The sequence below is a fragment of the Sorex fumeus genome, unplaced genomic scaffold (assembly GCF_029834395.1).
Source record: "Sorex fumeus unplaced genomic scaffold, SorFum_2.1 ptg000058l, whole genome shotgun sequence".
NCBI lineage: Eukaryota > Metazoa > Chordata > Mammalia > Eulipotyphla > Soricidae > Sorex > Sorex fumeus.
The window spans coordinates 11,368,559-11,512,737 of NW_026606115.1; the positions used below are offsets into that span (position 1 = coordinate 11,368,559).

The 144,179-nt window shown below is 39.6% G+C and overlaps 1 protein-coding gene and 2 non-coding genes across 3 annotated transcripts; all 3 read left to right on the forward strand.

Moving 5' to 3' along the window:
- Positions 1-20,583: 20,583 nt before the first annotated feature.
- Positions 20,584-111,052, forward strand: LHFPL1 (LHFPL tetraspan subfamily member 1). The gene is made up of 4 exons (XM_056125828.1): positions 20,584-20,715; positions 29,001-29,396; positions 45,598-45,696; positions 110,871-111,052. The coding sequence occupies exons 2-4, from the start codon at positions 29,015-29,017 to the stop codon at positions 111,050-111,052; spliced, it is 663 nt and encodes a 220-aa protein (XP_055981803.1). The 5' UTR covers positions 20,584-20,715; positions 29,001-29,014.
- Positions 111,053-114,488: 3,436 nt separating this feature from the next.
- On the forward strand, positions 114,489-114,613 carry LOC130034313 (small nucleolar RNA SNORA27). The gene has a single exon (XR_008794085.1). It is a non-coding gene; the product is annotated as a small nucleolar RNA SNORA27 (small nucleolar RNA).
- A 16,361-nt stretch (positions 114,614-130,974) lies between these two features.
- TRNAN-GUU (transfer RNA asparagine (anticodon GUU)) lies at positions 130,975-131,048 on the forward strand. The gene has a single exon. It is a non-coding gene; the product is annotated as a tRNA-Asn (tRNA).
- The last annotated feature ends 13,131 nt before the right edge of the window (positions 131,049-144,179 follow it).

The window sequence follows — 144,179 nt, forward strand, 5'->3', positions numbered from 1 at the left end:
TCTCTTTCCTTTTGGGCATTATGGTTTACACAGGTACTGGAGTATAGGTAAAGGTAAAGGCCCTCCCGTTGATCGTCGATTTGCTCGAGTGGGCCCAGTAACGTCTCCATTGGAGACTTTGTTGTTACTGTGTCTGGCATATCGAATACTCTCGGTAGCTTGCCGGGCTCTCCGAGATGGGTGGAGGAATCGAACTCGGGTCGGCCATGTTGGCTGCGTGCAAGGCAGACGCCCTACCCGCTGTGCTATTGCTCATGCATATTCCCTGAAATAAATATATTTGTTTCTATTTTGTTTTTCACTTTCAAAACGCTTGTTTACACAGGTACTGGAGTATAGGTACTGAAAGGTTATCTTGTTTGACACTTTATTTACTTTCAGTACTCAGTTCTTCTCCAGAGTGATAATTTCCAACTATCACTGTCATAGTGGTCCCTTCTATATCCTAACAGTCTTCAACCCCCACCACTCCAACTTGTGGCAAGCTTCCGATGGTGGGCCAAACCTTTGCTTCTACTGTCCTTAGGTATTAGTCTCATACTATGTTCTTCACTGTTAGATTCTTAGCTAGAGTAGCTAGCCTTGTTGCCAAGACCTATATGAGTGTTCTTTAATGCAGGTAGGGCTCACAGAGCATATTTGATAGGAAGATCCAAGAGAAATTTTGGAACTGAGATATTATTAACAAGGGTTACTTTGAAAGCAGGACATTATTTTAATTCAGAGGATCTGACTTTCAGATAAATTGATTACAGATATAGCAAAAATCTTTTTTATACTTTCCCCTTTCTGGTATCATAGAAAAGACTTCAGAGAACTTTTCCCACCTTGACTATAGCCAGCTCTGGTTCTTAAAGTCACAGAAATATCTTGCAGAACGTGAGATGAGGGAGGTTTAGAGTTCTTTAAAATTTGTTAGCTAACAATGCCCTACAAATTATAACTATAAAATAATGAAGAAATAAAGGAGCTTTTTCCAAATAGAGAAGAATAGTTTACCCCAACCAGATTTTTGTATATTTTGAAAACAGTTATTACAAATGAAGAGAAGGGAAAAATGAGCATAGAATCTTAATAAGAGAATGAATGGCAATGTAGTAACAGAAACACCCTCTGATATTGGACAATCATAAAAGATTAAAAAGGAAGAAATAAAAGGACAAAAGTGCTTCCTGCTTAGCTGCTGCAACCCTGAACATCTGTCATTCTTTTTTTTACATCTGTCATTCTTGATACCTCTCTTTGTCTTACCCTTCCATATTAAAAAAGTTATCCAAAAGTCCTGTTTTGTTCAATACTCTTGTTTTCCTGACAAAGGTGGTACATTGATTATAATTTGTAGAGAAGGGGTTTGTTGGTGTTACCTGGGTAAGTTTAGTAGCTATGAATGTTTTTTTTTTTTGCTCAGAAGTGACTCCCTGATGGTGTTCAGAGGACTATAACTGGTGCTGAGGATTTAAATCCCAGTGAGCTATATGCAAGCTAAGCACCTTATCTGCTATACTATCTCTCTAGTGCTTATGCATATAAATTTAATTGTAATAAAAGGCCCTCCCGTTGTTCATCAATTTGCTCGAGCGGGCCCAGTAATGTCTCCATTGGAGACTTTGTTGTTACTGTGTCTGGCATATTGAATACTCTTGGTAGCTTGCCGGGCTCTCCGAGAGGGGCGGAGGAATCGAACTCGGGTCGGCCATGTTGGCTGCGTGCAAGGCAGACGCCCTACCCGCTGTGCTATTGCTCCAATTGTAATAAAGTGTTTTATATATTAAAAAGAGGCATTCATAACAAATTTCACAAATTTTCTTTTATTGAATGATTTTTTTATAATTCAATTTACCATTTTGTTTTAACAATCAATATAATTAATTCATGTTGTGTCTGCCAAGGGGGCAGCTTGAGGGTGGGTGGGAAACTTGGGATGATAGTGGAGGAAGGTCACACTTGTTCTGGGATTGGTGTTAGAACATCGAATGGCTGACACAACTGTATTATGAATAACTTTGTAAACCATGGTGTTTAAGTAAAGTTAGATAAAAAGAACAACAAAAAATTATTGTTAAATAATTGAATTGTCACCAGGACAAAAAAGACTTAAAATATAGAAAGTATGGTACTGCGGCTGAAGGTGTAAAATATTTAAAAAGCATGACTCCCACATGTGAGGTGAGTCTCTGCACTTGGTATCTGGCACTGAAAAAAAAGAAAGATTAAAAAATATTATGGCAGATTCTCCATCATAAACACAAAACAAAAATAGTAAAATTTAAATAAAATATGAAGGAATGATGAGAATGATCAGAGAAAGCCCTCTACATAGAAAAAGCAGATAGAAACAATGGTGGGGGGGATGAAAATCAACCGAAAACAAAATAGAGAATGGAAGTAAGTCACATAAATCCATAGTTACCTTAAATCCTAAATGTGAATCATCTGAATACACCAATAAAAAAACCAACTTGGTTGGATAAATTGAAAAAAAAAACAGAAGATCTCTCTGTAGTATATGTGCAAGAGTTTCACATTTGATATAAAGACAAACATATGTTCAGAGTAAAATTCTAGAGATTATTATAAGCTAATGCTGAAGATAAAAGTACAAGAATTCCTGTTTTCACACCTGATAAGAGACACTGTCAAGTGAAATATGTAATTAGAAACAAAGATGAAATTCCAATATGACCAAGGGGTCAATAACATTAAATTATGTTGTGTCTGCTGAGGAGGCAGGTTTGAGGGTGTGTGGGAAACTGAGGACAAAGAAGATATAATGGACACTAAATATAACACACACAAAACAAGGGCACTTAAACATACAAAACCATTAGCAGAACTTAAAAGTCACATAGAAAGAAACAGGTAATTTTTATTTATTTATTTATTTATTTTTTATTTTTAGTGAAACACCATGAGGTACAGTTGTAGATTTACAATTTTTTGTGCTTGGGTTTCGATTATACAATGATCAAATACCCATTCCTCCACCAGTGCCCATTTTCCACCACCATGGATAATATCCCTCCTACCCCCATCCCTCCTATCTCACCCTGCCTCTGTGGCAGGGCAATCCCTTGTGTTCTCTCTCTCCTTTTGAGTGTTGTGGTCTGCAAAAGAGGCTTTGAGTGGCAAACATGTTCAGTCCATAGTCTACTTTCAACATGCATCTCCCCTCCTGGGAGAATCCTCCAAACACCCTTTATTTGGTGCTCCCTTCTCTATCTGAGCTGCCCTTTCCCCTAGAATGCCTGGCTGGCCTCTAAGCTATGGAGTAATCCTCCTGGTGTTGATCTCAGCTATTCGAAACAGGTAATTTTTATAGGATTACAAAACACACTATTTACAATAATGAGCACATAATTTACACAAACATGAATACAAAAACAGAAAGGCTGGACCAATTGGCAATCCTGCCAGCAGTGATTGAATTCTCTATACATCCATGCCATCACTGGCTGTTCTTTATGTGCCAGACCCTGTGATGCGAGATGACATCTTACTTTTGTTTGATTTGCATCTCACTGATCATTAGTGATGTGAACACTTTTTCATGTGCCTTTTGTCCTTTTGTATTTCTTCTTTGAGGAATGTTCTGGTCATCTTTTCTTCCCACTTTTTTGATAGGGTTGCATACTTTTTTCTTGTATCGTTCTACCAGTGCGTTACATACCTTGGATATTAACCTCTTATCAGACATGGAGAGTATCATGCTGAGTGAAATCAGTCAGAGAGAAAGTGATAGACATAGAATGATTGTACTCATTTGTGGCATATACAGAAAACACAATATGTGAATAATACCCAAAGACAGCATAAACAAGGGCCAGGAGGACTGGTCCATGGTAGGAAGCACGCCAACAAGGGAGAGAGGAGTTGCAGTTAAGACAGAGAAGGGACCACTCTAACAATGATAGAAATGATCACTCTAGACACAAACTGAGAGCTGAACAGAGGTAAAATGATATAAATGATACTCTTTCAGTAACTGTATTGCAAACCATAGTGTCTAAAAGCAAAATGAGAGGGGGGAAGACAAGAAAAGTGTTTGCCATAGAGGCAGGCTATTGAGGTGGGATGGGGGGAGGGAAACGGGGGACATTGGTGGTGGGAAATATGCGCTGGTGAAGAGATGGGTGTTGGAACATTGCATGACTGAGACTTGATCATAAGCAGCTTTGTAACTGTTTATCTCATGGTGATTCAATAAAAATGGAAATGCTGATATTAAATAAAATAATTTGTTAGATTGACTTAATAGACATATATATATACAGATGTTTAATCTAAATGAATGAAACATTCTTCTGAATCACACAGGGGCACATCAATCAAATTTTCATAAATGTGTGAAAATTAAAATTATATCAAGCACATTTTCCACAACAGTGTTATAAAATTGGAATTTAATAAACAAAAAAATAGTGAAAATCTCAAACATGAGACAAAACAATATGCTTCTAAATAACTCTTTGGCCAGTGAATAAATAAAGCTAAATGGAAAAATAACAAAAAAAGGGTGAGATTGCAGAATAAATAAATGAGATGCGGCAAAAGTATTAAGAGGGAAGATAACAGCAATATGAGATAAAATCAATACAAAGGAATTCTTAAGCAAAAATTTGACCTTATATCTGAAGGAACTGTACAAGGAGAAATGACCAAAAGTCAATAACAGAAGGAAGGAAATAGTAAAAATTAGAGCAGAAATAAGTGAACTAGAAACCAAAAGATGACTTAAAAAATCAATAAACCCCCCCCCCAAAATCAATAAAACCAAGATCTATTCTTTGAAAGGAACAATAAAATTAAAAAACACCAGATTGGCTCACTAAATCAAAACATAAATTTTGATTAAAAAAGTCAAAAGTGAAAGAGGCAAAGTTAATGGTGATGTTGTAGAGAAACAAAATATCCTGAGATTACTATCAACATCTATTTATGTGCAAATAAATTGGATAACCTAGAAGAACTGGACATATTTCAGAATCATGCAACTTCCAAGACTGAGTCAGAAAGAAATATAAATTGCAAACAGACCAAAGTACAAAATAAAAACAATAATCAAATAATTTTACTAAGAATTAACACTTAGGAACAGATGGCATTACCAGTGAATTTCATGAAATTTTCAAAGAACTAACACACATCCTAAAAAATCCTTTCAAAAATTGTAAAGGGAAGCACACTCCTAAACATATCCTAGGAGACTAATTTTAACCCGCATCTCCTGCAAAAATAAAAAGTATAGCGCAAAACCAAAGAACTACAGCAATATTTTTGATAGTATAGATACAAGAACATCTTGGCAAACCAAATTCAACAATCCATCAAGATAATTATTCATCCCATAAAGTAGGATTCATCCCTAGGATGCAAAGCTGGTTCAGTGTACACAAACCAATTAGTGCAACACAAAACATCAATACAAACTGATAAAAACATATTATCCTTTCAAAAGATGCAGAAAAAAAGCATTTGGAAAAAGTCAACAAAACATTTGACAAGAGTCAACAAAAAATTGACAAGACTCAACAAAATGCTCAACAACCTGGGGTTAGAAGGAGCATACCTCATCACAGTAAATACAATATATGATAAACCCACAATTATCATACTCGATGGTGAAAAACTCAAAGTTTTCCCTCAGATTTGGAACAAGACAAGAACATTCATTCTCCCCATTATTTTAACATAGGTTTGAAAGTATTAGCAGGGTAATTAAACAGGGAATATAAATAAAAGGAACCCAAGTTGAAAGAGCAATACTTTTTTTTGCTGTTTGTGGATGACATGATAACATACATAGAATCTAAAGACTCCACTGAAAATTACTAGAAATAATTATTTCAGAAAATTGAGGTTATACAAAATTAGTGTGCAAAAATCTTTTGCATTTCTGTATTTAAATATTGATTTGGAGAAATAGTTTCAATTAAAGTTGCTTCAAAAATCAACTTTAAATTACCTTGTAGTTTAATAAAATAAAGAGGATGAAAGATTTACATTGGAAAATATAAGACATTGCTAAAAGAAGTAGAAGAGGTGAAGAAATGTATAAGCATGGATTGAAAGATAAGATTTACTAAAATGACTATCTAAAGAAATATACAGATTCAAGCAATCTCTATCAGAACCCCAATGACATTTTTCAACTACAAAAATGAGACTAGATTAGTAACATCAAACTCCAGGATAAATAGAACAATTAGTTCTAAAATGTATAAGGATCCACAAATACCTTTAATAGCCAAAGTAACTCGGAGTAAAAATAAGAAAATTGGAAGCATCATACTCCGTGATTTCAAAGTGTACTATCACTGTATCACTGTCATCCTGTTGTTCATCAATTGCCTCGAGCAGGCCCCAGTAACATCTCCTTCATCCTAGCCCTGAGATTTTAAAAAGTGCCACATATGAGGCTCTTTCAGGGTCAGGAGAATGAGACCTACATTGTTACTGGTTTTTGGCATATTGAATACACCACGGGGAGTTTGCCAGACTCTGCCATGTGGGCAGGATACTTTTGGTAGTCTGTCAGGTTCTCCAGATTTAAAACTAGATAATAAGATGTTGTGTAGCCATGAATGCGGCCGCGCGCTTCCCAGAGCAGGGTTTTATAGTCTCCAGGTGTTGGCCATTGATGGGAATACACAGCGCCGGGGGCAGTTGGTGAGTGTAACGCCTACATACTGGAAGATGGGGAATTTGGGTGGAGGATGCCCCAGTCCCAATCCGAGCAGGCTTGGAGATCTACGCCCCGGTTCCCGCACACCTGGGTTCCTCCGCCGGTTCCTTCATATGTGAGGCTCGTCAGAATGTGTGGAGAGTGGTTTTAAGCATAGCTGTGGCTAGAACCAGAGGTCTTCAGCTGCTGGGGCTCTGCTCGGATTGGGGAGGGAAGCTCAACCCACTCTTCTCCAAGGGGCCCCGGTGAAGACAGCCAGGCGCGGAGGCAGGAGACTGAGCTGTTCTCTTCTGGGAGCAGGGTTTTATAATCTTTGGGTGTTAGCCATTGATGGGATTACACGGCACCGGGGGCAGTTGGTGGATGTAACGCCTACATACTGGAAGATGGGGGATCTGAGTGGAGGAGGCCCCAGTCCCAATCTGAGCAGGCTTGGAGTAGAACTGGCTGTGGCTGGAACCAGAGGTCTTCAGCTGCCGGGGCTCTGCTCGGCGTGGGGAGGGAAACTCAACCCAGTCTCCTCCAAGGGGCCCTGGTGAGGACAGCCAGGCATGGAGGCAGGAGTGTACTATAAACCAGAATAATTAAAACAATATGAGAGTGGAACAAAACCTGAACAGAGATTAATCGAACAGAAGAGACATCCCAGAAATAAGCCCCCAAATATGGATATATATATTTATATATTGTATAGAAAAATAGCTAAGTCTATGAACTAGAGAGGTGCTGGTAAAATTGGAATGAAAACTATGAAAAATGAAACTACATTAGTAATATCAAACTCCATGATAGAATGAGCTCAAAATAGGTAATAGCATAAAAAATAGACTGAAACCATAAAACACACAGAAGAAAATATAGGTGCTACACTTCAAAATCTCAACATCAGAAGTGTGTTTGGAGAATCAACTCCATTGGCTAGGGAAACAAAATAAACAAATTGGCCTACATGACCTTAAATATCTTCTCAGAAAACCCAGACACAGAAACAAAGAATAACTACCACAAAATGAGAAAACGTCTTAGCAATCGAGAGAAGGTATTTGCATGTCTAACAGGAGAGTATTTCCAAAATAATATATATCTAAACTATATATATTATTTATAGTAGTACTCCATTAACAACTTTATAGTAGTTAACTAATCTATATTAAAGCCTTGGGATAAAATGGATGAAACTTGAGATGACTATGCTAAGTGAAATAATTAATGAAGTGAAAGACAATCATAGGTTTGGTTTCTCTCACATGTGAACTAGGAATAACTGAAGCAAATTAACTGGCAAAACTACCAAAACTAATTCCTAGATTTGGTGACCTGGTGAAAAGCTATGGTAACTAACACAATGGAAGAGGGATATGAGTAATGGAGTAAGAGGAGTTTTGGGTAGTGGAATGGCCTGGGACTTTGGTAGCAGATGCAATGAACCATATACACATATAAAAGACCTCAGAAAAGTTATAAAAGTTACAAAAGCATAAAGCCTAAAATTTACTAATTTTAGGTCAATAAAATGAGACAAAATATGAATCCCTATGTTATTACAATTTTAAGTGTTCTATCCATTATACTTTATATTTGTTTGAAATCACTAGTGTGCTTAATGTGGGGTCTCTTAGGTACTGCCACATTGGCTAATTCTAGGGAGGGTAACTTAATTAACTGACCTAGATGCAAACAAGAAATTTCTGTCTCCCTAAATTGTCATATAAAGTTAATCTTTAAAAGGTCTTGAACCAAACACACAGAGGCCAAGGAAACTTGTTCACAAGAGCCTTAGCCCCTTTTATCACTGTCCCTCATGCTCACTATTATCTTAGCACATTAACACTGATTTTATCCCAATAAATGTTTTTGAGATATAATTCACACAGCATTCAGTTAAGCTATTTACAATAGCTTTCAGTATAACCACAATGTTGGACATCCATTTTTCAATTTTAGAATATTTTCATTGTTCCTGACAAACATACTAAGCATCCCATTTTGCCTCACTCCCAGGTCCTGGATAACACAGATCTACCTACCACCTATATAAAATTATCTATTATCTATTATATAAATGAAATTATATGTTACTTAATGTAATATTTTGAATTATAATGATGTTACCTCCTGATAAGCCAATTTTAAGAAGAAAATATCCTATGTGGGAAATCTTCTTAATATGCATACCCTACAGAAAAATAGAAACTTGCCTCACCCATCTCCAGTGTGTTCAAAACACATGTATTAGGCTTCAAACACAAAGTCTGTTTTTGATAGTGTTGAATCACTTATAAAAGTTATTAAATATCCCACTGCAAGTGAAAAATTCATGACCAAACTTTTAAAATATCTGTTCTAATTTGGGAGTTTATACGCAGGAGTAGAATTTATGAATCACAAGTTAACTCGATGTTCATTTTTTCTAGTCCTCCCTCCCTGTCTTCATTGTTGTTTTTATTGTCATGAACGCTGTTTGTACACACACCTGGATGTGTTGATCACATATTTTTAGCTGTAGTGCTTTCCAGGGGTTGCTTATTAGCTTTTGGTACTCAGACATCCAGCCAAGTGCTCACTGAGGTTTGTGCATCCATACTTGTACATGTACTCATAGTGAGTCACACATTCTTAGTGGAGGCATACCAGTTATGGCTGTTGTGCTCATTTATGATTGCTGTGATGCACGCACATGTGTTCTCAGAAGTAGCACTTCTTGAACATGGCATTCAAACATCATTATTTTAGTTGTGATAGTCATGGGAATCACACCTCCATCTGTTGTGCCCACATACCTTGTTCTGTTGTGGCTGGAAATTGTTTGTGATACCAGGAACCAAAGAATTGCCAGGATCACACAACGGAGTTCCCAGGATCATACTTAATGCATGTGAAATACTGAAGATTTAAACTTTGATCAAATCTTGCAAAGAAAGTGCTATAGACTCCTGAACTAGTACTCAAGCTCCACTATGTACAATTTTTAAAGGAGCTGTTAATCTGTTTCCCATAGAATATGCATGACTTTGCATTCATATCAGGAACAGATAATGGTTCCTAATGTTGCAGTTCTCAACAATTAATATTTATTATTATTATTATATATTATTATAGCACAACTTACCATTTAAATGGGTCTAAAATGGGTCTAATATTGTGGTTTTAATATTAATTTCCCTCATAAGTAATGATGCTCAATATCTTTTCATGACAACTTACACATATTCTTTGAATATGTATCTACTCATGTTCTTTACCCACTTTATAAAAAATTTAATTGAGGTAATTGGTTTGCATAACTGTATGTCTTAGGAATACAGGTTTAAAACTCCTTAATTGTTTTTTACCACACTATGCTACAACTGAAGTACAAATATCCCTTTACCATAGTCTATTAGATTTACAACACTATTTCAACCAGCCCCTTCCAATCCCCACTTTGGTTATACAATCAGAATATAAATGTTTTCATTTGACTTGCTTATTTTTTGTGAAGTAAAACAGATTTTATTTGGAGGTTTTGAGGTGTGGAGGAGAAGATTTTGGGCGGGAGAAGAGAGAGAGAGAGTAACGTGCTCAAAAGATAACTTGGGCTTCTCCAAGGGTAGAGAGAGCCCCTACACACACCCCAGAATTAGACATGAAAGCATGAAAATACACATCTCAAGAGGGGAGATGCGGACAACACATGTGCTTGGCAATGTGGGCACAAGCAGCACATGGGTTTGGGCAGCACATGCCTGCCTTGATTTGCCTATTTTTAAAAAAATATTTTTTCTTTTTCTTTTTTTTCCCCATTACCAATGGTCACAGTTTCCCTTCTGCCCCCAACACCCACCATCCCACCCCTGCATGTCACTATGTCAGGCACTTCCACTCCCCTCCCCCTCTCTCTCTCCCTCCCTCCTTTCCTGCCTTTCCTTTTGGGCCTTATGGTTGATTTGCCTATTTTGAATTCTTATTTTATAATTTTTTGCTGTTGAGTTGTAATCTTCAATCTGGGTATTATATTCATCAGATAAATGGTTTACAAATATTTTCTCCCATTCTGTTGGGTGTACTTTCACTCTCTTCATAATAACCTTTGATGTATATAATTTTAAAAGTTTTATTAAGTTAAACATCTGTTTTTTAATTTCATTACATGTGCTTTTTGTGCCATGTCTAAAACTCATTGCCTATATTTAAATTCATGAAGATTTACATCGAGAAATTCTATGAACTTTTCAGTTTTAACTCTTATATTTAGTTTTTATGGTTTTTCCTCTTTGAGGGGCAATTGGGCCAATACAATTGTTCTCAGGGTTTATTCCAGGTTGTGTGCTTAGAGGTTACCTCTGTGTTGGTCCGGGGAGCATATGCAGTACCAAATATTTAACTGGGGTTCGTTGGCTAGTTGTATTTTAGCTAGCACCTTACCCCCTATACTATCTCTCTGGTCCCAGTTCTCACAATTATTAGCTTTTGATCAACTTTGGCTGCATATTTATATATGGCATGAAGAAAATTTTGATTTTAGTTTTATTTATGGGTATGGTTCGGCCCAAACATGTGGAGAGAGGCCATGATTACGGCAACGGTTGAGTTCTGGAGGTTTTTGGCTGCAAGGGCTGGGTCTCTTGGGGAGGAGATGGCTCTCACCCAGCTCACTCTGTGGCACCCTGAGTGAGACAGCCTGGTGCCGGGTTATGCAGCATGGTTATGGTGGGCATCATGTTATGCTCCCTTCTGGGAGAGAAGGATATGCAACTATCCAGTCTTTCTTTATTTGCTTTAAGTTATGTACACGCTTTGAATATTTTTGTGCTTTGAGGTATCCATTTTCTGTTTCCTCTGTGTGGAAATTCCTCTCCTTGACTCTTAGCATGTGTGGTGTCTCCTGGTATTTTAGGTTTTATGACCAATATCTTCTCAGAGTCTCTCTCAAATAACCTATCTAACCTAAAGTATATAGGGTTCCCAGCCCAGAGCCTTATATTATAGCCACATTTTATTTTTGTTTTAAAATTTATGATCTAATGTTATCCATAGTTCATGTGTTTCTTTAGGTTCTCTTCTCCACTAGAATGTGAGCTCTTTAATAGCAGGACCTTATTTGTCTATTCTGTAACTGTACCACTAGACAGATAAGACATATTTGTAAAATGAATCTAGTGGTACCATCAATAGTGGTAATACAATGTCCTGCAAATAATTGTGTAACCTAATAAGCTATCCTTAAAGTTATGTTTTTATTTATTTATTTGTTATTTTGGTCACACCTGGTGGTGCTCAGGCCTTAGTCCTGGCTCTGCAATCAGGGTTCACTCCTGATGGGGATTGAGGAACCATATGGGGTGCTGGGGCTCGAACCTAAATTGGCTGCATGCAAAGCCCTACCCCCTGCCACTCTCTCAAGGATTTATAAAGATTTTTAAAAACTTTTTCATTGGGCAAGAAGATTAAATTCTGGGAAGGGTAAAAGTAATTTTTCTAGGGCAACTAGAATGTCTTTGTGTTGTGATACCTGATATCCCTAGTTTTAATTTAGTTTGTGATGTCCCACAAGAGTAAAGGACGACAAGTAAAGAGTAAAGGTCTACACAGGAGAGTGCTGTAAGAAAAATTCATTGTGTTTGAATCTACTTTCAAGCTCTCAGTCAGGCTTCAAAATTCTCTAAATTAAAAGAACTAAGTGGTATCAGAGTTGGCACTTTGCCAAGTAAAGCAAGCCTCAGCTACAGAATGGCCCTTTAAAACTCATTAAAAGTGAAAGAGACTTGTTTAACAAGCTGGAAATACAATTGCATTTCTGATGGAGCTGGATTTCTCACAGCCTATACTTGGTTAACCTTAGACAATGACTGGTTGGCTGATAAAGCTCTTAATGCTGAAGGACTTTTAACTTCTATGCCCCACTACCCCAAATGTCCTCATATCCTTCCTGGGCAGTTCTTCATGACCTAACTTTTGTTCCTGGGAGGCTGTGGTGCATGCAAAATAAGAAAGTAATAAAAAAAACTTAGAACTTAGTATCCTTCGTATCTCTTTGTATCTTTACTCATCCTTTTAAAGTGTATGCTTATTAGGGTTGTTCCTGTTTTTAGGTATAACATACTTTTTTGTTTTAGGGCAACATCCCACAGTGCTTAGGGCTTACTCCTGGCTCTGTGTCAAGGATTACTTGTGACAGGACTCAGGGATCACTGCCAGGAATTGAACACAGCAGCACAAATACAAGGCAAGCATCCTATCTGCTTCACTATTGCTCCAGCCTTTAGTTATTTGATCTGACAAACACATTGATCATGATATTATTTTTAGGCCAATATATCTGTTTAGCAACTACTAGAGTATTCAAGAGTTGCTTCTAATATGATAGGTAAGTTGAAATAAAATATTCACTGCTCTTCACTGCCCCTCACCAAGGAACAGGAAAGGTGTGTGGAGAGATCATATGTCTGTTTGCTTTTATTTCTTTCTTAGTGCACCAAGTTTTACAAAGCAAACATCTACTTATGTCATATCTCTTTTTTCCCTGATACTTCATTTGTTTTTTCCCTCTGTTCCATCCAGCCTGTCTTTTGTTTCCAAATCTTTTTCTGAATCCATCACTTAGTAGACACAAGAGTTTGGTTTTCGGGAAATTGTTTAACTTTTCTAAGTTTGTTTCCTCTCTTAAAATGTGGGTGATTGATACTTTATTAAATTATTTTGAGGATTAACTTTACAAATCAAATTTAAGGGAAATTTTCACATTGAAGTATAGATCCTGTTTGCAAACTTTGTTTTATATTCACGTTCCCAATTCCTAGCAAATATTCATGATGACAACCTTTTGTGCAAGTCCTCTAGGTAGAAAACATTTCAGGTTCACAGATGTGCCTATGATGCTCATAGAAAGCAAAATTATGTTTCAGGAAGACAAGAACAAGTTCCTTTGAGTTCCTTGAACATCCTCAGCATTTCCTCTCGGAATTCTTCATCAGAGAGATCGCATTTGTGAGTAATCCCTGTTGAGGATTCGGGACTCTTTTCTTCGTCCTCTCCTCATAGTGGAGATTTGCGCTATTTCCTCATGCTGTTGTGGTTGTATAAAGGTAAAACCTTCAAGCTCACTAGCACTGTCCCCTCTTATTGTGGGAAAGGATTCTAAGTAGCATCAGTCGATGGTGGTCACCCTTCTCCCCATTTATAATATGTCCTTCCTCTCAGACATTATTCTGCGGCTTATGATAGGCATTTAGTGAAGCATTGGAGGAGGTGCTCTTTTATATTGGGCTTGTACAGCTTCTTGAGTACACCAGTCTTTTGTTAGAATTGGAGTAGGTTGGTAGGTAATTGTCGTATTGTGTTTAAGGCGGCCAGGACTTTTTCCACAGAATTAGGTAATGAAGGTTAGCATGTGAGTTGAGAGTGCTGGGAGTGGAAAATATAACTGCTGCTGGGCACACAAGACGCCACGTCCACTTTTGAGAAGGCCACGCCCCCTACGGTGGAGGCTACACCCCCAACCGGTCCATTTGCTAGTCCACAGACCTCTTGAAGGGTGCAGGTCTGGGTGGAGAGGGGGCATGAAGAAGCAGGCACAGACCTGTTGAGAGGGGAGGCGTCTAGTTCAGAAGTAAGTACTTTGGTGGTGGGTGCAGTTTGTTGGAATGATGTACTCTTAAGACCATCATTAGCAGTATTGTAAGTCAAAGTACTTCAAAAATAATTTTGAAAAACTTGTTGCACTCTGTTATTTGCAAATTATTATTTTAAAAATTAATAGAACATTACCCACATCAAGTAACAAAGTAGGAGACTAACACCCAAGAATGGCCGAGATTAGCACCAGGAATTTTACTCCATGGCTTGGAGACCAACCACACATGCTAGGGGAAAAGGGAGCTCAGATAAAGAGGGGAACACCAAATAAAGGTGTTGGGAGAATCCTCCCAGGATGGGAGAAGCATGCTGAAAGTAGACTATAGACTAAACATGATTGCCACTCAATGTTTCTTTTGCAAATCACAGCGCCCAGGGGGAGAGAGAGAACAGAGGGGAATGCCCTGCCACAGCAGGGATCGCTAAGAAAAAGATGGCTGGAGGAATCTGTTAAGATGGGAGATGTGTGCAGATAGTAGATAAAGGACCAAACATGATAACTTCTCAGTGTCTGTATTGCAAATCCTAATGCCAAAAAGTTGTATGGGGAATCATATCTGCCAGTCATGTCACGCAGGGGGAGGGTAGGAAAGGGGGCGGGTATAACGGGGATTTTGGTGGTGGGGAATGTGCACTGGTGGAGGGAGGGATGTGTGTTTTATCATTGTGTGATTGTAGCCTAAACATGAAAACTTGTAACTATTTCATGGTGATTCAATAAAATTTAAAAAAAAAAGAAAAAAAAAGTGAGGTTTCTAAATTGACAAGGTTCATGACTTGACTCAGGAAACAGCCAGAATAATAAGGGTTCTTTCTTGGTGGGGGCAGGGATGTGGAAGTGGGGGTGGTGTTGGAATGCTGTTTGCTTCTCTTGTTTCATAGAAACTTATATAACCCAGTAACATTTTCCCCTGGGAAATGGATTGGGGTGGCTTAGAAAATCAGTTACAGTACTAGTGGCTTATTCCAGCATATGGTTTGACTAAATAAGAAGACAGGTGTGTTAGTCATAGTAAAAATTTAAAAGGCATTGATAGCTTTGTGGTAAGAGGTGGTAGAAATACTGTTGGGAGACATGGGAAACTGTTCTTTCAACTCTCTGTACTATCACTGAAGATACAGTTATAAGAATATCATTCTATCCAAACTTTACTGGGGCATAAAGAATTGGTTTTCATTTCCTAGGAAAATAGATGTAGTAAATAGTTTGGCACCAACTTCATTGTATGTAGGTGCCAAAAGACAATTTAAGTTTGGGGGCTAAAGAGAAAGTACAGTGGGGTAGGGTACTTGCCTTGCACTGGCTAACTCAGATGTGGTTCTTGGCACCACATATGGTCCTCTGAGTCTCTCCAGGAGTGATCCTTGAAAGTAGAGTCAGGAGTAAGCCCTGAGTATAGCTGGGTGTGACTCCAAAACAGAACAGAACAAAACAAAGCAAAACAAAAAGTTTAATTGTAGATTCTTCAAGGGTCTTCTGAATATATCATCATATTATCTGAAAATAATGATTATTTGACTTTACAAATTTGGATCCCTTTGATTTTTTTCTTCTCCTATTACTGTTACTATGATTTTTAATACCATATTGAATAAAAGTGGAGAAAGTGAACATATTTACTTTGATCTCAAGAGGAAATGTTTTCAGCTTTTCACCAATGAGAATGTTACTGGCTGTGGGTTTGTTATACATGGACATTATTATTTTGTTGAGGGTTTTTATTATGAATGAAAGTTGGATCTTGTTTTTTGCAAGCTTTCTCTGCATTGATTGTTACAATCATATGATCTTTATCTTTTCCTTTATGAATACCCATAGAATGCTACTTTACACTTAAAACAATAAAATTGTGCTAGTTGAGATAAAATGGATAGACCTTGACATGACTATATTATGCAGAAAAAGTGAAAGAAAATTATCAATAATTTCTTTCATAGGTACAATCACTTGATCACTTGATCACTTGATCCCCCGTTATTCATCGATTTACTCGAGCGGGTGCCAGTAACATCTCCATTCATCCCTGTGGCGTGCTAGCGTAGCCCAATGGCATCTGTTCGTTCTAGGAACATGCAGAGCCTCAAACCGATCATTCAGGGTCTTGACAAAGAAGTCTGACTATCTTGTAGGTGGGCGTCCACGCGATCTTTTGATGTCCTGTGGAATCCAGTCAGTAATGGCTCTAGTCCAGCGGTTGTCTGTAAACCTCATTACGTGTCCAGCCCATCTGATTTTTGATGCCTTTGCAAATGAGACAGCGTCCCTAATTCTTGAGCGTTGACGGAGATCAGAACTCCAGATTCTATCTCTCATTTGAGTGAATCATGATATTCCAAGCATAGCTCTTTGGATTCCTCTTTGAGGGAGCCAAATAGCATTCTCATCCTGTTTTCTTAGGGCCCAGGTCTCTGAGGCATATGTTAATGCAGGAAGAACAGTGGAATCGAAGAGATGTGCTCATAGCTGGAGGTTTTTTGTCCTCTTAGTTATTTCTTCAACGCTCTTGAAGGCATTCCAAGCCGCTCTCTTCCTCCTGCGCAACTCAGGTGCCAGGTCATTCATCATGTTGATTTCTCGACCTAGGTATATATAACTGTTGCATTCGGAGATGGTGGTTCCGTTGAGAGCAAATGGAGCGTCAGGAACGAGGCTGTTTCTCATAAACATTGTTTTCATAAGATTCAGCTGTAGTCTGACCTTTCCGCACTCACGGTCGAAGTCAGTCAGCATTTGTGCCGCTTGGCTGATGTTTGGTGTTATTAGAACGATGTCATCAGCAAAGTGGAGGTGGTGTAGTTGCCGACCATCTATCTTCACTCCCATTCTTTCCCATTCCAGTCATCGCATGATGTTCTCGAGGGTGGCACTGAAGAGTTTTGGTGAAATGGTATCACCCTGCTGAACCCCTCCCTTGACATGGATGATTACTTCTTTGTAGAATGAATGGTGAGATCCTGGTAGTGAATCCGTAATAGAGCTCACGAAGGATCCTGATGTATTGAGTTTGTACGCCCTGATTGGCTAGGGCTTCTATGACCGCTTCCATCTCAACAGAATCAAAGGCCTTCTTTAAATCAATGAACGTTAGACAGAGCGGCATCTTGAACTCCCGAGAAACCTCAATGAGCTTAGTAATAGTGTGGATATGGTCGATGGTACTGAATCCTTTTCGGAATCCGGCTTGTTCACATGGTTGTCCTTCATCTAGTGTTCTGCTAATCCTATTCAGGATGACTCGAGTGAACAGTTTGTAGATGACAGAAAATAGGCAGATTGAGAGATAGTTGCCAATGTCGTGGATGTTTTCCTTCTTTATAGTAGTACAGTCCTGCTGGTTTTTTTTATTGAGATGGAACCTTGCATTCAGACAGGTAGCGTGTGAAGAGCCGAGCCAGTGTATTGATGAGTTCTGATGGTAAGTTCTTCAGGTGTTCAGGTCTGATCTTGTCTGGGCCGGGTGCTCTTTGTTTCTTTACTGATGAGATGGCATGTTGGATTTCGGAAGGGAGAACATTGGGAACGACATATCCATAATGCAGAATGTGGTATGTGGGCAAGTGGACGTGGCTATTAAAGAGATCTAAGTAGAAGTCATGAATAATCTTTTCCATTGCCCTTCTGGAAGATGTGATAGATCCATCAGGATGTCAGAGGGCAGTCATCTTGATCTTGTAGTTGGCGAAGGACAGGCGGGCATTACAAATGCTTTTCCTGGCTTCTGCCGCATCTACCAGCACCGCTGCTCTCCTGTCTTTGAGGTCATCCTTGATGGCTTCTCTGCATTGTTTGCCAGCTCGGATGTTCGCTTGCGGTTGCCTGAGGCATGTGCCAAGCCACGTTGGCAAATAAGTTTAAGAGTGTTCGAAGAAAGGCGGTTTTTTGTGGTTATCTTTCTCTTGGCATTCCTCGCACAATCATGGAGGTGCTGAATCATTCGATCGTATTCCTCATCAATGTTGTCAATGACGGCATCTTCCCATGTTACCGCAACAGAGCCAAAGAGCTCCCAGTTGGTGGTCGTTCTGGGAGTTCTCTTCTTAAACTTTGCATTCTTTTCTCCTCTTTCTGTGAGGTAGAATTTTGCACAAAGGAGACGGTGGTCTGATCCTGTTTGGAATTTTGGGACAACAGCAACATCGGTTAGGCAAAACTGCCAATTGAATATGATGTCGTCTATTTCATTGTGGAACCGTTCACTGGGAGACTCCCATGTCCAATGTTTAGATTCAGCCTTTTGGAACTGTGAGTTACCATGGAAGGTCTTGATTGACATGATGAACTCAGACAGTCTGTCACCCTGTTCGTTCCATTCTAGGCCATGGGTCCCGATGTGGAGTTCATCGGCTGATCTTCTTGGTCCTATCTTGGCATTAAAATCACCCACAATGATCTTGTAGAAGGTGTGATCTTCTTTATAGAACTTCTCCAGCTCCATGTAGAACTTCTCAATTTCTCTTTCACCATAATTGGATGTTGGTGCACAGACAACAAAGATAGAAACTGCCGGCAGTGAGCCACATCTATTCAAGTGTAACCTGTACAATACAAGTAGCTAAATCAAACTGACAAAAATCAGAAAAAATAATTTCTAGAATTGCAAAAACTATTGTGGTTACCTAAGGAAAAGGGGTAAAGGTTAAGTTTAATATGTAGAGGACGTCTTTTTGATGGCTGATATAGTGAATCTTATACAGATAGGGAGCTATAAAACTTGAAATTCTACAGTGTGGATAACTACTGATAAAATAATTTTAAAAAGTCAATGTGTATTTCACATTGTTATCATGTTCTGTTTATTTTCTTTATTTGTGGAGTTGAAGTCACATTAGTTGGTGCATGGGGTTTGCTCCAAGTGTTTGGGGAAACATGGGATGACAGAGATTGAATTGTAGTTGATTGTGTGCAAAGCAAGTATATTAACCCCTGTACTATATCTCTCGTGTTCAACATTTGTCTTCATAAGCCTATATCTAAAGCATTGATAATTTTGTTCGATTCCCCAATTTTTCCCAGACAAATTTTTATTAGGGGAGTGACCCTTGTGAAAAATTGGAAAAGAGGGCTAGGTGCTGAGCATAAGACAGAAGGAGTACAGAAAGTCAAAAATGATTCTCCTAAGGGAATATGGTCAGAGCTGCTTTAAGCTCTCACCTGTAAGATTCTAAAGCATCTGTTCAATATTGCAACTCCATTGTCCTTTTCCAGAAGATGCTGTACTCACCTTCAGAAACTGTTTAAGGTCTACTAAGTCTGTACATGCCAAATTGGAATTTGGTGAGGTACAGGGCACTATGGGTGGCAATATTTTGGGAGAGATCGATTGCACATGTCCTAAAATGGAGCAGTTGCTTGTTAATCCTCAAGGCCTAAGATGGCAGAGCTGTGACTTATGCTAACTCAGAAATGTCTTTGACTGTGAATCAGTGATCCATAGAGGGACACACACCAAGAGATAATTAAATATATCTTTTGAGAATATATAGTAGAATTCAGACACTCCACCAAAGTTTCATTTATCCCTCCCAGCAAAACTGCATTAATAAGCTATTATTGCAGATGGATATGTGATTACTCAGTGTTTTGGGGCAAAATAATAATGCCTAAAAATGCTGATGGAAAGTCACAAGAGAGACTAATGCATGAATGTGTGACAAAAGAAACTGATTAACACTGAGGGAAATGAAGACCAAATCAGAGGTGACATAGGACAGTGGTTGAGGGCAAGTGCATTTGGTAGTGGTGGAGTGCAACAACTTTGTATATCAAAAACATAAACTTTGACACTATTGTAATCATATTAACTATAAGATAAAATAAAGATATATAAAGCATTATTTAGCCTTTTAGTGTGATTTTAGGTTTGTAGCCATAGATTGTTTTGTGGGAGCACTATTCCCATCAAACAGCTGATATGCTTTGGGGAAAGATATTCTGCCTTACTCTGCTTAAATGTTACAAAACATTTACAGCCACATAAGTCAATTAGCATATACGATGTCTTTAGCTCGTTACAGAAGAGATTGAGAGAATCTCTATTCCTCAACAGGCTTTAAGTTAGCAGTAGTTCAACTGTGGCAGATCATTTATATGTATGCTCATACATACACATACACTCACACATAATCACAGCCCGCTGGCTTGGCAGCTGTGAGACTGGAGGAGGGGTACTTTGTGCCTGCTAAGCTACTTCAAATGCTTGAATGTTTGAGGTAGGATCTGAAGCTTCCAGCATGTTTGGAGTTAACTCCTATTAGGTTGGACTCCACCCCTTTATCCCAAAGGTAAAGCAAGGGTTTCAGGCATCACTGCAAAGAGCAGCTGGGATTCCCATCCCCTTCTGACAAGCTGTGAGGAGAAATTGGTTCTCAGATCTGAATCTCAAGAGAGGGAACAAGTCAATCAGCCTTGTGTTCAGAAGGTAAATTTGCAACTTGGGTCAAATGCAATTGAAACAGCTGGATAAGACTGCTTTGTTTTCCCCTTGGTCAGTCCCCCTTCTCCCTTTCCTTTTTCAGGTTTCCTGTCTTTTCATCTCACAATTAATAGAAGTTGTTTTCTTTCCAAATGCAGCCTGGTGAATTTTTACATCTGAATAATTTGTTGTAGGCATAAAGAATAAAAAGAATCAAGGTTGGATTACTAATTCATATTAACATGGTTTGAGTATTGAAGGGTTAAATTTGAGTTAAATTCTAGTTCTTCAAGAGAGCTGGTAACCTGAAGAGAGGATTTACAGATATCTTGAATGCAGGGAGGAATTTTGTTTTTGACCTCTCTGAAAGTGGACCTGAGTTGCTGATATGCTGTGTTGATTTTTTAGACTTGCCTAAATTGTAGTTATGGGACTGAAATGGTGTGATGGATTAAATCAAAACACATAAGTGAAAGTCAGTCAGACTTGAAACAAAAGTTCACCTTCACTCAGTGACTATTTATGAATTCCTACTATGTGCTAAACATGATGATTTCCAGAGGAACCTGAAACATTTCAACTATAAATTCATTCTTGAGAAATAACAGAGTTCAACTTTGTGGTGGAAAATTGAAAGTAGAAAGAAGCCTAGGGGTGAAGAGAAATTAAGTGATCAAGTGATCAGTGATAGGAGGATTGTTCTGCTTCTTAGGTGATTTCAACTTTTCCTTTATGAGAAAATAGAACTGACACCTCTCTTAATGTATTCCACATACTTCTATTTCACTTGAACTCTATGTTTTGTAGTCTCCCTGTTATAAATAAAAGTGAAAAACAGAGCTTTTGGAAGATCCTCTATAATTCATATATTGAAGAGAGGAAATCGGAGGATTGTATTTCAGATTTGATTACCTTATCTGAGCTCCTTTCTAGTAAAACAGTTCTTCTCATTCATTAGTTCTCATCAGAAACAACTGGGAATTTTTGCTGCTGCTGCTGCTGCTGCTGCTGCAGTTTTCATTGCTGTTTTTGAACCGCAAAAACACTGTTCAGGGGACCAGGGTAAACTCACTTTCTTGGTCTGATTATGCAGGCCTAAAATTCATAGGCTGAGCAATCCTAAACTGTAGGCCTTGTGGTTCTGGAAGCCACCGGGGCTATACTGAAATTGCTCAAGGAGCAATATAGGCAAGTGATTGAACTCAGGAAATTCTGCATGCAATACATTGACTCCAGCCCTTTGAGGTATGTCCCAACACTGAAGATTTTTAAGATAAAGATTCCTGTAAATTCCAATTCAGAGAATCTTGGAAGGTATTTCCTCTTCTGCAATTTGAATAGGTATTAAAGGTGATTCTGATTCAGGGAGATAAGACATTCAATTTAGGAGGATTCTTTTTTTTAGGTAAAGTTCTTCTGCAGGTTTGTTTTTATTCAGACACAATAAAAACTTTAAATGCAATGAGGTCTCTTTGGGCATACTGCATTACGTTCAGCAAAATTGGGTTATGAAGGAATGAAGTGTGAGTATGTAGGGGGGGAGAGACAGGGGGTAGGCAACTATTCTTCAACCAATATCTTACAGAGTTACATAAAATTCAGACCAGTAGAAAAAGAATGGGAACTGTGGTAAAGTAAAAGTAAAGGCCCTCCCGTTGATCGTCGATTTGCTCGAGCGGGCCCAGTAACGTCTCCATTGGAGACTTTGTTGTTACTGTGTCTGGCATATCGAATACTCTCGGTAGCTTGCCGGGCTCTCCGAGAGGGGCGGAGGAATCGAACTCGGGTCGGCCATGTTGGCCGCTTGTAAGGCAAACGCCCTACCCGCTGTGCTATCGCTCCAGCCCGGGAACTGTGGTACTATATCTCTATTTATACTGAACATAGAGAATGTCTATAAAGCACATACAACCAAGATTACATTTTGATTTTTCTAACAATCCATGAAGCAGAAAAGGTATTACTATTTCCATTTATAGAGGACTCTTAATATGCCAGGCTGCCTTCCAGTTCTCTGAGGTAGTTAAGAGAACATTCAGTCCACTTTCTTCTTACAGTGGCCAAATTTACAGATGTGGTCATTTATAGTGATATTTTATTTACAGCCATGGTAAAAGAATTGTTGGACATTAATAGCAGGGCTGGGACTAAGAATCTAAGGTTGAAGGTTGATTTACCAATTAGTCTATTATTAGAAGGGTTTAGCATCATTTTCCTAGGTAGGTTCTTAGAAATAAGTTCTCACATATAGATAATATTAGATATGACTTCAAGCCAAGAAATTCATCACTAGACATGGTGGGATTGGTCTAACAAGACTGAGAACTGGGGTGATAGTTACTAGAAGGTTTCTACAGTTTTCTACAATTTCTACTATTTTCTACCATTACTAGAAGGTTTCTACAGTTTCCACTACAGTTTTCCATGTAAAGACAGTTGTGGAGCTCTGTGAGAAGGATTTTTATTAGGGGATGGGTAAGCTCACGTGAAATTTAGGAAACTTATTCCTCTTCCTACATTTCAACTTCCAACTATAGTAAAATAGAATTTTCTAAGACCTGTTGTAGAGCACTCTTTTGAAGCTTTTTGTGTATACATACTTGCTACTCTACTCCCTTATTCAGAATGTATCTTCTATCTTGGGCTGGAGCGATAGCACAGCGGGTAGGGCATTTGCCTTGCATGCAGCCAACATGGCCGACCCGAGTTTTATTCCTCCGCCCCTCTTGGAGAGCCCTGCAAGCTACTGAGAGTATCTCACCCACACGGCAAAGCCTAGCAAGTTACCTGTGACGTATTCGATATGCCAAACACAGTAACAAGTCTCACAATGTTTCTGGGCCCGCTCGAGCAAATAGATGAACAACAGGAGGACAGTGACAGTGACAGTGATCTTCTATCTTGTTAATGGCGCAGTTGGTCCTCTTTCTACTTACTCTTAGCCTTCCTGATTTTTATTATTTTTTGTAAGTATCTCCAATTTAGAATGAATGGACGTGACGAAGTAAATGAAAATGAAACCAACAAAGCTAGATTTGCTATTCTTTCTACCCCAGATTAAAAGGGGAGAACAATAAGACTTAAAAAGCACAAAGCCTGAAAATTATAAAAACAGGACTAAAGTCAAATGAGATCTTTTAAAACAGAAAGTAAAATTGTAGTTGCCAGGGTTTGGCGGAGAGGAAATGTAAAAATGTTTCACAATGGGTATAAAGTTTCAGTTATGATAGATAACTAAATTTAAAAGACATGGTGTATAACTTTGTGTCTGCAGAGAAAAACAGTAGTATGCACTTTATTTACAATTTTACTACACATTATATTATATTAGTAGCATAGATATCATGTTAAGTGTTCTTAAAACACACATACAAGAAAAATACAAGGAATTTGGAAGATTATGAATATGTTTAGTGTCATTACACATGTAGCTATATGTCAAAATTCATCATGGTGCATACATTAAATGCTTTTAATATTTCTGATATCAATTTTTCTTTCAGAAATGATTTAAAAAGTAAGTCTCTGCTACTATCACAGTTTCTAGAATTTATAAGCCCTTTCCTACCTTCCTAGTAGAGAAATATTGCTACTTTGCTGGTTGATATGATGTGGAAATACTGTGCTCCTAAAATATATAAACATTTTCATGCTTATAAGCCAATGTTGCACCAGTAAGAGAAAATTTAGAATAAAGTACGTAAAGAGAAAAAAAGTAATTTTTTGTTTTTGGGCCATACTCTGCGGTGCTAGGGATTTATACCAGGCTTTACACTCTGGGATAAATCCTGCTTAGGCTTGGGGGGCCATATATGGTGCCAAAATCAAACACTGGGCCAGCAACTATGCAAGGTAAACACCCTACCTGCTGTATTATAACTCTAGTCAAATGAAGTTATTTTTAAGCCACTATTGCACAGATGGGAATTATAGCTCCTGAAATACTTACATTGGGAGATGATTTCAGGTACAGGAGATCCAGAACAACTCCCACTGTACAGATATACAGTGAAAGGGAAATTGTTTAGGCACTCCAGGGACAAAAAGTGAAGAGAAAAGTGTTAGGGAAGTAGGAATACATTGATTTGTATGCTGCATCTGAAGCAGAAAAATCTAGAATGATCAGACTGTTCTTATTTTTGATACAAGGAGTCATAATTGGCAAACATATCAAAGGAAAAATACTATTCACATTCAGTAGAAATATTTATCTGTGTATTTTATCATCTCATAAGAAAGTTCATTGAGTATGATGCATTTGTAATAGGTAGGCAATGCACACTGTCTCGGAATATGAAGAGAAAGGCAGTTCATGTACTTTTGCCAACAACTTTGCCCACAAAGTTGTTCTGTATAGATAACTATGAAACCAGCAGTTTTTCAGCCATATTTTCTCCAGAAGTTGAAAGTCTGAACTCTGGTTTTGGACTATTTCATTTTCTGGTCATTAACTTGCTGGCTGCTTTTCCCAGACCTGTTATCCCTTAGTAATATAATAGTTTCTTTAACTGAAAAATTACATGACAAATTCAAAAGGGTAAAAAAACAGTTTAAGTGTTTTTCTGTGCTGACAAGAGAATAGTTGAGATAGAGGAAGGATTTGGTTTGTTTTCCTATAGAAAGAAAAATATTAGAAATATTTCATTTCTGACACTAAGTACCTTCCAATGTGTATATGCACATATGAGTAAAAAGAACAGAACAAGTAATAAAACATTTAATAACGGTACGCCACAGAAAGGTAGAGTGCCCTTTTGAGGGAGAAAAGTTAAAACAAAGATAAAATACTAGCAATGTGAGTCTATAAAGGGCTTTCATCTGAAGGACAGTGGATAAGATGTTCTCTGCCTCCTTTGAGGACTGATCAAAGGAATTCGTCTTAAGTTCTTCAAGTAAAGGTTAAAATGAGATAAACCAAATGATTTATTGACAATGAGAGATGTTAAACTATTGGCAAAAATTGTAGTGTTTTATTTCTAGAGTTCTTTAAAAGGAGTATATATAATCATTTGGCATGCACAACTTATGTGGCTTCCTGCCTCAAATAAGTTGAAGTGATCTCTATTGATTGATACTCTTTTATGTTAATAACAGTATGTCTAAAAACTAATGAACATTTAGCTAATCTCATGGAATTAATGAACATTACTCTTTAGTAAAGACAGTAAAACTCACATCTCATGCATACACCCTGGTTATTACTTTTTCGCACATTTCTACATATCACACTACCACTCTTATAAAGTCTCAGACAAGCAACTCATTTGAAAGAAAGAGAAACAAGAGATTATGGCCTGTGTAAAATGTGAAGAGAGAGGATCAAAATCAGTATTCTCACAAGTATTTCTGCATATTGACCGCAAAATGCCACTAAAATGAAATTTTGAGACAGATTTTGGTAGAATTGTTATTATTATTATGATTATTATTATTATTTTATGGGTTTTGGAATTGAGCTTAGGACCTCAGGTATGCAAGGTAAGTGCTATCCACTGAGCTGCATCCCTAGCCAATACTATATTTGTACAATTTATATACTTATACAATATATAATTTATATATATGGTAATAAAATATATCTATACAATTTAGTACTAAATAATAGATATTTTTAAAAGCAGCCTCAATTGTCATTGATGTTGATAACTTTATAAACCTCTCCCCTTTTTTCTAATATAATCTTAGTAAAACTGATAGTTCATGTTCTGCTCTAAATTATTTGCCTTTTTAAATATTGTCATAGTAGGCTTTCACTCTTAAGATGATGACTTACTTGGGAATACATATGGGGCTCTGATGATGATTGGTGAACCTGAAACTACTAAAGCTCTTGCTCCATTATTTCATGCTCATTTTAGAAAAAATTACCTTCCTCATGCTGTCTTATTTTCCTTCTAGTTTTTCCTTCATCCTTAAACACATTCTGAAACCCAGATGGAAACATAGAGTCTTATAATAATAATAATACTTACTGGACTTATGAGAGAATGGGGGAAGGTTTCAGGAGAAGGAAAAGTGGGAAATGATGATTCTGCCACTGCAAGTTGCACAACCTTGGCAGGTCAATTAGCTATCTGATTTTCAATTTGAAAATGTATAAATTGGTGATAACATAATTCTTACCAACCCAAGAACACAGTTTGGAAAGAGCATATGAAGCAATGGATTGGGAGGAGATTGTGATGATAAGTCAGAAACTCTTTATAGCTTGTTTCCTTCCATCCTCTGGTGTTGACTTCTTCATCAGGAAGTAAGTTCACAGCAGAAGAATTCTTGCACTTTTCATAATCATGCAAACCCTAATGTAAGAAACAGAAACATTACCTCATCGTGGCCCCAAATACCTGCTTTCTAACAGCAATTACTCAAAACCAGTTTCACTTCTACTCTCGTTGGCTTTCATTCCCTTCTCGCATCTTTCTCTCATTTTCCCTCACTCAGGCACAAAGCCTCATTCCCAGGGGCCCAGTTCAGGGCACTTTCTTCCCAAGCTCTTGCATTCCAAAGTAAGCACCTGCAATTTATGATCTCTGCTCTCTTCCTGTATGAAGCACAGAGCACACAATACATAAGTATCAAGAGGGGAATTGTGGTGGAGTGAAAAAAAGAGTATTATACTAAGAGTCAAATAACAAGACTCTGGTCTGGCCAGTGTAGCTTACTAGATCTTTACCTTCGGGGAAATAACTTCCTCCCAATATTCCCATATGTAAAGTGATGGTGAGTTGAGGGTGACGTTAGTACAGAAAAGCAGTGGTATAAGGATCTACAGATCGCATTTCTGATTCCGATGTTGCTGCTTGCTAACACTATGATTTGGAGGAAATTATTTTCCTCATTTACTAGGCCATAATCCCTCATATGTAAAACAAGAAGTTTGAATTAGGTGATTCATTACAGTCTCTGCCAACCAAGAAGTGGTATGATTACATGAAATGTGTTTCATTAAACAAACTTGAATTAGAGTGCCAACTCTGTGCCAGGCATTATCTGATGATGGTTGTAAAAGGGAATATGGCCCCTTAGATCCTGAGTATGATTGTTGCTTACTCTTAGCAAGTTACAAATTATCAGTATGGCAGCAATGATTAGCCTTGCCTTGCCTTTTTTTTACCACACCCCTCCTTTCTTCTGCCACCTGTAACTTTGAGCAATGGTTATGAATCATGAAGAAGTTTGTGAAATGTACTCCACCATCTGCATCCTGGAGATATTCGCAGTGCTGTCATCAACTGCTGTGTGTCCTCTGGCAGCCCTAATCGAAAAACAGGTCAGAAAGCAGTGAGCAGATTAATGCGGTTGAGAGGAAAGTGGTTGACTTTTGATGGAAGAATCTGTGATTTGTGAGTAGAAATGAGGAGACTAGATCTGAAAAGACTCTCAGAATCTTGAATCTGAGATTATTTGTTCTAAATGCAGCTTGAAAGGGCCTTAGGGATATATGTTCCTTATACTAGAAAGGATACCCGAATCATTTGAGAGATATGAGTATCTCCCTTGACCAGATTTAGTGAAGCATGAGGTAGTTTATGTAGCAGTAAGTCTAGAGTTAGACAACTTTTAATAGATCAAAAAGTTCACCCCATTTTGATTTTGGCTAAGTGACTGAACAGTGTTGACTCAATTATAGACAAGAAGTAGGAGACTAGGCACACCTTAGTTTATTCTACTTATTTCAATCTGGCTGACACTTCCTAGTGAAAAGTCTACATTAACTCCTTTTCAGACATTCTACCTAGGTTAAATGGCCACACCCTAAAACTCCATGATTAGTTCTCTTTCCCTCTTTTCTCTTGTAGTAAGGGTGGACCTTATTGTTTGTTATCTTACTTCCTGAGCTCTCTGAGGACAACTTTTGAAATAGAACTCCCTTTTAGAACTTTACTCCACTTATGACATTCTACTGGAATCCCAGGAAGTCTTGATATCATCCAGACTTCCTTCAATCCACTTGTTTCATTCTCAAAGTTAAGAGTTGAAAGAAGTCTAATAAGGTTGTATTTGAGTTTACAGAGTAGTCATTGATTCAGTTCTATGTTTATTTTACTGCAGTCGACATACCATATAATTCTGAATCAGGAGAAAAGAAGGCAAGATAGGTAGAGTGTCGTAAAGGCAGAATCTCATAAGGACCCAGACAGTCCTGGAGAAAATAATCTTATCCAGAAACAGAGGAAAGTGGCACATAAAGAGTCTCATGATTAGTTAGTCAGGTGAAAATTATACCAATGGAGCCTATATATAGCTTTATGCATTTGGTTCTGTGACTCAACTCATCTCCATCCCTGCAGAGAAACCTGGGACCATGAGGAGCAGCCTGACACTTGTGGGAACCCTCTGGGCCTTCCTGTCTCTTGTTACTGCTGTGGCCAGTTCTACCAGTTACTTCCTCCCTTACTGGCTCTTTGGATCCCAGATGGGGAAGCCCGTGTCATTCAGCACATTCCGGAGGTGCAACTACCCTGTGCGGGGAGAGGGGCACAATCTGATCATGGTGGAAGAGTGTGGGCGTTATGCCAGCTTCAATGCCATTCCAAGCCTAGCCTGGCAGATGTGCACAGTGGTGACAGGTGTTGGCTGTGCTCTGCTACTCCTGGTGGCACTGGCTGCTGTCCTTGGCTGCTGCATGGAAGAGCTCATCTCCAGAATGATGGGACGTTGCATGGGAGCAGCGCAGTTTGTGGGAGGTAAGACTGTTGTTGGGATTGGGGAGGGTGGTAAGCTTTATGATGGGTGTCAGAATATTTTACCTAATAGGAATATCTACTCAGCCTCTCTCTCTGTCCAGCTCTAATGCCATAAGACATTTCATCTTATATTTCTTCATTAGGACAGTTCACTAGGACACTGCAAAGTGCAATCTACACTGAGTTTATTCACTGACAAGTTGACTAGTAGACAGAGTTGATAACTATTTTGTTTACCCTCCACTTGCTTACCTTATTTCATCCACAGGTGGATTGAGAAGAATAAAAATATTATCTATATCTACTATCCAGGAGTAACAACATTTGTCCTAGTATTACTGGTCCAAAAGAAAATTGAGTTCTATGAGCCCTAATTTATAGCAATAATTAAAAAACCCAGTAATCTAATAAACATATACACATTATTAATTACTAGGGTTTAAAATGTGCAACCCTCACCAAAGAAACACAACACTAATAGTGAAATCCTTCAACACTCAAAAGGAGAGAGGGAATAAAAGGGAATGCCCTGCCACAGAGGCACGGTGGGATGGGGGGATGGGTGTGGGAGGGATACTGGGATCCGTGGTGGTGGAAACTGGGCACTGGTGGAGGGATGGGTACTTGATCATTGTATAATTGAAACCCAAGCACAAAAATTTGTAAATCTACAACTGTATACCTCATGGTGTCTCACTAATAAAAATTAAAAAAAAAACACACTAATAGTGAAATCCGAAGTACCACACAAACTCTAGGTTATTGCACACTTGACTATACCTAAAGCTCTCTTTCTCAGATAGCCAATAATAGTTCATCCAGGTTTCATATGCCTTGACCTACTCCTAATTATCTTATCTCATTTAGGATCCAGGCCTGGAATATGTGTGTATGGGCTAAAAAGGAGCAAATTATAATAGTGACATACTTCAGGAAGATAATGGGAACAGTTTAATTTGAGTTATATAAGAAACAGTTTAGATGGGCAAGCATGGGTGCAGATATTTAAGCTACCTTTTATTGTATGTATGAGGCACTGGGAAAAAGTGCTAGTAGAATCTACTAACAAAGTTTGTCTTTATTGTCATGGAGTTTTATAATCAATATTCGATTCTTTATCATTATCATCTCCATTAACAGTACAGTGTGGGTGACTGCAGACAGAAAACTTGGATCCTACTTCTGACTTTTTCACTAAGTTGCCCATTAACTTTGGGCAGATAACAACAACTTTTCCTGTAATCGCTTCTCTTCTTGAATTTGTATTCAAGGAAAGATACACCAGATTCCAATTACCTTTTTTTCTCTCTCCAGTTACAGCATTCAGCAGTACTTGGTGTGAGATGTTAGTAATGAACTATGACAATGCATCTCAAAAGGGTGTGATTTTTAACAACTCCCACCAAAGACACATTTAATAATGTCTTAAGGCATATGTTTTTGTTATTAAAACTTAAGGAGTCAGCTAGTGACATCCAGTAGGTACAGACGAGGAACACTGATAAACATTGCATGATATACAAGAATAAGATTCCCAGTACTAACACAGAAACATTGACTAGTCCAAACTGTCAATAGTGCCCAGGCCAAGAATCCCTCCCTAAGTTAAAGTATAGTGATTTCTTGGCATGCCTACTAAAGCACCAAATTTTTTGTTGCTGTGCTAAAATTATGGTGATGTTATCTGGTTTCCTCTTTTTGAACTCAATGTAAAACTTAAATTCTAAGTTAAAATTCTATTCTTTCTTATTTTAATTTTCTTGCCCTTTCTCTGTTGATAGGGTGGAGCAATAGCACAGCAGTAGGGCGTTTACCTTGCACACGGCCGGCCCAACCGGCCCAGATTTGATTCCTCCACCCCTCTTGGAAGAGCCCAGTAAGCTACCGAGAGTATCTCGCCCACACGGCAAAGCCTGGCAAGCTACCCGTGATGTATTCAATATGCCAAACACAGTAACAACAAGTCTCACAATGGAGACGTTACTGGGTCCGCTCGAGCAAATCAAAGAACAATGGGAGGACAGTGCTACAGTGTTATCTATTGATAGTTTTATAATCACATGGAAAGTTGTTTCTTCATTTCTCCCTTGAAAATCATGCCAAAAAACTAGTTAGCAAGGTCAATAACTTTAAACCTCTTTTGTAGTTTTCTGTCTGTTACAAATCAACTTTAAGCAGTCTTACTTCTCACCTGTATTCTTTAACACAATAAAGCTAGCTCAGCACTTTTATGGAACATGATTTTAGGAAGTGAAACATGGTTGGAAGGAGAAAGAGACTGTCCTTGCAATCCATATTTATTGCCCTAGGCTAGAGCTTAGTATCTGGCACACAGCAGATATTCAGTAACTGAGAAAAGAAGGAGTGCATGAATAAGGCAATGTCTACTGTAGGTTCAAAGAAGCTGGACATGTGAGAGCTGTGCTCATTTATGTTGTTTCCTTTTCCCAAACTCAGAATCAGGGTTGTAGCAGAGGGAGTTCTATTTTCTTCTGAAGAGAGACAACATGGACTATTTTACATTTCTAAAAGTTTTCTGCAGAGAATGGATAGGGAGATGCTTACTAATAGAAATCACACCAGTAACACTATAGCACTGGCCTCCCATTGTTCATCAATTTGCTCAAGCGGGCCCAGTAACATTGCCATCATGAGACTTGTTACTGTGTTTGGCATATTAAATATGTCACGCATAGCTTGCCAGGCTTTGCGGTGCGGGCGAGATACTCTCGGTAGCTTGCCAGGCTCTCCAAGAAGGGTGGAGGAATCGTGGAGGAATCAAACCCAGCTCAGCCAGGCTGGCCGTGCACAAGGCAAACACCCACTGTTGTGATATTGCTCCAGCCCAGACCAGTAGCAATAGACTATATTAAATTAGAGTCGTTGCTTTCTATTTTGCATGCAACCTGTGACTTAATTGATTTTACTACTGCTAGAAATTCAAAGGAATGTATTGAGGGTAGATTTTACCATGTGGATTGAGTGAGGAAGAACTTTGAGTGAAAAGTACCATACAGAAGAATAGACATGAGTGTCATATGTCTCTTATAAGATTCTGTTCTTCTATATTCCCCATTAAACTTTGCTCATAGGAACATAGTCACAATGTTCACACTGAGATGCTTTTTAAAGTTCAATAAGAACGTGTCAGTTGACAGTGTCATTACAAGAGTTAAAACTCAAGGCATGCTATAAGGTTTAACCCTGGGCAGAGAAATTATATTGCAAGGAATACTGCATTTTGTTTTTTCTTTATGCAATACCAAGTCTTTCGAGCTGTTTTATTTATTTATTTATTTATTTATTTATTATAAAAAATGGTGTGAACTTACAGCAATGCTTGGGTTACTCCAGGCCCTGCATTCAGGATTTTCTCCTGTGCTTGGGGGACCATATGGGATGCTGAGTATGGAATTCTGGCAAAATGTCTGTCTTACCTCTATCTCTCTCCAGCCCCTCACGCTCCTTTTACAACCTGGTGCCTGTGAAAGTCGCATCAGATACGAAGGAATGGCGAAGACTGCTTGAATACATTACATTTTCAAGGAGCCCATAATTTAGGCACATGATCATTACACAAAGCTCTCCAGTTTTCTTGGTTCTGATTTTCTAGGATAAATTTTGCCGGTGTCATGAAACTCAGCTTTAAGAGAAGTTTGAACTCCTCCATGAATGAAAGACTCCAGACAAAGAACTTTGGGGGTTAAATTTAAACTTGTTTAACCAAGGGGAATTGATTTTGTCACTCCAGCTCTGACTGCTTCTCAGCTTCTTGGCCACTAGAGCATTAACTGAAATACATCTGGGGAGGAGCCTATATATTTCAGGTCTGGTTTATCTCTTCCAGACCCCAAACCACTGAGGAGATACAATATCCATTAAGAACTACTCCCTCCCCCTGCCTGACTCTTGTTCCCCTGTTTGGCAGCTTCCCACAAAGATGAGCGGTGGGAAGTGGGAGAGACAGGAAGAAATAAAGAGCTGCTGGCCTGAGTCATACTTAGCAAGGTGACCTGATGGGGCCCTAGGGTCCCATTTACTCCACCTGCAACTGATCCATCTGGACAAGTCTAGGGTCCAGAGAGCCTTCCACTGGGATTGTCATGCCCTGCTCCATTTGGCGAAGGAAACATATGGCTAAGAGATTATTTCAACCCTGGAGATGCTGATGTTTCCAACCAGCTGGCCCCCAACCCCTGAGAACAGGGTCATTATTCACATTCCCCTGTGTATACATGTGCAAGATACTTGTAAATTATTCTCTATCTTCAGTGAGAGCTAAGCAAAGAAGAAATAGGTGAGAGGTAAATATAAGGAACATCTTGGCAAGAAAGTGCAAGATCTTGGATCAGGTTACTCGAGGAAAGCCAAGAATCTTTTTAGAGAAAAGATGTATCAGAATCACCTGGAGTGCTTAAAAATGTGGATTCTTCTACCTTCCAGCTTTCTTTCCCATCATGTTTTATAAAACAATCTGTAAAAAGCTGCCTGTTCGTTAAAAAATTCCCCAAGTGACTAATGTATATATTGTGTTTCTATCCCCTAACCCAAGTGAGATCCACCAATCTGTAAGTTTTTATTTATTTATTTATTTATTTATTTACAGGAAAGAATTCAATACAGCCATACAGGAATCCATAGTTCATACTATGTGAAGGTCTAGTGCTAACATGTCTAGTGGGATGCAAATTTACACAGGAAAGAGACATTATTGATTACCTGATTTGAGGAAAGTGTGCTCTTTTTCTAAAAATCATTTTCTTCTGTGGAAACCTTACACATTTTGGAATGTCTTCCAAAGTTTTATTAGGTTTCACTTAATTTATCCTTGCCGTGCTGAACAGGGTGATAAAAGTGACTTTTGGTTTGGAAAGTAATAGACAAAGAAACAAACTTATTAGCAGAGATTCGTGTAGCAAGCTAAAGAAACATAGAGACTGAGATCCCAGACTCTGAGTCTTAGTCCTGGAGTAGACACATTGGTTAATTAAAGTTTTAATTTTTCCCTTTAGAAAGAAAATGCTATTACAATGTTTTTAAGAATGGTTCTTCAATTACTTATGTAAGAATGATCAAGGATACTTATTAACGCAGATTCCTAAGTGGCATTCTCAGCCTACTGAATTAAAACTACTATTGTCTGGAAATCTGTATTTTACACAGCATCTTGGGCTAATTTGGTTTTGAAAATATGGCATGAAATATTTTAGATAGACTTTTACCTCTTAGGAAATAGGATATTATCAATACAGTTGAAATCTTTATATCCTAATCATATTGCCTTGTAGTCACTACAAAATTAGTGCTGTCTTGTATTTGTTATTTATCATTCCAACCACCATGATTTCAGTATGTTACACTACAATTTGAAAGCCTCCACTCAGTTCTATTTATAGTGTTGTTTCTTTCTAGAATTACCTTTCCCCACTCAATCCTTGTTTATAAATATCTATCTTCATAAGGCAGGTCAAATGCAGCTTCTGTGAATCATTTTTTCCTCTTATATACAGCATATATTTCTAGCAAAGGTGACCTATTTTTATAACATAGTATAGACTATGAGCTGAGCTGGAATGAATTGAAGAGTTGAGTGGGAGATTTACCTGGGAAGGGAAAGCTGAGCTATATCTAGAGGACAGACCTTCAAAATTTCCAAAATGTTTGAGTACAAGTTGCTACAAGAACGAATAAACTGAGCAGGTTAGCAAGTTAACCCATGCAAGGCTTCTGCTTAAGGTAGGAAATTCAAACAACTCAACATGTTATATGTTAGAGATATTTGGGGATAGAATGGAATTATAAAATAATGGCTGCTTACTCAAACTTGCATTCATGGAGGCAGGATCAAGGGTTATCAGTTACATCCAGTGAACAGATTTTACCTACCCAGAGAGAACATTAAGGTACTGGTTGAGAATATGCAGGTGGGAAAGAGTTAACTAGTTGTTGAGGAATAGTAACTCTGGTTAAAGGAGAAAGGTGAGGGCAGCTGGATGTATTTGGAAGAAGGGTGATGTTATCTGGTTCCAATTTCTATATGAGATTGTGTGCTTGGGGGGTTATACTGGCACTCAAGTTGCTATGAGGGTGGAGACTGAATAAAATGTCTGATTTCAGGCTTCTGTTTGGTCAAGGCAGTGATTCAAGATACGGTAACCATGTTTTGGAAGATTTGTTATGTTTTGGAATCGGCAGTTCTTATTAAGAGGAACAATTGTGGAAAAGAACTGCTACAGTAGAAGTAGTAGAAGGATAAAACACTCAAGTATTTTTCACTTCCTAAAGAAAGGTGAATATAAGAAAGTCTTCTACTTAGCATATAAAATTAGGACAGACTTCTACATGTTTTGATGAACAATAAAACTGGAGTTAACAAGGACACATAAAGAACAAAGAACAAGGGGTATATATAATAGTTTAGTATTCTCTGCCAATACAGTTCCTATTCTTAATATTTTAGCATTGTTTTATTAAGTGTTGGTACTTGTAGTAAATGCATTGTAAGATTTATGGTGCTTTGAAATGAATATTTCTTGGCTGCAGTTACTGAATAAAATATCTGAATTCTTGTGAGAGTTTCAAGAATCTACATTTTAATAACCATCTACTATTATAGAAGGTAGGGAGGCCTGGAACTGGCAGATGATTTCCATGTTGCTATTTGGAGCACATTTTCACTATTCCCAAGTATTGAAAATGGTTTAACACAAATATGGTTGGAGATATACTACCCCTACGACTTCATCTTTAATCCCACATTATCTTTGTTCACCTAAAATAAAATAAAATGGGATTAATTTTCAAATGTAAGTAGAACATCTTTATGAAGAATATATACATTAATTTTTTCACCTGCCTAAAAAGCAAGAAAACATATGGGGGTTGGTATGGGTTTTTAGTCAGATTGGTTAGGGCATATACACCATGACAAGCAGATACCTGACAGAAATTCCTAGTCTCTTACCTAGTGCCTCTGAAAAATTTCAAGATAGATACAAGAAGGTTTTCTTTGAAACTGAGTCTTGTTTATCTTTTGACTTTTTATTTGTTATTACAACAAAGAAGAGAGAAATAAACTTGCATAGACAATATGGGTGGAAAATGAGAAAGGATCTATTGGGATAGGCTACTTTTAAATACTTAAAATAATTGTGGAGCATTTTCCATGTGTCAGGTACTTTACGGATCCTGAAATAACTATAATATACAATAATATTATTCCATTTAAAGGTGAGGTAACTGAGGCATAAAAAAGTTATTTTCGTTAACTCTTACCTCATTGCAGGTATTTTGGCAGCAGGAATCCTATTCTCTGTCTTGTACCACATATTATAAGATTTTTGTCTTATTTGTGATTAAAACAAGGGATATTGTTTCATAGAGATATACTAAGTAACTTGCCTAAAGTTACAAAGCCTCTACGTTACAAGACTAGGATATAAATTTAGGTCTATGCTACCATAGAATTGATTCTTTTATTTTCAGTCTTATATATATGCAATTTGTATATAATGTATAAGCTTGGGCTTGAGCAATAGCACAGCGGGCAGGGCATTTGCCTTGCACACAGCCATCATGGCCGACCCGAGTTCAATTCCTCTGCCCCTCTTGGAGAGCCCGGCAAGCTACTGAGAGTATCTCGCCCGCATGGCAAAGCCTGGCAAGCTCCCCATGGTGTATTCGATATGCCAAACACAGTAACAAGAAGTCCCACAATGGAGATGTTACTGGGCCCACTCAAGAAAATCGATGAACAACAGGAGGACAGTGACAGTATAAGCTTACGGTGTTCAAAATTATGATTGAATTCAAAATAATTTTAGGTAACAGATTAATCACCTTAAAATTTTTTTGGTCACACCCAGTGATGCACAGGGGTTACTACTGGCTTTGCACTCAAGAATTACTCATGGCGTGCTCGGAGACCGTATGGGATGCTGAGAATCAAACCCAGGTTGGCAACATGCAATGCAAATGCCCTACCTGCTGTACTATTGCTTCAAAACCTCCTTACAATTTTTAATATGGGAAAACATTTAAGTCCTGTTTTCTTATCAGTTTACAAGTGCATAGTACAAAATTATTCTATTAACCATTATGTTGTGTGGGACTAATGCCTATAAAATTCAACATGCTTGCTAGAAATATTGATGTCCAACTGGTCTTTTATAGATCCCCATGTCCAGATGGTAGAGCCTCTCAAGGTTGATGATTTCTCTGGTTAGTGAAGAAAAGTCTTGCTGGTAATCGTCTGTGTGACCTTGGATACATTGCTGTTCCTATCAATATCCATATTTGTAATGGGGTGAAGTGATTAGAATAGGTAATCTATAAAGGCCTTTCCCTCTTTAAAAATGTGGTTGCTATATAAGGTATCACGTGTGATCCCATTGCTGCCCTGCTATCTTTTCAGAAGTCAACTACTTTGATTATTGTGGGTGAAACGATACTCTCTGTTAGAAAGGTAAGAGATGCATTTCTGCCAAAAGCCATTGGGTTTCGAGATTTGTTTCTGAGTCTCTGGCATCATGGCCATTAAGAAGCATGATAAGGAGCCAGAGAGGCTATTCGTGGGCGGTGACTCGGGGTCTCATTGGGACGGGGAGGAAAGGGCCAGCTCCACGCCAATCCCATGAGGCCCCACGTGTCTCGTCACTGTGGGCCCAAACCTAACTGTCCAGTGGCCTCTGGGGGATGACAACCACCGGGCCTCCAGGGGGAACAGGCCAAGGCACAACACCTATTCCCACCTGGGTTGGTCTAACACTGGTAGCCTACTGCAGAGACCGGATGCATTTCTGCCAAAAGCTGTTGGGCTTCGAGATTTGTTTCTGAGTCTCTGGGATCATGGCCGTTAAGCAGTTCAATCAGGAACCAGAGAGGCTATGCCTCCAATTATAAAGCTAGGCCGGAGGTGGTTTGTGGGTGTGTATCCCACATACCTAACTTTTGGCCGTTTACTTTCTTGGCAAAGATTGACCCAAGTTTTGGGGCCTGACCAAAGGCACAACAGCAATTTTGGGGTATCTGAAAGTCTGAAGGTGCCATAAGGCTGCTGATGTACTCGCCTCACACGTACAGATTGACCTGTTGGAGGCATCAATGCGTCTGGAGCATGCAGTAGGTTACTGTCGCCAGGCCACCCCAAGGGGGAAAGGGTGCTATCCCTCTGCCTGCTCCCCCTAGGTGGCTCGGTGGCCGCCATCTTCCAGAGGCTACTGGACAGTCAAATTTGGGCCCGCAGTGACGAGACACGCAGGGCCTCACGGGATGGGGGTGGAGCCGGCCCTTTCCTCCCCATCTCAATGAGACCCTGAGTCGCCGCCCATGAACGGCCTCTCTGGCTCCTGATCAAGCTACTTAATGGCCATGATCCCAGACACTCAGAAACAAATCTCAAAACCCTACAGCTTTTGGCAAAAATGCATCCTATCCCTGCAGTAGGTTACCGGCACTGGGCCACCCCAGGTGGGAATAGATTTTGTGCCTAGGCCTGTTCCCCCTGGCGGCCCATTGGCCTCCATCCTCCAGAGGCCCCTGGACAGTCGGATTTGGGCCCTCAGTTACTAGACACATGGGGCCTCATGGGATGGTGATGGAGCGGCCCTTTCCTCCCCATCCCAATGAGAACCCGTGTTGCCGCCCACGAACAGCCTCTCTGGCTCTTGATCAAAGTGCTTAATGGCCATAATCCCAGAGATTCAGAAACAAATCTTGAAACCCAGCGGCTTTTGGCAGAATTCTGTCCGGACCGCTCAGTAGGTTACTGTCGCTGGGCCACCCCAGGAGGGAAAGGGTGTTGTCCCTCCGCCTGCTCCCCCTTGGTGGCTCGGTGGCTGCTATCTGCCAGAGGCCATTGGACTGCCAGGTTTGGGCCTGCAGTGATGTGATGCATGGGGCCTCATGGGATGGAGGTGGAGTCGGCTCTTTCCTCCCCACCACAACAAGACCCTGAGTCGCAGCCCACAAACGGCCTCTCTGGCTCCTGATCAAGCTGCTTAATGGCCATGATCCCAGAGACTCATGAACAAATCTCGGAACCCAGCATGTTTTGGCAAGAAATCCAAACATGGCAGAGTTAATTGTTAAAATTTCGGAATTTTTAAATCGCACGGCCACTACTGCAGCCACGTGACATCATATGTTTTTCATAACCAGCAATACGAAACAAATTGTCTACTGTTGCCTTTTCAGCAGATCTGAGTGTTGGGGTAAAATCCCAAATAATAATAGTGGGTCAGGTGTCGAAATGTTGAATGTAATCAAAGTATAGTGAAAGTAATTTGGAAATAGTATGCCCTACAGATATGGGGAGGGTGTGGGATGGGGGTATACTGTGGAATTTGATGGCGGATAATAGGAACTGGTGAAAAGTGCAAGGAGTTGAAGATTATGAGGATTGTATCCTCTAATTTCAAGAAACACACTTGATCAACATTAATTCCCACTTGAGCAGAATTGTCTCAGGTTCCATGAATCTGAATGTAGAAGTTGGAAAAAGTAGCTGATATTATATAAATGAGTGTTTTCGCTTCCTTTCCATATGGGACGGCTCACTTATTATTTTTTAATTTAAAAACAATTAATGAATCACCATGAGATACAGTTACAGACTTACAAACTTTCTTGATTACGTTTCAATCATACAATGATAGAGTACCCATCCCTCCACCAGTGTCCATTATCCACCCCAATGTTTCCAGTTACCCTCCCGCCACATTCACACAACCCCCACCCCCGCCTCTGTGGCAGACACAGTCCTCAGTCCTTTTCACTCTCTCTCCTTTGGGTGTTATGGTTTGCAATGCAGGTAATAAGTGGTCATCATACTGGGTCTATAGTCTACTTTCAGAACGCACCTCCCATCCCGGGACAGCTTATTTATTTATCAACTCTTCCCAAATAGAGAATACTCCAGAAACAGGGTAAAGTTTAGGTTTCATTTCCAATTTTGTCTTTAACCCATTGTGCAAGCTGAAGGACTCACATGCACTGGCTTTTACCTCATATTATTATTTCATTTATTTGTGGTAAGAAACAGGAATGTGTTTATTCACACCATTAGCACATAATAAGTTCTAGATCCTGGAAAAGTCTTTATCATTAATTTTGTTTCCTTTGAGACTAGAAGACATGAAAGAATGATGTTTTCCCTTTTTGTTGTTGTTTCTAAACTTCTCCTCACTATAGTAGATCTGCTTTCCTATTTAAACCCTTTTCCCCACTTCTTGTATTTTTCTCTGTTCATACCAGATACTGAGAACATTTTGGTTATTATGTCTTAGACAAGTTTAGAACATACTTCAACATCTTTCAGAAAGATTCTTGTGAAGGTGAAGGTATTTGTATTATCTCCTAAGAGGTCATCTTAAATCTTCTTCAGTTAGGAAAGGGAGTTAAGTAGAGACCTCCAATCTTGGAGAGTGCCATCTTTCACTGTAGAGCTGAGGCCTAGAGTTCTGGAAACTAAAAAACATCCCATTATTTATCAATGATTATGCACTTGTCCTCTGAACATTCTAGGTTCTGTATTAGTTTTAGCAGGTATGTTTATGATCAGTGACACTACCCCAGGAATTTTGGTATAGCATGGCAGTAGAGTGATTTTATTATAACTAGTCTCTCTTGATTGGAAGTGCAGGGGATGATTTGAGTTCTCGCAATGAAAAGAGGACTTATATAGCATTAGACAGTTGAAATAGGAAGCTATTTTGAAGGACTGAACTCTCTCTAAGTTTTTAATTGGCAGTCTGGAAGTTGTTTCTCATGGCATGTCTACTTCATAACTTTATATTCTCTCCTTGTAACAGCTAGTTTTCTCAACTTACCCAGAATGTTGTCCATTCACTATTTTGGATAACATTTGTTCAGCTTAACCCAGCTGTTTTTGTATCACACTTGGCAGTGTTCAAGGGTTATTCTTGGCTATGCACTCAGGAATTACTTCTGGTGGTGCTCAGGGATGCCAGGGATCGAACCTGGGTTGGTCATGTGCAAGGCAAGTGGCCTACCCACTGTACTATCACTCTAGACACCAGACCATTATATTTATATGGCTTTCACCCAACTTCTGCTTCATATGCTCAACCTTTCTATGTTATGTGGTTAGAATTTTAAGAAATTAGACTCTGGCACAATTTATCCTTTTATGCCAAATTATGAATTTACCCATCACTGAAAGCCAAGTAATTTGGTTACTTTTGTTCTATACTGCTTTAGATCTAATACACCATGGTAAGGAACAAGGTAGGATCATAGTTTGCAAGATGTGAAAACTCAGGCAGTAAGAAATATTTGTGGATGTATATTGCCCTCTCAAGGTAGTGTAGAGAAGCAGAAGATGATTTGTATCTCTAGTGAGAAGAATAAGGCTATAATTATGTTCTAGATAGTTTTCCTGTGGTCAATAAAGAACTTAAACAAAGGGGGTTTTAAGTAAGAGATATATGAAAGACAAAGAAGACAAAGGGGAAAATATGTGTGTAAATGCATGTATATGTATTTATGTATATATAGCTGAAAAAGAAAGGAGAAATTGTGGTCATTTATATATGACAAAGAAGGGAGAAATTGTGGTGATAAATTTAGGATGCATAAAGATCCAAAAAGACTTTTGTAGCAGGGAGTGTGGACCCCTAATCAGGAGTATAAAACTAGGTAATGACCTTTAATAATGTTACAGATTCCAGACATCCACACAGCCAAATATCCAAATATAGTTGGCCCTCCACAAGCTCCATATCCATGGATTCAACCAACTAACATCTACAGTTGGCCCAATCAATCATGTTGGCCAAAGGATAATAAGAAACACATGTGTGAGCAGTCTTGTGCAGTTTCAAACCTATGCTGTATTGTTCCAGGCTTATCTATGTATTTTCTGCAGACCTCGCTCTGACAGCTGACTCCAAGTTATAAAATTCATGATCTATCTTCTGCTAGTAAGAATGTAGTTGAGTCCTAGAAAAGGTTTATGAAAGACTAGTATACTATAAATTACTACTATTTGTAAATCAGAAGAAGGCCGATAGGGATCTAATTGATGAGGCAAAACTAACTTCGAGAGTAAAGAACATTGCCACCCAATGTCTCTTCTGCTGACCACAGCACCCAAAAGGAGAGATAGAACAAAAGGGAGTGCTCTGCCACAGAGGCAGGGTGGGATGGAGGATGGGGGGGGTGGGAGGGATACTGAGATTGATGGGGGTGGAGAATGGGCACTAGTGGTGGGATGGGTTCTCGATCATTGTATAACTGAAACCCAAGTACAACAACTTGTAAGTCTACAACTGTACCACATGGTGTTTCACTAATAAAACAAAAGCAAAACAAAAAAAAAATAAAAAAAAGAAATTTAAAAAAAAGAATTTCTTTGATTAAATTTTGGACTGAAAACAAAAAGAAAAGAATGTACACTGACTTATCTTTATTCCAAGTGTTGACCTTTATGAGCTGCACCATTTGTAATATACTTCAAGTCACTTTCTATGGAAAAAAAAAGAAATCATACTGAATTGGTCGTAACACAGATATTTAAGATAAAAGGGAATTATTTTGATTTTTATTTCCCTGATAATAAGTGATGTGTTTTTTCATAAATCTTTTGGCCATCTGTAAGGGTTCTTTGAGAAATGTTCAGTTCATCTTCTCCCACCATTTTTGGTGTTTTTTTTTTGTAAAGTTTTTCCAGTCCTTTTTTTTTCTTTTTTGGGGGGGTCACACCCGGCCATGCACAGGGGTTACTCCTGGTTCATGCACTCAGGAATTACTCCTGGCGGTGCTCGGTGGACCATATGGGATGCTGGGAATATAACCCAGGTTGGCCGCGTGCAAGGCAAACACTTACCCGCTATGCTATCACTCCAGCCCCTCTACCAGTGCTTTTTATGTCTTGGATCAACACGGTAGCAGATGAATGGCGGGAAAATATTTTCTCCCAGTCTGTGGGGTGTTTTTTTAAAAATTTTGGTCATCATTTCTTTTGTGGTACAAAACTTCTTAGTTTGGTAGAGTCCCCTTTGTTTATCTTTTCTTTCATTTGGTTGGCCAGTGATATTGAATCATTGAAGATTTAATGTAATGAAGTGTTATATATTTGTTTCACTTAGTAAACTCTATAGATTCGGGTCTGATGAAGATTTCTTTAATCCATTTTGATTTGACTTTGGTGCTTGGTGTTAGAAAGAGTTCTGATTTAATTTTTTGCATATATATAACTGGCCAGTTTTCTCAAAAACGATTTGTTGGAGATGATTTCTCTACTTCACTTCATATTTTTTCATTCCGTTATTGAAGGATAACTTTCCATTATACCTGGGATATGTTCCTGGATCCTCAATTCTCTTCTATTAGTCTTAGAGTCTACCACATGAAATATCATTTTACACCTGTATGAAACTGATAAAAAAAGCAAAAAAAAAGTCAATGCTGGTATAGATGTAAGGAAAAAGGACCTCATTCACTGTTGGTGGAAATGTCAGTCCACTTTATTAAAAGGAAAATTTAATTTTTATTTTATATATATTATATATATATATACTTTACCAGGGTTTTAGCTTTGTTTTTTTAATATTTATTTTTAAATTGAATCACAGTGAGATACACAGTTGCAAAGTTGTTCATGACTAGGTTTCAGTCATATAATATTCCAACAACTGTCTCTTCACCATTGTACATTTCCCATCATCAATGTGGCCAGTTTCCCTCCCACACTCCCTCCCTCTATGGCAGACACTTCTCTCTCTTTCTCTCTCTCTCTCTCTCACTGTTTCCTTTTAGGCATTATAGTTTACAATATAGATACCAAAAAACATTCCAACTTTTCTGTAAAATAATGCAGATACTTTTTAAAAGAAATTGGGCTTTCATGTGACCCAGAAATCCATTTCTTGGCATCCATCCTAAGGGCCCAAAAATTCCATTCAGAAAAGACATATGTGCTCCTATGTTCACTGAAGCACTATCAATTATAGACAAAATATGTAAACAACCCAAATGACCAGAAATATATGAATGGCTAAAGAAACTATGGCACATGTCTCCAGCCAGACTGACCATTTAAATACTCTGGATTTTCTGGAGTACACAGCTGCATTTGAGGCCAGGATATATCTTCTTACTCTACAACACTGATATCCCGATATTAGCATACTAATGCCAGGATGTAGTGTAGAAACCAACTAATTTCAACTAACAAAAAATTTAACACAGAAGGCTTAACATGCAACAGCAGCTTAGTAAACCTCCAGACAAGGACTTAATGCCTGTATGGTGAGATACAATTTTCACAAATACAATTTTCACAAATTTTCTTCTATAGAAATATTGTTTGATCATTCTGTTAGCCATTTAGTGGTAATAAACAAACTCCTAGGGTAGTAGGCTTGAGGTGTGATTGGGAAAATGGACACAATGATGGAGGGAAGGTGGCAATGGTGGTGGGATTGGTGTTGGAAATGTTGAATGCCTGTAACAAATCTTCATGATCACCTTGTAAAGTACAGTGTTTAAATAAAGTGGGTGAAAAAAACTATGATACAGGGGCTGGGGTGATAATACAGTGGGAGGGCATTTGCTTTGCATCCAGCCAAAATGAGTTCTATTCCCAGCATCCCTTATGATTCTTCAAGCACCACCAGGAATTATTTCTGAATGCAGAGCCAGGAATAACCCTGAGCATTATGGGGTGTAGCCCAATAAAACAAAAAAAAATTCTAGTACATATATACAATGGTATTGTACGATATTAAGAAAAGAAGAAATCATGCAATATACTGCTGTGTGGATGGATTTGGAGAGTACTGCACTGAAGTTAGTCAGAAGGAGAGTGACTGGCACAAAATGATCTTTCTAATATGTGCGATATAAATAAATACAGTAGGGAAATAATAATGCACAAAGACAACATTAATTGACAACCAATCTTCAGTAGGAAGGTAATCACTGGAAGGCAGATGGTGTGGAATATTAGGGCACTGGTGTAATGAAGTAGACACTATGGTAGAGGGTGCTGCACTCAAATGTTTTATAAATGAATCCCTACCAATAAAACTTTATAAACCACAATGCCTAAAATAAAATTTTAGAAAGGTGGGAGGTATTAAAATCTGAGAGGTTTAGGTAGGATTTGAGCTGAGTTAATCCAGAATAACAGAAGAACTATTATATATTTTTCGACATACATGTATGTTTTTCTTTGTAGGGTTGCTGATAAGCTCAGGCTGTGCATTATACCCTTTAGGATGGAATAGCCCGGAGATAATGCAAACATGTGGAAATGTCTCCAATCAATTTCGGTTAGGTAAGGTGTCCTGAGAAGGATAATAGTCAAGATTCATTGAAAATCTCATTTACAATTTGATTTATTTATTTCAGGGTTGGGTGTCTGATTGATAGTGGTTTTTGTCTGAGTGTTTTTTCACTATTTTAGTTTGTGAGTGGCAGTGGTTTGGCCAAACTCATGTGTCCTTCCTTAGTAACTCATAAAGGGCTCACCATAAATTCTACTGCTTTAACTATGTCTCTACACAACATTTATGTACTTATAACCAGAATCCCACAGTTTGGGAGATCTAAAGAAGGATTTCAAATACTCAAAGATTAATCCTCTGTCATTCTTTGGATAAATGTTAATTCCTAGAAGTGTTTTCTTTTAGGACTGTTTTCCAAATATAAATAAACAGTATTACTTACTACTCTTTTCTGATGATTTACCAAGAGCCAATTTTGTTTACATGAAACATGAAGAACTTCAGTTAAATAACGAGAATTGCTCTGAGAGTGTTAAGTGGCAAAAGCTGTTAAATATTAGAATTGATAACTGAAGTAGTCCTACATTATTCTTTGATTTCCGATTATTACTGAGAATGGTATAAATTAAGTCTTGTGAGTTGAAGATAGATTAGACTCAAATTGGAAGATTAAAATATTTTCTCAATCTCTTGTAATGAAAGAACATAGAGGGGACATGTTTAAATTTCCAGCAGTCCAGAGGGGAAGAATAGTAGTCAACACATTCTGTCTTTGAACTATGCTATAAACTATTGCAATCAAATCAATTCAGTATTAGGATACAAAATAGATGTGTACACCAGTGAAATAGAATTGAGAGACCAAGATATATACATATATATTTATATATATGTATATCAAAAATGCACACACAATTAATTGATAACAAGTAAGTAGGGACATAAAATGTAGGAAAGAAGGCCTTTTCAGGAAAATATATTAGGTAAACCAATTAGACACATGTAAAAAGGAATGTAGTTGAACCACTATTTACATTGTGAACAAAAGTTCACTCAAACTAGATTAAGTTTAGACACAAATCCATAAAATGCACTGTCACTGTCACTGTTACTGTCCTCCGGTTGTTCATCGATTTGCTCGAGTGGGCCCAGTAACATTGTGAGACTTGTTACTGTGTTTGGAACATTGAATACATCATGGGTAGCTTGCCAGACTTTGCCGTATGGGCGAGATACTCTCGGTAGCTTGCTGGGCTCTCTGAAAGGGGCAGAGGAATCGAACTTGGGTCAGCCGGGTTGGTCACATGCAAGGCAAACGCCCTACCCACTGTGCTATTGTTTCACAGATCCATAAAGTACCTTTTAGAAGAAAATAGAAGCAAATACTCCATGATATTAGCTTCAGAGGTGACTTCAGCGATTCAACTATGTTGATAAGGGGACAGGAAGAAAAATTAAACAAATGGAATTACATTAAATTAAAAAGCTTCCATGCTATGAAAGAAGCTTTCACTAAAAAGAAAACTGAGCCTACTATGTGAGGAAAAGCATTTGCATACAATACATTTGACAAAGGGCTAGTATCCAATTACCATACTTTGCTAGATAATTGATGCAGATTTTATGCTAAACATTTTTTGCAAAAGTAGGAATTTGAAAAGGAATTATGCAAAGCTTTGAAAAATAGTGGGAATATTATGAAACAACAAAACAATAAAACAAAAACAAGAAGAAAGGGTGTTACTATTATGCAGGGAATTATGGCATAGAAAGTTTTTTTCAAAATTTAACAAGATAACAAACAACTACATCAAAAAATGTGGAGAAGAGCTGAACAGACTCTTCTCCAAAGAAGATATTATGCAAATTTCAATAGATTCATAAAAAATGCTTAAGTCACTTCTTATAGGAGAAATACAAATTAGAACAACAATGGGATGTAACCTCACATCAGTGAGTATGGTCTACTCTAAAAGGTCATAAAAAGCAAATACTGACTGATATATGCTGACTGATATGGGGGAAAAAAGGACCTTCATCACTGTTGGTGGAACAGTAAATTGATTTAGCCAAGTATGAAAAACAACATGAATTAGAAAAAAAAACAACACAGAACTGCCATGTGATCCAGAAATCTCACCCTTAGGTTTATATTACAAGAACACAAAACACTAATTCAAAAATATGTACACATGTCGGTGCGCATATGCTGCCTGAGCCCAAGTGTGTTTATGCCCACGTGGCTGAGCACATGTGGTGCCCGAGCACATGTGTCGCCCGCATCTGCCCTCTTGAGATGTATACTTTCATGCTTTCATGTCTAACTTTACTCTCTCTTGAGTATGTTACTCTCTCTCTCTCTCCCCCCCCTCCACAACTAAAAATTCTCCAAATAAAATCTATTTGTTTCAAAAACAAATATGTACACATGTCTATGATCATTGCAGTGTTACCAAGATTGGGAACAACCCATATGTCCAGCAAATAAGTTATGATATACAAATGACCAATATTTGGTAACGGTATGATTGACATAGAATCAAGACCAATTTTTTTTAGAAATACAGGATTTTGTCTAATATAAAAAGAAGTTGTTGTGGCATATATACAGAACAGGATATATACTCAAATATAAGAAAAGGTGAAATTTTCCCCTTTTCTGCAACATGGACAAAATAGGCAGATATGCTAAATGAAATAAATCAGAAATAGTTAAAGACATACTGGATGCTCTCACTCATATGTGGCAAATAAATTTATAAAGTAAGGGAGTAAATATACAATATACAATGAAAATTAGCTCCTAATCTTTGTGAACAGAACCAAGGTTACCAAAGAGGGGAATGAAGGGAAGTTGACACTGTTGGTGGGATTGGTGCTGCAATATTGTATTTATAAAATTCAAGTATGAATAATTTTGTAAATCATGGTGCTTTTATAAAAATCAATTTAAAAACAATGAAAAATCATAATTAAATACTAAATATATATTTGTATATAAATCCCAAGCTACCATAATAAAGGAATTTAAGAGGTTACATCCTTAAATTTTCTTGAGTATTTTAGGAGAGGATTTTGGAATAATTGACCTTATCCACAGCGTGTTCTCCAACAGTTGTTTATTTCTATTTGTTACCTTAGATTTTGTTTTGAGCCAACCTATTTTTGGAGGAAGTAGTTGTTCATTATATAAGATAATCATGGTGTAAATCATGGTGCTTTTATAAAAATCAATTTAAAAACAATGAAAAATCATAATTAAATACTAAATATATATATATTTATATATAAATTCCAAGCTTATCCCAAGATAGCATGAGGAGAAAAGTGATATGTTATTTTGTAGATGGATTTGTGTGTGTGTGTGTGTGTCTCCTAAACATTGCTTAGGAGGTGTGGGGCCCTTAATTGTGATTCTCGTTTTTGAGTTTTTTTTTTTTTTGGCTGCCACACCTGGTAGTTCTTAAGACATACTGCTCGATACGTGCTCAGGAATCGCTCCTTACAGGGCTTGGGGAGCATATTGAGTGTCAGGTCTGGCCACATGCCAGGCAAGCTCTCTACTTTTTCTACTTCTCTATGGTCCTGCCCTGTGATTCTTGGCCAACCAAGAGTATATATCCCAAGGATGTAGTGCAACTTGGCCCTTAGGTATTGGACATTATTTGAGCCACACAAACCACACAACACACCTTGGGATTCCTCCAGGGCTGTAGCAACAACATGGCTCAGGGACCAGGTTGGGGTTGAAGTTCAGGATGTGGTGTTTGACCTGAGGGTGTCCTTATGCAAGGTATGCATGTTAACAGCTGTGTATAATCTTTGCAACGCTTCACAATCCTCCTGCCAGCTATTGATTAATTAATCTGCCCCTTCTCTTCCCTCTGTTGATGCTGTGAGGACCAGGGAGGGATCACACACTTGGTTGTAGTAATCACACATTTAGTTGTGGTGTTTCCTGGGGGGCTTCTCAGGTTATAGTGCTTACACACTTACACAGGGAGCTCCCTTAGTTGTGGTGATTGAACATGTCCTTGTTAGGGATCACACTCTACATCTGTGGTGCTTGTTCACATTCTGGTTGTAATGCTTAATGGAAGTTGCTGCAATGTCCCCAAATGATTTTATTAGGTTGAAAAAAATTTCCTTTGTATCTATTCCTAGCGTGTTAAGTGTATTCACTATGAAAAAGCAATACATCTTGTCAAATGTTTTCTCTTCATTTACCAAGATGATCATATGTATTAACTGATTCTTTTTTATATCTTAAAACAACTTTGTATTTCTATGATAAATCATAATTCATTATGGTGTATCTTATAAGTTGACATATATGGTTTGATAGTATTTTGTTAATACATAGTTTTTATTGAATCACTGTGAGATATGCAGTTACAAAGCTGTACATGGTTGGATTTCAGTCATACAATTTTCCAACACCTATCCTTCCACTAGTGTGCATTTTCCACCGCCAATATCCCCAATTCCCCCAACCCCCATGCCAGCCTGCCTCGATGGCAGGCACTTTTCCTCTCCTTTTCCTCCTCCTCCTCTTCCTCCTCCTCCTCCTCCCCCTCCTCTTCCTCCTTCTCTCTCTCTCTCCCTTTTGGGGCAACGTGGTTTTCAATACAGGTACTGAAAGGTTATCATGTTTGCCTATTTTCAGCATACAGTTCTTATCCAGAGTGATCATTTCCAACTATCACTGTCATAGTGGTCCCTTCTCTCTCCCAGTCACTTTCTCCCACGGCACTTGAAGCAGGCTTCCAATTGCACCTGCATTCATCAGGGATAGTGGTATGTATGTTTCCTCATAATACATTTGTTGGATTTCGATACTAGGGTAATGTTGGTCTCATAGAATGAGTGGCTCTGATTTAACTTTTATTGAAGTTCTATAACAGAGTAGAAAATTGAGGTGTAATTTGTACAAACATATTGGGCATTTTTTGCAATTCTGTGTGTGATTGCCCAAAGTTGATGGTATTTAATTTTATTTGGTACAGAATCATTATTTTTGTCTTTATTCTTACACGCAATTAAAAATCTATCATATTACTATTGCCTTCTCCAACTTTATTTATCTTCCTTTCCTGAAGTCTATTTCTGCTCAAGTACTTGTGTTTTCCTCTCCCCAGTACTCTGAATACTACTGTTCTGTGAATCCTTAGGGATTAAAGGATCATTGGATCCTTCTGATTCAAGCCCTTTCACTTTGTTAACACCCCTTTGTATTTTTTCCAATGTCCTAAGGGTCTCAATTTCTCTAAGATTTATATTTTATAAAATAACCCCCAATTAAACATTTTTATTCTTTTTTCTTTTATTTTTGTTATATTTATTTATTGAATCACTGTGGGAAAAGTTACAAAGCTTTCAAGTTTAAGTTTTGGTCATACAATGATCAAACAACTTTTCCTTCACCAGTACTTATTTTTCACCACCAAGAACCCAAATATACCCCCCTCCTATCCCTCCCAATGCCTGTGAGGCAGATGATTTATACTTAACTCTCTACTTTGATTACAGTCATTATTTCAACAAAAGATACACCATTATTGTTTAGAATTTCCCCCAAACAAACAGAGCTGCTGAAAAGGCATTGTGAAATAATTTGTTTTCTATAGCTGGGTATGAGAACCATATGAGCTATTGCAGCCATGCGATTTTTTTTTGCTCATGTTTTTTTTTAATTAATTTATTTATTTATTGAATCACCGTGGGAAAGGTTACAAAGCTTTCAGGTTTAGGTCTCAGTCATGCGAATATCAAACACATTTCCCTTTACCAAAACTTATTTTTTACCATGAAGAACCCCAATAAAAACCCACCCCCCACCCCTCCCAGTCCCTGTGGGGCAGATGAATTGTAGTTAACACTCTATCTGCTTTGATTAGATTCATTGTTTCAATAAAAGATTCACCACTATTATTTAGAGTTTACCCCGCCCCCCAAATCAGACATGCTGAAAAAGCATTGTGAAGTGATTTGCTTTCTACAGCTGGGTTCAAGAATTATATGTTGGTTTTGGATTTCTGCTATTTTACTTATTGACCCTGGAAGTATTTCTACTGAAAGTCAGATAGTTAAGAAATTGGTTTCTGTGCTCTGGAGTCATGGCCGTGCTGGAGAGCCATTAGTGGGGGGCAACTGGTGACCTTGGTAGGACGTGAAGGACGGACCGGAACGCCCCCCTTCCCATGAGGTTTTAGTCGCCCCCACTGCCCCCGCTCATACCTGCTGTCCACAAGGCTCCCATGCAGCCGCCATCCTTCTTTCCAGAGAAGAGAGGGCGAATGGGGCAACACCCTTTCCCCTCCGGACAGACCTGATGGCCTGGATTAACGCATAGTCCGTTCACTTTTCTGCTCCAAGCTGTCGGGTTCTGCATTAAGCCCTTGTGCTTCTGGGGCCGTGGCCGTGCTGGAGAGCCGCTCACGGGGGGCAACTGGTGACCTCGGTAGGAAGTAAAGGACGGACCGGAACGCCCCCTTTCCCATGAGGTTTTAGTCGCCCCCACTCCCCCAGCTCATACCTGCTGTCCACAAGGCTCCCATGCAGCCGCCATCCTTCTTTCCAGAGAAGAGAGGGCGAATGGGGCAACCCCCTTTCCCCTCCGGCAGACTTGATGGCCTGGATTAACGCATAGTCCTTTCACTTTTCTACTCCAAGCTGCCGGGTTCTGCATTAAGTCCTTGTGCTTCTGGGGCTGTGGCCGTGCTGGAGAGCCGCTCGTGGGGGGCAACTGGTGACCTCGGTAGGGTGTGAAGGACGGACCGGAACACCCCCCTTCCCATGAGGTTTTAGTCGCCCCCACTCCCCCGGCTCATGCCTGCTGTCCACAAGGCTCCCATGTGGCCGCCATCTTTCTTTCCAGAGGGAGGAGGGCGGAAGGGACCAACCCCCTTTCCCCTCCGGCAGACATGATGGCCTGGATTAACGCATAGTCCTTTCACTTTTCTGCTCCAAGCTGCTGGGTTCTGCATTAAGTCCTTGTGCTTCTGGGGCTGTGGTCGTGCTGGAGAGCCGCTCGTGGGGGGCAACTGGTGACCTCGGTAGGGCGTGAAGGACGGACTGGAACGTCCCCAGCCATGCGATTTTGGATTTCTGATATTTTACTGGAGGGATTTCAGACAACAGCCAGATAATTACGAGATGGTTACTGTGAATTGGGTGTTGTGGCCGTGCCAGAGAGCTGTTCATGGGGGGCAAGTCGTGACCTCGGTAGGGAGTGAAGGACGAGCCGGTACCGCCCCCCTTCCCATGAGGCTGCATTTGCGCCATCACCACTGGCTCATATCTGGCTTTCCAATAAGCTCCGAGGCTGCAGCCACCTTGCTGCTGGGGGCGGGGAGGGGAGGCGGAAGGGAGAGACACCCTTTCCCTCCCAGGGAATCATGGCGCCATAGTTTAACACATAGTCCATTCACTTTTCCACCGCAAGCTGCCAGGCTCTGGATTAAATCCTTGTGCCTCTGGAGCCATGGCCATGCTGAAGAGCCGTTCGTGGGGCCCCCAATTAAACACTTAAATATTAGAAATCTTCTGGTTAATTCTAAAGAGATATACATGTTATCCATCATACTTTTCTGATTAGTTATCGCAACACACACAACAGGAGTTGGTTACTTGGTTAAGAGTTGGTTACTTGCAAGATAGTTGTACAATAAGCAGAAGTAAGGTATGAAAAATATTAAAAAATATGTGTTGGAATGCAAACCTTGTGAATACAAATACTTGGGAATGTCAATATAGATGAACAGCCTTACTCTGCTAATTTTTAATACTCTGAAAAGTATGACAGAGACTATATAAGAACTTACTTATTACATAGGTAAACAATAGTAGAAAAACAGAAACTTTTGTTATTTTATTGTACTGAGAGACAGCAAGATACACTAAATGATCATTGACTTTGGGGTAAAAGATCTCAGCTTATACACAAAATTATTTGCATGGGATAAAGTTATATGATATTTGCATCTCAGAGTTTTTCTCTCAAATCGGAAAAAGAATACCTTTCATAGTGTTGGTTTTTCAATGAAATAAAAGAAGGTATGCTAAAGAGCATACACGGTGTTTAATTTAAAGAAGATGGTGGACTTTTCCAATAGGCATTGAAAAAAAGACCGACTTTCAAATCAATGGAATAGAATTAGAAACTCAGAGATAAACCCTTAAATATATGTGAAGCTAATTTATTATCCCCGTGCCTGGCTGTCCTCACCAGGGCCCCTTGGAGGGGGTGGGTTGAGTTTCACTCCCCTCCCCGAGCAGAGCCCCGACAGCCAAAGACCTCCAGAACCAGCCAGAGCCATGCTGAGTCCACCCTCCACACGTCCGGACAAGCCTCATGCATGAAGGAACTGGCAGAGGAACCCAGGCATGCGGGTCCTGGGGCTGAGATCTCCAAGCCTGCTTGAATTGGGGCTGAACATCCTCCACCCAGATCCCCCATCTTCCAGTAGGCAGGCGTCACACCCACCAACTGCCCCTTGAGCCAGGTAATCCCATCAACGGCCAAGACCAGAGACTATAAAACCCAGCTCCCGGAAGCACGCAGCTGCATTTGCAGCCACGCAACATCTTATTATCTCATTCTTACTTTGGACAACCTGGCCGGCTAACGGATATATCCTGCCCGCACGGTAGAGTCTGGCAAACTCCCCATGGCGTACTCAATATGCCAAATACCAGTAACAATGATGGGTCTCGTTTTCCTAACCCTGAAAGAGCATTTCTCAGGGCTAGGACAAAGGAGATGTTACTGGTGCTTGCTCGAGGCAATCAACGAACAACAGGATGATCGTAATCATGAATTTATTACAAATGTTTAAATGCATTGAGTGAGGTAAGAAGGACTTCTTCAACAAGTAGAGCTAGGAAAACTGGATCTCTGGATCACATAAAGAAATCAAGTTGCATCCTAAACTCTTGTCATACACAAAGATTATTTAAAAATGAATTAAAGATCTAGATATCATGGACTCTGATGATTCTTAGTTTTTTCCTCTTGAACTCATCCCGTAGTTCTACTGTATGCTGTTCCTTTCTTTTACAGAGTATTTTCCACCTTTTGTTTTCTAAAACCATTTTTTAAAATCTCATCTTGGTGCTCTTTGATCTTCTGCTCAGCTTCTGTTAATCTACAGTTTATATCTTCTATTGAGTGTTTAAAATGAAACTTTTTTAAAAAGAAGTTTAAACTTGTTTAAAAATTTTTAAAGAAACTAAGACAGCTAACTGAAAGGGGAAATATATTTGGATTTAACACATCAGATAAAAGTTTGATATCTAGTATATATAAAGTCACAAAGATGAAAAATAAAATTCAAAAACACTATCAAAAATGGGGTAGAGGAAATTAGCAGATACTTCTCAGAGAAATGCAGGTGGATGGCCAGTAGGCATATAAAAAGTGCTTAGCATCACCTATTATAGGAGAAAACAAGACAAGAGATACAATTGCATACCAATGAGAATGGCACAAACTGAAAATAGTAGGACAAATCTATGCTGGTTGGAATGTGATGTAAAAGGAATTCTCATCCACTGATGGTGAGAAGGTGGGAATGTTGTCTGATACAACCACTGTGGAAAACTGTATGGAGAGTTCTCAGTAAACTTGAAATTGGACTACCATATGACCCAGCAATTCTACTTTTGGGCATCTACCCCCAGGACATAAAATCACTCTCTGAAAAGGACATATGCATACTATTATTCATATTGCTACACTCAGTACAATAGTTAAAATAGGGAATCAACCTACGTGCCCAATGAAACAAATGGATTATGAAGATGTGCTAAATATACACAATGGAATACTATGAAGCATCAAAGAGTGGTAAAATCATGAAGTTTGCTGCAACGTGGTTATCACTGTAAGATATGTTAATTGAATTAAGCTAGAAGAAGAAAGACAAACACAGGATGATCTCACTTATTTGTGGTATATAGAATACTGGATGAAGAAATGTGTTATAGTAAGAAGGATTTTTCTAGATCACCTTTGATCCAGTGTTAAGAAAGGAAAACACAGAGAAGGAAATCAACATAGGGGGGATAAGAGAACAGGAAGTAATGGTTGAACTTGCATTAGGGCTTCAATTATATTGGTGATACGGGTGAGTGGCATAGCAATATATCCAAAACACATACTAGACAAAAATGAAAACATGAGATTTAAGTTGCAATCACTGAAACTTTTAACGTGCTTGTTAATGTGACAGGGGATGGGGTGTAGGTTGGGGTGTGGAAGAATTATGGGAACACTGATGGAGGGGAGCTGACACTGGTGTTAGGATTGGTGTTGAATATTATATGCATAAAGAGCAACTATCAATAACTTTGTAGAACAGTTATTTAATACAAAATGAACAAAATGAAATTGAAAAAAGTCACCTACCATGATCATCATTTTTGCTTGTAGCTTGTTCATTTCAGCATAGTTCTTTCTTTTGCACTGTTGGGTTTGCTGACTACCCATTCTATTGGTCCTTTGATCTAGTTTTTATTCTTAGAACAATGCCATGAAAGTCAATTTTGGAGGATTTATGAAGCTGGTTGGTACTGTTTGAGCCCTCTGTGGTCTTATTTTTACTTCTTGAGCTTAGTGGCCATCTACATGCCTTCTTCATCTGGTTTGCTATGCTCCTATCATGATGTGAGCAGTGTGAAGTCAGGAGGAATTATTGAGCTGTGGATTTAGCAGTCAGGCATGTTTCAGAATTTGAGGAGGTGATCCCATTGTTATGGTGGAGTTCTGGAGTGAGAGATGCTGGACCTCACCTGAAGGGAGGGGAATCTTATCACCCCAATTTTGAAAAGTCCAGGAAGTTGAAGAACAGGAGGGCAAATTTGATGAAGAAACAACATTTAGAGATCAAAGACTGGAATTTCCTAGACTAGAGGATTACATTTACTGAGATCCAAGAGATGCAAAGGGTCCCACAGAGAAAATAGATGCAATTAAGAAAACTCCAAGACACTTTGTAATCAAAATAAAAAATTTAAAAGATAGAGACAGAATAGTGAAAGCACCAAGATCTGTAAAGAAACATATATCAAAGGAGATCCCATTATATTCACAGCACATCTACCAAATAAGACTATGAACCAGAAGGGAATGGAGGAATATAGAACAAGAACTCCAAGAAATGAACACCTCATCAAGAATACTCTGTTCAGCTAAACTATGATTCAGATATGAAGGAATGAGGCAAAACTTTAGACATAGGAAACAGCTTGGTAAATTTATAAACTTGAAACCAGTTATGTAGGAAGCCTTAGAGGATATTCTTTATTTTTTTATTTTTATTTTGCATTTTTTGGTCATGCCCAGCGATGCACAGGGGTTACTCCTGGCTTTGCACTCGGGAATTACTCCTGGCAGTGTTCAGGGGACCATATGGATGCTGGGAATCAAACCTCGGTTGGCCACGTGCAGGGCAAATGCTCTACCCACTGTACTATTGCTCCAGCCCCAAAAGGAGATTCTTTAAGAGATAGGAAAAAGTTCTCAACACATGGCATTGAGTATGACACTCATTCGTGGTGCTTATGATTTCCCTCTACTATATTAAGGAAGGCATATTTACTATTAGCAGGTTAAGGGATTTTATATATTTTCAAGAATGAATTCACGTCTCATTTATATTGATTGTTTTATGTCTTCTCAGTCTTTTTAATATTCCTTTTCTTAGGGTAAAACACTTTGGATTATTATAGGCCTACTCAGATTTTCCCTTTAAATTTTCTTAATTCTCTTAACTCTTACTAAATTTAATAGTTGTAAGCTTTACCTATTACATGTCAACTCCAAACTGTATTGGAAAATAATTAAAAATAGGTTTATTAATGATAGTGAAGACAAGATTATTACCATTATGAGATCCAAGTACGAAATAAAGTTAATGCAACATATTTCACAGTTGAAAACTTACCTACATAAATGAGTATAGGCATTATATTTTATTATATTAAATGGTTTTTATAGCACCTGGCCCAGACAAGGTCAGACCCGAACATCTGAAGAATCTGCCATTGGTACTCATCAATACACTGGCTTGGCTCTTCACACACTACCTGTCTGAATGCAAGGTTCCATTCCAATGGGAAACCAGCAGGACTGTACTACTGTACAAGAAGGGAGACATCCACGACATTGGCAACTATCTCCCAATCTGCCTCTTTTCTGTCATCTACAAACTGTTCACTCGAGTTATCCTGAATAGGATCAGCAGAACACTAGATGAAGGACAACCATGCGAGCAAGCTGGGTTCCTCATAGGATTTAGCATGATCGACCATATCCACATGATAACCAAGTTCATTTAGGTCTCTCGGGAGTTCAAGATGTAACTCTGTCTAATGTTCATTGATTTAAAGAAGGCCTTTGATTCTGTTGAGATGGAAGCAGCCATCGAAGCCCTAGCCAAACAGGGCGTTCAAACTCAATACATCAGGATCCTCCGTGAGTTGTATTACGGAATCACTACCAGGATCTCACCATTCTACAAAGAGATGATCATCCATGTCAAGAGAGGGATTCAGCAGGGTGATACCATTTCACCGAAACTCTTCAGTGCCACCCTCAAGAACGTCATGCAACGACTGGAATGGGAAGGAATGGGAGTGAAGATAGATGGTCGGCAACTACACCACCTCCGCTTTGCTGATAACATCTTTCTAATAACACCAAACATTAGCCAAGCAGCACAAATGCTGGCCGATTTCGACCATCAGTGTGGAAATGTCAGGTTGCAGCTGAATCTCACGAAGACAATGTTTATGAGAAACAGTCCCATTCCTGATGTTCCGTTTGCTCTCAACGGAACGAAAATCTCCAAATGCAACATTTATGTATACCTAGGTCAAGAAATCAACATAAGGAATGACCTGGCACCTGAGTTGCGCAGGAGGAAGAGAGCGGTTTGGAACACCTTCAAAAGTGTCGAAGAAATAGCTAAGAGGATTAAGAACCTCCAGGTATGGGCACATCTCTTAGATTCCAGTGTTCTTCTTGCATTAACATACGCATCAGAGACCTGGGCCCTACGAAAACAGGGTGAAAATGCTATTCAGGTCTCCCAAAGAGGAATAGAAAGAGCTATGCTTGGAGTATCATGCTTCACTCAAGTGAGAGAAAGAATCCGGAATTCTGACCTCCATCGACTATTAAGAATCAGGGACATTGTCTTGTTTGCCAACACATCTAAAATCAGATAGGCTGGACATGTAATGTGATTTGGTGATGACCGCTGGCCTAGAGCCAATAACGACTGTATTCCATGGAATGTCAAAAGATCGCATGGCTGCCCACCTAAGAGATGGTCAGACTTCTTCGTCAAGACCCTGAACAATCGGTTTGAGGCTCTTCGTGTTTCTAGGAGCAGATGCCATTGGGCTACACTAGCATGCGAAAGGGATGCATGAAGACGTTAGTGGCACCCGCTTGAGCAAATTGATGAGTAACGTGATGTCAAGTGATATTAAATGGTTTTTACATAGATTAATATACATATAATATTCACTCATCATAAATTGACTTTTATCTATTTATTTTTATAATTGCATTAACATTCATCTAAGTTTTCTTAGACTAAGTAATATGAAATAATTTCTATTGTGTTTTCTAAGGGGGCAGGCTGGAGGACCAAGGAAACTGGGAACATTGGTGGGGGGAGTTTACCCTGATGGTGGGTTTTGTGTTAGAATATTGTATGTCTGAAACAATTGTAGTATGAATTACTTTGCATATCACAGTGTTTAAATAAACATAAAAGTCCTGGATATTAAAGATGTCCATATAAAATTGAGTAAAATACAGGCCAAACTCTCCAAGATCAAACTAAAAACTCCTTCACTGAAAAAGAAATGAGATCTAAAAAACAATGCCATGGGGCTGGAGCAATTGCACAGCAGGTAGGGCGTTTGCCTTACATGCTGCCAACCCGGGTTCGATTCCCAGCATCCCATATGATCCCCCGAGCACCACCAGGAGTAATTCCTGAGTGCATGAGCCAGAAGTAACCCCTGTGCATCAGTAGGTGTGACCCAAAAAGCAAAATAAAATAAAATAAAAATAAAATTCAAAAGATGCCTTATCAATTGGGAAAAATATTTGAATATAAAACATGTAAGTCAGCATTCAGCCGAAGAGAAGGACTACATGGAGGGCGGGATCCACAGATCCCGAAGGGAAAAAAAAAACAGGTTCCAAAAAGAGCCGAGATCATCAGGAAGTCCCAGATGGGGTAGGTACCGCATCCTGCCTCCTCCAGATGGAACCCCGGTGACCAGAAGCCTCTACAAGCACAGCTCGAGTATGCGGGAACTAGGACTTTTCCTCAAATCTGCCGGGACTACAACTCCCAGGTAACCTCAGATTCCGGAAGTCACGCCCACAGCCCGCCCCCCAGCGCCATCTTTACAGCATTCAGCCGAAGAGAAGGACTACATGGAGGGCGGGATCCACAAATCCCGAAGGAAAAAAAAAAACAGGTTCCGAAAAGAGCCGAGATCATCGGGAAGTCCGAGATGGGGTAGGTACCGCATCCCGCCTCCCCCAGATGGAACCCCGGTGACCAGAAGCCTCTACAAGCACAGCTCGAGTATGCGGGAACTAGGACTTTTCCTCAAAACCGCGCGGCCGCTTACGCCGCTGCACGACGTCTCTCTATATACAAAGTGATCCATGGGAAGTAAACCACCCAACATTTCTCTCTGAAAATCATAGTTAAGTTTGGAGCACGGCCACAGCCCCAGAAACACAAGGACTTAATGCATAACCCAGCAGCTTGGAGCAGAAAAGTGAACGGGCTATGCATTAATCCAGGCCATCAAGTCTGCTAGAGGGGAAAGGGTGTTGCCCCATTCGCCCTCTCCTCTCTGGAAAGAAAGATGGCGGCCACATGGGAGCCTTGTGGACAGCAGGCATGAGCCGGGGGAGTGGGGGCGACTAAAACCTCATGGGAAGGGGGGTGTTCCGGTCCGTCCTTCACACCCTACTGAGGTCACCAGTTGCCCCCCACTAGCGGCTCTCCAGCACGGCCACAGCCCCAGAAGCACAAGGACTTAATGCAGAACCCAGCAGCTTGGAGCAGAAAAGTGAAAGGACTATGCATTAATCCAGGCCATCATGTCTGCTGGAGGGGAAAGGGTGTTGGTCCCTTCCGCCCTCCTCCCTCTGCAAAGAAAGATGGCGGCTGCATGGGGGCCTTGTGGACAGCAGGTATGAGCCGGGGGAGTGGGGGGCGACTAAAACCTCATGGGAAGGGGGGCGTTCCAGTCCGTCCTTCACGCCCTACCGAGGCCACCAGTTGCCCCTCACTAACGGCTCTCCAGCACGGCCATGACTCCAGAGCACAGAAACCAATTTCTTAACTATCTGACTTTCAGTAGAAATACTTCCAGGGTCAATAAGTAAAATAGCAGAAATCCAAAACCAACATATAATTCTTGAACCCAGCTGTAGAAAGCAAATCACTTCACCATGCTTTTTCAGCATGTCTGATTTGGGGGGGGGGGGTAAACTCTAAATAATAGTGGTGAATCTTTTATTGAAACAATGAATCTAATCAAAGCAGATAGAGTGTTAACTACAATTCATCTGCCCCACAGGGACTGGGAGGGGTGGGGGGTGGGTTTTTATTGGGGTTCTTCATGGTAAAAAATAAGTATTGGTAAAGGGAAATGTGTTTGATATTTGTATGACTGAGACCTAAACCTGAAAGCTTTGTAACCTTTCCCACGGTGATTCAATAAATAAATAAATAAATAAATAAATAAATAAAATAAAAAAGGCCCTCCCGTTGATCATCGATTTGCTCGAGCGGGTCCAGTAACGTCTCCATTGGAGACTTTGTTGTTACTGTGTCTGGCATATCGAATACTCTCGGTAGCTTGCTGGGCTCTCCGAGAGGGGAGGAGGAATCGAACTCGGGTCGGCCATGTTGGCCGCTTGTAAGGCGAACGCCCTACCCGCTGTGCTATCGCTCCAGCTGGAGCGATAGCACAGCGGGTAGGGCATCTGCCTTGCACTCAGCCAACATGGCCGACCAGAGTTCAATTCCTCCTCCCCTCTCGGAGAGCCTGGCAAGCTACCGAGAGTATTCGATATGCCAGACACAGTAACAACAAAGTCTCCAATGGAGATGTTACTGGGCCCGCTCGAGCAAATCGACGATCAACGGGAGGGCCTTTACCTCGAGCAAATAAAATAAAATAATAAAAAAATAAAACATGTAAGTCAGATATTAGCTAGATAAGGAGCTAATATTCAAGATTTATAAAATATTATTAAATCTAAATAAACAAAATAACTCCATCAAAGAATGTGAAAAGGAAATGAACAGATACGTTTTCAAAGAAGACATAAAGATGGCAGACATGAAAATTACTTTTTCCATTAGTTATTCTCAGTGAACTGCAAATAAAGCTGACAATGAGGTATTATCTGACTCCAATGATAATGGTCTACATCAAAAATTCCAGAAAAAAATAAGCGCTATTGGAGATGGAGGTGGTGGAATATGATGAAAAGGGAACTATTATTCTTTGTTGGCAGGACCGTTGTCTGATTCATACTCTTTAGAAAATGGTTTGAATTTTGAATAGAGCACAGTGTGTAGGGCGTTTGCCTTGCACACAGCTGACCCGGGTTTGATTCCTCCACCCCTCTCAGAGAGCCCAGCAAGCTACCAAGAGTATCTCGCCTGCACGACAAAGCCTGGCAAGCTACCCGTGACATATTTGATATGCCAAATACAGTAACAACAAGCCTCAAAATTTGTTGTGAGACTTTACTGATGCCCGCTCGAGCAAATTGATGAGCAACGGGAGGACAGTGCTACAGTGCTATAGTGCTATAGTGCTATGAATAGAATTCCTATATTATCCTGTGATTTTACTGCATAGCATCTAACCCAAGAGCACCAAAACATTAATTTAAAAGGACTTGTTTACACCTATGTTCATTACAGCATTATTTGCAATAACCAAGATCTGGAACAGCTCAATTCACATACCTATGAGCAACAGGGTTAAAATATTCTTTGAAATAAGGTTTTCTTATCCCTCATATAAGTGCTAGGGAAATGGTATTGCTGGATCAAGTGACATTTCCTTTATTCTTTTAAGTTTTTTTTCTTTTTTGGCTTTAGGGCCACACCCAGTGGTGCTTACTCCTGGCTCTGCATTTAGGGATTACTCATGACAGGATCTGGGAACCATATGGGGCAATGGGGATAAAACCTGGGTCAGTTGCATGCAGAGCAAGTGCCTTAATTGTTATACTATCTCTATGGATCCCAGTTGTTACTTTTTAAAAACAGTATTTCCATAAAATCACCTGCACACTAATATTTTTGGAGTTAATTAACGCCCATATTACAAAAGCATAGTATTAACTGTCTTCAGGTGCCTATACAAAAAAAGATATTGTTGTATAATATAAACGTTCAAAGGGTATAAAGGAGAGAGAAAAGCAAATATTTCATTTATATTATAATGTAGTTTTCCACAAAAGTTTCTTACATCACTTAAAACATATGGTATGATCTCAAACCAATTGTTGAAATTTATAAAACACAAACTTACAATCTTATGCATTTTCATGGAACTTTCATACACATTATTATAAAAACACATATAACTGAACATTTCATCAAAGTGACACATTTGTCCTTCAGGTTTTGTTCCTAGAGACAGAAGTAATGTTATCCCCCCTGTATTCATTGGACCTTGTATGGAAATTGTGTCTGGGTGTTGTAATATAGCATAAAAGTATGGACACAAAGCCTCTCATCTCATTTGTCAGATATCTGTTGACAGTTCTAATAATATAGGTACTTGTAAACCACTGTTCAAGTTCTAATACAAGCACAGGGCAGGCAACATTGGTAAATCAGAAATAACAAAACCAAATTATAAAATAATAAAAACCACATCTCAGACACAGGTACAATCAATTTTTTCCATGAATAATTTGTACCTACAGTATTGGCTAATATTTCCTAATGATTCAAAATCAAAATTAAATTCAAGATCACAATTAAAAATCACATGAAACAAAGTATAGGCAAAAAGGCTGTTCTATGAGACTTATCTGTCTAACATTTTAGAATATAGTGAATTTATTTCCTTTAAGTATATGTCTATCTAATATGTTGCCCTTTCTTTTACATTACTGAAATAATAGCTTGAAGCTGATCATGAGTTTGGATAACTACGAAGATATAGTCTATATAGTGAAAAACACAAACACCAGAAACTGGTCTCTTTTAAAGCCAAGACTAAAGGTGGGGCTGTTTAACATTACTTGACACAGAATGCTCCATTGGTACCTGGTAGGCCCTAAGTGATGTAGCTAATGATAAAGGAGAGCAATATTATGTTGATTTATAGATGTCAAACATACAGAATATACAGTTTAAGCAACAATATTATGGTTGATAGGTTCTTTTAGTTCCATGTGAAAAACCTTGATTAACTCAGTTCAAATTTTTTTATGAGTACTATAATTTTGTACTTATTTCCAATCACTTAATCACTTAACTTTCCATTAGTCGTCAATTTGCTCGAGCGGGCGCCAGTAACGTCTCCATTTGTCCCTGTCGCGTGCTAGTGTAGCCCAATGGCATCTGTTCGCTCTGGGAATATGAAGAGCCTCAAACCGATCGTTCATGATCTTGACGAAGAAGTCTGACCATCTGGTAGGTGGGCAGCCATGAGGTCTTTTGACATCCCATGGAATCCAGTCAGTAACAGCTCTAGTCCTGCAGTCGTCTTTAAATCTCATTACGTGACCAGCCCATCTGATTTTTGGCACCTTGGCAAATGAGAAAGCGTCCCTGATTCTTGATCATTGACGGATGTCGGAACTCCGGATTCTTTCTCTTATTTGAGTGAAACGTGATATTCCAAGCAGAGCTCTTTCTATTCTTCTTTGGGAGACCTGAATAGCGTTCTCATCCTGTTTGCATAGGTCCCAGGTCTCTGAGGCATATGTTAATGCAGGAAGAACAGTGGAATCAAAGAGATGTGCCCGGAGCCGGAGGTTCTTCGTCCTCTTAGCTATTTCTTCGACATTCTTGAAGGCGTTCCAAGCCGCTCTCTTCCTGCGCAGCTCGGGTGCCAGGTCATTTGTCATGTTGACTTCTCGACCTAGGTACACATAGCTGTTGCATTCGGAGATGGTCGTTCCATTGAGAGTGAATGGGGCATCAGGAACGAGGCTGTTTCTCATAAACATTGTCTTCATAAGATTCAGCTGTAGTCCTACCTTTCCACACTCACGGTCAAAGTCGGCCAGCATTTGTGCCGCTTGGCTGATGTTTGGTGTTATTAAAACAATGTCATCAGCAAAGCGGAGGTGGTATAGTTGCCGACCATCTATCTTCACTCCCATTCCTTCCCATTCCAGTCGTCGCATGATGTTCTCGAGGGTGGCACTGAAGAGTTTCGGTGAAATGGTATCACTTATTTCCAATAATGAATTTATATTATGGAATATCTCTCTAAGACTCTTCTACCAATTTTCTCAAAATACAAGTTTTAGAACAGTTCTGCAGATACAATTTTAAATTTCCTTATACCAATTCCCTTACAGTAAATTTTCTTATAAGGTAATTTTAAATTTCCTTATACCAATCCAGTTTGACCACCCAGTTTCTTTTCTTAAAAGATGACCCTCAAGATTTCTACACATTCCATTGCATTTACTCTCACCTTTAACTTTTATTCCTTCCAATTCACAAGCAACCAATTTAACTTCAACAACAGAATCCCCCCTCCCACCTTTTTTCTACCCAGTGTCGGGCAGATACATTAGGAAGCACAAGAAAATAAGTCCTTCAGAGTAGGGACTGGCTATCTTTGATCTTTTGTAGGATAACACTGTTTTGTCCTTTCTGCATAGCCTCAGGTAGTTTAGGTATATTGGGTTGCTCCCATCACAGTGCTCCAATTCCTCTGTGTTTATTTGTAACTTCTTTCTTTGTGCTCTGTTGACTTGTAAATATTGTTTTTCTCTTCTCCCTAAGTCCTTTGCACAGTTTATTTAGAGCACTGTCCTTTTTGTATGGACACAAGAAGACATGCTGTTGTAATGTGACTCCAAGTGATAGTTTCCTCCTGGGCATCTGTTCCCTTACCTAAGCCTCAGCTGCCCTTACTTCCTAGTGCCCCCCAAAGCAGGGTCCCGGTGAGGGACTGGATGGAACCAGGGCAAGCGGTAAGCTATGTGCTACCCTGGCATCGAGATGGGCCTGGCCAAAACGCCATAATGCTTAACTATAAGTTAAGAGCTTGGTCATGGACAAATGCGGTCATGATCCAAAAAGTAAAAACTAGATTTGGACCCTGCTAGGGTTAGGAATGATTAATCTGGCCTGAGTGCTGTAGTCTGAGTCTCTGGCAAGATGTTCCCAGGAGAGCTGCCCTACAAGCCTCAATGTTATCTCTTATTGTGTCCATATAAAAACAACTAGTGTTGATATGTTGATAGTTATTGGACTGAGGAAAGGAGAAAAACACCTTAGGAGGTATTTTGCCCTTGGACAGTCAGGAAGGGCTTTGGAATACCTTTTAAGTGGTGTTCCCTTTGAACATGGTGGGCCCACAGGAAGGGCTTTCTTATGTTGATTTTGCTACCTGACTGGGTGCAGTGTCAGCTGAGAGTGCAGAGGAGTTGGAGAGACAAGAGAGCTGGAGAGAGGAGAGAGCAGGGCCACAAGATGGACTGCAGAGAGGCTAGCAAGGGGGACAGAGAGAGAAGAATGTAGAAGAATATAGGAGCAAGCACGTCGAGAGAGAGAGAGAGAGTCCAAGCTGTGAGATGGAGCAGGAGAGACAGAAGGAGATGGGAATAAGGAGCAGTGGAGACTAGAATGGGAGGCTCAGAGAGACTGGGCAGGAGGGTGGGGAGAATGGACTATATGGCATATGATCAGTCAACTGGCTTGGCCCTCGCTTCCTCTGCTGTCTGCCTCAGGTCCCCGGCCGCCCTGGCTGGGGAAGTGTCCCAGGCCCACCCAGAACCTGGGCGGCCAGGGGAAGAGCCGTTGGGGCCACTACCTGGCTGCCCCTCGAGAGGTTTTTTTTTTTATATAATCTTTCACTAAGATAGGTGGTTACATATTTACCTGGGAGGAGTTTTAAGTCATTCAACCTGTAATCATTGTAGCACTGTCCTCCCATTGTTCATCTATTTGCTTGAGCGGTCCCAGTAACATCTCCACTGTGAGACTTGTTACTGTGTTTGGCATATCTAATACGTCAAGGGGAGCTTGCCAGGCTTTGCCGTGCGGGGCGAGATACTCTTGGTAGCTTGCCGAGCTCTCCGAGAGGGGTGGAGGAATCAAACCCAGGTTGGCCGGGCGGGCTGTGTGCAAGGCAAACGCTCAACCGCTGTGCTATTGCTCCACCTGTAATCATTGAAAAACCTAAATTTCCAAAAGCCTTGGGAACCAAATGTTTCTAGATATCACTTCACAGTTATTGCACTTAGAATGAGCTTTAATATATCTTAATTTTCTCAAATCATTAGTATCAGTATTCATATTAGTATTAGTATCATTAGTATTTTGGGGCCAAATATTCTAATAATTTTTTGTAAAAGCAAAACAAATGTATGCATTTAGACATAGAAACCTTCAGTCCTTTCTAAAATTTTAGATAAAGTTAAAGAAGATATTTAAGATAATTAAGAAGATATTTAAGATGTCACTTTGTATAAACTCAGACATGCTTATATTTAACTCTGATGATTTTGTGTAGAAGTTAAAATGTTGCTGAGAAATTACATTTCTATTTGTAAAACAGTCCAATTTCTAACTGAAATTGATTTAGACCTGCAAGATAAAGTCCTGCAGCTAATTTTTAGATCTCTCTTATGTCACTTTCTGTTTTGAGCTCTAATTCCTAAGCTTTTTCGATAGCACAGCGGTAGGGCGTTCGCCTTACAAGCGGCCAACATGGCCGACCCGAGTTCGATTCCTCCGCCCCTCTCGGAGAGCCCGGCAAGCTACCGAGAGTATTCGATATGCCAGACACAGTAACAACAAAGTCTCCAATGGAGACGTTACTGGGCCCGCTCGAGCAAATCGACGATCAACGGGAGGGCCTTCTTTCTGAATAGTACAAATTCTAAAGCTCAAGAATTTTGAGTGTTAAGGCCTTCGACTTTTTCCAATAGGATATTAAGATTTAGATTTTCAATTTCTTTATAGGTTCAGTAGTCTAGAAAACTGTCAGCTTAATTTTGATATAAGAAGCTCACAGTAAATAAGAAATGCATCTAGACTTAAAATTGTTAGGTCACATATCATTAATCTCTAGTGATTATACAGCTTACCCCATTTGTAACCCTACTAGCCTAGGTCTGTTCCTGAGAAGTTCTACTTCTTATTTCAACCTGACTATAAAATTCGAGTGTTCAACACGCATATAAAGTAAATACAAACATAGCGATGGCCACCATACATGCACAAAGACACACACACACAAACATCCTCTCGCATGTACACAGTAAATTGATTGATATATTCCAACTTTTATTCTTTTTTTTTGTAGGAGTACTGCTATTTATTCAGCCACTAATTGTTTAATTGAATTGGGCATGAACTCCACCTTAATTTTTTAATTTAATTTTTTTCTTTTTATATTTATTTATTGAATCACTGTGGGAAAAGTTACTAAACTTTCAGTTTAAGTCTCGGTCATACAATGATCAAACACCTTTCCCTTCACCAGTACTCATTTTTCACCACCAAGAACCCAAGTATACCCCCCTCCCACCCCTCCAAATGCATGTGAGGCAGATGATTTCTACTTAACTCTTCTCTACATTGATTACATTCATTTTTTCCACAAAAGATGCACCATTATTGTTTAGAATTTCCCCCCAAACAATCAGAACTGCTGAAAAGGCATTGTGAAATATTTTGTTTTCTATAGCTGGTTATGAGAATCATATAATGTCACGCGGCCACGATTTGGGATTTCTGCAAAGAGCCAGATAATTAAGAGATTGGTTTCTGTGTGTCTGGTGTTATGGCCTTGCCAGAGAGCTGCTCGTGGGGGGTAACTCGTGACCTCGGTAGGGCGTGAAGGATGTGCCAGTACTGCCCCACTTCCCATGAGACTGCAGTTGCCCCGTCACTGTTGGGCTCGTACCTGGTTTTCCTATAAGCTCTGAGGTGGCAGCCACCTTGCTGCGGGGGGGGGGGGGGGGGCGGCGAAAGGGAGCAACACCCTTTCCCTCCTGGGGAGGCATGGTACCGTAGTTTAACGCATGGTCCATTAACTTTTCTGCTGCACGCTGCCGGGTTCTGGATGAAGTCCTTTTGCCTCTGGAGCCATGGCCATGCCAGAGAGCCGCTTGTGGGGGGCAACTCATGATCTCGGAGGGCGTGAAGGACGAGCCGGTACTGTCCCCCTTCCCAAGAGACTGCAGTTGCCCTGTCACCGCCTGCTCATACCTGGCTTTCCAGTAAGCTCTGAGCCGGCGGCCACCATGTATGCAGTCCAGATGCATTTTTTCCAAAAGCCGCTGGATTTCAAGATTTGTTTCTGAGTCTCCCGTATCATGGCTGTTAATCAACTTGATCAGAAGCCAGAGAGGCCGTTTGTAGGCTGCGACTTGGGGTCTTGTTGGGATGGGGAGAAAGAGTCGGCTCCTCCCCCATGTGGTGAGGCCCCGTGTGTCTCGTCACTGCAGGCCCAAACCTGACTGTCCAAAAACAGTTATTGGGGCCATCAAGAGTTATGGAGGATGGTGGTCAGTAGGCCGCCAGGGGGAACAGGCCAAGGCACAAAACCTATTCCCACCTGGAGTGGCCCAGCGCCAGTAACCTACTGTAAGAACAGGACGCATTTCTGCCAAAAGCCTTTGGGTTCCAAGATTCATATCTGAGTCTCTGGAATCATTGCCATTAAGCAGTTCGATCAGGAACCAGAGAGGCCATGCCTCCAATTATATAGCTGAGCTGGAGGTGGTTTGTGGGTGTGTCTCCCACATACCTAAATTTTGGCTGTTCACTTTCTGGTAAACTTTGGCCCAAGTTTTTTGGGTCTGGCCAAAGGCACAGCAGCAATTTTGGAGTATCTGAAAGTCTGTCATTGCCATCAGGCTGCTGATGTATTCACCTCACAGGTACAGACTGACCTGCTGGTAGCACCATAGCCCCCAAACTTTTATTCTTACCCATCAAGAGTGGCCAGGAGGAAACTGACATGGGGCTGAGAAAGGAAGAGACAGTCCCCAGGGCAAAAATAGTCCTGTTGGCCCATTGGAATCTTTCCCCATGTTTTCCAAACTTGCACAACATGGAAACAGGTTAAGAAAGCACTTCTATTTGTATAGTGCCAGCAAGCTAAGTTATGGCGAAGTCGTAAACCCAATGCAGTGAGATGTTACATTATCAGCTCTCCTAGCTTTGACAGAGGGATTTAATATTTTCTTAGCTGACTGAGGGAGAGGCTGCATTAGTGGCTACTGCCAGAGGAATAGTAAAGAAAGTTTAAATCATTTACTCTAATTTCCAGTCTCTGGGAATCAATGCCAGTGAGAACTGTGAAAATCTCATAGGTAAAATTGCTGCATTCACATTTTTAAAGTGGCAGAGAGAGTGGAGTTGGAGCGATAGCACAGCGGTAGGGCATTTGCCTTACAAGCAGCCAACACGGCCGAGCCGAGTTTGATTCCTCGGCCCCTCTCGGAGAGCCCGGCAAGCTACGGAGAGGATCTCACCGCACGGCAGAGCCTGGCAAGCTACCTGTGATGTATTCGATATGCCAAACACAGTAACAACAAAGTCTCCAATAGAGACGTTACTGGGCCCGCTCAAGAAAATCAATGAACAACTGGAGGACAGTGACAGTGACACATTTTTAAAAATAAGTCAGCATTCTCTACATCCCTGTTTTACATATCATGAAAACTACAGGGTTCTATGGGCTACAGAAAAGCTTCTTGTCTAAACAAACTCTTTTATCAACTCTTTTAATTCATTCAAATTTTTGTTATTCAGAGGCCACTGTCTACTCAGATGGGCCGAGTAGATTTACATACCTAGTGTATGGGCTAAGACGCATAGGGACAGTGGCCCCAGTTAGGTTGAAGATTTGAAATTCACAGTATTGCTTTAAAGGGTATGTCAGAGCAATAGCACAGCAGGTAAGGCCTTTGCCTTGCAAGTGTCCAATATGGCCGACCCGAGTTCAATTTCTCCGCCCCTCTCGGAGAGCCTGGCAAGCTACCGAGAGTATCTCGCCTGCACGGCAGAGCCTGGCAAGCTCCCCGTGACGTATTCGATATGCCAAACACAGTAACAACAAGTCTCACGATGGAGATGTTACTGGGCCCGCTCGAGCAAATCGATGAACAACGGGAGGACCGTGACCATGACCGCTTTAAAGGGTATTCTTTTTCTTTGGCAGGTTTTGACAGAGACATGTCAGGGAGGCTTAAGGACACTCTCCACTGCTGTAACAGGTCTGACACCCATAAGTTTTAGTTATTGGGGCCATCAAGAGTTATAAGGTGCCAATTTGTTGCTCTGGTCCTTCGCATTTAAGGATCTGCTGGCCCTGCCTGGTCCTTGGCATTGCTCCTAGGCCAGATAAATTATTGTTAAGATTTGAATTGGCCAATTCTGAGGTCAGTGATGTTCGAATTTTATGGAAACTGGCCCTCATCTGCCAGACCCCCTATTTATTTTCTTTCTTCCTTTTATTACTTTCTGCTCCCTTTGTGAGGAACCCCTTCTTTGAATTGTGGTGTTTCTAAAACTAAAGAAATTAAGTTACAAAGGGACCAAACGGAATCAGCACACATGCCTTTTGTCTGAGGGCCTTCCTTAATTCCAAGATCACTTCCTTCCATTGTTTGCAAACTAAAGCTCCTGGTGAGGGCAACCAAGGACAATGCTGCCTAACAGCCTGAACTAGTTTTTTGAAAGACTTCCTTCTAATTTTTACTCCTGATATGTGCATTAGCAATTTAAAAAGTTGCTTGTACTCCCCCTCTTTGGAAATACTTTGCCCCACTATTACCCTAATTAACAAATTCCCAGAAGACACTCATCCTTGAAGCTTTGAGCTCATCAATCTTGTAGGTTTGCTCACTCTTGTTTCAGCAGGGATCCCATTCCTTCAGTTCTGGGTCCTCGTGGTTCGTAAATTTTACTGTTTCCATCTATGTGAGACACTTCCTACTGATCCAGCACCCTGTTGTGGACCTTGATCTATATGCCAAACACAGTAACAACAAGTCTCAAAATGGGGACGTTACTGGGTCCGCAAGAGAAATATCAATGAATAACGGGAGGACAGTGCATTGCTACATCTTTTTTTCAAACCACGGCGCCTAAAAGGGGAGGGGTGGGGGTGGGGGAGAGAGAGAGAGAGAGAGAGCGAGAGAGAGAGAGAGAGAGAGAGAGAGAGAGGTGCCTGACATAGAGGTAGGGTGGGCTGGGGCTGGGGTGTGGGGAGTGATGGGAGGGAACTGGGGGCACTGGTGCTAGGAAATGCACACTGGTGGAGGGATGGGTATTGGCACACTGTATGACTGAAACCTAATCATGAACAGCTTTGTAAGGGTCTATCTCATCTATCTCACAGTGATTCAATACAAAATCTTGGGGAAAAATTATAACGAAGTCAATTTTGGGTCTTATGTGATTGCATACAAATTTTAGAATTAGTCTTTCTAGAGCCAGAGAGCTAAAGCAACAAGCTCAGTGTGTGCTTTGAATACAAAAGTTCAGTCCTTAGAATTGAATGGTTTACAAAGCACTGAGCAGGATAGCCACTGAAAACTGATGGGTGTGTCCTCTAGTCCCCTCACCAAATCTTTGGACACTAGAGAGATATTAAGGGGCTAAGTAACTAAGGTAGTAGGGGGTGAGTAAAACAGTAAGGAGTTAAGATAGTAAAAGGTTATGCCACAACCTTGCATGTGTCTGACCCTGGTAAAATGCCCACACTATATATAGTCCCTGAACACCATCAAGATTGACTCTTGCGCTCATAGCTAGAAATTGTTTCTGAAAATTATACTAAGATTTTCCGGAGTTGTGGAGTTTCTTTCTCTTCTACTTTCCAATAAGTCTTTGTATTAGAAATAAAACTAGAAAGAGAAATAGAAAGAGAGGGAAAAAGAAAGAAATAAAGAGTTCATTGATAGATGTGCAGGTTTAACTCAATTTGCTCCCTCCCCTCACCCCCATAAATGTGTTTTGGTTGGATCAGAGAGATAATTCAGTGGTCTGTAGTTTATGCTTTGTATGCAGGAAGCATAGGTTTGATCTCCAAAACTAAATGGTCCCCCAGACTGTCAGGAGTGAGCTTGAGCAAAGAGCCAAGAGTAGCCCCAAACTCTGCTTGGTAAGAGAGAGAGAAATAAAGGTAGATAATTGTTTCTTCTATTTCTTTTAAAAATATAATTGATACTTTAATAGAGATTGTGTTAAATCTCCATATTGTTTAAGGCATATTCATTCAATCTATGAAAATTGGACGTCTTTCTATTGTTTTTGGTGTCTTCTATCTCTCTTATTCATGTCTTAAACCTTTAAGTATATGGACTTTCACTTCTCACAGACTATTCAATACTTTATCCATTAAGAAAGGATTTTATTAATATGGGGTTTTAATTAAAAATTAGTAAACATTTTGATACCAAAAAAAGAAGAAACAAGCTGCATCCACTATTTCCCAAATCTGGGCTGGCTTAAAATTGCTGTAACCAATGGAGTAAAACATAAATTACATCAAGATTATTCTAGACCTAGATTCTAAAGAATTAATCATTTTTTTTGTTTCTTGGAACTCTGAACTATTATATAAAAATATGATTATCCTGCTGAGAAAACAGAAAGTCCCAGAACTACTTGAAGAAAGAAATTGACCTAGTTGAGTATAATATTATAGAAGTTCCTGTCACAGTACTAGATTTGTGACTGAAGCTGTTCTGGACTCTTCATTCTGGTTATTTGAATATGACTTAATGAACTTTGTTCATTCCAGTTGCAAGGAACAATTGCTCTGCTGGACACTGATGCAGTTGTGACACACATAATACTGCGTTATATTTGAATAAAATGTTATTATTTTAATCTACAAAATTCTGGTGGTAACTTGCTATACTATAATTTGTAACCAGGAAATGACAAATAATACATTTCATGTATTATTACATTCAGTTTAAAGTACTTCATGTATACTTAAAATATGGAATGTTTTTTAAAAATCAGTCTATAAATCAGATTAAACCCCAATTTTACACCATTTACTAAAGATTAGCTCAAAATGGATCAAAGATCTAAACATAGTTCTGATACACTAAAAACTTTTAGTAAAAAATGTTGGGAAAAAGCACATTGTCATTAGGTCTTCACAATTTTTTGACATGTCACTAAAAGTTATAGCTACTTTTGAGCAAGTGTGGTATTAAAATAGTACTGAATTCTAACATAAGTTAATTACCATATGGATAGATTTTGCAAATCACATTTACACGAGTGTGATCGATTAGGATCCCTGAAAGTATATGCATAGCATTATTTGGTAATATACCGACTTTATACTGAGGAAGTCCCAAGACATGAAAAGGTTCTAAATGATTCATATAATGTCATACAAGAAAACTAAAGTCAACAGTAAATGTAAACTAATTTTACTGCTCTGTGTATACTGACTTTTTTCTTCATTGGTGAGAGTTGGTTAGGAGTCATTTGGGAATTTTTTTCCTTAAGATATTTTCAGAAATAAAACTCTGAATATCATGGAAAGCACCCACTATTGTATTCTATCTCCACCCTCAACCTGAATCCACTTTCTCCCTTTTATTATAGAGGACAAATAAACAAGGCAGTGATTTGGCCTGATTGGATTCTAGAAGTGGGTCTCAAGGGAATGGATATATGAAGGAAAATTTTAAGTACTCTATATCTGACTAGAACTCACAAAGATACCTAAATGTCCTCGTTAAACGTCACCATAGAAGAAACATGTACAAAAATTTGTGTTCCATTTTTTCAGTCCATATATACAGTTTACCTGGATCATCTCTCTGGTCTTTTGAGATACTTGCCTTTTAAATAGTCATTATCTTAGTCTCCTGCCCAGGTGCCTGGCTGTCCTCACCGGAGCCCCTTGGAGGGGGGAGGGTTGAGTTTTCTCTCCCCTCCCCGCCCCGAGCAGAGCCCCAGCAGCTGAAGACCTCCAAAGCCAGCCACGGCCATGCTGGGACCACTCTCCACACGTCCGAACGGGCCTCATGCATGAAAGAACTGGCAGAGGAACCCAGGCATGCGGGTCCCAGGGCTGAGGTCTCCAAGCCTACTCGGATTGGGACTGGGCCTTCTCCACCCAGACCCCCCCATCTTCCAGTAGGTAGGCGTCACACCCACCAGCTGCCAACAGCGCCAGGTTGGTCCCATCAACGGCCAAGATGCAGAGACTATAAAACCCAGCTCCCGGAAGCGCGTGGCTGTATTTCCCTTTATTATCTTTCCTTTGGAGAACCTGTCAGGCTACCAAAAGTATCCTGCAGGCACAGCAGATTCTGGCAAACTTCCCGTGTCGTACTCAATATGCCAAATACCAGTAACAATGATGGGTCTCATCCTCCTAATCCTAAAAGAGCATTGAAATAGCTCTTTTAAAATCTCAGGGCTAGGTAGAAGGAGACGTTACTGGTGCCTGCTCGAGACAATCAATGAACAACAGGATGATCGTGATCGTGATCTTAGCTACCTTCTTGGAACAAAGGGGTGTGTGTGTGTGTGTGTGTGTGTGTGTGTGTTGTTGTTGTTGTTATTGTTGTTGTTGTTGTGGGCAAGTTGGGGAAGAATTCTTGAAATGAAAATTTGCAGTTAAAAAAGGCCAAAACTCTTCGACCCAAAAGTTTGACCTTCTTCCTTCTACCACCTCTCCAGTTTCTAAGATACCCAGTCCATCTTCCATTTCCCCTGAAGTCCTAGTCCTTCTGCAGTTCCTATTCCACATCCTGGAAATTTATGAACTTGACTCTCACCCACCAGAGTGTTCAGTTAAGTAGTTAGGAAATTGACTCATTTTCTTATTTTCTTTGATTTAAAAGCAAGAATTAATAATCATATTCTTAAAGCAAAAATTTAGCCCAAGCAACATTGTATGACTGAAACCCAATCATGTACATCATTGCAACTGTTCATGACACAGTGATTTAATAAAAAAATTAGAAATGGGATCAAAGCAAAAATCAGAAGCTTCTGTTGAAGCTACGATAAGAGGGCTTTTGCACAGTCATCAGTGGTTCATTTATAACCACTGAGAACTAATAAAGGCAGGTAACTTAAGTGCTTACAGCTACAGATTTGGAACTAGCTTCCTGAATCTTAAGCAAACCATAGTCGCTGATTAAATGCAATCTAATATTGGTTAGTTGAATTAATCATCTACCCACTAAAAAGGGAGGAGTAGTTCCTTAAATTATATTTTTTCTTGTACTTATCTTTCAATTTTGCTGTCTCCCTTTTCCCTTCTTTCTCTCTTCATTCTTTCCTTTTTCTTCATTTTCTTTCATCACTCTACTACTTCATTCCCTCTTTCTTATTTTCAGTAGTGACTAATCAAAACCAGTATTATCTTTTTCATGAATCTACAACTTATACAAGGACCTTAAAATGACAGTTCACTCCAAAATTTAGAAAGCCTCTACATAGCTTTTATGTAGTATTAACTATAGACAGAATAATTTCAGAATTTAAAGGGAAGAAAACTATCTCTAAATGATCCTGTAAGTATTGTATAAGTGGGGGTATGGTGCCGCCAGCAGGTCAATCTGTACGTGTGAGGCGAGTATATCAGCAGCCTGATGGGACCGTCAGACTTTCAGACACCCCCAAATTGCTGCTGTGCCTTTGGCCAGACCCCCAAAACTTGGGGCAAACTTTACCAAGAAAGTAAATGGCCAAAAGTTACGTATGAGGGAGACACACCCACAAACCACTTCCGGCTCAGCTTTATAATTGGAGGCATGGCCTCTCTGGTTCCTGATCAAACTGCTTAATGGCCATGATCCCAGAGACTCAGAAACAAATCTTGAAACCCAAAGGCTTTTGGCAGAAATGCGTCCTGTTCCTGTAGTAGGTTACTGGTGCCGGGTCACTCCAGGTGGGAATAGGTTTCTTGCCTTGGCCTGTTCCCCCTGGGAACCCGGTGACCGCCATTCTCCAGAGGCCACTGGACAGTCAGGTTTGGGCCTGCAGTGAGGAGACACCAGATGGGAGTGGAACCGGCCCTTTCCTCTCCATCCCAACAAGACCCCTGAGTTGCCACCTACAAAAGGCCTCTCTGGCTCCTGATCAAGCTGATTAATGGCCATGATCCCAGAGATTCAGAAACAAATTTCGAAACCCAGCGGCTTTTGGCAGAAATGTATCTGGACCGCATACAAGGTGGCCACCCCCTCAGAGCTTATTGGAAAGCCAGGTATGAGCCAGTGGTGACGGGGTAACTGCAGCCTCATGGTAAGGGGGTGGTACCGGTTCATCCTTCACGCCCTACTGAAGTCACAAGTTGCCCCCCACGAGTGGCTCTCTGGCACGGCCATGGCTCCAGAGGCAAAAGGACTTAGTCCAGAGCCTGGCAGCTTGCGGCAGAAAAGTGAATGGACCATGCATTAAACTATGGCGCCATGCTTCCCTTGCAGGGAAAGGGTGTTGCTCCCTAACGCCTTTCCCCTCCCCAACCCCCCCTGCAGCAAGGTGGTCTCCGTCTCATAGCTTATAGAAAAGCCAGTTATGAGCCGATGGTGACGGGGCAACTGCAGTCTCATGGGAAGGGGGGCAGTACTGGTTCATCCTTCACAGCCTACCGAGGTCACGAGTTACCCCCCACGAGCGGCTTTCTGGCACAGCCATAACACCAGGCGCACAGAAATCAATCTTGTAATTATCTGGCTCTTTGCAGTAATCCAAAATAGCACAGCCATGATAGTGACCACGCAACATTATATGATTCTCATAACCAGCTATAGAAAACAAAGTATTTCACAATGCCTTTTCAGCAATTCTGATTTTTGGGGGGTGGAATTCTAAACAATAATGGTGCATCTATTGTCGAAATAATGAATGTAATCAATGTAGAGAAGAGTTAAGTAGAAATCATCTGTCTCACAGGCATTGGGAGGGGAGGGAGGGTGGTATATTGGGTGGTGAAAAATGAGTACTGGTGAATGGAAAGGTGTTTGATCATTGTATGACCAAGACTTAAACCTGAAAGCTTAGTAACTATTCCCACAGTGATTCAATAAATAAACATAAGAAGAAAAAAATAAATAAAATTATGAAAAAAAGTAAGGTGGATTTCATGCCCAATTCAATCAGCTAATCAGTGGCTGAATAATTAGCAGTACTCCTACATAAAAAGTATTGTATATGTACGATGAATATATTTTAAATGATAATTAACCTCAATGGCATTATAATATAGGCTCTACATTACTGGACTCAAATATATATGTTTCTAAAATATTAGATGTGGTGGGAAGAAAAAGGAATCTATAAAAATAATTACAAACTGAAATGGGAAAAGTCAAATTTAAGCATAAGTACCATCAAATGGAATGCTTTTTCCATACTTTGATTAATAAAATAAAAAGTCTAAGCCAGGATATTTAAAACATGTGGTATTAGTTGGTAACACTAATCGTTAAGTTAAAATTTCATGAATATGTGCCCATACTAATTAGGCATTATAAGTCCAAAACTAAATTGATGCATTTAACTCCACTTCCTAGTTATTCTTCTCCAAGTTACTAATAAGTATCAAAAGCAGTAGGAAGCCTGAAAAAGAACCATGGGAGTACTGCCTGGGCTTTTACAAAATGGAACTCAGCTTTGTGATTTGAGCAAGTTCTTCAGCATTTGTAAGTTTACTGCTACCTTGCAGGTTAAGGATTAAACGTGATAACACATGGAAAACAATACAGTGTTTAGTATGAACTAAGCAATCAATAATTCTTATCTGAATATTGTTAACATCAGTTTAATATGCTACACTAGTTGATGAATAATTTACTATTGAAAAAAATCTTAATACTTTATTTTTTATGAAAATTATCTACCACAAGAAAGAATCACTTCGTTTTGGTGATGATAAAAAACACAGGTTGATTGTAAAAAGACCTAGATTCAAATCTAAGTCATCGCAAGTTAAAGGAATTGGTAATATTTTTTTCTGTTAGATTATTGAGAAGTTTAAAATGATACACATAAAAGCATTTAGCATAACAAGTTAAACTACCTGTAACTCATAGTAGATGATCAATCCAGTGTTAGGATTCTGGGGAGAATGTTCCAGAAGGGGCTTTTGGGAGGGAGAGAAACACTCACTTATACTCGTCAAAAACCTGCAACAAAAACTACCCAAAGGCCTTGTGTAAGCTCCCTGTGTTTCCTTTCTTGAAGGCCCATTTCCTTTGTTCTCTCATCATTTCCTCTCAGTCTTGCCAGTTCAAAGCCTTTTATGGATTTGGCCTTTGTGGGTTCAATTCCCAGGCATTTCCTGATACTTTTCCTCTGTCAGTTTCCTCTCCTGTTGCCAGACTGTTGATTTGTGCTCACCAGAGCACAATGAAGCAGTCGAATATACTCTCATGCCCACAGAGGGGCAGCAGAGTGCGCTAGAAACAGTCTTTCACCTGAGTACTGGAACAGTTAACTTTTAATTTTCTTTTTCTTAAAATAAATTATTTTACATGAATCCCACCATCAGCATGACCTTCCATCTATCATTGTCTCTAGTTTCCCACCCACCCCCAAGCCTGCCACCTTAGCAGGCAAAACATATATACTATATTGACTGTTACAACTAAAAAATCGCTGATGGAATTATTAAAAAATACTTCTGGGTTGGAGCGATAGCATACCGGTAGGGCGTTTGCCTTGCACCCTGCCAACTTGACCGACCTGAGTTTGATTCCTCCGCCCCTCTCAGAGAGCCTGGCAAGCTATCAAGAGTATACAATATGCCAAATACAGTAACAAGTCTCACAACGGAGACATTACTGGGCCCACTCAAGCAATTCGATGAACAATGGGAGGACAGAGATTATAGTGCTTACTTCTGCAAAATAAAATTTGTGAAATTATTATATCTCACCATGGGGTCACGAAGTCATTGTCTAAGGTTTTTACTAAGCTCTTTGTTGCTAGTTGAACTTCCTGTGTTATTGTTTTTGTTTATTGGGCTTAGTTGGATATTATCCTACTTTTCCATCTAATTTAGTAACCACCTACTACGTTGTTAGTATTGTAGAATTTGGAGGTGTCATGAGCTTGCACATGATGCTACTTACACCAGAAATTCCAGGATCTATAGAACTGGGCCGATGCATTTACATGATAGTGATTATGGGATGTGGGTGTGGCTGCTAGGGCTTCTGGAAGTAAGGGGAGGTGGGAAGAGGCTGACTGTCGGCATTCTGAGAAGCCTTTAGAGTTTTCAGCCTGAAAATTGGTGTACCTGGAATGTTTGTCAGTTTGGCATCTCTGCAGATCTTACTCATGAAGCAGTGAAGTTAGGTCATAGGCATTGCAGTGGCTATGGGATGTGGATGTGGCTGCCAGGGCTTTGACAGGGCAGGGACAACCTACCTCCTCCCTAGGGTGCTTCAGAGTTTTCAGCAGGAAAACAGGTGAACCCATGAAGTTTAGCAAATTGAATTGCATCTCTTCTTAGAATAGTTGTGAATGGGGGAGCTGGACCAATGAGTTTAAATGGTGGTGGTTGAGGGATGTTGGCTTCTAATTTTTCCAACCTTCATTGAGCCATAATTTTCCCAATTTGAACCTTGTTTTTCCTGTTTTCACACAGAATATTGGACTAGAATAGTGAGCAACTAGAAGCTCCAGTTGCCAATATAGAACCCTTTTGAGCTCTTAATAATAATAATGATAGGGGGTATGGTGCTGCCAGCAGGTCAATCTGTACCTGTGAGGTGAGTGCATCAGGAGCCTGATGGCGCCTTCAGACTTCCAGATACCCCCAAATTGCTGCTGTACCTTTGGCCAAACCCCAAAACTTGGGTCAAACTTTACCAAGAGAGTAAACGCCCAAAAGTTAGGTATGTGGGAGACATACCCACAAATCATCTCAGGCTCAGCTATATAATTGGAAGCATGGCTTCTCTGATTCCTGATTGAACTGCCATGATCCCAGAGGCTTAGATACAAATCTTGAAACCCAACGGCTTTTGGCAGAAATGTGTCCGATCCCTGCAGTAGGTTACTGGCCTGGGCAAACCCAGGTGGGAATAGGTTTTGTGCCCTGGCCTGTTCCCCCTGGCAGTCCGGTGGCCACTATCTTCCAGAGGCCACTGGACAGTAAGGTTTGGGCCCGCAATGACGAGAAACGTGGGGCCTCACGGGATGGGAGTGGAGCCGGCCCTTTTCTCCCCACTCCAACGAGACCTAGAGTTGCCGCCCACGAACGGCCTCTCTGACTCCTGATCAAGCTGTGTAACGGCCAAGATCCCAGAGACTCAGAAACAAATCTTGCAACCCAGGGGCTTTTGATATAAATGTGTCTGGACTCCGCAGTAGGTTATTGTCGACAGGCCACCCCAGACGGGGAAGGGTGCTGTCTCTCCACCTGCTACCCCTTGGCGGCTCTGTGACTGCTATCGCCAGAGGCCATTAGACAGTCAGGTATGGGCCTGCAGCGACAAGACACGTGGGGCCTCATGGGATGGGGATTGAGCCGACCCTTTCCTCCCCATCCCAACGAGACCCCAATTCGCTGCCCACGAATGGCCTCTATGGCTCCTGATCAAGCTGCTTAATGGCCATGATCGCAGAGACTCAGAAACAAATCTCAAAACTCAGCAGCTTTTGGCAGAAATGCATCCCTACAGTAGGTTACCAGCGCTGGGCCAACCCAGGTGGGAATAGGTTTCATGCCTTGGCCTGTTCCCCCTGGTGGCCCAGTGGCCGCCATCCCCCAGAGGCCACTGGACAGTCTGGGCCTGCAGTGACGAGACACGAGGGGCCTCAGGGGATGGATTGAAGCCAGCCCTTTCCTCTCCATCCCAGTGAGACCCAGAGTCGCCGCCAATGATCAAGCTGCTTAACGGCCATGACCCAAGAGACTCAGGAACAAATATCAGAATCCAGCAGGTTTTGGCAGAAATCCCCCCAGATTTAAGTGTTAAAATTTTGGAGTTTCAAAATCGCGCAGCCACTACTGCAGCCATACAACATCATATGTTATTCTCAACCAGCAATAGAAAGCAAATTGTCTACTGTTGCCTTTTCAGCAGATCTGAGTGTTGGGGTAAAATCCCAAATAATAATGGTCAGTCTGGTGTCAAAATATTGAATGTGATCAAAGTAGAGAGAGAGTAATGTGGAAATCATCTGCCTCACACATAGAGGGAAGGATGGGATGGGGCTATACTGGGGTTTTTAGTGGTGGAGAATGGGCACTGTTGAAGGTACGGGTGTTTCATTGTATGACCAAGACTTAAACCCGAAAGCTTTGTAACTGCTCTCATGGTGATTCAATAAATAAAATTATAATAAATGGAAAAAAAGTAAGGTGGAGTTCATGCCCAATTCAATCAGCTAATCAGTGACTGAATAAATAGCAGTACTCCTACACAAAATAATAATAATTATTATTATTATTTTGTTTTGCGGCCACACCTAGAAAGGATTACTTCTGCCTTTGTACACAAGAATTACTCCTGGTGGTATTCGGTGGACCAAATGGGATGCTTGGAGATTAAACCAAGGTCGTCTCTGTGCAAGGCAAATACCCTACCCACTGTATCATTCCATTCCCCCGCCCTTTGAGCTTCTTACCCTGAGGTTTATCTTTCATTTCATATTAGTCTATTTGCTATTAAAAAGTAGAAGTTTAATGAACATCAAATCAGTCTATTTAAGACATCCCTCCTATAGGAGAGTCTTTAGTATCATGCACTCACTTGGATGAGGGCAAGGGATTAGAGAAGGGGATTTCCAAAACAACTTACTCATTAGGTGGCCTCAGCCAGAAGACACTGATTCGTCTGCCCTGCAAAATTCATGGCTCACAACTAAACCGAGAGCAGGATATCCAAATGACAACAATCAATGTGATAAATGTGCCTGTCAAGGAGGCAGGCTCAGGGGCGAGTGTGGGGGTGGTTGTTGGAGGGAATCTGGGGACATTGGTGAAGGGAAGTAGACACTGGCAGTGAAATGGTGTTGGAAAACTGTATTCCTGAAACTCAATTCTGAATAACCATGTAAATCATAGTACCTTAATATTTAATTTAAAAAACAACTCATGGCTCAGACATAATTTATTGTTTTTCAGTTTGCCTGCCTTGTCCACACAGAGAGGAGTCTCCATCTAGAGGAGAAACTAGGGTGAACTGGAAGAAGCATGAGGGAATCATTTGGCCAGGGTGTAATTTAATGAAACTGAATATCCCAACTATTTGGAAAAATCATGGAAGTATAAATTGTTGCTTTGCGTGGAATGAACAAACTGTAGGAAAGCTCTGCCATTTGACAGCTAGTATCTTCATGAAGAAAGTGAGTATGATTTTTTATCTACCCTAGGGGATTGTTTTGGCCAATAAATGACAATGTGTACAAAAATGTGCTTTATGAAAACAATGCCCTATAGATGTAAGGGGTAAAAGATAAGAAAAATGAGGGGAGAGAGAGCGAGGGAGAGAGAGAGAATATAACTTAAAGCAATGAAACATTATACTTGCGTGGAATATAAAACTTTTATCATTTCAAATAGAATAAATATGATTATGCTCATAAATATTTCTTACGTTAACTTATTAGCCTACATAAGAAAAGTCCCCGTTCTTACTTCTCGAATAGCTGATCTCTAAAGTGACTTCCAATTTAGTGATTACAGAGAGATGATGAGGCTATAAAAAGGGAAGAGCCCATGCTTTACTTTTCCTTACTTCCCTACCCAGTTCCTTGCTGTGTTTAATGACTCAATAAATGCAGGCTGGAGAGAACTGATTGTTTATTAATCTTACTACCACACGATGGCGATAAAGTCAGACAAATGTATCTGTTCCGTGTTGCTCTTTCAGCCCTACATTTGGTTATGAGATCCAAAAATGTGATACATGCTTAACTTCTTTTATTAATATTTCCTTTAGGATTTCCTTCTACAAACCTAAATATGGAGTTCATTTTTAGCATTCACCTTTTGTTAGTGTTGTCTTTGTCTATTTTGGAATGATGTTGTATTGTCTATGTTTAAAAATGTAGAAATAATTAAAAAAATGGATGTATAGTTATGTTGTGAGTCCATTTTACAAGACTCTTGTGAAGATGAAATTGAGATGATATCTTTAGCACATTTAGCACAGGATCTACACTCAGTAAATGCTGACGTCAATTTTCATTTTAATTATTGCTATAGCACAGCGGTAGGGCGTTTGCCTTGCACGCAGCCAACATGGCCGACCCGAGTTCAATTCCTCCGCCCCTCTCGGAGAGCCCGGCAAGCTACCGAGAGTATCTCACCCGCACGGCAGAGTCTGGCAAGCTCCCCGTGATGTATTCGATATGCCAGACACAGTAACAACAAAGTCTCCAATGGAGACGTTACTGGGCCCGCTGGAGCAAATCGATGACCAACGGGAGGGCCTTTACTTTTTTTTTATTATTATTATAAGCTGAACTGACCCAGGGCATTGTTTATATGGGGTTGGACATATCAAGCAGTGCTCAGGAACCACTCCTAGCTCTGTGCTTTGGGGATCATTCCTGGTAGTGCACAGTGTCAGGGATTACACCCAGGCCACCAACATGCAAAAACATGGACTCCAGACCTTTGAGCCATCACTCAGGCCTCCCTCTGAACGGTATTTTAGTAGGGTGACATGGGTTTCAAAGATATGAACCAGAAAAAAAAAACAAGGGAAAAACAAGGGGAAATGCCTGCATGTTTCAGGAAAAAGTACCTGTCAAGGGTATATATATATATATATATATATATATATATATATATATATATATATTCCATCTGTGTACTAATCACATGATTGTTTTCAAACAATCTTTACCAAGCCTCATTCACTCAGATGAATTTGTGAATTGGGAAAAACATATCTTTTACATCATCTCACACAAGTAATAATGGAAAATAAAAAACTAGTAGGAACAATCTGTGTTGGCAGGAGATGTGGTGAAAAAGGAATTCTCATCCATTGCTTTTGGGCATATCATCTGGTTTAATCCTTGTAGAATGCGGTATGAGAGACTTTGGAAACTTAGAATTGAACTGGCATATGACCCAGCAATTCTATTTTTGAGCATCTACCCCCAGCACCGAAAAACATTCAATCAAAAGGACAAGTGCACATGTTATTCATTGTTACACATAGTAGAGTCGGTAAGATATGGAATCAACTTAGGTGTCCAATGAAAGATTAATGGATTACAGAGATGTAGTATATACACAATGGAATACTATGTAGCTGCAAGGAATGATGAAATCATTCAATTTGCTGAAACCTGGTGATTACCCTTGACCCCAGAGTTTAGAAAGGAGAAAAAAATAAAGAAAGAAATCAAGGGTGGGGTGAAGGAACGAGATGAGAAAGTGAAGCAACGTGGGAACAGGGGTGGGGGCTTTGGATATACTGTTGATGTGGGGAAGTGATATATCCATATATCCAAAGCACCGACTCAACAATGCTGAAAACATGAGATCTAAGCTGCAACCACTGAGCTTTGTAATATGTCTGTCAAGTTAACAGGTGGGGATGGGATGGGGTTGGTGGTGGGGAGGGATTATGGGAACAGTGGAGGGTAGTTGACACTGGTGGTGTCAACTGGGATTGGTGTAGAAATATTATATGCATAATAGTCAACTTGGTAAATCATGGTTCTTCAGTTAAATGAAAAACAGTTTTAAAGAAAAATATATCTTTTAAGTGACAGGTCTAACCCTGCTTCAATAACACTGTAGGTTTTCAGTAAATATGGAATACCTTCTACCTTTGTCCAAAAACTACACAGGTTGAATTAATGTAGTTGGGTTAATGATTCAGGTGGCTCACATTGGACTTTTATAGTCATCATTTGGGTCATTTCCCTAGGGATATGGAGTGGGGCTTATGTTCCTGTATTTTAAAACTCTGCTTATGTTTTCTGAAATTAGTGGATTAGTTCACAGAGTAACTAAGAGAAAAGGATATTAAAAATATATATTTAAAAAATGAAGCTTCTAAAAGTTTCAGTAAGTCAGATGAATGCATTATTGCTAGACCACTACTTGACACAATTATGGAGGCATTCTGAGTTGTCAACTAATGTTGCCAATCTAATGTTTAACAGGTAACAGATAAGTCAGACGAAGGCACTTGCTAGAAAGTAAAATAATGGCTTTATCACTCAAAAATATTTAAAAAAATCACTAAAAATATCCAAAACCTCCTGGTGTCAGAGATACCCTAATTTGGTTGATTTTTCTTTCTCTTTTACAATTCTACCCACCAAATTCAGTTCTTCTAATTAAATGTTCCTGACCACCCTTGAGCATTTGCTTCTGTCCTATCCCCATATTCTGCTAACCAGTATTAATTATTTGTAATACTTTCTTATAACTCTCCTGAGTTTTAGTTTGCTCATCTTTTCCTCCAACAGCTAGTGATTAGGTCTTGAGTGTATCTGTGATAAATGTAACTAGTGCTCTTAAAGAGACTTCGGAGATCTTGTTTGCCACTTCCACCTCCATGGAAACACAAGACAGCTATTTCCGAAAAAGGAAGCTGAAGGCCTATCTCAGGACACTCAATTCTATCCCACTGATCTGAGGTCTTTTTTAATTCCAACACCATGCTGTTTTATTTACTACCTCTTTGCATACAGTACAATTTGAAGTTGGGGAAAGTGATGCCTCCCATCTTTTCCCCAAATATTTCTTTATCTATTCAGGGATTTTATTATTCCACATGAATTTCAGGAGTGTGTCATCTATTTCTTTTTTAAAAATGACATGAATATCCTTATAGGGACTGCAGTGAATCTGTACAGCACTTTGGTATTGCCATTTTGATATTAATCCTCTCAATACAACAGGATTTGTTTCCATTTTCTTGTTTCCTCTTTTATTATTTGAAGTTTTCTTTGTACACTTCTTTCACCTCTTTCGTTAAGTTGATTTTGAGGATCTTAATTTTCTGAGGCACAATTGTTAAAGGGATAAAAAAATCTTTAATCTATTTCACTATTTGCATACAAGAATGCCATGGACTTTTTCATATCACTTTGTAGCCAGCCAATTTACCATACATATCTATTATTTCTAGGAGCTTTTTTGTAAAGTTGTTGGAATTTTATAACTATAGTGTCATGTTATCTGAAAGTAGTGAACACCTGACTTCTTCCTTCCCTATCAATATGCCCTTGCTGTATTTTTATTGCCTAATTGTGATGGCAAGTACTTCCAGTACTATATGGAATAGAAGTAGGGAGAATGGGCAAGGTTGTCTTGTGCCTTATCTTATAGGGAAGACTTAAAGGTTAAAATTTTTGGCTACAGTTCCACTTTATAAATATTAGGGCATGCTTCCAATTCACTGTAACACTCATTGCTGGCAACTTTACCTATATCACATACATAAGTATACACGGTCACGAACTAATTGTTCTTTACACTCTAATTCAGAACCTTAGCCAAAACCATCAGTTTCTTTTATAAAAATATTTTTGTCTCTAACTTGGACTAGATGAATTAATAAAAGAAATGAAAAAGAATTAAATAAGTTGATGAGAAGAAAAAGTGCCTTTGAAATTGTAAAGTGGCAACATATATTGAGTGATGTTATTTGTAATACTTTGCCACATACTGCTTTCCTGTTCATCTGCTGCTATGTTAGTGACAGCTCTCTTCCCTTTTTCACCTCATTAACTTCCCAGTTAACCTCGAAAAATTCTATTCCCCTTTTATTTTTTTATTTTTCTTGATTTATTTTATTTTATTTTTTCACTATTTTTAAAAAAATTTATTAGTGAGAAATCATGAGGTACAGTTGTAGACTTACAAATTTTGTGCTTGGGTTTCAATTGTACAATGATCAAATACCCATCCCTCCACCAGTGCCCATTTCCCACCACCACTGATCCCAGTATCCCTCCCACCCCCCATCCACTACATCCCACCCTGACTCTGTGGCAGGGCATTCCCTTTTGTTCTCTCTCTCTAATTGGATGTTGTGGTTTGCAAAAGAGGCAATGCGTGACAATCATGTTTGGTCTACAGTCTACTTTGAGCATGCTTCTCCCATCCTGGGAGGATCCTCCCAACACCCTTTACTTGGTGTTCCCTTCTCTATCTGAGCTCCCTTTCCCCCTAGCATGTGTGGTTGGCCTCCAAGACATGGAGTAAAATTCCTGGTACTAATTTTGGCCATTCTTGAGTGTTAGTCTCCTATTTTGTTACTTTATGTTCCCCAGATGAATGCAATCTTTCTATGTCTATCCCTTTCTTTCTGAGTCATTTCGCTTAATATGATACTTTCCATGTAGTACCATTATATGTAAATTTCATAACTTCATCTTTTCTAACAGCTACATAGTACTCCATTGTGTAAATGTACCAAAGTTTCTTTAACCAGTCATCTATTCTTGGGCACTCAGGCTTATTCCAGATTCTGGCTATTGTAAAGGGTGTTGCAATGAACAAACAATTGCAGATGTCACTTCGACTATACTTTTTTACCTCTCTAGGATATATTCCCAGGAGTGGTATTGCTGAGTCAAATGGGAGCTCAATTTCTAATTTTTTGAGAATCGTCCATACTGTTTTCCAAAAGGGCTGAACCAGTCGGCATTCCCACCAGCAGTGAAGGAGGGTCCCTTTTACACCACATCCGCACCAGCACCGGTTGCTTTTGTTCTTGTGGATATGGGCCAGTCTCTGCGGTGTGAACTGATATCTCATTGTGGTTTTGATATAGATCTCCCTGATGATTAATGATGTGGAGCATTTTCTCATGTGCCTTTTAGCCATTCGGATTTCTTCTTTGTGAAAGTTTCTATTCATTTCATCTCCCCATTTTTTGATAGGGTTGGAAGTTTTCTTCTTGTGGAATTCAACCAGTACTTTGTATATCGTTGATATCAACCCCTTGTCAGATGTGTATTCGGCGAATATCCTTTCCCATTGTGTAGACTGTCTTTGTATTTTGGTCACTGTTTCTTTTGAGGTGCAGAAGCTTCTTAGTTTAAGATAGTTTCACTTGTCAATCTCTGTTTTTACTTGCTTGGCCAGCGGCATGACATCTTTGAAGATACCATTAGCTTCTATGTCATGGGGGGTTTTGCCAACTTTTTTTTTTTTGGTTTTTCCAACTTTTTTCTAAATGTACCTTATGGATTCTGGTCTGATGTTGAGGTCTTTAATCCACTTTGATCTTACTTTTGTACACGGAGTTAGGCAGAGATCTGAGCCCACTTTTTTGCATGTAGCTGTCCAGTTGTGCCAGCACAATTTGTTAAAGAGGCTTTCCCTGCTCCACTTCACTTTTCTTGCCCCCTTATCGAAGATTAGATGGTCATATGCTTGGGTGAAGATGTGAGTATATTCAACCCTGTTCTACTGGTCTACACCTCTGCCTCTGTTCCAGTACCATGCTGTTTTAATTATTACTGCTTTGTAATACAGTTTGAAGTTAGGGAGGTTGATTCCTCCCATTTTCTTTTTCCCAAGAATTGCTTTAGCTATTCGTGGGGGCTTATTGTTCCATATAAATTTCAGGAGTGTTCGCTCCATTACTTTGAAGAATGTCATGGGTATCCTAATAGGGATCACATTGAATTTATACAGTGCTTTGGGAAGTATTGCCATTTGACAATGTTAATTCTCCCAATCCATGAACAGGGGATATTTTTCCATTTCCTCGTGTCCTCTTTTATTTCCTGAAGTAGCGTTTTGAAGTTTTCTTTGTACAAGTCCTTTTCTTCCTTAGTTAAGCTGATTCCTAGGTACTTGATTTTCTGGGGCACAATTGTAAACGTGATTGTTTTCTTCATGTCACTTTCTTCTCTTTCACTTGTTGCGTATCGGAAAGCCATGGACTTTTGGGTATTGATTTTATAGCCTGTAACTTTTCTATACGAGTCTATCGTTTCTAGGAGTTTCTTGGTAGAGGTTTTAGTGTTCTCTAAGTATAGTATCATATCATCTACGGATAGTAAGAGCTTGATTTCTTCCTTTCCTACCTGGATGCACTTAATATCTTTTTCTTGTCTAATCACTATTGCAAGTACTTCCAGTACTATATTGAACAGCAGTGGAGAGAGTGAACATCCTTGTCTCGTCCCTGATCTTAGAAGGAAGTCTCTCAGTTTTTCCCCTTTGATGATGATGCTTGCTGTAGGCTTGTGGTAGATGGCTTTAAGTATATTGAGGAAAGTCCCCTCTATCTCCATTTTGTCTAGGGTTTTCATCCTAAAAGTGTGCTGTATCTTGTCAAATGCTTTCTCTGCATCTATTGATATGATCATATGATTTTTATCTTTTCTTTTGTTGATATGGTGGATTGTGTTGATTTATTTCTGAGTGTTAAACCAGCCTTGCATCTTCAGGATGAATTCTAATTAGTCATGGTGTATGATCTTTTTGATGAGTAGCTGAATTCTATTTGCTAGTATTTTGTTGAGAATCTTCGCATCCTTGTTCATCAGGGATATCGGCCTATAGTTTTCTTTTCTTGTGGTTTCTTTGTTTCCTTTTGGTATTAGAGAGATATTGGCTTCATAGAAACTGTTTGGGAGAGTTTACGTTTTTTCAATTTCCTGGAAAAGCTTGAGAAGGACTGGCAGTAGGTCCACTTTAAATGTTTTGAAAAATTCGCTAGTGAATCCATCTAGACCTGTGCTTTTGTAATTGGAAAGACTTTTGATTACAGTTTCAATTTCCTTGATGTTAATAGGTCTATTCAGATTCTCTCGATTTTCTTGATTCAGTTTTGGGAGATTATAGGAGTCCAGGAATTTATCCATTTCTTCTAGGTTCTCTTGTTTCGTGGCATACAGACTTTCAAAGTAGTCTCTGATGATCTTTTGTATTTCTTTGGTTTCCTTTGTGATATCCCCCTTCTCATTTCTGATTCGGTTTATTAGGGTTCTCTCTCTCTGTTTCTTTGTGAGTGTTGCTAGTGGTTTATCTATCTTGTTTATTTTCTCAAAGAACCAGCTCTTGGTTTCATTGATCTTTCGGATGATTTCTTTGGTTTCCATGTCATTGATTTCTACTCTAAGTTTTATGATCTCTTTTCTTCTGCCTGATTTAGGCATTTTCTGTTGATCCTTTACTAAGATCTTGAGTTGTGAGGTCAAGTCGTTTATGTACATCCTTTTTACAGTCCTAGATATGCTTGCAGGGCTATAAATTTTCCCCTTAATACAGCTTTCGCTGCATCCCATAGGTTCTGGTAGCTTAAGTCTTAATTCTCATTTGTTTCCAGGTATCTTTTGATTTCGTCCTTGACTTCCTTCCTGACCCACTCTTTGTTCAACATTGAATTGTTTAATTTCCAGTTGCTTGATTTGGTTCTCCTTGTCTGTGTGTGATTCACTTCTATCCTCAGTGCATCATGGTCTGAAAAGATGGTTGATACTATTTCTATCTTCCTGATTCTTTTGAGGTATGTTTTGTGGCCTAACACATGGTCTATTTTGGAAAATGTTCCATGCACACTGGAGAAGAATGTATATTCTTTCTTTTGGGGGTGTGCAGCCCTATATAGGTCTATAAGCCCTTTCTCTTCTATTTCTTCTTTCAAAGCCAACGATTCCTTGCTGGGTTTTGTTCTTTTTTATCTACCCAGAGGTAATAAGGCGATGTTGAAGTCTCCAAGTACTATTGTGTTGCTAGCACTGTCCTCCTTAAAATCTGTTAGCAGTTGTTTTGAATATTTAGCTGTTCCCTCATTAGGTGCATATACATTTAAGAGTGTGATTTCTTCCTGTTGTACATTTCCCTTGATGAAGAGAAAATAGCCTTCACTGTCCCTTCTAATCTTTTTCAACGTGAAATTAATGTTGTTGGATACTAGTACGGCCACCCCAGCTTTTTTCAAGGTGCTGTTTGCTTGCAGGATTTTTTTCCCCATCCTTTAACTTTGAGTCTGTGTTTGCTCTGACTGTTGAGATGAGTTTCTTGTAGGCAACAGCATGTTGGTTTCTGTTTCTGATTCCATTTTGCCACTCTGTGTCTCTTAATTGGTGAATTTAGACCGTTGACATTGAGAGATTATTGTTATGGGGTTTTGTGTCATCTTTCTGTAAGGGTTTGTTGTGGTTGTAGGGTTTGTCTTGTCTTATTGTAGCCCCTTTAGCCCTTGTTTTAGATTTGGTTTTGAGTCTACGAAGTTCCTGAGCTGCTGTTTATCTAGAAAATAGTGTACTGTTCCTTCGATTTTGAGTGAGAGTTTAGCCAGTTAGCGTATTCTTGGTGAAGCATTCATTTCAGTGAGTTTTTTCACTATATCTCACCACTACCTTCGGGCTTGGAGGGTTTTCTCTGATAGGTCTGCTGTGAATCTAAGGAGTGCTCCTTTGTTTGTGATTTCCTTCTTTGACCTTGCTGCTTGCAGTATTGTGTCTCTATTGGCAGCATCGATCATTCTAATTATGATATGTCTTGGAGTGTTTTTGTTAGAGTCTCTTTTAACTGGCACCCTTTGGGCTCCTTGAATCTGAATGGCTGCATTGTGGAGCTCTGGGAATTTTTCCGCGATGATTTGTTTAACCATGGCTTTTTCATTGGGATTGTTTCCCTGAGCTTCTAGTAGTCCAATGATTCTAATGTTGTTTCTTTTGTAATCATCTCCTAGGACTCTGATTCTCTGTAGAGCTATTTTGCGGTCCTTTGCCACTGTTTGTTGTTGCCTGTTGGCTTGATGCAGTTGATCTTCCAGTTCACTCATTCTTTCCTCAGCTGTGGTCATTCTGTTTTTGAGGGCAGAGACTGAGTTTTTCATTTCATCTATGGAATCTTTGATTCGTGCCATTTCTGTGCATAGCTTTCCAATTTCTGCTCTCATTTCTTCCTGTATTTTGTCGATTGTGCGATCCATTGTTTCTTTTATGTCCTCTTTCAATTTACTGGATATCTGTCTGACTGTTTCATTGAGTTGATTGAACATCTTCATGACTTGATATCTGAATTCTTTGTCAGAGAGGTTCCCTTAGGTGGATAGCACCTACTGAGGCTTCTGGACTCGGTTCATCGTCCTCTCCCTGCATTGGGGATTTGCATTCTTTCTGCATATTGGTGTGTAGGTGTAGGGAGTAGATTTCTTGGTATGAGTAAACTACCAGTGGCTGTGTAAGCGCTGGCCCACCGAAAATCAGGCCACGCCCACTTCTAAAGAAGCCACACCCACTTCTAAAAAGCCACGCCCACTACTAAAATGTAGACACCCCCACGGGTACCTGGTGTGTGTGTGGGGGGGAAGTAAAGACTGGGTGGGGAGAAGAGACCAGCTCAGCTTGGGGGATGAAAAGGAAGAGGCAGAGAGGCTCAGAGCTGCTTTGTCTCCCAAGGTTCAGAGGATGCCTGGGGGGCTTGCAGGGTGAAATCCAAGTCCCGGGTTCGAGAAGCAGCGGATAAACTGACCTAGGTGGGGAGAAGAGACCAGCTCAGCTTGGGGGACGAAAAGGAACTCTATTCCCCTTTTAAACTGAAATTGATATACTTGTATTATTCTACATCGTAGCACTTCCTGTGTTAATATTCTGTCCTGTCCCACTCTTGTCATTCAGTTCCTTTGCATAGCTGACTTATTCATATGAAAGGTATGAAAGTTAATCATACTTTACATATTTGAATAGCTGACTTATGCATATGAAAGTTATGAAACTTATTAAAGTTATTCATACCCTCGTGAGAACTACATGTTTAAAGAGTTTACAATAGTGACTTTGGACCATTAATATTTCAGTTACGAATTTAACTGAGAAAATTCAAGTGGATGCAAGTGGAGTGCTATGTCTATTAAACATAGAGGAGAGAAGCTCAATATCTTAGAGGCAAAGCATAATGATATTTTATGCTAAGGGGGTATGGTGCCTCCAGCAGGTCAATCTGTACCTGTGAGGTGAGTGCATCAGCAGCCTGATGGCGCCTTCAGACTTCCAGATACCCCAAAATTGGGCTGTGCCTTTGGCCAGACCCCAAAAACTTGGGGCAAACTTTACCAAGAAAGTAAACGACCCAAAGTTAGGTATGTGGGAGACACACTGACAAAGCACCTCTGGCTCAGCTTTATAATTGGAGGCAAGGCCTCCCTGGTTCCTGATCGAACTGCTTAATGGCCATGATCCCAGATATTCAGAAACAAATCTCGGAACCCAGTGGCTTTTGGCAGATATGCATCGGTCCCCTCAATGGGTTACCTGTGCGGGACCACCCCAGGGGGGAAAGGGTGCTATCCCTTTGTCTGCTCCCCCTTGGCGGCTCGGTGGCCGTCATCTTCCAGAGGCATTGGACAGTCAGGTTTAGGCCTGCAGTGATGAGACACACTGGGCCTCGTGGGGTGGGGGTAATGCCGACTCTTTTCTCCCCGCCCCAACGAGATCCCGAGTTGCCGCCCACGAAAGTCCTCTCTGGCTCCTGATCAAGATGCTTAACGACCATGATCCCAGAGACTCAGGAACAAATCTCGAAACCCAGCAGATTTTGGCAGAAATTCCTCCAGATTTAATTGTTAAAATTTCAGAATTCCTAAAGCTCTCGGCCACTCTTGCAACCATGCAACATCATATGTTATTCATAACTAGCAATATAAAACAAATTGTTTACTGTTGCCTTTTCGGCAGATCTGAGTGTTGCGGTAAAATCCCAAACAAAAATGGTAGGTCTGATGTCGAAACATTTAATGTAATCAAAGTAGAGAGAGAGAGTAATGTGGAAATCATTTGCCCCACATGTAGGGGGAGAGTGTGGGATGGGGGGTATACTGGGGTGTTTGGTGTTGGAAAATGGGAACTGGTGAGGGGATGGGTGTTTCATTGTATGACTGAAACTTAAATCCGAAAGCTTTGTAACTGCTCTCATGGTGAGTCAATAAATAAAATTATAAAAAAAGGAAAAAAAACCTCAGGTGGAGTTCATGCCCAATTCAATCAGTCTAATCAATGACTGAATAAATAATCATATTCCTACATTAAAAAATTAGATATTTTATACTGAGTCAAAGAAGAACAATATTTTGTTGGTTAATTTTCATCCTGCCTCTTTGGAACAGTACCTGTCTTAGTTCATTTGAACTATGAGTATCACTGTCATCCTGTTGTTCGTTGATTGCCTCGAGCAGGCCTCAGTAACGTCTCCTTCGTCTCCTTCGTCCTAGCCCTGAGATTTTAAAAAGTGACACATTCGAGGGTCTTTCAGGGTCAGGAGAATGAGACCCACATTGTTACTGGTTTTTGGTTTTTGGCTATTGAATCCTCCACGGGGAGTTTGCCAGACTCTGCCCTGTGGGCAGGAGTGATTATCTTTTTTTTTTCCTCTGTTGTTCTGGAGACTGGGAAGTCCAAACTCAAAGTGCTAGCTGAATTAGTATCTGATGAAAAGCAGCTTTCTTTTTCAGAAATAGCTATCTTGTGTTTCCATGGAGGTGGAAGTGGCAAACAAGATCTCCGAAGTCTCTTTAAGGGCACTAGTTACATTTATCACAGATACACTCAAGACCTAATCACTAGCTGTTGGAGGAAAAGATGAGCAAACTAACAGGAGAGTTATAAGAAAGTATTACAAATAATTAATACTGGTTAGCAGAATATGTGGACAGGACAGAAGCAAATGCTCAAGGGTGGTCAGGAACATTTGATTAGAAGAACTGAATTTGGTGGGTAGAATTGTAAAAGAGAAAGAAAAATCAACCAAATCAGGGTATCTCTGACACCAGGAGGTTTTGGATATTTTTAGTGATTTTTTTAAATATTTTTTGAATATTAAAGCCATTATTTTACTTTCTAGCAAGTGCCTTCATCTGACTTATCTGTTACCTGTTAAACATTAGATTGGCAACATTAGTTGACAACTCAGAATGCCTACATAATTGTGTCAAGTAGTGGCTTCTAGCAATAATGCATTCACCTGACTTACTGAAACTTTTAGAAGCTTTATTTTTTAAATATATAGTCTCTGAAAAGGAAATCGGAAAATTTCCTGGAATATTCAGTAAGTTCAGGATCTCCAGTCTCATGGATTCCATTCTCAGGCATTGACTATATTTTATACCCAGAGATTTAGAAGAAGGATACTGGGTGTTCGGTAATTTATCTTGGTTTCATTGACTTTGCTTTTTTACTTGATAATTATTCATACGTGCTAAACATAGCAAAGGTCTTTGCTCACTTACTGTTGCTGCATTAGAAATGTTTATAAACTGCTACCTTTATAGATTCTAAAGTATGCATTATTTTCTCTCATAAGTGTGACCACCATCTTTTCCCAATGGTCTGCTATTTCCTCTTACGGCAAATTTCAGATACCCATAGTAATAATGTATTTAATAAACAGATGACAACTTTTTCTTCAGTACTTCCACCAAAACAGCACTTTGGGAGGTGGGGTACTACCGTGATTGTATAAGCTTAATTTTGCAGCAGTGCAGGAAAGAACAGTTTTTCTGAACTGAGTCTGCTTTGAAAAACATGCCATCCTGACTTGAAAGCGGTATGTTAAAGGCCTCTATCCTTCCACTTCTCTGTCCTCTTGCATCATATTCTCCAGTGTTCCAACCTCTAATGCTCTCTAAGTCCACTTGCCAAACCCTTTCTCTTTCATCTATCCCATTTCATACTCTCCACTCCCCACTTTAATAGTATAAAAATTATCTTTCTCCTCTTCGATCTTTTCTTAGTCCATCTTGTATCTCTACCATACAGGATTCATAAGGAGTCTTATATGTCTCTCTGGAGCTAGGAGTCCCGCCCTAGAGGTTAGTAAAGGTAACCTGGTTTGTTAAGCTGAAGGCAGTTATTTCTATTTTATGTGGCTCACACAGAACTTTGTGCTGCTTGCAATTGTTCTCTATTCTGAGAGTTGAGGCTGAGGAAAATATGTTGATTATCTTTCAGGTTCTTCATCCTTAGGGTCACTCCTTCCCTTATTTTGCCCAAGTTCAGAGAAGTGTCTTTCAAATGTCTGTTTAGTGGGGTGTATTAGATGGAACAGATGTAAATATTGCTCTACTTGTCTCTAGCTTAACCACCTCTCCACATCCCAATGTCATGAGTTTTTAGAATTTGATTTTCTCTTTATATAGGAAATAAAGTTCCTGCTCTATACATTGAGAATTTCACATTCTTAAAAGAGTTTTTATCCCTTTTTATCCATTCCCAAATCTCCACGGTACCTTACACTTATCCTGGCCACCTTCTTTCTCATCACAACAATATTCAGGGCTTCTTTACACTGATCCTGGATCACAGCCATAATTTATTCTGGAGTATAGCTCTCAGACCTTGATCTTTGGCATTACTTAATCAAATAAAATGTTTCATATATGAAAGATCCAATGCATTTCATCTAGTCTTAGTTAGTTTGGAGGTCCTAGTGGTTGTATATGTCATATACACACTTCCCTGTCTCTTTCTCTAATCTTTCAGGGGCCTAGAATTCTATCAGATGATTCTTTATAAGTTAAGAACTCAGAAAACTAAAATATATGCCTACATCAGTCTCTTTTAAAATTTATAAATAATTTTATAAATAAATTTATACACTTAGCAGAGCAGTTTAAAGTTCCCAGAAATATTGAGAAGGTAAGAAGATTTTCTCTATACCTCCTTGCTCCCACATGCATAGTAACTTACTGCCAATATTCCTAATAAGAGTTTTACATTCGTGATTGATGTACTTATATGATGATAAATAATGATTACCCAAAGCTCATAATTTGTCATGAGTTCACTCTTGGTTTGGATAAAGGTATAATGACATACCCATCAATATAGTATAAAAATTATTTTAATTGTTCTGTCTTCTCATTTACTCTGTCCCATACTCTCAAAATCAAGGCAACTTCTGCTCTTTTTTATGTTCCCACAGCTATATTCCCTTCATAATGCCATGCATTTTGTATACTTATTAATTACCTTAGTAATACGAATGGAAGATTCTGTTATTTATTTATGGATTGATAGTTCATCATACTGAATAATATTCCATTGCCGGAATGTAGCATTGTTTATTTATCAATTTACATACGAAAAACATATGGGTGTCTCCAAGTTTTAGAAATTATAAATAAAGCCACTGAAAACATCTGTGTGAATATTGCCATGTAAATAAAATATTTTTATGTAGGAGTACTGCTATTTATTCAGCCACTTGTTAGCTGATTGAATTGTGCATAAAATTGTGCATTAAAGTAAGGTGGAGACCTTACTTTTTCATTTTTTATAATTTTATTTATTGAATCACTGTGAAAGCAGTTACAAAGCTTTTGGGTTTAAGTCTCGGTCATACAATGAAACACCCGTACCTTCACCAGTGCCCATTCTCCACCCCCAACAACTCCAGTATACCCTCATCCCACACCCTCCCACTACTTGTGGGGCTGATGATTTCCACATTACTCTCTCTCTACTTTGATCCCATTCAATATTTTGACACCAGACCCACCATTTATTTGAGATTTTATGCCAACACTCAGATCTGCTGAAAAGGCAACAGTAGACAATTTGTTTTCTATTGCTGGTTATGAATAACATATGATGTCGTGTGGCTTCAGTAGTGGCTGCACACTTTTAAAATTCCTAAATTTTAACACTTAAATCTGGAGGGATTTCTGCCAAAACCAGCTGGGTTCCGAGATTTGCTTCTGAGTCTCTTGGATCATGACCATTAAGCAGCTTGATCAGGAGCCAGAAAGGCCATTCGTGGGTGATGACTTGGGACCTCGTTGAGGTGGGGAGGACAGGACTGGCTCCACTCCATCCTGTGAGGCCCAAAGTGTCTCGTCACTGTGGGCCCAAGCCTAACTGTCCAATTGCCTCTGGAGGATGACTGCCACCGAGCGACCAAGGGGGAGCAGGCGGAGTGACAACACCCTTTCCCCCCTGGTGTGGCCCAGCGACAGTAACTTACTGTGGGGTCCAGACACATTTCTGCCAAAAGCCACTGAGTTTCAAGATTTGTGTCTGAGTCTCTGGGATCATGGACGTTAAGCAGCTTGATCACAAGCCAGAGAGGACGTTTGTGGGCGATGACTTGGGGTCTCGTTGGGGTGGGGAGGAAAGGAGCGGCTCCACCCCCATCCTGTGAGGCCCTGCGTGTCTCATCACTGCGAGCCCAAACCTGACTGTGCAGTGGCCTCTGGAGGATGGCGGTCACTAGGCCGCCAGGGGGAATAAGCCAACGAACGAAACCTATTCCCACCTTGGTTGGCCTAGCACCAGTAATCTACTGCAGTGACTGGATGCATTTCTGCCAAAAGCTACTGGGTTTCGAGATTTGTTTCTGAATCTCTGGGATTATGGCCATTAAGCAGTTCAATTAGGAACCAGAGAGGCCATGCTTCCAATTATATCGCTGAGCCGGAGGTGGTTTGTGGGCGTGTTTCCCACATACCTAACTTTTGGCCATTTACTTTCTTGGTAAACTTTGCCCTTAGTTTTTGGGGTCTGGCCAAAGGCACAGCAGAAATTTTGGGCTATCTGGAAGTCTGAAGGTGCTATCAGGCTTCTGATGCCCTCACCTCACAGGTACAGAATGACCTGCTGGCGGCACCATACTCTCAAATAAAATATTTTTAATCCTTTTGGTAAATATCAAGGAATGTGATTGCTAGATCATGTGATAAGTTTTGTAAAAAACTATCAAACTTCCATAGTAGGTTGCTCTCTTCTTAATACCTTTTCTCTCTTCCTCCAATATGAATGATTTTGATTGGATGAGTTATTAGCATGTTTGATTCCTAAGGTAGTACTTTGAATACACATCCTGCTGAGGAAGCTTTCAAATCAAGCTTTGTGCTATTATAAATCCAAACACTAACGCAATCTCCAATGTTATTTCTCAACAAAATGTTTGAGGCTAACGCCACATCATAGCTCATGGTGATCCATTGACAACTGGACATATACTATTTCTCAAAAGCACATAATTTGGGATATAGGCAAGAGGGTTGGTTAAAATATCAGGAACTATGGAAGCTTGTTTTTTTTTAAAGAAAACACTAGTGTAATACTATAACTTAATGGTGATTCAAAGGTAATAGAGTCAAGTTTCAAACCAATTTGATTTGAAACTTGGAATAAAAGCAAAGTGTCTCAATTTAAATGTCAGACACACTGCTGAGTGATGATTTAATAACTTTTATGAGGGATCTTGTCAAAGCAAATTCAACACTGGAATAATCTGACTCATAAGATATGATGTTAGAAATGATATAGAAGAGCAGAAAAATAGACAGTCTTATCTCAAAGTTCATCAAGAAGATTTAAAATAAAGCTATTCTGAAGTTAGAACCTTTTCTTTATTCTGTCATAATCTTTCTTTACACAGATATCTATGCACATTTATAAAGACAATTCCTTGGTGTAATACCAGCTAACTGTAGCATTTTCTAAGATTTTTTTCCTTAGACAATTCTAAAATTCTAGAATAGAGGCCTAGTCAGTTAGTATATTCAATATGAAACAAAAGGCAACAGTAAATCTGGATGTTATTCAGTGGAACTCAAACACATTCGATTCTCCTGCTGTCTCCAGGCAGGTAATTATTTTCTTCAATTAAAAAGGAAAGGGTTGAGATCAGTAGATTAAGAAATTTCTTCAATGATCCCAACTCCCAGGGAATTAGTGCTTTTCCCCTCTCAATATATCATGAAATTCTTCCTAACCTTTTACAACTTCCCTGGGATAGGATCCAAGACTATTTAAGGCGGACCATCCACAGTTACAGATAACTTCCTAGAAAACACGTATAGTTTCTGTAAGAAAATTCCATACTGGGGCTAAAGTAGGGTAGTAGCACAGCGAGTAGGGCATTTGCCTTGCATGCGGCCAACCTGGGTTCGATTCCCAGCATCCCATATAGTCCCCTGAGAACCACCAGGAGTAATTCCTGAGTGCAGAGCCAGGAGTAACCCCTGTGCATTGCCAGGTGTGACCTAAAAAGCAAAAATAAGAAAAAGAAAAAAGAAAAGAAAGAAATAAATATCCATTCTATTGAGATAATCTTTCAGTTATTAATATTAATTTTGTAGACTAAGGTGTACATATGGGATGGAGCGATAATACAGCAGGTAGGGCATTTGCCTTGCACCCAACCGATCCGGATTCGATACCTCCGTTCCTCTTGGAGAGTCTGGCAAGCTACCGAGAGTATCCCGCCTGCACGGCAGAGCCTGACAAGCTACCCATGGCGTATTCAATATGCCAAAAACAGGAACAAGTCTCACAATGGTGTCATTATTGGTGCTTGCTCGAGCATATCAATGAACAGCGGGAGGACAGTGCTACAGTGCAGTGCTAAGGTGTACATATATGTTTTTGTCTAGATGAGGACTATTCAACATAGAAAAAAGTTAAAATATCTTTAAAGTTTTAGGCACTGTGATTTATAATGCAGTTAATGGTAAGGCTTCATGAATACATTGTTCCAAAACCACACCCTCCACTAGAGTATCCACTTCTTTCCACCACCATTGTTAGTTTTCCCTCCTCATCTGTCTCCCTTACTTCAATCCCCAAACCCACAGTTTGGTCAGATAATCCTTTGCTATGTAAGGTTGTTTAATGTATTCATGGATGTGTAGCAGCAACTCTGACCTCTGGTTAACTGGTCTCTGCTTTTAGAATACTACTGCTTCCAATACTTTTATATATAAGTTAATCTTTCAAAACCATATGTCTAACCAATATTTATTTTTAAATTAATTTTTATGATAGTTCCAATAAGATGGTTGTATTTGTGCCAAATTATATAGTATTAAGATGCAAAGCTATTGCAGTCCCCAAACACCAAAGTGTTCATAGGGGAATCAAATGAGATAGTGTACTTAAATTATCTGGTGCATAAATAATAAATATTTATTATTAATAATAAATTAATATTATGTAAATATTAACAACTAATACATAATAAACAACTAATAAATACTTTGTAAATTAACAGATCAAAAATACTTTGAGAAATAGGAATTGGCAATGGCCCATGACTTTAATAAAATGTTGTTGGGGCAGGGCTGGAGAGATAGTAGAGCAGATAGGGCACTTGCCCTGCATGCAACTGACCTGGATTTGATTCCATATGGTCACCTCAGCATCGCCAGTAGTAATTCCTGAGTGCACATCCAAGGAGTATGCCCTGAGCATCTCCAGGTGTGGCCTCAAAGTAAAAAACATGTTGTTGGAGGCAAGTGTGGTAGCTCCTTGTCCCTGATCCATTCTTATATAGAAAACATACATTTGACTGAGCCTCTTCATGTTTGTCCCCAACACGGCGCCTGGCTTTCTCCTCCCCCAGGTCAGTTATAATTTGAACCTGGGACTCCGATTTCCCTGCGCACACGCCGGAAGCATCCTCTAGGACCCTGGTCCGACCTCCATCCCTGAGCCTCTTCCTGTTCATCCCCAACACAGCGCCCAGCTTTCTCCTCCCCCGAGGTTGTACCCTCCCATACAAACCAGGTACCTGTGGGGGCGTGGCCTCTTCAGAAGTGGGCTGGCCTCGGTAGAAGTGGGTGAGGCCTAAATTTGGTCTGGCAGATGCTTACATGGACACAGGTAATTACTCATGCCCAGCAATCTCAAGTAATATCTCAGTCTCAGTACCACCACACCAACATGAAGAAACAATGCAAATCCCCACCATGAGGAGAAGAGGATGTAAAGAGAACTGAAGCCTCATTAGGTGTTACTCACCTAAGGGAGCTCTCTGATAAAGAATTCAGATATGAAGTAATGAAAATGTTCAATGAACTCAATGAAACAGTGAGACAGATATCCATCACATTTAATAAGGACAAGAAAGAAACAATAGAGAAAATACAGGAAGAAATGAGAGCAGAAATTGGAAAGCTACTGACAGAAATGTCACGAATAAAAGATTCAGTAGATGAAATAAAAAACTCAGTCTGTGCCCTCAATAGTAGAATGACTACAGCTGAAGACAGAATCAGTGAGCTGGAAGATGAGCTGCAAGAAGCCTACAGGCAACAACAAACAATGGCAAGAGACCTCAAAATATCCCTAGAGCGAATAAGAGTCTTAGGGCATGATTCCAAGAGGAAAAACAATAGAATCATTGGTGTACCAGAAGGTCAGGGAGGCAACTCCAATGAAAAAGCTACTTAAACAAATCATTGCTGAAAAGTTCCCAGAGCTGGACAATGCAGCCATTCAGATTCAGGGAGCCTGAAGGGTGCAAGCTAAAAGAGACCCTAACAAAAGCACTCCAAGACGTATCATAGCTAGAATCATGGATGCCATGAATAGAGACACAATACTGCAAGCAGCGAGGTCAAAGAAGGAAATCACATTCAAAGGAGCACCCTTTAGATTCACAGACTTATCAGAGGAAACCCCCCAAGCCCGAAGGCAATGGTGGGACATAGTGAAAAAATTCACTGAAATGAACACTTCACCAAGAATACTTTTTCTGGCTAAACTTTCACTCAAACTCGAAGGAACAGTACACTATTTTCTGGATAACCAACAGCTCAGGAATTTCATAAACTCAAAACAAAACTTAAAAGAAGGGCTAAAGGGGCTACTGTAAGACAAGACAACCCCCTACAAGCACAACAAACCCTTACAGAAAGATGACACAAAACCCCATAACAATAATCTCTCTCAATGTCAATGGTCTAAATTCATCAATTAAGAGACACAAAGTGGCAAAATGGATTCAGAGACAGAACCCAACATTCTGCTGCCTACAAGAAACTCATATCAAGAGTCAGAGAAAACACAGACTCAAAGTGAAAGGATGGAAAACAACCCTGCAAGCAAACAACCCGCTCAAAAAAGCTGGAGTGGCCTTGCTAATATCGGACAACATAGATTTCAGTTTGAAAAAGATTAGAAGGGACAGTGAAGGCCACTTTTTTATTAATCAAGGAATATGTACAGCAGGAATAAATCACACTCCTAAACATACACACACCCAACTAGGGACCAGCCAAATACCTACAATAACTGCTAACAGACCTTAAGAAGGACATTACAAGCAACACAACAGTAGTTGGAGACTTTAACACTGTCTTATCACCCCTGGGTAGATCAATACGATTAAAACTCAGTAAGGAAATAATGACTCTGAAGGAAGAAATAGAAGGCAGAGAAATAATAGATCTATACAGGACTCTATTCCCCCTCAAAAAAGAATATACATTCTTCTCCAGTGCACATGGAACATTTTCTAGAATAGACCATGCGCTAGGCCACAAAGCATACGTCAAAAGAATCAGTGATACAATCAGTGATTGTATACAATTGTATACACTGATTGTATACAATCAGTGAATTGTATCAACTATCTTCTCAGACCAGGATGCACTGAAGATAGAAGTTAATCAAGTACAGATGCAGAAAACCAAATTAAACACCTGGAAAATAAACAACTCAATGTGGGTCAGGAAAGAAATCAAGGCAGAAATTAAAGATACCTGAGAACAAACAAGAATAAAGACACGAGAAACCAGAACCTGTGGGACACAGCTAAAGCTGTGTTAAGAGGAAAATTTATAGCTCTTGGAAGCATTTCTCAGAAAGAATGAAAGGGCCCAAATAAACAACTTGACTTCAGAGCTCAAGATCTTAGAAAAGGACCAACAAAAGGAGACCAAACCAGGCAGAAATAAAGCGATCATAAAACTTAGAGCAGAAATCAACGACATAAAAACCTCCAAAAATATTTGAAAGATCAATGAAACCAAGAGCTAGTCCTTCGAGAAAATAAACGAGATAGATAAACCATTCACAAGACTAACACAGAAAGAGAGAGAGAGAGAACCATAATAAACCGAATCAGAAATAAGAAGGGGGATATCACAACAGAAACCAAAGAAATTCAAAAAATCATCAGAGACTACTTTGAAAGTCTGTGTGCCACAAAACAAGATAACCTAGAAGAAATGGATAGATTCCTGAATTCCTATAATCTCCCAAGACTGAATCAAGAAGATCTAGAATATCTGAACAGTCCTATTAACATCAAGGAAATTGAAATTGTAATCAAAAGTCTCCCCCAAAACAAAATCCCAGGTCTAGATGAATTCATTAGTGAATTTTTCCAAACTTTTAAAGAAGACCTATTGCCAGTTCTTCTCAAGCTTTTCCAGGAAATTAAAGAAACAGTAATTTTCGCAAGCAGTTTCTATGAAGCTCACATCTCTATAATACCAAAGGGAAATAAAGACACTACGAGAAAAGAAAGCTACAGGCCGATATCCCTGATGAACACAGATGAGAAGATTATCAACAAAAAACTAGCAAATAAAATTCAACAACTCATCAAAAAGATCATACACCATGACCAAGTGGGATTCATCCCAGGGATGCAAGGATGGTTTAACATTTGGAAATCATCAACATAATCTATAATATCAACAAAATAAAAGATAAAAACCATATGATCATATCAATAAATGCAGAGACAGCATTTGACAAGATCCGGCACCCCTTTATGATGAAAACCTTGCCAAAATGTGTATAGAAGGGACTTTCCTCAATATAGTTAAAGCCATCTACCACAAACCGACAGCAAGCATCATCCTCAGTGGGGAAAAACTAAGACCCTTCCCTCTAAGATCAGGGACGAGACAAGGATGCCCACTCTTCAAATGCTGCTCAAAGTGGTCAGGCAATAAAAGAATATTAAGGGCATTCAGGTAGGAAAGGAAGAAATCAAGCTCTCACTATTCGCAGATGATATGATACTATACTTAGAGAACCCTAAAACCTCTACCAGGAAACCCCTAGAAACAATAAACTTGTATAGTATAGTTGCAGGCTATAAAATCAATATCCAAAAGTCCATGACTTTCCTATATGCAAATAATGAGAGAGAAGAAAGTGACATGAAAAAACAATTCCGTTCACAATTGTGCCCCAGAAAATTAAGTACTTAGTAATCAGCTTAACTAAGGATGTAAAAGATATGTACAAAGAAAAATGCAAAATGCTATTTCAGGAAATAGAAGAGGAAACGAGGAAATGGAAAGATATCCCCTGCTTATGGATCGGGAGAATTAACATTGTTAAAACGGCAATACTCCACAAAACATCGTACAAATTCAATGCGATCCCTATAATGATACCCCTGACATTCTTCACAGAAATGGAGCAAACACTCCTGAAATTCATATGGAACAATAAGCCCCCACAAATAGCTAAAGCAATTCTTGGGAAAAAGAAAATGGAAGGAATTAACCTCCCCAACCTCAAACTCTACTACAAAGCAGTAATAATTAAAACAGCACGGTATATAACAAAGGCAGAGCCACAAACCAATGGAACAAGGTTGAATATATTGACACTTCCCCCCAAACATATGATCATCTAATCTTTGATAAGGGAGCAAGAAATGTGAAGTGGAGTAAGGAAAGCCTCTTAGACAAATTGTGTTGGCAAAACTGGACAGCTACATGCAAAAAAACGGGCTAAGATCTCTACCTAATACCATATACAAAAGTAAGATCAGAATGTATTAACGATCTCAACATCAGACCAGAATTCATAATGTACATTGAATACAAGGTTGTCAAACCCCTCCACGACATTAAAGTGAATGGTATCTTCAAAGATGACACGCCACTGGCCAAACAAGTGAAAACAGAGATAGACAAATGGGATTATTTTAAACTAAGAAGCTTCTACACCTCAAAAGAAACAGTACCAAAACACAAAGAGTCTACAGAATGGGAAAGGATATTCGCCCTATAACCATCCGACAAGGGTTATATATCAAGGATATAAAAAGCACTGGTTGAACTCCACCAGAAGATAACATCCAATCCCATCAAAAAATGGGGCAATGAAATGAACAGAAACTTCCTAAAAGAAGAAATCCGAATGGCAATATGGCACATGAGAAAATGCTCTACATCTCTTATCATCAGGGAAATGCAGATCAAAACAACAATGACATATCATCTAACACCACAGTGACTGGGACACATCCAAGAGAACAAAAGCAACCGATATTTGCATCGATGTAGTGAAAAAAGGACCCTCCTTCACTGCTGGTGGGAATGCTGACTGGTTCAGCCCTTTTGGAAAGCAGTATGGACTATTCTCAAAAAATAGAAATTGAGCTCCCATTTGACCCAGCAATACCACTCTTGGGAATATATCCTGGAGAGGAAAAAAAGTATAGTCGAAATGACATCTGCACTTCTATGTTCATTGCTTGCTGCACTGTTCACAAAAACAAACAACACTGTCCTCCCTTTGTTCATCGATTTGCTTGAGCGGGCCCAGTAACGTCTTCATTTTCAGAGTTATTGTTGTTGTGTTTGTCATAATGAATACGCCATGGGTAGCTTGCCAGGCTTTGCCGTACTGGCAAAATACTCTCGGTAGCTTGCCGGGCTCTCCAAGAGGGGTGGAGGACTCGAACCAGGCTTTGCTGGACTGTCTGTGCGCAAGGCAAATGCCCTACCGCTGTGCTATCTCTCCAGCCCTCACTGTTCACAATAGCTAAAATTTGGAAAAAATCCCGAGTGCCCTAGAACAGATGACTGGTTCAAGAAACTGGTACATCTATAGAATGGACTACTATGCAGCTGTTAGAAAAGATGAAGTCATGAAATTTACATACAAGTGGTTTTACATGGAAAGTATCATGCTAAGTGAAATGATCCAGAAAGAGTGGGACAGACATAGAATGACTGCCCTCGTCCAGGGGATATAAAGTAACAGAATGGGAGATGAACACCCAAAAATAGTTTAGAAAAGTACTAGAAGGTCTGTTCCAAGGCTTGGAAGCTGGCCTCACATGCTGGGGGAAAAGGCAGCTCAGATAGAGAAGGGAACACAAAGTAAAGGATGTTTGGAGGATTCACTTGGGATGCAAGATGCATGCTGAAAGTAGACTATAAACTGAACACGATGGCCACGCAATACCTCTATTACAAACTACACCACCCTAAAGGAAAGACTGAGCAAAAGGGAATGCTCTGTAACAGGGGAGTGGTGGGGTAGCGGGGATGGTGTGGGGATGAGAGGGCTACTGGAATCATTGATGTTGAAGAATGGACACTGGTGGAAGGAAGGGTTCTTGATCATTGTGTAACTGAAACCCAAGCATGAAAGTTTATAAATCTACAACTGTATTTCATGTGTTTCACTAATAAAACAAACCATACATTTATTTTCAAAACAACAGTGTCCAAGATTTGTGTTGATGAAGTAAATACTGACATCAACATCAACTACCTTCTTGAAAATTTTCTATCAGAGACAAAAAAGTTGACGATTTGCCCAGCTCTAGTTTTCACTAACCTACTTTGAGTGAATATGCATCTAAGGCAGAGTTTCCTGATAAAGTTAACATTGCCTCCCCAGGATGTTTCTGAAATGATGAGGTGGGGTTCAATTTGTGATACTTTCTCTTTGTTCACTGAAAGAAAGCATATTTTAAGAGGAGCCCTTTTTCTTTTCTGATAAAGAATGGCATGCCAAAAAAGTCTGTGAACCCCTGGTATAAGGGAAGGTGTGATGATGTGAATGGGGGATGAAGATATAATGGCTACTTGCCTCAATCAGGATTCTTTGATTTCTCTTTCTAGAGTTCTACTGTTATTGTTAATGTTGAGAGAATTTTATAGACAGCTAGATTATTTTATTTGAGAAGGTATTTCTTGGGCTGAAGAGATAGTCCAGGATTTTAGATACTTGATTGCATGTTGCTGATTCTAGTTGGATCCCTTCCACCACAGATGGTACTCTGAACACTAACTTATGTGATTACTGATAATGGTCCTAGGAGTAAGCCCTGAGCACAGCCAGGTGTGGTCCTGGAACAAACAATATAATAGCCACTTTCTCCGAATATAATATTATTTCTAAAGCGTTTACACTCTGATTCCTAGCATATCTGGGGTGGATCTGAGACTTTAGTAAGTCATTTGATTGTTTCAGCCCATGGGTAAAGTATTATATCCTCCGAAGGACAAATATTTCACACTTGCCGTAATACTTACAAAAGATTGATACATTAAAGTGCAGAAATGAAAGCATAGAAGAAAATATACACAATGGTGAGGGACTCTGACGAGGGATTTTGACTTACAGAGTTTAATGTATGTTCTCCAGCTTTTTGAGTCATAGCCTTCATCACCAAAATGCACCCATATTTGAAGAATTATTGGTTAACTACACATACTAACAACTCACTGTTTTTAACAAAGAAACACATTCATCCTACTAAACCAACGATCTGGAAGGGGTAAAGGTTAGATTTAAAATCTTAAAGATCTTGCTACAGCATCTCATCCAACAGTATATCTATGTAAAGGGTGCAAAGATAAATTACTGAAGTTTATACTGCTGAGGGTAATCAAAGAAAAGTTCCTGGTGGTAGTAACTTCTGAGTATTGTCCTGAGGATGACATAAATTGGTGAACTGAAAATAAATGATATGAATTGGGTATTTGGAAAGATATATAAGTGATCTCTTGACAGTAAAAAGACTGTTTCCAAAGTGTGAAATTTGAGAAGAGTTAATATAGTCTGGATGGAAAAGCAAAGAAGTAGAACTTGGAGCAATCTTAAACTCTTTATGTATCATATGAATAAATTAAATGTAGCAAAGTTATGGGTGCCCTGTGATCATACAAAATAATCATTAAAAAGTAACTTATTATGGAGATTAATTTTGACTTTCCACCTGGCTGTGGTTACAACCAGCCTTCTGCAAGACTTTGAGGTATGTGAAGGTTACTTCTTATCTTTTCTTTATTTTTTTTAGAAGACAGAATTAATTTTATTAATTTATGGGGTATTTAGAGCGATGCTCACATCATGCTCAGTTACTCCTGGCTCTGCTTTCAGGAATCACACATGGGGGTTTTGGAGGGACATATGGGAAGCTGGGAATCGAATTTGGGTTGGACACATGCAAGGAAAGTGCCTAACCACTGTACTATGTCTCTGGTCCCCTAACTTTTCTTGGCTCTCATACAATTTTGTATGATTGGGCATATACCCCAATTTAGAGAGTCCACTTTGATTTTAGTAATTAGTTGTGACTTTAATTCCTTGTATAATAATAGCTGTCCTTTGTGGGAACTAACATTTTCTGAGGGATATCTGAAAAAAATACTTCAAAGGAAGGAGTCTAACCTTGATAACATGCCAGGAATTGAGGAAGATGTCTTGGAGCAGCTGGTCTTTCACATTCCCATTTAAATTTAAACAAGTCCTTATAAATTGGCTTTGGCTAAAATGCATAGTTCCCAGCTGATTTTGAAGACTATGTTGTATAGAGACATTTAGTAGGAGATAAGAATTTTAATTTTTTCTGTCAAATGTCCTGATGATTCAGGATGCCATTCTTTGCAAACAGTACCTGCATTGTACTTTAACAGTCTGGTTAAAACTGCAGAGCTTAAGAGTCAAGATTAGCCAGAATAATAGCCAGACTGTACTGATTTCCAGCTATAATTTTGTGCAATTAGTTTATCCTGTGTACTGGTCCCTAATTTGCATACAACAGAGATAATAAGAATAATTGTCAGGGCTGGAGAGACAGTCAACAGGTTAAAGTACATGCCTATATGCTGCTAACCCTGGATCAATCCCTGGCACCACGTAATTGCCTGATGATGATCAAAAGTAATTCCTGAGTACAGAGCCAGAAATAAGGTCTGAGCACCACTGGGTTTGTTGGTCAACCCCCAAATATTCGATTACCATATATAAAATTATTGTATTGCAAAAATATGCATGTCCAATAAACCTAGCATAATTTTTGACAACGATTAGACTGTCATGAGGATCACTATGACTGCCTCCATCCATATAATTTCCTCAGTTTCCTCATGTAACAAAATATTGTATTACCTATTGCTGAAACAAGTACTGGTCATCAGCAAAGAAGGAAAGGAGGAACCGGGTGGCCCAGTTTCACTTACTGTTTATTACTGTCACTTTAATCCTAATATCCTGCAAACAATATATGAGAAGACAAAAACATCCTTATGTCTCTGTCCCTGTTTCTACAGGTACCTGTCAGCTTGGTTGGGCCTATTACTGTGCTGGAGGTGGAGCAGCAGCAGCCATGTTGATCTGTACCTGGCTTTCTTGTTTTGCTGGAAGAAATCCCAAGCCTGTCATGTTGGTGGAAAGCATTATGAGAAACACCAACTCTTATGCCATGGAGCTTGACCACTGCCTCAAACCTTAAACTTTGGCAGAGGATTGAGAAGGTGGAGAGGTCGAGGCAAGACAATTCTAAAATGAGTTACTAAGGACTAGCCAGTTGTTACTCATCTGCAAGTTGTGTAACTTAATATTTGCGTGGTTTTTAACTCACCAGGCATTTATTGTTAGTTTTACTGAATTCAGTTGGTCAGAAGTCTTTAAAATAAATCTATAAGAATGTCCTATCAAATATTTTCCTAGTTGCTGAGTACCAGCTAGCAGCTAAATCTGAAAAACAAGGAAAACTCTCTTTTTAAAAGTAATTTTTCAATCAAGCAACACTATAGAGTTTTTCAGTTCCTGCCTACTACTTCTTAAAGTCTGGGTAAGAATATTTGTGCAGAGAGAGTTTAAAAAATGGGTACGGATGGTCCCCACAATGCCACTCATATGGCACCCCACTTGGCACTTATTGCCTTAGCCAAACATTTGGAATTTCTTTCTTTATCAGAACTATACCTTGGTTGTTACTTCCCCAATTCTGGCTTCATGACTTTTTAGTTTTGAAGAAACTTATCAGGAAGGTGATTTCTAGTAGAGGGATAGAACACTAATTAATGTTGCTTGCATTTTATCTAAAGCCTCTTCCTAATTTGCTTTTAAGATGTGTGTCAAAGTTAATTTTGTGTACTGCCTGTGACTGTCACTAAAATATAGCCACAATATTCTCTTATCACTTATAAACACAGAAATGGTATTCATCAAATACTCTGAGCAGAAACTAGTATTTGTTGTATATTCAATAAACAAAAATTCACAATTATGATGACAAGGATATTCCTGCTGTCTGTCATTGAAATTTCTATCAGAGTTCATTATTATTGACTAAGCTTTCCGGTTGCTGTTTTCCCTTATATTAATTTCTAGCATGATATAAGTTCCTGTGTTTGTTTCAAAGCTTGTTCATCAAATGTTCTCCCTCGCCTATAGGACAGATGTGAAATAATACAGCCTTGATACCACCTAGGGTTTGTGAATTTTAGGCATAGATCTATCCCATCTGTTCTCAAGGCTGAGGAAGGTGTAGGACAACTTATTGTTTTCTGGGGGTTGAATTTTCCTCCTAATTAATTTAGGATAACTTCCTATTGTTCCATAATTTCAGCTTTATGGGTGATGGAGAGGCTGTTACTCAAAAGGCCAATTTATCTATTCCCATTATTAATCATTTCAGAATTTTTTAAGGTATAGATTTACCTGTAAAGACTAAAATGATAAAGCCTGGTCTCATTAATTATATGCTATTTCAAGAGGAATATGGTTCTTTTGTTTTGTTTTGTTTTTGGGTCACACTCAATGATACTCAGTGATTATTTATGGCTTTTCACTTAGGAATTACTTCTGGCAGTGCTTGGGGGACCATATGAGATACTGGGGATTGAAACCAGGTTGGCTGTGTTTAAGACCTGGTTGCTGTACTGTAGATCTGGCTCCAAGAGGAGTAAGGGTTCCTTCTTTTGTTTTTTGGATTTTTGGGTCACACCTGGCAATGCACAGGGGTTACTTCTGGTTCATGCACTCAGGAACCACTTCTGGCAGTACTCAGGGGACCATATGGTATGCTGGGAATCGAATCCTGGTCTGCTGAGTGAAAGGCAGACACCCTACCTACTGTGCTATCACTCCAGTCCTGGAGTAAGGGTTCTTATACCAATTTTATGTGGGCAAGAAAATTCAAGCACATATTACATTCATGTCATTTATTCATTTAGTCACTAACATGACACATCTATTGTGTACCCTACCATATGCCTCATTCTGTAGTGCATATTGGGAAAAGAATGACTACAGTTTTTCACTCTACATAAAGGATGGTAACTATATGTAGCACTGTACCACTGTCATCCCGTTGTTCATTGATTTGCTTGAGCAGGCACCAGAAATGTCTCCATTGTGAGACTTGTTGTTACTGTTTTTGGCATATCAAATACAGCACGGGGAGCTTGCCAGACTCTGCCGTGCAGGTGGGATATTCTCGGTAGCTTGACGGGCTCTTCGAGAGGGATGGGAATTACATAGGAAGAAAAAAAGAGAAGGAAAGGAACCTAGAGGGCAACAAGAATAATCATAAGGGAAGCAACTGGGGGGGGGGCAGGGATCAAGGGCCTAGGATGGTACATCAGAGAACTGGTATAGCTATATATCCAAACCACAGAGAGAGGCAGAAAGAGAGAAAGAGAGAGAGAGAAATAGAAGAAAAGGACCTGCCATGGAGCAGGCAGGAGGTTAGGGGGTGGGGAGTGATGGGAAAGAACCTGGGTCACTGGTGCTGATAAGTGTACACTGGTTGAGGGATGGGTGTTGGAATACTGTATTACTGAAATTCAATCATGAACAGCTTTGTAATGGTCTATTTTACAGTGATTCAATAAAAAAGTAAAAAAGTATTGAAATCAGGAGATCCAAACTATACAACCAAACTTAGAGATGTGTCTGTCAAAGCAGCAGACTGGGATGTGGGGTCGCGGCAGAGTATGAACCTCAGAGGTAAGAGACAAAGAGACAATATTGTATCACTAACTGTTCCTAGAATCTGGTGATACAATTCCCTTCCCTTACATCTTGCTTCCCAGGAAATCTAAACTTTGCTCCCCTCCATGTCCCTGTTACCTAAATTCACTGTGAAGAAGTGGATTTTTCTCATCCCCGCGAGCTAGTTGAGAAAAAGGGAAGATAATTAAAAAGATCTATCTTAGTATTGGTATGGATGTGTAGTAAAAGTAACCTTTGTACACTGCTGGTGTAATGTTGCTGGTGGAATGTCAACTGTTTCAAATTTTTTGGAAAACAATTCGGGCACTTCTCCTGAAACTGAGAATTGAGTTTCCATATGACTCAGCAATACCACACCCAGTGATCTATTCCAAGGGAACCAAAATTATATTCATAAAAGACTTTTTCACTCCAATATTCATTGTAGCATTATTCAAAATAGCCATAATCTGGTGTTCAAGAACAGATTACTGGACAAAGAAACTGGTGTATATACAAAAAAGGAATACTACTTGGTTATAAAAATTATGAAATCATGAAACTTGCTACCACATGGATGAAACTGGAGGGTATTGTCTTCTGTAAACTCATCCAGAGAGAGACAGATAAGGAATGAGTTCTCTTATATGTATGATATAATGAAAACAGTAAGGGAATAACAAATGCACAAAATAACAGACCTGAGAAGTGGTGTATGGAATGGAGCTCACTATGCTTGAGAGATTTGGTAGAAGTGGAGGGGATAGCTAAGGAGAGGGATGGTTGGAGGTGGGGTGTCTGGGGACAATGGTTGAGGGAATCAGACACACTGGTAGGAAGTGTGGTGTTAGAATTTTGTATGCATGAGATCCTACTATTGACACTATTATCAAATTGTAAAATTGAGTAAAATAAAATAATACTTGAAACTTAAAAGATAAATTTAATGCCCCCTTCTCTCTTTGCCAATTGAACTTATGTCTTAATTGGTCATTCAAGTGAGGCAAACGAAGTGTTCTTTTAAAACTCACACAAACTGGGTTTGTTTTGCATCCTGTTAGGGGAAACAGTATGGAAAAAATATTCATTTTAAAGGACTATTACCTTACATAAGATAATAGTTGAGACTACCTTACATTTTCAAAATAAATATTTAAAATGTGATATTTTTCTCCTGTTATGAAATCCAATCTGAAGAACTGAAATAAGAAATGAATATAGTTCCTTTTAAAATTTATACTTGAATTTAAATTCTTCCCTGCCTGTATTTGGTTCTTTCCTTTCAAGCGTTTTCCCCTTGTGACATGAATTAGGTTCTTGGAATTTCAGTCTTAACCTCTATCTTCTATTGAGCAAAGAGGAAGGAAAGCCTCATGAGTCAGGTTGAGGGATGAATAAGTGTAATGAGCTCAGAAAGTAATTTATTATCTATCTGGGTATCTTTTATGTTCCTTGCCTGTGCATAAAGATTGCCTACCTATGTTCTCTTTTGACCCCAGAATTCTTTAGATATTAAAGGCAGGGTGAGAGACGGAAGGTGATTCAACCCATAATCAACTATTTCTACTTTTATTGAGATAACATTAGTTTGATTTTGAGAGTGCCTTTCACACCTCTTCAAAGGTATGTTGTCACAAATGTGTTATGACTGCTGTTATTGTTCTACTACCATATATTACACTCTTTCCATCATATGTAACCAGTATTTTTTTCACATCTGGCAGGCTAGTTTCTGCTGTCCAAATCCAAAGTTTGATTTTGGACAGGTTCATCTAATTCCTTCACATTGTTTCTTCATGTCTCATGAATGACTGTGATCATTTGGTATGTGTCTATCTCTTTTGCCTTATTTCACTTGGTGTTATATCGTTTAATCCATGATTTACCAAAAGGTAAGATTTCATTTTTTTGTAACTGAACGTTATTCCATTGTGTCTATATAACCGCATCTTTATCCACTCATATGTTGTTGAGTATGTGGATTGTTTCCAGATCTAAACTACTGTAAACAGCATTGTAATATGCCTAGGAATGCATACATCTTTTCAAAACAGTGATTTCATATTCCTTGGATAGATAGATATATGAGATTTTCTTCTCTTGCTGCTGTAAGTAGTCTTCGTTTGTCTTTTGATTTAACAATTTTGATTACTATGTGTCTTGGTGTACTTTTGTTTGCGTCCATTTTGTTTTGTATCCTTTGAGCCTCTTGAAAATGTGCAGGAGCCTCTCTCAAGATATCAGTAAAGTTCTCAGTTATTATTTCTTTAACCAGCTGATTTTACCATGTACATTTTCCTACTTCTAGGCTGGAGTGATAGCACAGTGGGGAGGGCGTTTGCCTTGCATGGGGCCAACCAGGCCGACCAGAGTTCGATTCCTCCACCCCTCTCGGAGAGCCCAGCAAGCTTCCAAGAGTATCCCGCCTGCATGGCAAAGCCTGGCAAGCTACCTGTGACGTATTCAATATGCCAAATACAGTAACAACAAAGTCTCACAATGGAGACATTACTGGGCCTACTTGAGCAAATCAATGAACAACGGGAGGACAGTGCTACAGTGCTACGGTATTTCTATGATTTGTAGATTATTTATCTTGCTATTATCTATCAACCCTTTCAGAGAGCCCGGCAAGCTACCGAGAGTATCTCACCTGCACGGCAGAGCCTGGCAAACTACTGTTTTTGGCATATTCAATATGGCAAATTCAGTAACAATAACGGGTCTCTTTCCCCTGACCCTGAAAGAGCCTCCAATATGACAGCATTGGGAAAGACGAGTAAGGAGAGGCTGCTAATATCTCAGGGCTGGGATGAATGGAGACATTACTGGCACCCACTTGAGTAAATTGATGAACAACGGAAAGACAGTGATACAGTGGTACAATGATTATCAACAAGCTTGCATTATCTTCCATTCATTTACTTTTCTTTTTTCACTTCGTCATTGGTAATGGCTAGTATTTTGTCTTCTATATCACTGATGTGGTCCTCTGCACGCTGAATTCTGTTTTTTTTAACTTGCTATTGCATTTGTATAGACTCTTTGAAAGATGATGAATTCATCTTTAAGTTGGTTGATTTTTTTCTTCCAGTTATTGCTTTATTTCCATGGCTGTTGTATGGAGCACTAATTTGGTTTACTCATTGATGAGGCCTGAGGGTTCCTTTGATCTCAGTGATTTGCCAAGACTTCTGTCTCTGTCTGTAAGAGCAGGTGAATTTTTTTGTTCCATCATTGTTCTTAAAATTTTTTGGTGCTACAATTTGAGTTTTAAATGACAGACATCTGATCTATTTTGTTATTTTTCAGAAAGCGGTATTCTTTATAATATATTAGTTCAACCATGACCATGCTCTTGAGATGTTACTTCATTGGCCATGTTTACTAATAGGGCATCATGGTGAGGAGGACCATCACAGACATGAAAATGTTTATTCTTAAAACTCTTATTATTCCTATGCTCATTGCAATGCTAATTACAGTAGTCTAGTTCTGGACAGAACCCAAGTCTCAACAAGATATGAGTGGATAAAGCTGTTGTATAGATACACAATGGAATAATGCTCAGTTCAAAAAAATTAATCATACATTTTGATTAAACATGGGCTAACGGATGTGACACGGAGTGAAATAAGGCAGAAGGAGAACACACATACCAAATGATCCCACTCATTCATGAGACATAAGGGAACAATGTGAATGAATTATACGAATCTGTCCAAAATCAAACTTTGGATTTGGACAGCAGGAACTAGATTTCTAGAGGCGGAGGATATAGTGGGCACATATAATGGGAAGAATCTATTTGTGATGGTAGAAAGATGACAGCAGCCTTGTAGAAGGCACATTGTTACAACATACCTTTGAAGAGTGTGTGAAGGCATTCTCAAAATATGCAACGATGTAAACCAATGCTATCACAATATAAAAAGGAATACTCATGCATTCAATAAAAAAGGAATAGCCATGTCATCCCTACAAGTTTCTAATATATCCATTTTAATCAGTCTAGAGACGAGGGATGTGACTCGGGGTCACTGTCACTCTCCTCCCGTTGTTCATCGATTTGCTTGAGCGGGCCCAGTAACGTCTCCATTGTGACACTTGTTACTGTGTTTGGCATATAGAATATGTCATGGGTAGCTTGCCAGGCTTTGCCATGCAGACGAGATACTCTCGGTAACTTGGCAGGCTCTCCGAGAGGGGCAAAAGAATCAAACCTGCTTCAGCTGGATCGGTCACGTGCAAGGCAAACAAATGCACTACCTGCTGTGCTATTGCTCCAGCCCATCCATTTTAATAGAAGAGTTAAAATAAACATATTTTAGGAATTGTGCAAGACATAAGATGCCTTGAAGTTGGTGGGAATGAAGGATTGTTGGTTTCATGTCCAAGAGGACTTTGAGAAGGCCTTCCTCAGTCCTTGGGACCCAGGAAGGGGAATGTAGATGGCACAGAAGCCACGGGGCAGGATGAAGGCTAGCGACCTTGTCACACATGAATGAGAAAAGAGGCTAGCTTCAGTTTTCTGGGTCCTTGGGGGTATGTTCAGTGTTTGATAGGGATTTGGGAAGGGTTTTCTCTGTCCATGGCACTAAGAAGGATTTACATATGGCATAGAAGTTGTGGAGCAGGATAGGATAGGTACATATGAGTAGAATTTCTGTATTATATGTTAGTTCTAATTTTAGCATATTGAAAATACTTATTTCCAAAGAGACTGGACCAATTTATGTTCCCCCCCTCATTTGTGCACAAGGATTCATTCCCCCCAAGAGGCTCATAGAGATTTATTCTTTCTAGTTTTTGTAATATAGTGATTTTTGTAGGAGGTAGGTGATTTATCATTGTCATATTGATTTGCATTTTAATAATAAGTTATGATAAGCATTTTATCCTTTATCTGTTGGCCATTTGTGTGCCTTCTTTGTAGAAGTGTGTCTCAGGCTATTCTGCTCATTTTTCATGGGTTATTTATTTATTTTGAGTTTTATGATTGCTTTTTATTCCTTAGATTCCTAGTTGGCCTAGAGGAATGTATGGTATTTGAATATTTTTCCCATTAAGAAGACTATATTTTTTATTTTTCAGGTAGCTTCTTTTGTGTGCAGAATATTTTGTTTGTTTCGGGAGACACACCCAATTATGTTCTGTGATAACACCTGGATCTGTGCTCAGGGATGACTCCTGTCTGGACTCAGGTCACATATGTGGTGCTGAGGATTGAATCCATATGGGCCCTGTGCAAAGCAAGTGACCTATGCACTGTACAATCTCTTCAGCACTGCAGAAATTTTTTGAATTAACTTGGTCATAATTGTTAATCTTTCTTATGTATCACTTGACAAGAAGTTGAATTCCCAAAGACATCACTGGACCCAGTATATCACAGTGTTTTGTCTAGTTTTTTTGTTGTATTATATGGTTTTAGGTCTAATACAAGAATAATACAAGACTAATCATTTTTTTTTTGTTTAACCAGAGGTTAAACCCAGGTTTCAAGCATGCAAGACCCATACTTTACCACTGATCAAATCCACATCCCCAGTAGATTTACAGCAGATTTATCAGAGGAAACAGTCTGAACCTGAAGACAATGGTGGGATATACTAAATTGTAATTTGTTTTGAATTAATATTTTCATTGTAAGACTCTGTCATTGTCACTGTCCTCCCGTTGTTCATAGATTTGCTCCAGCGGGCCCAGTAACGTCTCCATTGTGAGACTTGTTGTTACTGTGTTTGGCATATCGAATACATCACAGGGAGCTTGCCAGGCTTTGCCATGCAGGCGAGATACTCTCAGTAGCTTGCAGGGCTCTCCGAGACGGGTGGAGGAATTGAACGTGTAAGACTGTGTTATAATTTCATTCTTCATGGGTCTGGCTTTCACAGTGTCATTTGTTGAAGAGACTTTTTCAATACTGTAGGAGTATTTATTTTGAGTGGGGAACCATATCTGTTAGTGCTCAGGCAGTATTCTTGGCTCTGTTCTCAAGGGTCACTTATGGTTATGTTCAGGAGACCATAATGGGAGTGCCAGGCATTAAGCCTTACTCTCACATGCAAAGCATGCATTCAAACCTTTGTGTTACATCTCAAGCACCTTGACAATTTTGTTAAAGCTTATTTAGACATTAATTTTACGGAAAAATGGGAATTAATTACCCAATTGGCATGTTTTTGTGTCTGTAGTATTATAATTCCTGAAGCTGAGGCGACCACTGGTATGAAAGGTTTAAAGTTACTAAAGTCTGTTTTAATTGATGTTCTCTCCTAATTAGTAGTTACCCCTAATTAGTTAAGTTTCAGAGTAGTTTGTGCCTCCATTTAGTTACATTTCTGGTGTATTACAGACAGCGATTTCTTGCCTTGCAGACCTGAACCAAGACATACAGGCCTGGTCTTTGGGAAAAGGGAATTTTGGCTTCTGCAGAGTGGTAACATAAAGTTTTAGCTGATGAAGGAATTTCTGCTGGAATGAGGTAATGAGAGACCTTCTCTGCAATAAGCTTCATAATGATCAAGCAAGTTGTCCAAAGAGGGAAAACCTGATCCTTTCAGAGTATGATAAAGTCATTTTAAATTTGGGGTTTATTCTTGGAAGAAATACAAATGTGGAGATGCTTTTGGATTGTATTTAGTCCCAAAGCAGCATGGTGGTGAAAAAAAATGAAAGCTTCAAGAAGACTAACAGTAAATGTATTTTGTAAAAGAAATAAGGCACTCCATACAGTAGCTTGGAGGGAAATATGTGATATTTCTAGAAGTCATCAATTTCCAACCAGGCCAGCAAATCTTTCTTAGACAAGAGTCAGAATTCTTCTAAGGAGTCATCACTACCCTGTGTTCTTAGTTTAAAAGCATTTGCTGAGCTGGAAGGGGCTGAAGTTTAAGAATATTTATTACTGGCTTTTCTTTCATATGTAGAGAGATGCATTTTAAGTTTCAATTTGTCTACTTATGTTATTAGACGCCCAGTGTTGATTTCTTTTCTAAATGCATAAAACCCCTACTGTTCACTCAAAGCTAACAGAAAATGAATGGTTGCTATGTGTACACACAAATGATTAAGATTTTTATTATACAGAGCTGCTTACATGTCAGAGGGCTAAAGTAGGGGGAGATAAAATTTTTTTATGCCTACAACACTATTTTGTTCCTTGCTCTCTCTCGTTAGAAAAGAACGAGAAACTACTTGGATGGAGGAGGTGTGGAGGTCAGCTACATCTACGAGGGCAAGCCATGACATTACATTGACTTCCTTACACCTAGTCCCTCTATTTTCTGGAGATGTGGTGGCAACTATGGGAAAGCAAGTTTAGTGGAAATAGTAAGGGAAATTCAGAGGGATAGATAAAGCTATAAGTAATGGAAGTATTCTAGAGGCATTGTTTCCTCCCACTGTTTTCTGTTAAATCTCATCTGGAGAATTTTGAATTTGTTTGTAGGTATCTTCTGCCCTAAAATACTACCTCACTTCACTCCCCAACAACAACATGTTGAAGACATTCCAGCTTTAGAGTTAACAAATCAAGGCTTGAATCTCAGCTTAAATTATTTCCTAGTAGTGTGTTATTGAACAACGGGGGAGGACAGACGTAGCTCTCGGACCTGCCAGGTGGTAGAAAGATGAGAACAGCCTTGTAGAAGGCATAGCACGCGGGGAAGGCGTGGGCCAAAAGTCATGTGGTGCCGGGATGGCGGGGCAGGCTCCTGCGCAGCTCTGGCCCTCAGCAGCACCTACGGTCTCACGATGTCTCCCCATGGTGTCACGGTGCATCTCCACGGTCTCGCGTTGTCACCCCACAATCTCGTGGCAGCTCCCCATGGTCTCATGTTGTCTCCCCACAGTCTCGCGGTATCTCCCCACTGTCTCACAGCATCTTCCCACAGTCTTGCATTGTCTCCCAGTCTCTTGTTGTCTCCCACAGTCTCATGTTGTTTCCCTATGGTCTTGTGGCATCTCCCCACAGTCTCGTGTTGTCTCCCACGGTCTCGCGACATCTCACCCATAATCTTGTGTTGTCTCCCACAGAATTGCCTTGTCTCCAGCGGTCTTGCATCGTCTCCTGTGGTTCAGGTGTTAGTGCCCACGTTTGCTGCCGAGTCTCACGTGTTCCGGAGCAACAGGTCCCACGCCAGCCCCCTTGGAGCCCCTCCCATCGCACCTCTCCCGTGACAAGCATGAGGACCTGGCCAGGCTCGGGTCGGGGAGGGCCCTGAGCCACAAGGCAGCTCGCGTGTGTGCATGCTCGCGCATGTGTGCACGTGTGTATGTGTGTGCGTGCGTGTGTGCGTGTACACGCTCGCACACAGAGTTCAGCATTGATCATGATCACTCAGTACAGTGAAATGAAGTGTAAAAAGTGTGAAAAACGACTCATAAAGACACTTCGAAAGTAATGAAGATGGGCCTTGTTCCTTCTGGGAGCAGCCCGGGGGGGTGATGGGGCTTGAGGCCGGGCTGGACTGGACTGGGTAACCAGAGCCTCCTACACACAAAGCCTTGAGCGGAGAATCTCGGGCAGATGCTGGCCCCTAAATCTGGGTGGTATAGGTGAGGCATGCTGGGTCCCAGGTAACAAGAGCTGCGGACACGCAGTCAAGCAAGAAACGACCTGTCAGAGAGAGCTTAGTCTAAGCAGGAAATGGCCACCAGAGCTTAGACTTAAAGGAAGATTGCGGGTCTTGGCAGGAAACATGCAGCCAGGGAGAGTTTAGGCCTAGGCACTAAACCTCGGCTTAGATAACAGTCCGGGAGGAGATGTCCCAGCAAGAGAAGCAGACATCCCTGTAAATGTGCAGGCAGACTGCTCATCTACTCTAGTCCCAGTGCCTGTGGCTCTGCTAAACACTGTCCTTGGCGCTGACAACTGTAGGCTCACAAAGAGCTGTGTGCCTGTTTGATATGTATGAGCACAGCGGGTAGGGCATTTCCCTTGCACAAGATTGACCCAGGATGATTCCTCCGTCCCCCTGGGAGAGCACGGCAAGCTACGAGAGTATCCGGCTTAGCCTGGCAAGCTCCCTGTGGTGTATTTTGATTTGCCAAAAACAGTTACAAGTCTCATAATGGAGACGGTACTGGTGCCTGCTGGAGAAAATTGATGAACAACAGGAGGACAGTGCTAGAGTGACAGTGTTATTGAACAAATAAATTAAGTTCTCTGAATTTGCTAAATTTACTAAGATAGCAACTAAATGTTATTGGCCTAAATGTACTACACAGAAGCAATAGAAGGAGTTTACCAGTCACAGTCACAGTCCTCCTGTTGTTCATCGATTTGCTCGAGCGGGCCCAATAATGTCTCCATCGTGAGACTTGATGTTACTGTGTTTGGCATATCCAATACGTCACAGGGAGCTTGCCAGGCTTTGCTGTGCGGGCTCGATACTCTTGGTAGCTTGCTGGGCTCTCTGAGAGGGCCGGAGGATTCAAACTCAGATCGGCCATCTTGGCTGCGTGCAAGGCAAATGCCTTACCACTGTGCTATCGCTCCAGCCCGGAAGGAGTTTACTATTCAGTTTTAATTGATTATTTCAGTGATTTATAATTCTGATTAATATTAGGATCTTTTTAAAAATTAAACTTTATGGCTAAACTTCACTTAGAGCTCAGTTAAGTGAGAATTTCTAGAAACATTAGTCTATAAAATTCCATCATCCTATCATCTTCTGACTTCTTGATTACATTTTGGTTATGGAAAATCTTAACTTATGGTCCACTTTATTTTGCTGTCCTTGTTTTTTAATTTTTTGTGGGGGCCACAAGTATTGGTAGTTAAGGCTTACTTGTGGGTGGTTCTGTGTTCTGTCCTGTCCTGCTTGGGGGATCGTATGAGGTATAAAGGATTGAACCCTGGTTGACTTCATGTGTGGTATGTGCCTTACCTGCTACTGTATTTCTCTCCATCTAGTGCTATTTTATATTCGAATTATTTTTGTTATTCGTTTGGAAACTTCCATATTAACGTGAACAGTTCTGCTAGTGTCATGGTCTCTAAATTCTTTGGCTCCCAATATATTTTAAGTTATTCTTTTTTTAAGACTTTATTTATTTATTTTAATTTTTATTAGTGAAACACCATGAGGTACAGTTGTAGAATTACAAATTCTTGTGCTTGGGTTTCATTTCCACAATGATCAAGTACCCTTCCCTCCACCAGTGCCCATTTTCCACCACCACGGGTCCCAGTATCCCTCCCAATACCCATGCCCCCCATCCCACCCTGCCTCTGTGGCAGGGCAATCCCTTTTATTCTCTCTCTCCTTTCGGGTGTTGTGGTTTGCAAAAGAGGCATTGAGGGGCAATCATGTTTGGTTTATAGTCTACATTCAACATGCTTCTCCCATCCTGGGAGTATCCTTCCAACACCCTTTATTTGGTGCTCCCTTTTCTATCTGAGCTCCCTATTCCCCTAGCATGTGTGGCTGGCCTCCAAGCCATGGAGCAAAATTCTTGGTACTAATCTCGGCCACTCTTGGGTGTTAGTCTCCTATTTTGTTACTTGATGTTCCCCAGATGAATGCAATCTTTCTATGTCTATCCCTCTCTTTCTGACTCATTTCGCTTAACATGATACTTTCCATGTAGTACCACTTCTATGTAAATTTCATGACTTCATCTTTTCTAACAGCTCCATAGTACTCCATTGTATAGATGTACCAAAGTTTCTTTAACCAGTCATCTATTCTTGGGCACTCAGGTTTTTTCCAGATTCTGGCTATTGTAAAGAGTGCTGCAATGAACAAACAAGTACAGATGTGACTTCGACTATACATTTTTGTCTCTCTGGGATATATTCCCAGGAATAGTATTGCTGGGTCAAATGGGAGCTCAATTTCTAATTTTTTGAGAATCGACTATACTGTTTTATAAAAGGACTGAACCAGTCAGCATTCCCACCGGCAGTGAAGGAGGGTCCCTTTCTCACCACATCAGTGCCAGCAATGGTTGCTTTTGTTCTTTTGGAAATGGGCCAGTCTCTGTGGCGTGAAATGATATCTCATTGTTGTTTTGATCTGCATCTCCCTGATGATTAATGATGTAGAGCATTTTCTCATGTGCCTTTTAGCCATTTGGATTTATTCTTTGAGAAAGTTCTGTTCATTTCATCTCCCCATTTTTTGATGCGGTTGGATGTTTTCTTCTTGTGGAGTTCAACCAGTACCTTGTATATCCTTGATATCAACCCCTTGTCAGATGTGTATTCAGCGAATATCCTTTCCCATTCTGTAGACTGTCTTTGTATTTTGGTCACTGTTTCTTTTGAGGTGCAGAAGCTTCTTAGTTTAAGATAGTCCCATTTATCTATCTCTGTTTTCACTTGCTTGGCCAGTGGCGTGACATCTTTGAAGATACCATTAGCTTCTATGTCATGGGGGGTTTTGCCAACTTTGTCTTCAGTGAACTTTATGGATTCCTGTCTGATATTGAGGTCTCTAATCCATTTTGATCTTACTTTTGTACATGGCGTTAGGCAGAGATCTGAGCCCACTCTTTTGCATGTAGCCATCGAGTTTTGCCAGCACAATTTGTTAGAGAGGCTTTCCCTGCTCCACTTCATTTTTATTGCCCCCTTATAGAAGATTAGATGATCATATGCTTGGGGGTAGATGTCAGTATATTCATCCCTGTTCCATTGGTCTACAGCTCTGCCTTTGTTCCAGTACCATGCTGTTTTAATTATTACTGCTTTGTAGTAGAGTTTGTAGTTAGGGAGGTTGATTCCTCCCATTTTCTTTTTCCTAACAATTGCTTTAGCTATTCGTGGGGGCTTATTGTTCCATATAAATTTCAGGAGTGTTCGCTCCATTTCTTTCAAGAATGTCATGGGTATCGTAATAGAGATTGCATTGAATTTTACAGTGCTTTGGGAAGTATTACCAATTTGACAATGTTAATTCTCCCGATCCATGAACAGGGGATATTTTTTCAGATATATTTTTGGAAGACTTTTGATTACCACTTCAATTTCTTTGATATGAATGGATCTATTAAGGTATTCCAAGGCTTCTTGGTTCATTCTTGAGAGATTATAGGAATCCAGGAATTTATCCATTTCTTCTGGGTTCTCTTGTTTCGTGGCATACAGACTTTCAAATTAGTCTCTGATAATCTTTTAAATTTCTTTGGTTTCTGTTGTGATATCCCCATTCTCATTTCTGATTCGATTTATTAGGGTTCTCTCTCTCTGTTTCTTTGTCAGTGTTGCTACTAGTTTATTTATCTTATTTATTTTCTTGAAGAACCAGCTCTTGGTTTCATTGATCTTTCAGATTGTTTCTTTGGTTTTCATGTCATTGATTTCTGCTCTAAATTTTATGATCTCTTTCATTCTGCCTGATTTAGGCTCCTATTGTTGATCGTTTTCTAAGATCTTGAGCTGTGAAGTCAAGCTGTTTATGTGCATCCTTTCTTCCATCCTGAGATATGCTTGCAGAGCTATGAATTTCCCCCTTGATACTGCTTTAGCTGCATCCCATAATTTCTGGTAGCTTGTTTCTTCATTCTCATTTGTTTCCAAGTATCTTTTGATTTCGTCCTTCACTTCCTTCTGGATCCACCCTTTGTTCAGCATTGAGTTGTTTAATTTCCAGGTGTTTGATTTGGTTTTCTCCATGTCTGTGTGTGATTCACTTCTATTCTCAGTGCATCATGGTCTGAAAAGATGGTTGATACTTTTTCTATCTTCCTGATTCTATTGAGGTATGTTTTGTGGCCTAGGACATGGTCTATTTTGGAAATTGTTCCATGCACACTGGAGAAGAATGTGTATTCTTTCTTTTTGGGGTGTAAAGCCCTATGTAGGTCTATAAGCCCTTTCTCTTCTATTTCTTCTTTCAAAGCTAATGTTTCCTTGTTGAGTTTTGTTCTTGTTTTTTTATCCAGAGGTGATAAGGCAGTATTGAAGTCTCCATCTACCATTGCGTTGCTAGCAATGTCCTCCTTAAGATCTGTTAGCAGTTGTTTTCAATATTTAGCTGTTTTCTCATTAGTTGCATATACATTTAAGAGTATTATTTTTTCCTGTAGTATCCCTTGATGAAGCAAAAATAGCCTTCGCTGTCCCTTCTAATCTTTTTCAACCTAAAGTTAATGTTGTCAGATACTAGTATTGCCATCCCAGCTTTTTGGAAGGAGTTGTTTGCTTGCAGCGTTGTTTTCCATTTCTTCACTTTGAGTCTGTGTTTGCTCTGACTGTTGAGATGAGTTTCTTGTAGGCAGCAGCATGTTGGGTTCTGTTTCTGATTCCATTTTGCCACTTTGTGTCTCTTAATTGGTGAATTTAGACTATTGATGTTGAGAGAGATTATTGTTATGGGGTTTTGTGTCATCTTTCTTTAAGGGTCTGTTGTGCTTGTAGGGTTTGTCTTGTCTTACAGTAGCCCCTTTCGTCCTTCTTTTAGGTTTGGTTTTGAGTCTATAAAGTTCCTGAGCATCTGTTTATCTGAAAAGTAGTGTACCGTTCCCTCAATTTTGAGTGAGAGTTTAGCTAGATAGAGTATTCTTGGCGAAGCATTCATTTCATTTAGTTTTTTCACTATATCCCGCCATTGCCTTCGGGCTTGGAGGGTTTCCTCTGATAGGTCTGCTGTGAATCGAAGTGGTGCTCCTTTGTATGTGATTTTCTTTTTTGCCCTTGCTGCTTGCATTATTGTATCTCTATCGGCAGAATTGATCATTCAAACTATGATATGTCCTGGAGTATTTTCGTTAGGGTCTCTTTTAACTGGCACCCTTCGGGCTCCTTGAACCTGAATGGCTGCATTGTCGAGCTCTGGGAATTTTTCAGCACTGATTTGTTTAACCGTGTTTTTTTTTTTTTTTTCATTGGGATTGTTTCCCTGAGCTTCTGGTACTCCAATGATTCTAATGTTGTTCCTCTTGGAATCATCTCCTACGACTCTTATTCTCTCTAAAGCTATTTTGAGGTCCCTTGCCACTGTTGTTGCATGTTGGATTGGTGCATCTGATCTTCTAGCTCACTAATTCTCTCTTCAACTGCGGTCTTCAACTGTTGAGGACACAGACTGAGTTTTTCATTTCATCTACGGAATCTTTTATTCATGACATTTCTGCTCTCATTTCTTCCCGTAATTTCTCGATTTTTTCTGTCATGTTACCGGATATCTGTCTGACTGTTTCATTGAGTTGATTGAACTTCTTCATGACTTTGTATCTGAATTCTTTGTCAGAGAGTTCCCTTAGGTGAGCAGTATCGACAGAGGCTTCTGGATTCTTTTCGTTGTCCTCCTCACATGGTGGGGATTTGCGTTGTTTCTTCATGTTGGTGTGTAGTTTTGGGGACTAGGTTCCTTGGTATGGCTAAACTAACTGCAGCTGCATGAGTGGTGGCCCGCATAAAATTAGGCCATGCCCACTTCTACAGAAGCCATGCCCACTCCTGCAAAGGCCATGCCCCCACGGGTACCTGGTATATGTGGGGGGTGTAAAGACTGGGTAGGGGATAAGAGAAGCACAGCTTGTCCGAGAGTTAGGGGAGAAGACCAGCACAGCTTGTCTGAGAGGACGCCTGGGGGACTTTCAGGGAGAAATCCAAGTCCCCTGTTCGAGTACCGGCGGATTAACTGATCTGGGTTTGGGAGAAGATCAGCACAGCTTGGGGGGTGGGGGCTAAGAGGAAGAGGTTTTTAGTTATTCTTGAACTCTTTTTGCTTGTTTTGTGTTTTATCTTATTTAAAATTTTTTAGCAACATTGGTTTGTAGCATTATATGTTTCATGCATGCATAACTAAACAAACAAAAAGTAAGTTTACCACTTCAAATTCCAGTTCTATTTTTATATTTCCAGTTGATTTTCTTTACACAACTCACTAACAAATCCTCCTTCTGGGGTGTAGGGGAGATGGGTCACACCTGGATATTCTCAGAGTTTACTACTCACTCTGTATTCAGGAATTTCTCCAGAGGACTCTTGGGGGACCATATGTGATGTTGGGGATTAAAAACATGCAAGAGAAGCACCTTACCCTCAGTAAAATCTCTCTTGCCTTAACCATTCTTCTCTTTTCCCTTTAGTAACCAGTAATTGGTCTTTTAGTGCAAATGTCTATTTTTGCTTAATTAATTTGTTTGTATATATTCGCTGTATCCCATATGTGTATGAAAATCAGTGCTTGTCTTTCTCTACATATCTTATTACACGAATCCTATGCTCTAAGCACTTCTATGTTGTTGTAAGTATCAGGATTATATATTTTTATATCTATCCGTCTTTCACAGTTTCTTTATCCACTCAACTGTTCTTTGACTCTATGGTTGTTTTGAAACTCGGACTATTATAAGTAGTTCTGAAACAACACACTAGTGTAATGTTTTTTAAATTAATATATTATTTTGCTTTTGGACTCCTATACTTTCAGTGACATTTTCCTTATTCCTGAACTCTGATCCTCTGACTCTTGGTATGATTTATAAATGCACCATCACCAAATTCTTGATTTTTTACCTCCAATTCCTGATAAACACTTTTCTACTTTCAGCTAATGTTCTTACATATAAACATAAAATACAAATATGTATATATTTCACTTTTGATTCAATGTTCTTCAATACGTATTCCAAAATTCATATATCAACTCTTTGATTCCATTTTGATGTTCAAACCTGAAGTCAAAAGTTCACCATGTAATCACCATTAAATGATGGTTTTTTGGCATAAAACATATATAGAATGATAAACAGCTTATCCCTATTTAATTTAATAATCTTCCTGGTCTATGCTTACATTATATTACTAACTGTTGAGAGAGAATATAGAAAAATATTCTTCAATGTTTTGTGTTAACATACACTTTTCTGATGATTTCTTTCAGTCTCAGGCTTTAAATTGTATATGTATTATTGACAATCAAAACGTGAAGTATTGTCCAAAGTCATGGTATACATTAGAAATTTAGGATTTTGATAAAGGAAGTCTGGGATACTTTTTTTGGGGATTGTAATTTGATGAAGCCTCCATGGCAAATGGATAATAGGTAAAATATAAAAATGGAAATTCCATTGGATTCAGCAACGCTCATTCTAAGCACTTGTTTTAAGGACATAAAACACAACTTTAAAAGGAAGCTTAAAACTCCTATATTCTTAGTAGCAATATTCACAATAAACAAAACATGGAATCCAATTGTCATTGAATAATGTCTGGATAAAGAATCAGTAGTCTTTATATTCTTTGAAATATTACATTGCTCTAAAAAAGACAACTATACTTTTTAGATCAAAATATATGGAACAACCTAAAACTATTATTTTTATTATTTTACATGATATGTTATGAAGTGAAAGACAATTACATGGTATTCTTATTTATATTTAAAATATAAGTGAACGAAATAAGTAGAAAATAACAAAACTAATTTACAAACTTGGTGAAAACTATGATACTTATAAAGAAATAGTACAAGAGTTGGATAAATGAGTAGAGGAGATGAAATAGCACTGGAACTTTAGTGTCAGGTATGATGAGTCATACCCACATTGAACTAAAGTTCTATATTATTATAAAACAGCAATAAGTCAACAAAAATTTGACCTACCTCATACTCCCTCAGTCAGAACCTGCAATTTATGAAGACCCCTAGGTAATACATTCACATTAAAATTTGGGGAACTGATATATACCAGTGATTCATAATTGTGAGCAAATTGGAATCACTTGGAGAACTACAAAACTCAGCTAATACATTTGCCCACATTCAGAGGTTCTAATTAATTTTATTTAAAAATGATTTTTATTGCAAATATCCTTTAAAACTAGCGATTTTGTATCCTTTGGATAAATTTTTAGGTAATGTAATTCTAGATCACATGTAAATTTCTTTGCAAAAGAAATTTCATACCATTTTCTATAAAGTCCCAATTTACAGTTCACCAAGAGTACTCTAATCCCCTTTTATTCACACCCTTGATAATTCTTTTTGATATACACCATTATTATCTGTGTGGGATAATATGGGCGGGAGCAATAGCACAGCGGGTAGGGCATTTACCTTGCACGTGGCTGACCCGGTCGGCCCAGGTTCGGTTCCTTTGCCCGTCTCAGAGAGCCCGGCAAGCTGTGTTTTAAATATTTATTAATTAAAAATATTTCATTAGAGAACCATTATTTACAAAGTTCTTTATGTTTTGTTTTTAGACATACTGTTTCTAAAACAGCACCAAATACCACCATGAGTAAAAGGTAAAAAAAAAAAGGTAAAGGCCCTCCCGTTGATCGTCGATTTGCTCGAGCGGGCCCAGTAACGTCTCCATTGGAGACTTTGTTGTTACTGTGTCTGGCATATCGAATACTCTCGGTAGCTTGCCGAGCTCTCCGAGAGGGGCGGAGGAATCGAACTCGGGTCGGCCATGTTGGCCGCTTGTAAGGCGAACACCCTACCGCTGTGCTATCGCTCCAGCCCTGTCTCTGTGGCGCAATCAGTTAGCGCGTTCGGCTGTTAACCGAAAGGTTGGTGGTTCGAGCCCACCCAGGGACGGAGGTGCACCACCATGAGTATCTTCTTCCAACTACCAGGGTTCCCAGGTTCCCATCTATCCTCAAACCCTGCCCCATCTCCAGTCTGTCACCTTGACAGGTACATTTAAAATTTTGGTTGTTGAAGTTTGGATCTTTTGGTTTTAGTGTTGTTGACTTTCTGATTTGGATATTTAGCTATACCTCTCATTTACACCATCAATTTATTCAGATCCCCTTGAATCACATTCCCTATTGCTTCCCATCTATCTTTTATTCCCCTCTCAATTTCATTGCTTCTTTGCCCTTCTTCTCCTTTTTACTGTCAGACCATGGATTATCTAGGCATCCACCCTTACAAATAATTTTCTTACACAATTATTTTGTATCCATAGCACAGCGGTAGGGCATTTGCCTTACATGCAGATGACCTGGGTTTGATTTCTCTGCCCCTCTCAGAGAGCCTGGCAAGCTACTGAGAGTATCTTGCCTGCACGGCAAAACCTGGCAAGCTCCCCATGACATATTAAATATGCCAAAAATAGTAACAGCAAGTCTCACAATTTGTTGTGAGACCTTACTGGTGCCCGCTCGAGCAAATCGGTGAACAACGGGACGACAGTGCTATATTGCAGTACTACCATCTATAAGTGAGATCATCCTGTCTTTGTCCTTCTCTAGTTTCATTTAATGTATCTTCCAGTTCCATCCATGTTGCAAGAATTGCATGGTTTCATCTATCCCTACAGCTTTGTTCTCCATTGTACACACACACACACACACACACACACACATCAGTCCTTCATGGTCTATTCAGTCGTTGAATACCTGGGTTGGTTCCATATCTCAGCTATTATACTAAGTGCTGCAATAAATAATGATATGGATATGTTTTTTGAATGAATTTTTTTGTGTATCTGAAAGTAGATACTCAGAAGTGGAACTGCTGTCATATGGAAGCTCAATTATTAGTTTACTGACATATTTCCATACTGTTTTCCATGAGGGTTGAACCAGGCAACATTCCCATCAGCAGTGGATATGAGTTCCTTTTTCACCACACCCCTGACATCATAGATTTTTCCCAGTATTTTTGATCTGTGCCATGCTCACTGGTGCAAGATGATATCTCAATGTTGTCTTGAATTGGATTTCCCTAATAATTAGTAATGAGATGAAAATTTTTCCATGTGCCTGTTGGTCAACTGTTGCTCTTCCTAAGAGAAGTGTCTGTTCATTCCTTTGCCCATTATTTGATGATTTTTTTTTTAGTTTTTGTTGTTGATCTCTGTGAATACCTTTTACATCCTGAATTTCAACCCTGTTTATGATGTGTTGTCTGAAAATATATCCTCCCATTCAGTTGATTATCTTTTAATCTTAGCCATTTTTATTTTTAATTTTTAATTAAACAAAATTTTATTAGATCACCATGAGATAGACCATTACAAAGCTGTTCATGATTGGGTTTCAGTCATACAGTGATTCTACACCCATCTCTCCACCAGTGACCATTTACCATAACTAATGTCCCTAGTTTTCATCACACCATCACCCAACACCCCCCCAAATAAACCTGCCTGAATGGCAGACAATTTTCCTCTTTATCTCCTGTTGTGCGTTATGCTGTGCAATATAGGTTTGTTCAGGGAGTTAAGTATTTTTATTGGGAATGTACAGTGGGGGTAGCTATTTTAATTTGGTGGCAGCTTTGGTGTATGGACATGACTGTCATGGCTGCCAAAAGTACAGAGGTGGGGGAGGTAGCCAATCCTGACCCTGAGAGAGGCCTGTAGATTTCAGTCACAAAATCCACATACCAGAATTTTTCTGCAGATTAATATCTTGGTGAGATCCTTCCTGAGGTGGTGAAGTCTGTCCAGGATCCTGGCAGTGATTTTGGATTGGGAGGTATGCAGCTACAGGAGGGCTTTGTTTGGGTGGGAACTGTCTTAACCCTCCTCCCTCTCATGTATCCTGAATTTTTCAGCCATGAGCATGTTCAAGATTTACTGTGTCTTTAGATCCCTTTTGAGATTTATTTATGGGTCTCTGATGCAAGGCCAATGGAAGAGGTTACATTATAGTTCAGTAGTTGGTTTTCAGGAGTGACTGCTAGGGCTTATGAGAGAATAGGGAAGTTGGGGTAGATAGGCCATCCTGATTCCGAGAAAGCCTGAAGATTTCAGTCACAAAACCTGTATACCCAAACTTTCAACAGGTTATTTTTTTGTTGAGGTCTGTCTTGAAGTGGTGGGGTCTAGCTGGGGATATGGTGGCGATTTTAGATTGTGGAAACAAGTGGGGACTCTGTTTTGGTGAGCACTGGCTAACCTGCCCCCTCTGATATGCCCTGGATTATTCAGCCGTGTGGGGGTCTGAGAAGATGTACCACATCTTTTTTTTTATCTCTTTCAAGATTTATTTATGACCTGAGCACCTAAGCTAAAGCAGAGTGACACGGTGGTTTGCCTTCATCTTCTGTGCTGGGGCTCTCCATCTCTGCTTCTCTTGTTGCTTTGGGGATCCAGACATCAGAGTTTTTCTCTTGTTTACACTTAGCTTAAATCTGTTGATTGTTTTGTCTGTGGATGAGAGATCACCTTGCTTACTCCCTTTTGTTGGAGATTTTGGTCCAGATCAATTTCTTTGTTTTGTTTGGTTTTTGTTTGTTTGTTTGTTTGTTTTTGTATCTTTGGGTTAAACCCGGCAATTCTCAGGGGTTACTCCTGGCTCTGCACTCAGGAATTACTCCTGGCACTGCTCAGGGCACCATATCAGATGCTGGGGATCGAACCAGGGGTGGCCATATGCAGGGTAAATACCCTACCCTCTGTACTATTGCTCCGACCTCCCCCCACTGGATCAATTTCTTTCCTTCAAAAAGTTACTCCAAAGACGAGTAGGTTCTTGTTAAACCTCTATCTAAAAGGAAGACTCTGCAAAGTAAAAGAAAACAAATATGAAGGACCTTTTGCAGTGGTGGGGATAGTTTGGTGTGACCCATTGGTCTGAAAAGACCCCACAATGATAATTATCTCCCCTCAAAGGGCACCTGTCCCTTCCCTGTGGGCACATCGCCAGTGTCGTGCCAGGTAACCAGAGGTGATGAATTCGCAGCCAGCTTCCAGTACCAGAGGTACATTCACTGGACAGGCAACTACGAGCACTTGGTGAACCTCTGGTGTCTGCATCATCTAGCCTGAATGGGCAGGTCCAAGGGCAGGGAACGTCAGGCATTTATGAAGATGGATTTCTTTCTCCTTAGAAAATGACAACCAGTTTTCACAGGCAGACTGCAATGAGCTGAATCCATCAGCATTGGGTTATGAAGTTGTTGCCTGTTTGCATAGGCTGATGGGCATGTAGCTCTCCAGGGCAGTGATTAAAACAGCCTGGTATTGGAATAAGGATAGACTGTGACCAGTGAATCAGAATAGAATTTCCAAGGATGACCCCATACATATATGATTAGTCAACTTTTGACAAAGGAGCAGAGAGCATGAAATGGAGTAAAGAGGGGAAGATGGAGGTGGTTTGTGGGTGTGGCTATATTTGGGTGGTTTAATTTCTTTATGATTGGTCCCGAGTTGTTGGAGCGTGTTTGGAGACATAGCAGTGACTTTGGGGATGTCTGGAAGCCTGAGGGTGCCATCAGGCTCCTGATATTCTTTTTTTTTAAAAAAACTTTATTTTATTTTAATGAATCATTGTGAGGTACAGTTACAGACTTACAAATTTTTGTGATTACATTTCTTTTTGTAAATTTTTTTTATTTTTCTCTTATATTTATTATTGAATCACTGTGGGAAAAGTTACAAAGCTTTCAGATTTAAGTCTTGGTCATACAATGATCAAACACCTTTCCCTTCACCAGTACTCATTTTTCACCACCAACACCCCAATATACCCCCTCCCACCCCACCCAATGCCTGTGAGGCAGATGATTTCTACTTAATTTTTCTCTATTTTTATTGCATTCATTATTTTGATAAAAGATGTACCATTATTGTTTAGAATTCTTCCCACAATCAGAATTGCTGAAAAGGCATTGTGAAATACTTTGATTTCTATAGCTGGTTATGAGAATCATATAATGATTTTGGATTTCTGCATAAGAGCCAGATAATTATGAGATTGGTTTCTGTGCGTCTGGTGTTATGGCTGTGCAGGAGAGCCACTCGTGGGGCCAACTTGTGACCTCAGTAGGGCGTGAAGGATGTGCTGGTACCACCCCCCTTCCCATGAGACTGCAGTTGCCCCGTCACCACCAGCTCATACCTCTGAGTACCTCATACCTCTGAATAAGCTCTGAGGCAGTGGCCACCTTGCTGCCGGGGGCGGGGGGGGGGGAGGTGGAAGGGAGCAACACTCTTTCCCTCCTGGGGAGGCATGGCTCCGTAGTTTAATGCATGTTCCATTCACTTTTCTGCTGCAAGCTGCCGGGCTCTGGATTAAGTCCTTTTGCCTCCGGAGCCATGACCATGCTGGAGAACTGCTCGTGGGGGACAACTTGTGACCTCGGTAGGGCGTGAAGTACGAGCTGGTACCGTCCCCCTTCCCATAGACTGCAGTTGCCCCGTCACTGCCGGCTCATACCTGGCTTTCCAATAAACTCTGAGGCAGCGGCCACCTTCTATGCAGTCCAGATGCATTTCTGCTGAAAGCTGCTGGGTTTTGAGATTTGTTTCTGAGTCTCTGGGATCATGGCCGTTAATCAGCTTGATTAGGAGCCAGAGAGGTCGTTTGTAGGTGGTGACTCGGGGTCTCGTTGGGATGGGGAGGAAAGGGCCGGTTCCACCCCCATCTGGTGAGGCCTCACATGTCTCGTCATTGCGGGCCCAAACCTGACTGTCCAGTGACCTCTGAAGGATGGCGGTCACTGGGCCACCAGGGGGAATAGGCCAAGGCACGAAACCTATTCCCACCTGGAGTGGCCCAGAGCCAGTAACCTAGTGCAGGAATAGGACACATTTCTGCCAAAAGCTGCTGGGTTTCAAGATTTGTTTCTGAGTCTCTGGGATCATGGCCATTAAGCAATTTGATCAGGAACAAGAGAGGCCATGCTTCCAATTATATAACTGAGCTGGAGGTGGTTTGTGGGTGTGTCTACCACATACTTAACTTTTGGCCGTTTACTTTCGTGGTAAAGTTTGCCCCTAGTTTTTGGGGTCTGGCCAAAGGCACAGCAGCAATTTTGGGTTATCTGAAAGTCTGACGGTGCCATCAGGCTGCTGATGCACTCACCTCACAGGTACAGATTGACCTGCTGGCGGCACCATACCCCCTCCTGATATTCTTGATGGTTGAAAAGAGTCTAAGTCTACCTTGGGTCTGGGTTAACTTGCTGGTGGTGCTGTGCCCTCTGGGTCCCAACAGTGATGACAGTGGTATCCCAGGCTTGTACCAGGACTGGGGTCAGGAAAGTCACTATGCACTGCTCAGATGCTCTGGGCAGACCTCAGTGACCAGTCCAGCATGACCTGACCAGGGTGCACACACACTGGTCCTCAGGTCTAGTCAGCAGCCAGTTCGTGCTCCCTAATACACTGTGGGCAGCAATACTTTTGGATGTACTTGGTGCAGTGTGCCGGTGGAGGCTTTGATCTGCTTCAGACATAGCAGCAACTCTGCTGCCTGAGCCCTGAGCCACCAGAGTGATGGTGGAGGATTTTTAGTCATGGTGTGGCTTCTGGACCCAGCATTGGTGATTAGCTGGCTGTGAGTTTTGACTTGGCCTGGCTGTCCAGCTGTCCAAGTAGACCTTTAAAAAACTGAATATAAACAGATAGCACTGTAGCACTGTCCTCCCATTGTTCATTAATTTCCTTGAGCGGGCACCAGTAAAGTCTCACAACAAATTGTGAGACTTATTACTGTTTTTGGCATATGGAATACATCATGGGGAGCTTTCCAGGCTTTTCCGTGCTGGCGAGATACTCTCGGTAGCTTTCCAGGCTCTCCAAGAGGGACAGAGGGATTGAACCTGGGTCAGCTACGTGCAAGGCAAACACCCTACCCAATGTGCTATCGCTCCAGCCGATTCTAAACAGATAGAGTGGTTTATTTATTTATTTACTTATTTTATTTATTCTTATTCAACGATTCTAATTTTATTTTATTTGAAGCACCATGATTTGTAATGACTTACACTTAATGACTGGGTTCATGCATACAATGTTCCAAACAGAACCCTCCACCACTCTCCACGATGTTCTACCAAATCATCCTTATGACCATCCCCCCCTTTTCACTCCCCACACTGTTCCTGAGCTTTTCAACTATTCTTTTTGGGGGGAATACACATGGAGATGCTCAGGGCTTACGCCCGGCTCTACACTTAGCTGTGACTCCTTACAATTGAGCTTTGCTTCTTTTGCTATGCAGAAATGCTTAAATTTAATGTAGTCCAAATTGTTTTTATTTAGTTGTCTGTGCCAATATCATAATTGAAGACAACTTTGAGATCCAGATATTGAGGAATTGACTTCTGTGTAAGGTGTAGGATACAGAGCTGGCTTCTAATTTTTTTTTTTTTTTGGTCTCACCCTGCAATGCACAGGGATTACTCCTGATTCTGCACTCAGAAATTACTCCTGGCGGTGCTTGGGGGACCATATGGGATGTTAGGAATTGAACCTGGGTCGCCGATGTGCAATGCAAATGCCCTACCCTTTGTGCTATTGCTCTGGCCCCCAGACTTCAATTTTTAACACATGGTTTTCCAGTTTCCACATCATCTTTGGAGACGTTATCTTTACTTCATTTCATGCTCTCTGCTCCTTTGTCAAAAGTTGGCTAATCATATATGTATGGGGTCATCCTTGGATATTCTATTCTGATTCATTGGTCAGAGTCTATCCTTAATCCAATACCAGACTGTTTTGATCACTATAGCTTTATAGTGTAGTTTCACGTTAGGTAATATAAGAATTCAAAGATTTAAAAATTTTTTTTCACTACAGTTTTGGCTTTGGAGTATTTTTATTTGCATTTCATTAATAATCAAGAGTATTTAGAATTTTCCAAGTGTTCATGGACTATCTGTATCTCTTCTTAGAACTGCATATTCATGTAGTATACCCATGTTTAACTGGGTTACATGCTGTTTTATTGCGTTCATCTCTTGAATTCTTTATATACATTAGGAAGTGAAAAAGAAGTAACAGATAGTTTTATTCATATTTAAAATATAAATAAATGAACAGACACTAATCAACAAAGCTAATTTATAAACTTGGTAAAAACTATGGCGCTTTCAGAAGAAACACAAAGGGGTTTTGGAAGAATGAATGGGGGGGTTGGAGAAGAAAACAGCACTGGAACAGTAGTGGAGAGTATGTTGAGTCATATACACATAGAAGCAAAATACAAAGCAAATTTACCCATCTTAGACTCACTGGTGTCCACAATCCTCCATTTAATAATCATGGTGACTTGATTTTTATTATTTGATCACATTTCAACATTTATTTCCAAAACATTGTCTCTACCTCTCTGAAGAATTCATGTCAAATTGTAATTCTCAGTTGAAAGAGATTCTGGGTTGTTTTTCTTGTGCTTCTCTCTGCACTTCTTCACAAGACTCTAAACAGATATCTTTCCCTTGGTTTTCTTAGACGTTTTACAGTTCCTGTCCCATGATTGAAAGGTTTATATACATTTTTCTCAGGTGGTATTGGTTCCTTTTATATCCTTGAAAAATTGTTCATCCCTGGGCTTCACTGACCTTGAGACTCAAGTCAGTGGTGGTCCTCCTCGCCGTGGTAACATATGGAATATAACTATGACATTACTGAGTATGTTGCCATGGTTCCTGCTGTTATGCTTTCATTGGTTGACCAACCTTAAAGGCACACACCTCTGCTCATATAAGAAGGATGTTGCCCTCTGTAGGAACAAGAGGATTTTAGGGAATGGAGTATGGGTCAAAGTCAAAACAAGCAAACTGTCTTTCAGGGGCAATAGTACAGTCGGTAGGGTTCTTACCTTTTATGCTGCCATTCTAGTTTCCATCCCTTGCACAACAAATGATCCCTAGGCCCCTGATCACAGTGATCCTTGAGCATGGAGCCAGGAATAAACCCTGAACATCCCTGGATGCACCCTCTCCCTGCAACGAAACTCAGCAAACAAAATTGTCCTTTCTTGGTTAGTATTCTTAGTTGATAATTATTGCTTTATGGTAGTGTGAAAATTTTTTATTCCACCGTCTTCTAGCCCCCCGGATATCTGCTGAGCAGTCTGATGAAGCATGATTTATGTGTTTTTTTTGTGTTATTAACTCTTGTTAGATATAGTTCATGTAAGCATCTTCTCCCAATTGTTGTTTCCCTTTTTTTTGGTTGTGGTAGTTTCTTTCACTGTAAAAGTTTTGATGAAATGTTGTACCATTTGTTTGTTATTGCAGTTGTTTCCCTTGCCTTTTCTCTTGTAATTCTTCAGGGGAATTGAGTCATAGAAAACAACTCTGACATTAAGTTCCTGGAATGAAACACTTATGTTTTCTTTTATGCACTTTATGGTTTTGAGATGGAATTTTTTCTGTCTCTCCATATATCTAGATCTATATATTGATACTATCTCATAGATAGCTTCATTAAATGATATTTTTTACCTTGTTAAGTTTTATATGGATGACTTGTCATTTGTTGTAAGTCATGTAGTGAGAACTCATATAATAACAATGTATTGTTATCAATAATATCCTTTGCAATATAATAATAATTTTGAATATTTGAGTTTATTTTCCTACCAAACTGATTCATTCTTGATCAGTTTACAAATTTCAACTTTTCCCTTTGTTATATTTCTTACTTAAAAATATTTTCTACCAGATACATAATTGAAATTCCTAGCATTTTCTCTGCATTGCTAATTTAAAACCTTGTTGCGACCTTTAACTATGAGATTATTTTTGTCTGTATCTGATGTGAAATTCTTTTGGAGGGAGCACACTCAGTGGTGCTGAGGGCTTACTCCTGGATCTAAGCTCAGATATCACTCTTGGAGGGGGTCTCAGGGAACCATGGGGCAGTGTATAGTGAGAGGAACCAAACCTGGGTCAACCACATGCTTAAGCCAGTGCCCTGCCCACTATACTGTGTCTTGGTCTCTGATCGAAATTCTTAAATTCATAACAGTATACATAAATATTTTTCATGCTACTCAGGTACTCTGTATTTTTTGTTTACTGAGTTCAGTTCATTCACACTTAGGATGAATATTTATATATGTGCCTTGCTTTCATTCTGTCCTTTGTTTGCTGTTTGTTTTGTATTTCTATTGTTTCTCTCCCATTTGTTTCTATCTCAGCTCTCATGTCATTAGTTTGATCTGGTCATGTCAATAGATTGATCTCTTTATGATTTGTTGTTCTAAACATCTCTGCTTTGGATTTTTGTTTTGTGATTACCATGGGGATTATATCATATTTTCTCTGTCTGAGAGTCCTTTTGTATGTGTAGGCATTAAATTGCTCTTATCAGTTTTGTACTTTCATTTGTAACTTTTAGTGTTTTCCTTATAGTCTCATCTTGCTGATTTCTTGGGGTTTGTTACTATATTCCATTTATATAATTTCTCACGATTTAATGATCTATAGTTCATTCTCTTAGTGTGAAAGAATGCCTTTCAGTATTTATTGTATACAGGTAATTTGGTGGTGGACACCATTAGTCTTTGTTTGCCTAAAAATCTCATTTATATATCATATTTGTTAATATTTCATGGTAGCTATTCTTTTTTCTATGTTTTAATTTTTTATTTATTTTTGCTCTTTGGTCACACCCAGTGATGCGCAGGGGTTCTTCCTGGCTCTGCACTCAGGAATTACTCCTGGCAGTAATGGTTTCTGATTGAAATTCTTAAATTCATAACAGTATACATAAATATTTTTCATGTTACTCAGGTACTCTGTATTTTCTGTTTACTGAGTTTATGGGGGACCATATGGGATGCTGGGAATCGAACCCGCATCAGCCATGTGCAAGGCAACTGCCCTACCCGCTGTGCTATTGCTCCAGCCCCAATTTTAAAATTTTTAATGAATATTATAACTATTCTTTTCTTAACATATATATGCAACTTTATTTCAAAATGTAAGCAACTGCTCAATGAAGTGTGAAATCAGATACTGGTTAATTTATCGTAGTGCATAAGGAAAGATATGTTTGAATGGGTTCCTCACACTATAGACATGGCAAATACCAAGTAATTCTCTTCTTTTTTATTCTCTTCAGTCCAATCTTCTACGATTCTGACAATAACATATATATCAATAACATAATTCTACCATAACATATTTTGAGAATGCTTTCTTGAAAGTGTATTCCTGAACAAAATGCATTATGTAAGCCAGTGTGATACCAACTAAAAAGCTTAAGGTTAAATAGAAACGTTCTATTTCATGAGAGTGATCAAAGCATAAGGTACCTAAGATTAAATCTAACAAAAATTGCAGAGGTTACAAAACATTAGTAGCACTGTATAGTAGCACTGTCATCCCATTGTTCATCGATTTGCTTGAGCGGGCACCAGTAATGTCTCACAACAAATTATGAGACTTGTTGTTACTGTTTTTGGCATATCAAATACATCACGGGTAGCTTGCCAGACTTTGCCGTGTGGGCGAGATACTCTCGGTAGCTTGCCGGGCTCTCCAAAGAGGGGTGGAGGAATCGAACCCGGGTTGGCTGCGTTAAAGGCAAACACCCTACCCATTGTGCTATTGCTCCAGCCCTACAAAACGTTATTGAAATGAAATGACAAAAGACTTAAAGGAAATATAAAGAAGCGTGAAGGATGAAAAAAACTCAATAACTTTATGTCTCAGATCTTTCTCTGTAAAAGAATATGCAAGTCCATTGCAATTCCAGTAAATATCTTATGATTAGGTATTATTTTCACTTGCTAATTTGTTTTTGTTTTGGGGTCACATAATGAGGTACTCCAAGATTTATTTATTCCTTTCTCTGTGCTCGGGGGTCACGCCTAGTGTTACTAGGGGGAAGAACTGAAGCATGAGTTGTCCTGTGAAAGGCAGTTCACTTGCCTATTTTATTTCTGAGGGACGCAAGGTGGGCTGTGTTTTTTTCTGCTTTGTTTTGTTATTTTTTTGGGTCACACACTCTGCAGTGTTTAGGGTTTATCCCCTGTCTCTGTGCTCAGAGCTCTCTCTTGGTGGACTTATGGGACAATATGCGGTGTCAGGGACAGAATCTGGGTGTGCCATGTGCAAGGCAAAGGTACTACACACTGTACAATTTCGATAGACTGGAAGCAAAGTAGGTTTTATTGAAACTTATTTAGAAAGATATAAGTGGAATGAGAGAGAAGTTCATATTTTAGAGGAAGCACAGGTTTCTCCAGAGTGGAAATAAAAAGCAAAGAAACAAAGACAAGCAAACAAATACATGATCAAGGGAAAACACAGGTTTTAGGAGTAAGTTTAACTTGCTAATTTTACATTTGAGTTTAAATATCAAGACTTAATGTGAAGCTGTAGTATTGTACATTTTTATACTGACACGGAGATCAGCAAATAAATCAATGGGACAAAATAGATTTGTATGTACTGATTGTGTCTCCTCTCCTCCTCTCAAAATTTATATGTTGAAACTATAACCCCAGTGTGATAATATTTATAGATAGGATATTCTAGGAGGTAATATTTTTATATTTTCTTTAATTTCTATTATAACAGATTTTGATTCAGTAGAGACCAGCAACTCCTGGTAATTAGATTGTGATAAAGTCATAATGGTCTTTCTCTCTATCTCTCTCTCTCACCCCTGTTATGTGAGAACACAGAGTGCCCTCTGAGACTGTCCCTGCAGTATCAATTCAGTAAGAAAATACATGGAGAAAAACTGCCTCAGCTGACACAGAGACATTGGGAGGAGAAAAAGTAATCCTTCTTGTATAACAATAAGTTTGAGACACAGAAAATAAATAAAAATTATTATGCTGTTTATAAATGTATTATTATGTATGTACATATATGAAACAAAGATATAAACGAAGCAGTAACTGACAAATTTAGAATGTAGCCATTTTTGAACCAGGGAACGGGAATCTATGTTGATCTATATTCTGCTTTATTATTACTTCTTGTTTTTATTTAGTTTCCTAGGTACATTTTATCATTGAAATTTTTATTATTATAGTTTAGATTATTCTGCTTTGCTTTATTTTTACCTCATAGCATGTGTTTTTAAGATTTTTTAACTAGAATCACCCTGAGCTTCACAGTTACAAAGTTGCATATGATTGAGTTTCAGCCATACAATGTTCCAACACAAATCCAGTGTGCTTTTCTCACCAGCAATGTCCTCAGTTTCCTTCCTGCAAGCCTGCTTCACAGCCTGCCTCTATGAAAAACAATTTTTGTGTAATTTTTTCCCTTATAGGTGCTCCAGTTTGCAACACTGTTACTAAAAGGGTATTAATTGAAATTTTTTTGGTTATTTTTCCCTTGCACTAAATTCAACAAAAGCATTCAACTTTCCTTAGTTTTTGACTACTATAACCCAAACATTCATTACATTGTCTGGCACACAATAGGCAATGAAAATTTGTTGATATAATGATATTATTCATGCATCTGTAAGTAGGGATAACATAATAGGCCTTCATTATTTGAATGCTAAATCAAAATACATTTGGGAGCATGTATAGTGAAAAACCTGCCTTATAGGCACTCAGTTATGTCAGTCTCCTTTATATTTTCTATTCTGGAGCAGTTTTTCTGTCGTACTATTTTAATAATGTATACAACACTTGAAGTACAGATTTCACTGTTTTTTGCTATGGAATCCTTAATGAGTTACTTAATCTCTCTATGTCTTAATTTTCTGATCTGACAGTAATAACCACCTTATAGATTGGTTGAGAGTAGTACATATTTCAATGATGTTTTAAAGCACTTAGCATAATGTAACACACTATAAATGAGTATTCTCCAATTTATTATTATTATTGAAATTCTACTGATGATACTACTACTGCTGCTACTGCTGCAGCTGCTGCTGCTGTTGCTGCTACTACTAATACAAGGACGACTACTGTTACTAACTAGGAAAATGTTTATGCAGTACAATTTCAAGAATATTTGTAAGTCTCTTTACCAAAATATAATCTCCTCCACGAACCT

What these genes read in the sequence shown, in the direction of transcription:
- LHFPL1 (XM_056125828.1), top strand. Translation starts at nt 29,015, where the DNA reads ATGAGGAGCAGCCTGACACTTGTGGGAACCCTCTGGGCCTTCCTGTCT. An exon ending in AGCAGCGCAGTTTGTGGGAG is followed by an intron (nt 29,397 to 45,597) that starts GTAAGACTGTTG and finishes TTTTCTTTGTAG; the next exon opens with GGTTGCTGATAAGCTCAGGC. An exon ending in CTCCAATCAATTTCGGTTAG is followed by an intron (nt 45,697 to 110,870) that starts GTAAGGTGTCCT and finishes CTGTTTCTACAG; the next exon opens with GTACCTGTCAGCTTGGTTGG.